Source organism: Cryptomeria japonica, chromosome 4 (genome assembly GCF_030272615.1).
Source record: "Cryptomeria japonica chromosome 4, Sugi_1.0, whole genome shotgun sequence".
NCBI lineage: Eukaryota > Viridiplantae > Streptophyta > Pinopsida > Cupressales > Cupressaceae > Cryptomeria > Cryptomeria japonica.
The window spans coordinates 200,359,942-200,504,120 of record NC_081408.1 but is presented as its reverse complement, the minus strand read 5'-3'; positions in this window follow the sequence as shown (position 1 = coordinate 200,504,120).

The window sequence follows — 144,179 nt, the reverse complement described above, 5'->3', positions numbered from 1 at the left end:
TTTAAGGTTTTCCTGAATTTTACTCTTAGCCTCAAATATATTCCCAAAGTTGTTCTTATTCCAGATTCGAATGTTTTCCTTCACACTTTTGAGCTTCTTAACAACTTTGAACATTGTCATTCCCTCAACTTGGATACTCCACCATTTTTGAATATATTTTTTAATGTCGAGGTGAAGAGTCCACATTTTTTCAAATCTAAAGGGATAGCTTTTTCTTCTATTGATCAGATCAACATTGAAAGTGATTGGAAAGTGATTGGAACCAACCCAAATATGTGCAGACAAAGAACATAAATACTAACTGTACCAATCATCAGAAATTAGAGCTCGGTCAAGGCGCACTTGAATAATTTCATTACCATTTCTTCTATTAGTCCAAGTGAAATTACAACCCTGTATCTCCAAATCATTAAGAGCTAAGGAATAAATAAAATCCATAAGGGCCATCCTAATTTCTAGCTGAGGAGGACTGCCTATAAATTTTTCCTCCTCTTTCAAAGGCGTATTGAAATCCCCCATAATAATCCAGCTTAGATTTTTGAAACTTTCCCTAGCCTGTCTAATCCTTTTCCAAAAAGAGTTTCTAGCCTTTAAGGTATTAGGAGCATAAATGTTTGTGAGAACCCATGAAAAGCCATCTTTAAGATGCTCAAATTTAATACAAGAAAAATTACTTTCCTGAATAATGACCTGGCTTTTAACAGTGTTGAGATTCCAGATGGTTGCAATGCCTCCAGAAGCACCCTCAGAACTTGCCCCACTAATATTACCATTTTTGAAGAACTTCAAAGATTCAACTTTTTCTCTACTCATTTTGGTTTCTTGAATAAGAAAAATGTCAGGATTGCTATCTCTTATCATATTCCTAATAATATCATGTTTATGGGGATTGTTTAGACCCCTTATGTTCCAAGAAATTATCTTCATAGCTACTTACCAATTCCCAGCTCCTTGAGAGTCTTTTGAGTTCCATCTGCTATGTTCTTGCTAGCCTCCATATCTCTAACTTTGTGGTTAGAGGGTTGTCTTGGGGAAGAGGAGATGTATCCCACATCAACTTGAGCTATTCTACTGGATTTCCTAATCGGGGATGTCGAGGGTGTTGCTACTTTCTTACTCCTGTGTTTAGGCTGTTTCCATTCCGTTTTTGACACAAGAGCCACTTCCGGATTGATGAGGATTTTGAAATTTCATCTTCATTACCCCATTTAGGAGTTCTGGACTTAGTTGAAATAATGTTTGTTGTTCTTGAGTTCTGATCCAAATCTGAAAGACTCAATCCCAAAATTGCACACTTTTGGGCTTCTTGCATTTCAGAACTAGGTATTGCTACCGAAGAGTCTGTCCTTTCAACTTGTGGATCTGGGATCTCGCCTTCCTTAGAATGGTAGTCTCTAGCTTCCACTGCCTTGTTTTCATATGTGTCATCAACCACTTCATCTTTTGCATTTAGAGGATCATTTTGATCATTCAAATCCTTTTTCTGAGTTGTTTTTATGGGACTAGCTTTGGTTGTTTCATTTCTATCTGCTTCCTATACCGTGGGGCTGAAGATAGAGTTTGAGGCTTCCTTCTGTTCCCCCAAAGGAGAAAAGCGATTGGAATTTTCTTCCTTATTTTCTATGTTTTTAACTTGCCACACTCATTTCTCTGGCACATTCTGACTTTCAATCTAAGGTTTTAACTGATTAGGCTCCGCCTTTTGCTTTTTTGGGCAAGATTTTGCCCAATGACCTACCTTTTTATAGTGGAAACATGCAAAAGGAATAGTTTCATATTCTATATGTTGCTTCCAAGTTCCCATTTTTGAAATTAGATCAATTTGTTCCGACATATTTGCCTCAGGGGCTACTCCAACACAAAACCTTGCATGGGCTAATCTTCTTTTTGAGGTAGTGACTGGGTCTATAGAGAGCAGCTCACCAAAAGAACTTGCTATTCCAGAGAAGATGCTTTCTCTCAATACTCAAGAGGCAATCTTGGGAGTTTTATCCAAACTAGAACCTACGCTAGAAGAGAATCGTTCATGTTCAATTTTGGATGCCATTTTCTTAGAACCAGGGCTATCTTTCCCACCATCTAGGGACTCCTGCACAAGATCTTAACCTTATCTTCTTCACATGAAAAAGAGAAAGACAGAAGACCTTTGGGTAGTGTTGAGACCTCAACATTTCCTTTAAGGGCCCATTTTTGATTAACAAAGGCCCTAACAACTTCAATGTTTGGGCCCGGACCCATAAATTTTCCTACCAAGAAATTCGACATACTGTTGATATTATGGTCTAGAACCTAGTCAAGGTTGGAGATAGCAAACTTACCACCAGAAGGGTCAAAAATGTTCTTAATAGGAGGAAGGGAGGATTTACTAGTTGGTCTAGTTCCAAAAAGGGAAGACCATTTTTTCCCCTCCCTCCCGTTATCCATGAGGTCAACTAGTTGCATGGGCCCCCCATTGGACCCTTCCCCCAGATGCCCAAAAGAATCCCCTGTCATGGCAAATAGAGTACCATAAGACTGTGAGTCAGCAATAGGAACTAGGAAGTCTGAGGGCTTGTCCTTATCATCAATAGGACCAGCGCCATTGATCTAGCCTCTCTCACCATTGGAACCAGGGTTCCCGCCTTGCTGGAAATTTGAATTTTGAGCTCCCGCTCCCACTCCCGCTCCCGCTCCTCCCATGATTCTCCTTCCCAAACCATATAGATGTTATAACAAGAGATTGCAAATAATTGTAGAGAGTGCTAATGTCAAAGTAGATGAGCTGAACAAAAGTCAAATCAAAGTTTATGAGAAGGAACCGACAGTGGAAATGAATATATCTGAACCGATATCACCTTTATCAGAATAGAGTGTTGAACTAGTTACTCTAGTAGTATTAGAGAATTCTATAGTAACTGAAGAACAGGGAAGAGGAATAGAAAGTCAAAAGACTCCTAGGTATGTGAGATTGAATCATTTAGAAGATTAGATCAATGGTAATAAGTGATGACAAGAAGAAAAATGGAAAATAATGGGGTATGTTTAATTTTAAAAGTTGAATCGGTATTAGTAATTGAGACATGTAAAGATGAACATTGGTTAAAAGCTATGGAAGAAGAATTAGATCAGATTGAGAAAAATAACACATGGACATTGGTTCCCCAACTTAAAAATAAAAATGTTATTGGAACTAAATGGGTTTTTAGGAATAAATTGAATGATGATGGTCAAGTCATGAGGAATAAGGCAAGATTGGTTTGTAAAGGATATTCTCAAAAGGAAGGAATTGATTATGGAGAGACTTTTGTACCTATAGCTAGGATTGAAGCTATAAGATTATTTCTTGCCTATGCTACTTATAAAAAATACAAGGTTTATCATAAGGATGTTAAATGTGCATTCTTGAATGGGGATCTTGATGAAAAAGTTTATATTGACCAACCTAATAGTTTTTCACTATCAAATGATACAAATATGGTTTGCAAGTTAAGGAAAGATTTATATGGATTGAAACAAGCACCTAGAGCTTGGTATGCAAGGTTGGATAAATATCTTTTGAGGCTTGGCTTTACTAAGGGCAGTGCTGATAGTAATTTATATTATAAAATCACTGATGATGATACACTAATTGCTGAAGTATTTGTTGATGACATTATTTTTGGAGGTGAAGATAAATTATGCATAGAATTGTCTTAGAATATAGAGAAAGAATTTGAGATGTCTATGATTGGTGAGATGAAATTCTTCATAAGTTTGTAGATTATTCAGACTAATAAGGGCATTTTTTCTATCAAACTGAATATGATAAGGAATTGTTGAAGGAATTTGGTATGAGAGATTCTAAACTGGTAAGTACTCCTATGGTTACAAGTGATAAATTGACAAGAAAAGATGTTTCAACACTGGTAAATCCTACAAGATTCAAATCTATGATTGGAGGTCTACTTTATTTGACTCAGACTAGGTCTGACATTATGAATGTTGTTTGTATTGTTTTAAGATTTTAGAGTGATCCCAGAGAAAATCATAAGATGGTGGTGAAAAGGATTTCTAGATACTTGCAAGTGTGTGTTTTAAAAAGTGGAATAAGAATCTGCAAGCTGTAAGACACAACACTTCAATTAAGTCATTACATGTATGGTGAGACAAATATAAGCATGAGTATTAAAACCATTACAAATCGACTAATTTCCTTATAAAAGATGTGAGTATAAGATTTCTCTCACATTTGTATAAGCAATACCAGTGACTAGACTACACCAAGATGAAGGATTTAATCTATGTGAGCATGAGATTAAGCTAAATGGATGCAAGATGGATGAAATATTCAAGCAATATGGAATATGCAAAAAGAAATTAAACTAAGATGTAATAATCTCAAAAAGAAAGAAATATCTTCAATGACTCTAGAGAAAAAAAGTGTATAATAACAAATCTCCAGGGTGTTTTGAATGAGAGCTCAAAGCTAAATTTATAGAGAATCACAAGAGAGATAAAGAAAAAGCACAATTTAGGATTAATTGAAACAATTGACAAATCAGATTCAGTTAACCATGAGATAGATTCCAATTATAGTTTAATTGAAATGCATTCAAAAAAGAAGTTTGAGTTTGGATTAGTGATAGAATTAATTCATTCCATGCACTTGAGATAAAAATAGGTAATTTCATGCAATATCTTTAATTTATTCAAGAAAAGAGTGTTTTCAATGCAATTGAACTTCTTTTTCTTAAAAGCTTTGAGTTCCAATTTTAGAGAATGATTAAATCCCTTTTAATTGGTTTTCTGATTTCAATTTAGAAAAATATCTCAAGTTTGATTTCTCTCAATTCAATTATTTTATTCTATTTTCAATTTAACTCTTGATTTGTAATTAATTCTTCTTTTGTAATAAATTAATTCCTTTTTTGCATGATTAAATGGTAAATTTACTAATTAATTAAATATGCTAGGATATTTAATAAATTAAATAGAATAATTGATCAAATTGATTTTCTTGGAGCAATTCAACTAATTAAATAAATATTTAATTAATATAGAGTAATTGATTTTTCCTATAATATTTGATGATTGAAGAATTAATTAATTAGCTCAAGATTGATTTAATTGCCTTTGGTTAGGACCTTGGTGATGTTGTCAAGATTAGTGACCCATGGTTTAGGTGACCATTTTTAGGGTATTACATTTGCCCCTCTTTGAATTAATGTGCGAGCAGTGCGTTGGTTCAAAGAATATGTTGATGTCCAGGAGATACTAGTTCTGAACTTGATTGATCACGAACTAGATGAAGAGCAAGGTGTTTATCTTGATTTGAAGCGATGAAGCTGAATAGAGTTGATTAAAGCAATACCGATCTTGAACTTGATTGAACTAGGACCGATAGAGAGAAAATATACCAAACTTGAACTTGATTGATCAAGAAGCGGATCTTACTGATCTAGAACTTGATTGAACTAGACACAGTGAGTGAAGATAAAATCGATCTTGAACTTGATGGATCAGGACACAATGAGTGAAGATAAACTGTCCAGCTTGATTTGAAGTGACGAAATTGAACACCTGCTTAGATTGAGTGTGTGATCAAAGATACTCTTTAAAATTTTGATTGAGTTTAAATGAATAATCAACTTGATGAAAAGCACTGAAACTGATTAACGTTAAAAGACTGATTCAAATGAAGACAAATATCAACTTGATTTGAAGCAATGAAACTAATATGCCCCTAGTGATTGATTCGATTCATATGATTGATAGATCTCAACTTGATATGAAGTGATGAAGCTGTGATGTCCCTTAGCAATAAGAATTTGATTTTCTTTAGTTGAAAAGATTTTTTTTTTGCTCAACTTTTGATGAAGATTTGAGAATTTTCTCAACTTTGAAGATGTGAGGTCATAAGGTCATGAGGATGCCCCCTCAGGAGAAAAATCAAAGATAGGAAGGGTACACGATTTTAGGCAATTGTTTAGCAATGATTTTTTTTTTAGCACAAAAAATGATTTAGAGGAATATTTGAAGATTTGGAAATGATTGATGTGAAATTGAGCACAAATTGAAGAAAGAATGAGCTTTTGATGAAAAGTGCTAAGTGGTTCAAATTTTGTGAAATTGAATAGGAGAATGATCTCGAATTTCAATTTCGATCCCAAAAATGGAATCAAGCTAAGGGTACAATTTTCATGTCTATCAGAGCAAGTTGAAAAATTAGGGTTTTATCTATATAAGGGGTAAAAGTGTCATTTTTGATTCATTTTGACCTCTCCAAGTTTAAAATCTGAAAAACCTTATGCGAAGAAAAATGGTGGTTCCCACACAGAAGCATCAATTCAAGCACTAGAGATGAAATAACCGACCTTGAAACTATGAGCCGATAGTAAGTGTCCAATCTTAAGCCTCTTAATCATTTCATTTTTGAATATTTTTGTTGATTTTTTGAATTTTTAGGCATGTAAAAGTTAGGCTTTGTCAATTTTTTGTGCGAGACAAAATCCTATCTCATATGAAAAACTAGTATAATTTCTTGTGTCATTTAAGTTGACTAGTTTTGTCGTCTCAAATATACCCTTGTATCGTATGAGAGTATGTTTAACAGACCATTTTGTCATCCTAGGGCTTGTCTTGTGTACTATCAGACTATTTTGTCATCCTATGCCCAATCCTAAATCATACGAGTTTCTACCTCTATTGTGTTATGTCATTTAAGAAACAATGAGCATTTTGGAGGGTGCAAACTTAAAAATTTGATTTTGCAATCGATATTGTTGGGTTTACATGATGTTGTACTTCTCTTATAGAATGATTTGAAATGTTTTCTGATGATTTGTTGTTTTATTCTTGCAGGTTCAACTACCTCATGTTCTTTTCAGATGTGTCTATCCACCGACCATGACATTAGTTCATGATTTATTTGATATAGACATAGCACATATTGATTTATGTGGATTGAATCACCTTTTACAGATGCCAGATATCGATGTGAATCACGAGATGCTCATTGCACTTGTAGAGAGATACCATTCTGAGCATAACTCATTTTATTTGCCATTTGGGGAGATGACTATCACTCCCAAGGATGTATATAGGATTCTCTAGATTCCATTTGCTAGAGATAAGATGGATTATGATTCAGCACAACATCTTGGCCTATTAGCTTTGAGGCAGGTATTCCATGATGCAAACATTCTTATGTGGGCTATCAGTTGGGATGACATGATGGCCAGGTACAGTGAGCAGTTTCCACTGGCATGCATCCTAGCAGGGTTTATCAATTGTTTCCTTATTCTAGATAGGGGACAATAGGGTTTCTTATGTGGCTAGGGCAAGATTCTAGAGAGGCTTGTGGAGCACCCCCAAAGATTAGGATGGGGTAATTGTATTCTAGCACTAATGTATCGTGAGATGCATGAGATTGTCTACCAAGAGGGGAAGAGTATTGCTACAGGTGTTTTGATATTACTGGTATGGGCTTCCGAGCACCTCCTAGTTTACAGACCAATTATGGATGATGTCAGAGATCCACAACAACCCATTATTTACAGATATGTTGGATACATTACTCAGCCCCATCTGGGCAAGACAAATTATTGGAGATGATAGTTGTATGACTTGGTAGCTATGATATAGAGACCGTACAGGGGTCTTGAGACTTGGTATGATTGGAGAGCTATTTGTAGGGACCTATTCATGACCCAACCTCTCATAGGAAGATCAGTCCTAGTGGTTGAGTGGTTTGTTGTTACTCAAGTGATGAGGCAGTATGGTAGACCTCAGGAGATCTCATAGGAGTTTACTGCATACACGCGTTATGCAGATGAGGAGAGAAAGGGATGGACATCGAGGCTATCATACACCCTAGGCATGCAGGAGCTAACTAGGTTACAATGGTTGAGATGGGATTAAAATAGAGGATATTGTAGATGCGAGGATATTTCCTTAATATAAGGATTGGTTCCAGCAACACCCTTTCCTGAGATTTACTAATATAGCAGAGAAGGAACTTCATATAGAGGAGGTTGAGGATGATGCCCCCATGCATGGACAGGGATAGGGACATGGGTAGGGACAAAGAGCCAAGAATCTGAGGTGGACAGGTTATGATCATGGCACTAGTAGTAGCAGGGTTCCAGCTGGTGGTAGGCCGCAGTAGAGAGGAGAGGGTGGATCCCTAGGGGCTATTGGCTTGAGATTGGGTGGAGCTAAGATGATGGAGGGTGGAGGAGAGGAGAGAGTAGCTACCAGATAGCTAAGATAGAGGAGAGATGAGTAGGGTGGAGCCAGAGGTGGAGATGGAGGCAACAATGGAGTAGGGGGCAGATGCAGCATGGTCAATGAGAGCATATTTGGCATGTCTACAATCACAGTTGATAGTGGCACAGAGTCAGCTAGTAGAGTGAGACCGACAACTAACAAAGATGAGGGTAGAGAAAGATCCTTTGCGGCAGGAGGCACTCCATCAGATGAGTTGGGCAGCCTACTATGTTGCAATATATAGCGTAGCGGTTCCAGTAGCGCAGCAAGTTGTACCCTACTCATAGTACATGGTACGGTCTAAGGGAGGTCGAGCACCTCTTCAGGATCTTGATCAGCAAGCTCCACCTCCTCAACCACCTGGCGATGAAGAAGTAGAGAGCTAGATTTTTTTTTTGTATAGCTCTTAGATGTTTTTGTAGACACACCCATTTTTTGTAGCCCATACAATTCTTACTCCTATTGGAGTTTGTATATGTCAGTTGACATAATTTTGTACCCTGAGACTTTATCGTTATATATACAAGACCTTAATTTGACTTCATTGTACTTGTGTCGATCAATTATGAGATGTCTATCTATATGCTTTATTCTATATGTATGCATATCTTTTCAGTATGGATGTAATGCAAATGAATATGGATGTTTATTTTTTTGTTTCTTTTCATGTGAAAATAATGATGAAAATGAGTAATGAGTGATGTGATTTTGTTTATTTTTTAATATGAATGCGAATGAGTGATAATGAAATGAATGAATCTATATAAAATTCTTATGTTTGCAGCTAACATCTCAATACACAAGAGATCATTGTTACCATACCGAAATCACTCTAAATTCACAAAATGCAGAATGAAATGCAAAATGAGATGTAAAATGAAATGCAACCTAAACCTAGTCACTGGTTTTGAAATGCTTAAGTTTCATCACTGAGCATTAAAAAACATAGCAGGCATATTAGAGTTCCTTTCTTTTCATGTGCAATACTAATTATCTTGTCCACAATGAACCTTTTTTCATTCATATCCTTGGATAGATTTCATAGGGACCCGGATTGCATGATAAAGAAATTCCCTCAAAACAGACAATGAAATGATGTGAACCTCCTTGTAGCATACAAATAAGCAGAGTTGAGGTATGTGTGGTGATTTCACCTTAATGTGAAAGCACTTATCATAGACACCCAGCTAATTAGACGTTTCCAGATTATCGGAATCATTCCTACAAGAAGAAAACAAAGAAAATATTATACCCCTAATCCTTGCTCCTCTTAGTCAAGATAGACTTCCTTGAGTTACTCAGAGGGAATAATAATCGAAAACCAATATAAAAGACAACACAGAAAGAAATATTTCATGCATATCTCAAAATGTTTAGTGATTGTTTTCAGTAATGTTGTTTTGCTTGTGTACTTAGTGATAAAACTCTTCAGTAGTTAGGAGATAGGTGACTGACTCAGAGTGGATGATCGGGTTTCACTGACGTAAAGTTGACTTGGTGTATACTGTTTAGGACATGTAATGTGCTTTGTTGATAACCTAAGATTAGGACATTAATTAGTTTCAAGCCATGATGGTTCCAATGAACCAGGATGTCACAAAAGTGACTAAAATATATGTACAAGTGAAATCAAAGATGCTGGAAAGTAGGAAATGCCAACGTTGCATTGATAGATGGAGCACTTGAGTACAAGAGGCGCCTGTTTGCTAGGTTTTCACCTACTTGGTAAAGATCTTCTTGTTTTTTTACCAAGGTTCATGTTTCCCAGATTTTCACCAAGGCATTTTCTATCTTTTTCCTTTTTTTTCTTTTTTCTTTTTCCCTTTTTTTTAGCTTTTTCTGATTTTTATGATTTTTTAAATATTTTTTTTAAGACTTTTTCTGATTTTTATGATTATTTTTTAGGACATTTTTCAGCTATACAGGTTGCTGGAGCAGAGAATGCTAAGTAAAGAATTTCTTCAAATGGATGATGTTAATCAGTTCATGGAGTTGTTCTCCTTCTGATGTTGAGATATGATAGGCACCAGAGCCAAAGATTGCAGTAACAATGTAGGGACCTGGCCAGTTGGGTTTAAAATTCCCTTTGTTGTCTCGAAACTATTGACTTTTACGATTTTCTCTCAAAATTAGGCCACCAACTTGAAATTCTCATTGTTGAACTATCTTGTTATATCCTCTGGACATTCTCTTTTGATACACTCTCAGCTGATGAAATGCCACTTGCTGACGTTCATCCAGCGATTTGAGTTCTCGCAATCTAGATATTCTATGGTCTTTATTAGTAACAAGACCTTGCAAAGAAACTCTTAGAGATGGTCATTCCACTTCAATAGGTAATACTACTTCAGACCCATACACCAAAGAAAAAGGTGTAGCCCTAGCAGGTGTTCTAATACTTGTTCTATAAGCCCATAATGCAGGATTGAGCTGCAGATGCCAATCCTTCCTAGATTTGTTCATTGTTCTATGTAAGATAGTCAGCAGGTTTTTGTTAGATGCCTCAGCTTGTCCATTACCTTGAGAGTAATATAGGGGTGACCAGTGTTGTTTAATTTTAAATTTCTCATAGAGCTCATCTAGATCTTTATTCTTGAATTGTCCTCCATTGTCAGTCATGATGGATGAATGTATCCCATACCTGCAAATGATATAATTAAGGATGAACAGAGCTACCTATTTACGAATTTATTTGATGAGCAGAAACACCTCTACCTACTTAGTGAAGTACTCAGTGGTAATTATGATAAACTTGTGTCCATTGGATGATCCAGGATATATTTTACCAATGAGATCAAAGGCCCATTGCTAAAAAGGCCAATGTGTAATGAAGGTGTTGTTCTCAAATTCCGATTGCTTTGTTTTCCCTACTCGAATCTTAGATCTCTATTACTTATGGAGAGAAACAACAAGAAACAAAATAAAAGACAACATATAAAAAGGTTTATACAAAAACCTTCTACACTTCAAGCTTTCACCTAGCTTAGGCGGGTTTACCCTTTGTGATTACTTTTCATAACTGTGATTGGAGATTTACAGAGAAGACAAATACCAACCCCTACAAACCCTATCACTTTGAACATAAAAGAAAGGCTTGTAATCATTTTCATTAATCTCCAAGAAGCTTATAAAACCTAGCAAAACTATACCAGTGCCTTATCCCGGGCTTCAGAGTCACCTAAGACTAAATAAGAATTCTAAATTGGAAATCCACATACATTTCATCATTCTGACTTCACTAAACTTACATATGCCTGACATACATAAATTTTTATCTTTATGCTAAACCTAGTTGTCAGATTCAAGCACAATTACTGATTACTATCAGAGAAATTCTAAGTATATTTAATCTCCCTCCTTGAGAGAGAAACCTAAAACATCTCCATGAATTTGCCTTGCAAATCATTCAATTAAATAACCCTGGATTATCTAACTGAACCAGTAAATCAATTACGCATACAAGAAGATAACTGGAATTTAGGATCAGAATGCCTTGATCTGTATATTTATATCCATCATCGAATCTACATTAACTCAGAATGATCTTTGAAAACCAGAAAGAAAAAACCCCCAAAAATATTTTGCCAGAGATTGTTTACAAAAATCTTGTGATCCTTACAAATCAGAAGAAATTGGGAATATGAAGAGGAGGGAAATTTAGGTCTGCAACCAAAATTGTCAGATGTCTCCTTTTCCAACTGAAAATTATTCCATTCTCCTTCCCATGGAAACTGCTCTCAAAATCTTCCAATTTTGTTGAAATTAACTCCACGTCCACATTCCTCATCTCAAGAGCTTTCCGACAATATATAATACTTCATATTTTGGCAAAAAATAAGCCTCTGAGAGAATTAATCACTCATGTGTGCACAATCATTTAAATTTTTCAATTTTCTATATAGCCTCAACTATATATTTAGTCTGATTTTAATTTTGATTTTTGGCTCTGATTTTGGCTTGACACCTTGCCATGTGGCGGTCTCTGATTGGTCGATGGGGTGCATTGGGTGCCATCTAGGATGACACCTCATCACTCCACCACGTGTCCACCACCAAACTGCTTGCTCATCACCACGTCATCACCATGTGTTACCACTCGATAGGACCTGTGAGCTGGATCTCCACCTAGACCTACCACGCCACCTTTCACTATTTCGCGAAGGGTATTGAGCGAGCAACTTTGGCTTGCGAATGAACATCGTCCATCGGATCATCTCCAAGATGCATGGTCTTTAACTCCTCATTTTCACTGCATTTTTAGCCTGAGCTTTTTGCCATTTCGCAGACCTGAACCAACAAGCATCTTCGGCCTATGAAATTGTGTGCACCGTTGGATCGGCTTGAACCTACATGATCTGTACCCTGCTCAATTTTTGTGGATGCTTTTCGCCATTTCACCTTTCGCAATTTTGTAGAGGGTAACCAGTGTGCATCTTCAGCTTGCGAAATCACGTCGACCATTGATCTGCTTTGGACCTACTCGCTAGTTAATTTGCTCTGTCTCTGCAAAATTTCATCCACCTTGAGATTCATGCCTGCATGGGGTCCACCTGTCACCACTTGTCATCCTTCTCAATCGCCTCAGGAAGCGCACTCATGTGCATGGGGTCCGCTTGGGTGCCCATGAACACCATCCGTCAAAAGCCCTTAAGCTTTGACATATTATATGGGTAAGGTTTTACATATAAATATAAAAAAGTTCCCCTCCACAGTGAATGTGGGATAATATTATTTTGCCTGGGACTATGTTCTTTAAGCTTTCTCTGCAACTTTTCATGGTGTTTTGCTGAAGTTTCTGTTAAATGCCTTGGCCCATTTCTATTCTATGGCGTGCCACAGGAGAATACTAGAAACTTACCTTCCAATATCATTTGTTTGAAGCTTTGAATATCCACGCTGAAGGAGAGGGTTTTATACTTGCCAAATGCATTTGTTTTAAAGTTCATGTTGCCTCTTTCTAGCCACTAGTCAGGGGATAAGATGACAAGTTTTACACATGCAAGTTGCATTTGCGTGAAAGATCACAATGCCCTTTTGCCATTTGCTGGAAGGATGTTGGCAAGGTCATGTGAAGGAGGCTTTACACAAGGCAATGCATATTTCTTAAGAATTTATAATGCTCTTTTAGCATTTGCTGAATTTCAATGTTGCCTTCCAGACTGCCATGCAGGGAGATTTACTTTCTACAAACTACATTTGTTTTGAAAATTTCTATGCCCCCCTTTCATGCCACACTGCCCATCTCAAGCCACATAGGATGAAAGGATGCTGGCAAATGTTGGATTTGGCCCACACCTACCAATGTCATTTGTTAAAAGCTTTTTGTGGACTCACAACTCCATTCCATGCAGGGGAGAAGACTTGGCAGGGGCCTTAGAACCCTAGCGATACACCTGCCAATTGCTTTGGGTTAAAAAGTTCTAAGTGCTGAAGAACCACGCAAATGGAGGAGATGGGTTTACACTAGCCAATTGCATTTCTTTTGAAAGTTTTCTGCTGTTAACTTCAACGCCATCTGCCATATGGTTTACATTTCTCAATACAAATGTGTGCCTCTGCAATTGCATACGAATAACTACCAGCATACCTAGTAGCCAGAAGACTATGAATAATGTTCTTATTAAATAATGTAAATGAAATAGAGCATGAACATATACATTGTACCTCTAAAGGGTAACATTTGTGTTAGAATTTCAACCTGGAAATGTGACATGAGCTCCATCCAACTTTCGGTTCTTTCCTTTGTCTATTAGATACATTTCTACATCTTCTACCAAATATTTATTCTCATTCACTTTGGACAGTGCAGTGAAGGAAAGAGACTAGAGAGGAGAAAAAGTAAAATAGGTTTGCATACTTGTCATTCCTTACCCCGCATGCCCATGAGTAGAATATCCTCCACGCATACTCTGGCTCACTTTTCAACCGAATCAAAACTAATTTCGTTGGGGCAATTCCCTCCTCATTATGAATGATGGGAGTTTTAAAATTTGAAAAGACTTCCTTTGCATCATATAATACGCTCATCTTTCCTGTGCTAATGTCTTTCAACATGATAGTTCCATCCCAATCTCCATGTAGCTCATAAAGTACATCTTGAGATACTTCCATAGATTCTAGTGTTGGATCCCTTGAGACCAAAGAAGGATTTTCCTTTGTAAAATAAGTTTGCCTTCAATCCAGTTTGCTTGCACTGGATTTCTACATTACCAATCCATTCAATTACAGGCTGCACCAAGCGAGCATACATCTTCTTTTCACTATAGGATTTTATCCACTTGATGCTTAGATTCCTAGAAAAAACCCTTTGAAATATTGCAGTATAGTCACCAAGACTAGCGATCAAAAATCTTGTTTCATATGGAATTACACTTCACTTACCAATGAACAACCATTTAAAAATTATGAAATTATCTCAATGAACCAAGTCACAAGTAAAATAAATGCACGAGCATGAGCCAGGTTGGGCCCCAAAGTGGGTCCACCTAAATTTTTTTTGTTTTCATGAAACTGACCTTCGAAATGCTTCAAGAACCTTAAACATACCTCTGGAAATGATCGACATCATTTTCGGATCATCAGATCGAGTTTTGCAATTTTTCAGGCACTTACGCCACATTTTCGCATTTAATTGCAAAGACGTATTTTCCAAGCCAGTCAAAACTCCTTTCTGGATCTCGCCATCTGACAAGCTTGTACTATGATATACAAGGATGAACTCTGCCAAGCAGTTTTTGAAGATGAATCCCAAGCAAAGAGATATTAATTGGCAAAAATGACCAAATGGCTTTGTCGACACTGCGGACCTGACGAAGTCAATGTTTTGGCAACACATGATGCCTTTCTTAGAAATATCAAATGACCTTCGTAGACCCTCAAATTTGAAACATAGGTACCTTGAAGTACATATCAAAACTTAGAATTCTCAGTTCAACCAAAATTCTGACTGGGTGCAAATGGTGCACTCATGAAAATGGCTACATTAACTGATATAACACTGAAAGTACGGATCACTGAAAACAATGACTCAATGAACCCTTTTGAAAACGGATCAAACGGATTGGTAGGAGCCTAAAAATAGAAACATAGCTTGTCATCTATACCAATAATAGCCTGGAATAAACATTCTGTCATGACACTTACTGAGGCAACTTTTACACTTATGCGAAATAGGGCTCTGACTAGCTATCGAAATAGGGACTTGTCAAACCATACAAAGTGCAAACAGTTCGAGCTTTGAAAACCGAGCAAATGGATTCATAAGAACTTAAAATTTTACAAGGTAACTCACATTTATGCATAAAATTTAATCCATTTTGAAATTATTCATGACGATTAACAGGGCAAAATATGTAATCACTCAAAGTAGGCTATGTTGGGGCTATTTAAAATTGAGTCGAGTTTAGAGGCCCATTTCAAAATTTTGCTCTGCATGTCAGAAAAGTACCTAAGTGAGTCAGTTTAAAGGGCCTAGTTTGTGAGAGGTCAAAATGCAGCCAGTTGATTTTCAGAGGGTAAGGCTCGGGATTCATGTCCCACACCTTTCATTTGGCCTATTCAGTGATGTGCAACTTTCAGAATTCAATTTGGATAAGTTTATGAGGCTCCCAGTTTGAGGGGTGAGTTGGAAGTGCATTTTAGGCACAAATGCAGATTTTATTGAGTAGCCTACTTTGAGCAATTAAATCTTTTGCCTTGTTGATCTTCATGGATAAATTCAAAGTGGATTCAATTCTATGCATAAATGTGAGTCAGTTTGCAAAACTTCAAGTCTTGACAAATCCATTTGCTCAGTTTTCATAGCCAAATCCGTTTGCAGTTTGTGTGTTTTGGCAAGTCCCTTTTTCGACAACTAGTCAGAGCCCTATTTTGCATTAGTGTAAAAGTTGCCTCAATAAGCATTATGTCAGAATGTTTGTTCCAGGCTAATGTTAGTATAAATGATGAGCTACATTTCAATTTTCAAGCCTTTATCAATCCATTTGACCAGTTTTCAAAAGGATTCATTTAGCTATCATTTTCAGTTATCCGCACTTCCATTGTTATATCAGTTAATGTAGCCATTTTTGTGAGCGCTTTGTTTTCATCTTGTCAGTCTGGTGATAAAAATGAGAATTCTAAGTTTTAATATGTACTTAAAGGTACCTGTGTTTCAAATTTGAGGGCCTACGGAGGTCATTTGATATTTTTGAGAAAGGCATCAGTTGCCAGGGCATTGACTTCATCAAGTCCGCAGTGTTGACAAAGCCAGTTTGCCATTTTCACCAATTAATATCTCTTCACTCGAGACTCATCTTGAGAAACCGTTTGGTAGAAGTCATCCTTGTATATCAAAGTACACGCTTGTCAGATGGCGAGCTCTAGAAAGGTGTTTTAACAGGTTTGAAAATTACATCTTCGCGATTAAATGCGAAAATGTGGCGTAATTGCCTGAAGGATGTAAAATGCAGATTAATGATCCGAAAATGATGTTGATCATTTCTAGAGGTGTGTTTAAAGTTCCTAAATCATTCTAGAGGTCAGTTGCATGAAATCAATTTTTTTTTTAGTCGGACCCACTTTGGGGCCCAACTTGGCTCATGCTCGTACTTTGATTTTATTGGCAATTTTGTTTACTAAAAGATCATGCAAGGCTTCCTCCACATGTAGCTGTTGGTTAAGGCATTGGAAATCATATGCAAAATTCAATTGTGAAGTGTTGAATATTTCAATGAATGCAAGATAGCAGCTTGTCAGGCAAATTTGATGTGAAGTCAAATAAGGACTAGCAAAAAGAAAGGATAAGTTGATCTATAAGTCGGCTGGGAGGGAGAGATGTCAAGAGTCATCATTTGAAAGGACACAAATTGATTCACCAGCATATAAAAGAGACCCAAGGAAATCAATTCAACCATTTAGATTTCAAAATTGATTGTGATCTAAGGCAGAGCGAATTAATACCAGTAGACCAGCAACTTTCAAGGAGACATTCAATTAAATACAAATAGTTCACATTCCCCTTCTCTCATGTAGTTTTGGCAGAGGCTGAAACTTTATGCAAATTCCATTGGCCTAGTCTCCAATTCTCCAAGCTGTGTGTGGTTTGTAAAAGAGAGCAATAAAAATCAAAGTCAAATGCAATGCTCCGACAATAGCTCCTCCCTAACTTGCATTACCATTTCATCCTCCCAGCAGTCCACATGAGGATTAGAGAAGGGATTGCAGAAGACTCCAAATTGCATGTAGTGCATTGGAGGGCTATTTTGATTTTTTCAAAAACCATGCTAAATGCAAAGACCAGTCCATCCTCCTTTCTCACGTGGCATGCAATGCAATGTGGAATTCAGACCAAATACATTCAAAAACAACTTCCTCTCTGCATGGAAGCCAGTGGAGGGTAAAGAGACTTGAAACCATTTGGAATTTCAAACAGCACTTGGGCATTGATTTATCTAGAGAAAACGTTGGAAATGGATCTCATAAACTTTGATGAATGCACATTGCCAGGCATAAAATTTTGTGTGTTTTATGAAGAGAAATGAAAATTATAAGATAAATGCCAGAGTGCTTGCTGGACATGGCGTTGAAGTTACCAGCAGGAGCAATGTTGGAGTTTATAGGCTGTAGAGGACTCCAGTAAGTCTCACGTGGCATGTTCAGGGGGGGGGGGGGGGGTTTAAAGAGTTTTTTTTAAAACAAAAAGAAAATCCAAGCCAATGCAATTGGTATGCTTCTAGCAAACCTCACCTCTCACATGGTGTTTGAGAAGGAAATCAAGCAAATGTATTGCCCAATTTCTCTCTGTGTGACATGGAGAACACCACCAAAAATCATTGACACTGTAGCAGCAGCTTACTCCCTGCGTGGAAGCCAGTGGGGAGAGGGGAGAGCCAAATACAAAATGCAGTGCATGCGGTGTCTGGAGAATGTAGAAACATAAGGTAAGAGGCATATAATTTCAGCAAATAAACCTCAGCAAATGCTATGGCATGCATCCTTTTTCCCTCACAGTGTTGGGTGGGGCGTTGAGGTTTGAAAATCATCAAGCGAATGGCATGGAGTTTTTGGAAGAGGTTCCAAAGCTCACATGGGCCAAAGGGGGGGCATTTGCAGTTTGACATAAATAAATGCCAGTCAAAGCATCTTCCTTGCTGCGTGGAGATTCGAGAGGGGTTTTATTAATGCAAAACAAATAGCAGATGCAATTCGATACCACATCCTCCCTCTTTGCTAAAGTTTGGTGAATATCCCACAAAAATCGCCATTAAAGTTGCAAAGAAACTTCAAACATGTAGCTCCAGGCATAAGCCTTAATCCCACATGCATTGGGAAGTGATTCTTTTTTGTATTTAAATGTAAATCCTTACTAATGTAATATGTGTAAGCCATAAAAGCTTTTGACGGATAGTGCCTATGGGCGCCCAAGGTGGGCCCACATGCATGTATGGATCTCGAGTCAATGGAGGAGGTGATTGAGCAGCAACAAGGTGGACCCCACGTGACATGCTTCCCGAGGCAAACAGACAAATTTTGTAGAGAAAGGTCACCTTAACCAGTGAGCAGGTCCGAGATGGTCTGATGAAGCATGTGATTTTGCACGTCGAAGCTGCAAAATTGTGAAAAAGGTAAAGATCATGCAAGTTCTAGCCGATTGAATGGTCCGTGCGGTTTCGTAGGCCGAAGTTGCTCACCAGTTAAGCCCTGCAAAATGGCAAAATGTGAAATGGCAAAAATGGCCAAAATGCAGTGGGTTAAAGAACATGCATGTTAGATGTAGATCAACGGCTCGTGCTGCTTCGCCAAGGAAAGATGCATGCCGGATAAACCCTGCGAAATTGCGAAAGCCAAGTGGTGCACAAGTGGCAGGTCCAGTCAGCAGTCCAATAGGTAGGTCCCAGTGAGGTGGTGATGACGTGGCGTAGAGGTGGCTCCTAGGTGGATGACAAGCAAGCGGACACATGGCAGAGTGATGAGGTGTCATCCCAGGTGGCACCTAGTGGACCCCATCGACCAATCAGAAGTTGCCATGTGGCAACACGTCAAGCCAAAAAGGAGGCAAAAATCAAAATTAAAATCAATAAATTACATACTGCAAACTATATCAAATAATTCAAAAATTTAAATGATGTGCACATGTTGAGGATTAATTCACCCAGGGTCTCATATTTGGCCAAAATATGAAGTGTTATATATCGCCAGAAAACTCTCGAAATGAGGAATCTAGTCAAGTAGTTAATTCTGACAAATGTGGGATGTTTCAAAAGTAGATTCCATGAGAGTGAAATTCAGTTAGAGAGGAGATATTTGACAATTTCGGTTGTAGATTTGATTTGGTTCCCTCTCTTTCTTATTCCCAATTCTTCTCATTTTGTAAGGATTCTAGAAATTTGGAGAATGGCTCCATTTTTTCATGGCTTCCAATTCTGAGTATTCTTCAAGATTGTACAGAGCAAGGCTATCCTTTCAGTAATGGAGTTCAATTCTTTGCTATAGGTGTTCTTAGTTGCAGGTTCTTGTGTATGTAAGGCATGCACAAATTCACACATAAGTTGTCTCTGGATTTGTATTTTCATTAAATTCAAATCAAATCCTCAAGGAGGCTAAGATTTGTTATCTCAAGGAGATAATTGTGATTGTTTACAAGGATTCTTCAAGGAAGAATTTAAATTCTATAATAAATCATGAATAATGGAATATAATGTCTGGATTTGATATTTTCTATGAGTGAGCTGAGTAATGCATTTATGCAAGGCATTAAATGCATGAATATTTAATAATGAAGATGGATTTGCAGTATAAGCTTTCATTTATAGTTTGATGTGTGATTCTGTTGCCCTTGGATAAGGCACTGGTCTTACAACTTTGGGGATGTTTTTTTTCAGATCAAACAATTTAAAAGAAAATCTATTTCCCTTTATGTTTAGGGGTTAATGTTCTATCCTTTCAAAACTCTATTTCACCTATTATTTGTATAAGATCCAGCCCATCTGTACATGTTACCTAATTTGGTGAGCTTGTGGAATGGTTTGTCTGCTCATTGTTGATGCAGTCTTATGTTTGTGATTGTTGTACTCAATGCATCAAAAGGGTGTCCCCCCCTAGGTCTAGCAGAACCTGAAGTGTAGGAGGATCATTAGGATCCTATGTTATGTTGTCCAAGCCTTGAAGTGTTTCATTGATTGAGATTGGCTATCTCATAGATAGATTTGCAGGTGTTCTTGGGTTATCACTTTTGGTGAACAACAAAAATGGTGACTTTGCTGGGGAAATGAGAATGGAAATTGCCAAAATTCATCCAGTTAGTCTATCCATTGTGTATGCACAAATTATAAAATGATTTTATGATGAAGAGAATAGTTCTTGTTCTGGATCTGTAACATGATATGCTCTACATGTCATATATTGTATGAAGGAGTAACAATAAAAGTTATATTGCTTAGTTGTGAGCAAGTCCTTGCAGCTGTATGCAAATTTTTTCCCCAATTTCTTATTGGGTGGCAAATCTAGTCTCTGTACTGGTGCTTGAAGGAAGTTTGTATTCCAAGACTTTCACAAGATTAGTAGATAATCTTATGAATCATATTAAGGTGTAGATGGTTTAATTAGCAGATTCATAGATAAGTGCTTTCATCATAAAAACTTGAGAAGAAAAGTGCAGTAATAGCCTAGAAGAGTGTTGATTGCAGCAAGATTGAAAGAGAAACAGAGAATTAAATAAGTGTTGAGTGGCATTCTTCTGTTCAAAATATCCTCTATGCAAGAGGTGGCGACTCTGATGTAAAAGACAATGCTAAAGTGTGAAGTAAATCTCCAAATCTACAAGTCTTACAGTTGCAAATCTCCAGGTATTTTCAGAGGTTTCAAATGCAAAGATGTTTGTTCTAAATATTAGAATGTGTAATGTCATTTTCCCATTTAGTGAACAACACTAGTCTAGAGGGAAAGAGAGGATCTCAAAATTGATTTGCATATCTATGCTGCTAAAATATTCAGTGTATGTTATCTTTCGTAGTATGCAAATGTGAAAGAACTTTATGTCAAGCAATTTTAAGGAATAGATTTGAATAAGGATATGTGCTTGAGGTTTTTAATTCTAGATTGTATAATCATTTGTGGAAGTAGGAAAGAATGAGCAGTGAAGTTTTTCAACCTTGTGTATTTCCACATAGAGCCATGCCTAGTAAACCAGAACAACCATGTAATAGGAAAAGTTTTAGTATGAAGCACTATCCTACTCTAAACTTTGAAGGTATTTTGGGTTACCCAAATCCCATACCCACAGAAATCAGAAAGTATTTGCCTATATTCAGTGGGAAGAAATCAGAATTAGCATGCCAACATGTGAAAAGAGATTCAGATTTGATAGGAGAATTTGAAATTTGTCAGGAAGATGCAAGAGATTGGTTTTCTTTTTTGCCAGTGAATTCTATTACCTCATGGGAAGAATTGATTTCAGATTTCATGGATCAATTCGATGAGAAGGTGAGTGATTATGACTTGTTGAAAGAATTCACTTATATACAAATCAGGGAAGATGAATTGGTACCCACATTTAACATCAGATTTTCACAAGCATTGACTAAAATTTCTAGAAAGTATAAATTTGATAATATGGTATGTCTGGATATTTATATGAGTGCTTTTGGTAAGAAGATGGGTTTCCTATTAAGAAACAAAGAACCTAAGACTTTGTATGAAGCTTTTAACACAACTAGGAATATCGAAAATAATTTGAAATTTGGGATAGCCAAGAGATCTGTGTCTGATGTAGTTTATTATCAAAATGCCTTCAATGGTGAAATACCATGTAAAGCTCAACCAATCATTCCTTGTCTAGGTGCATCAAGCTTTGCAGTTCTGAAAAGTTTTGTTGATGCATGTGTTTTAGATTTAAATGAGAGTCAAGAACCTCTGCTGTTAATGCTGGTCTCCTCTCATAGTGATGATGGAATGATTAGTGTGCAATGTTGTGATAATGCTGATATGGAGATTGATATATACAAGGGATATGTACCATTTGATTTGTATGCCGGTTATGCTGACTATGTGACTGCAAGTTATCAAGTTGACGATGCATCTCCTAAGGTTAACAATAATGAAAATTATGGTAATGATGACCATCAATCTTTAAATGTTGCTGATGTATTTGATTTTCAAATACCAAATACCGAAGGATCACCAAATGTTGTTGATTATGTAAGTGAAGTTGTGCAATATGATGAAAATCAAATTTTGGTTAAGTCTGATAAATCTGAAAATGAAAATGTGAATGATGTTGATGATGTGTTCAGTGCAAGTATACCCAGTGATGAATGTGTTTCAGAATGAAGTGGTGTTGCTGATTATGAGGACAATGAGTTCTATTCCTAGCACCTTGAAAGTATGCAAATGAACAATGAAGAGCAATTTCAGAATGAGAATGATCTTGGCACAAGTGTTTCACTTCCTTTTGATCAGCAAATGAATGCCAGTTATGCAGCTGAAAGTGGTTATGAGAATTCTTATTATTCATCTTGTGAATATGATATAATAGAAGACCAAGTCATGTACCTTAGTTATGAATCTGAAAACGAAAGTGTTTTTGAAGGTAAGAATGTATGTGACAGTGCTGATAATGTTCTATTTTCAGATTTAAATGAACCCACACTTGAATGCTTTCAGAATTTCAAGTACCATGATGAGGATGTGAATGTTGATAATAAGCTTGAACTGGATTTGGAGTCCTTTGCTTTTGATACAAATATCCATGGTGCTGATTTCATTGATGAAAAGGATGAAGTTTCCCCTTGTGTGGAACAAATTTGTAATGCTGATAAAGTTCCGAACAACAGTAACATGGGTTGTAAGAATTTACTTCATGATGAAGACAAGAGGCATGGGTTATGTGATGACTTTTTCAGACCACAAATGGAAGTGTTTTAGGTAGATGTAAGCCTGAATGAGAAAGATTTAGCTGAGGATTTGCTTCAGCCGAAGGTATGCATTCTTTTCCATGAATGGGATGTTGAGAATGAGGAGGTTTTCAGTTTGATAAGCAAGGAGAGTATAGAGTGTGATCAACATAGGGAAGTATCACATCTAAACCAAAATGTCTATGTTCCTTGTTTGCATCAGTTGGTTAGTAGTGTCCCTCATTCTATTGATTTAAATGATAATGAGGTATGTGCTAATGAGTTTTACAATATTGAAAATGAATGTTTTACTTTTAAAGTTCAGCATGATGATGTCCTTGCAAATGGTAGAACTGATTGGGATAGTGAAGTGTATTGCAGCTTATGGGAAGGCCTCTATGGTGAATTGTCTCATGTCTTTACTTGTGTTGAAGTAGTGTGTGATGACAAAGTTCAGAATCAGACAAGAGGTAAGCACACTAGCTGTTATAGTGATGAGACAAAAGAGGTTGATTATAAGAATTATGCTCAGCTGTTATTGAAAAGTGTCTTTGTTTGGATCATGGTATCAAGTGATGAGAATCAGATTTTTGACAGAGGTAAATGCTAAAATTGATTGAGCATCTTATGGTCAGTTGTTAGTATGTTTGAATCTTGTACAGTCACTTTGCTTCAGTTGTGTGATTTTCAATAAAGTGCCCTGCTGTGTGGGTAGAATAAGGAAGCCCTTTTTTTGAAATGAGATAAGAAGACAAGAATTGAGAGAAGAATGATCCATTTTTTGGTGGTTTGCTTAACCATTGATTCCATGCTCTTGTGTTGATCTTGCAATCAACCATCCCCAATCAGAGCCACTGTTGGAACTATTTAAAATTGAGTCGAGTTTAGAGGCCCATTTCAAAATTTTGCTCTGCATGTCAGAAAAGTACCTAAGTGAGTCAGTTTGAAGGGCCTAGTTTGTGAGAGGTCAAAATGGAGCCGGTTGATTTTCAGAGGGTAAGGCTTGGGATTCATGTCCCACACCTTTCATTTGGCCTATTTAGTGATGTGCAACTTTCAGAATTCAATTTGGATAAGTTTATGAGGTACCCAGTTTCAGGGGTGAGCTGGAAGTGCATTTTAGGCACAAATGTAGATTTTATTGAGTAGCCTACTTTGAGCGATTCCATCTTTTGCCCTGTTGATTATCATGGATAAATTAAAAGTGGATTCAATTCTATGCATAAATTTGAGTTAGTCTACAAAATTTCAAGTCTTGACGAATCCATTTGCTCAGTTTTCATAGCCAAATCTGTTTGCAGTTTGTGTGTTTTGGCAAGTCCCTATTTCGACAGGCAGTCGAAGCCCTATTTTGCATAAGTGTAGAAGTTGCCTCAGTAAGTGTCATATCAGAATGTTTGTTCTAGGCTAATGTCACTATAAATGATGAGCTACGTTTCAAGTTTCAAGCCTTTATCAATCCGTTTGATCGGTTTTGAAAAGGATTCATTTAGCTATCATTTTCAGTTATCCGCACTTCCATTGTTATATCAGTTAATGTAGCCATTTTTGTGAGCGCGCCATTTGTATCTTGTTAGTGTGGTGATCAAAATGAGAATTCTAAGTTTTAATATGTACTTAAAGGTACCTGTGTTTCAAATTTGAGGGCTTACAGAGGTCATTTGATATTTTTGAGAAAGGCATCATGTGTTGCCAGGACATTGACTTCATCAAGTCCACAGTGTCAACAAAGCCAGTTTGCCATTTTCACCAATTAATATCTCTTCACTTGGGAGTTGTCTTGAGAAACCGTTTGGTAGAAGTCATCCTTGTATATCAAAGTACAAACCTGTCAGATGGCGAGCTCCAGAAAGGTGTTTTGACAAGTTTGAAAATTACGTCTTCGCGATTAAATGCGAAAATGTGGTGTAATTGCCTGATGTAAAATGTGGATTAATGATCTGAAAATGATGTTGATTGTTTCCAAAGGTGTGTTTAAAGTTACTAAATCATTCCAGAGGTCAGTTGCGTGAAATCAAAATTTTTTTTAGTCGGACACACTTTGGGGCCCGACCTGGCTCATGCTCGTACTTTGATTTTATTGGCAATTTTGTTTAGTAAAAGATCGTGCAAGACCTCCTCCACATGTGGTTGTTGGTTAAGGCATTGGAAATCATATGCAAAATTCAATTGTGAAGTGTTGAAGATTTCAATGAATGCAAGATAGCAGCTTGTCAGGCAAATTTGATGTGAAGTCAAATAAGGACTAGCAAAAAGAAAGGATAAGTTGATCTATAAGTCGGCTGGGAGGGAGAGATGTCAAGAGTCATCATTTGAAAGGACACAAATTGATTCACCAACATATAAAAGAGACCCAAGGAAATCAATTCAACCATTTAGATTTCAAAATTTATTGTAATCTAAGGCAGAGCGAATTAACACCAGCAGACCAGTGACTTTCAAGGAGAAATTCAATTAAATACAAATAGTTCACATTCCCCTTCTCTCATGCAGTTTTGGCAGAGGCTAAAACTTTATGCAAATTCCATTGGCCTAGTCTCCAATTCCCCTTGTTGTGTGTGGTTTGTAAAAGAGAGCAATAAAAATCAAAGTCAAATGCAATGCTCCATCAATAGCTCCTCCTTGACTTGCATTGCCATTTCATCCTCCCAGCAGTCCACATGAGGATTAGAGAAGGGATTGCAGAAGACTCCAATTTGCATGTAGTGCATTGGAGGGTTGTTCTGATGTTTTCAGAAACCATGCTAAATGCAAAGACCAGTCCATCCTCCTTTCTCACGTGGCATGCAATGCAATGTGGAATTTAGACCAAATACATTCAATAGCAACTTCCTCCCTACGTGGAAGCCAGTGGAGGGTAAAGAGACTTGAAACCATTTGGAATTTCAAACAGCACTTGGGCATCTATTTATTTGGAGAAAACGTTGGAAATGGTTCTCATAAACTTTGATGAATGCACATTGCTAGGCATAAAACTCTATGTGTTTTATGAAGAGGAATGGAAATTATAAGATAAATGCTAGAGTGCTTGCTGGACATGGCGTTGAAGTTACCAGTAGGAGCAACGTTGGAGTTTATAGGCTGCAAAGGACTCCAGTAAGTCTCACGTGGCATGTTCAGGGGGGGTTTTAAAGAGTTTTTTTTAAAACAAAAAGAAAATCCAAGCCAATGCAATTGGTATGCTTCCAACAAACCTCACCTCTCACTTGGTGTTTGAGAAGGAAATAAGGCAAATGTATCACCCAATTTCTCTCTGCGTGACATGGAGAACACCACCAAAAATCATTGACACTGCAAGAACAGCTTACTCCCTGCATGGAAGCTAGTGGGGAGAGGGGACAGCCAAATACAAAATGCAACCCATGCGGTGTCTGCAGAATGTAGAAACACAAGGTAAGAAGCATATAATTTTAGCAAATAAACCTCAGCAAATGCTATGGCATGCATCCTTTTTCCCTCACGGTGCTGGGTGGGGCATTGAGGTTTGAAAATCATCAAGTGAATGGCATGGAGTTCTTTGAAGAGCTTCCAAAGCTCACGTGGGCCAAAGGGGGGGCATTTGTAGTTTGACATAAACAAATGCCAGTCAAAGCATCTTCCTTGCTATGTGGAGATTCAAGAGGGGTTTTATTAATGCAATCCTTGTTATGTGGAGATTCAAGAGGGGTTTTATTAATGCAAAACAAACAGCAGATGCAAATCGATACCATATCCTCCCTCTTTACTGAAGTTTGGTGAATATCCCACAAAAATCACCATTAAAGTTGCAGAGAAACTTCAAACATGCAGCTCCAGGCATAAGCCTTAATCCCACATGCACTGGGAAGTGATTCTTTTTTGTATTTAAATGTAAATTTAGTTAGAGAGGAGATATTTGACAATTTCGGTTGCAGATTTGATTTGGTTCTCTCTCCTTCTTATTCCCAATTCTTCTCATTTTGTAAGGATTCCAGAAATTTGGACAATGGCTCCATTTTTTCATGGCTTTTAATTCTGAGTATTCTTCAAGATTGTACAGAGCAAGGCTATCCTTTCAGTAATGGAGTTCAATTTTTTGCTATAGGTGTTCTTAGTTGCAGGTTCTTGTGTATGTAAGGCATGCACAAATTCACACATAAGTTGTCTCTAGATTTGTATTTTCATTATATTCAAATCAGATCCTCAAGGAAGCTGAGATTTGTTATCTCAAGGAGGTAATTGTGATTGTTTGTAGGGATTCTTCAAGGAAGAATTTAAATTCTGTAATAAATCATGAATAATGGAATATAGTGTCTGGATTTGATATTTTCTGTGAGTGAGCTGAGTAATGCATTTATGCAAGGCATTAAATACATGAATATTTAATAATGAAGATGGATTTGTAGTATAAGCTTTCATTTATAGTTTGATGTGTGATTCTATTGCCCTTGGATAAGGCACTGGTCTTACAAGTTTGGGGATGCTTTTTTAGATCAAACAATTTAAAAGAAAATCTATTTCCCTTTATGTTTAGGGGTTAATGTTCTATACTTCCAAAACTCTATTTCACCTATTATTTGTATAAGATCCAGCCCATCTATATGTGTTACCTAATTTGGTGAGCTTGTGGAGTGGTTTGTCTTCTCATTGTTGATGCAGTCTTATGTTTGTGATTGTTGTATTCAATGCATCAAAAGGGTGTCCCCCCCTAGGTCTAGTAGAACCTGAAGTGTAGGAGGATCATTAGGATCCTATGTTATGTTGTCCAAGCCTTGAAGTGTTTCATTGATTGAGATTGGCTATCTCATAGATAGATTTGTAGTTGTTCTTGGGTTATCGTGTTTGGTGAACAACAAGCTACTCAATAAAATTTGCATTTGTGCCTAAAATGCACTTTTAGCTCACCCCTCAGAATGGGTACCTGGTAAACTTATCCAAACTAAATTTTGAAAGTTGCAACACACTACATAGGCCAAATGAAAGGTTTAGGAAACATTTCCTGAGCCTTACCCCTTGAAAAACAACTGGCTTCATTTTGCCCTCTCTCTAACTAGGCCATTCAGACTGACTCATTTGGAAATGCAAAGAAAAAATTTGAATTGGGCCTCAAAAGTTGACTCAATTTTAATGAGTCCCAATAGTGGCTCTGACTGGGGATGGTTTATTACAAGATCAACACAAGAATCTAGAATCTCTGGTAGAGCAGACCACCCAAAAACGGATCATTCTCTTCTCTTCTCAAAAACATGACTTCCTTACTTAACCCAAAGAGTAGGGCACTTTATTGAAAAACCACACAACTGAAAGAAAAGCAATTGTACAAGATATACAAACATGCTTACAACTGATTATAGGCTACCCCACTTTCCTTGGCATTTACCTATGTCAAAAATCTGATTCTCATCACCTGACACCATGATCCAAACAAAGGCACCTTCCAGTAACAACTGAGCATAATCATTATAATCAGCCTCTTTGGTCTCATTACTGTAATAGCTGGTGTGCATTCCTCTTATCTGATTCTGAACTTTGTAATCACACGCTATTTCAACACAAATAAAATCATGAGACAAATTACAATAGAGGCCTTCCCACAAGCTACCATACTTTTCACTATCTGAATCAATTCTATCTTTTGCAAGGACATCATCATGTTGAACTTCAAACATAAAGCATTGATTCTCAACATTGTAATTCTCATCAGCACATACCTTACTATCATTTAAATCAATAGAATGAGGTACACTACTAACCAACTGATGCAAACAAGGAACATAAACATTTTTGTTCAGATGTGATACTTCCCTACACTGATCACACTCTTTACCATCCTTGTTCATCAAGCTCAAAACCTCCGCATTCTCAAAATCTCATTCATGAAAAAGAATGCATACCTTTGGCTGAAGCAAATCCTCATCTAAGTTTTCTTCATTCAAACTTATATCCACCTAAAAACCTTCCATCTATGGTCTGGAGTAATCATCACACAACCCATGCCCCTTACCTTCATCATGAAGTAATTTTTTACAAGACATGCTACTGATGTTTGGAATTTCATCAGCATTATGGACTAGTTTATCATTTACAACATTTGGTTGATCATTTATTTTTTTATACAAAGGGTTAGAAACCAAATGAAAAATCCCTTTATGAACATTATGGCACTGAAGTGGTTGGTCCGTATCTATATCAACATTGAATAAAACGTTAGTAAAATTTCTAAAGATACCATCCGCCCTATCATCATAATCATCTTCATTAGACAAAGAAGAAACTGAAACTAGGCTGGAACAATCCTCAGTGTTCCATGTTTCACATCCATAAGATTTCATCCTATGACCATCATTTTGAAAATCAAGATAATCATACTTATCTTGCCACAACTAATCTTCTTTAGCAATAGAACACTTGTCATCAGCCAAAGAACAAAGATGAATATTGCTGCCATTGACTTCATTTGATGAGTTTTCAGCATGTTCACTAAAATTTTCTGTCATAAAACCATCTATTAGATCAGCATGTTGTTCATCAAGTGTACAAGCATTCAGTTCATAGTCCTTTTCTAAAGAATCCTCTTCACCATATTACAAAAGGTCTTCATTAACAACTTGAAGGCTCTCCAACATTTGAACCTTCTTGTCCACAACTTCAAGAGCTTTCCTAAGTTTTGCAATATTTTGAAATTGTATTACACTTTGTTGTTCCATGTGACATTCTTTAAAAAAAAATTCATCCATGTGTGCTATATTCTCATTGCAATCATGTGTACCATTGAGATTTTCTTAATTAACTTTATGCATAACTTTCAAATTAGAAAGATCATCAACATGATTATAAGAAGTGAAATCTGAAAATACCTTTACTTCATCCCCAACACAATTGACATTATCAATATTTAAGTGAGGATCAACTATTGTTTGCACCAAACAACTCTGACTTTCATCATATTGCACATTTTCACTTGCACAAACAACAACACTTGGTAATCCCTCTGTATTTGGTATTTCAACATCAAATACATCAGCAACATGTAAAGATTGATTGTCATCACCATCATTGTTTTCATCATCACTAACCTTGGGAGATGCATGATTAACTTGATAATTTGCAATCACATAGTCAGCATAACTGACATACAAATCAAATGGTACATATCCCTTGTATATATCTACCTATGTATCAACATTTTCACAACACTTCCCACTGATCATTCCATCATTACTATGAGAGATAACCAATATTAACAATAGAGGTTCTTGACTCTCATTCAAATTTGAATCATATGCATCAACAGAACCTTTCGGAACTACAGAGCTTGATGCACCTAGACAAGGAATGACTTGCTCAGCTTCACATGGTATTTGACCATTGAAGGTACTTTGGCATGAAACAACAACAGACATGAATCTCTTCGATATCCCATACTTCAAGTTATTTTCCATATCCCTAGCCGTGTTAAATGCTTCATACAAAGTATTGGGTTCTTTGTTTCTCAATAAGAAACTCATCTTCTCATCAAATGCACTCATATAAACATCCAAACATACTTCATCATCAAGTTTATACTTTCTGGAAATTTTAGACAAAGCTTGTGAAAATCTGATATTAAATGTTGGTACCAATTCATCTTCCCTGATTTGTATATAAGTGAATTCTTTTAGCAAATCACAATCACTCATCTTTTCATCAAATTGGTCTATGAAATCTGAAACTAATTCTTCCCATGAGGAAATACAATCTGCCGGAAAAAAAGAGAACCAATCCCTTGCATCCTCTTTCAATTACTAGACAAATAACTTCATGCACACATCCTCTTGGCAAATTTCAAATTCTCCTCTCAAATCTAAAAATCTTTTCACATGTTGACATGTTGATTCTGATTTCTTCCCACTGAATATGGGCAAATATTTTCTAATTTTTGTGGGTATGGGATTTGGGTAACTCGGAATACCTTCAAAGTTTAGAGTAGCATAATACTTCATACTGAAACTCTTCCTATTACATGGTAGTGACATTTCACTAAGCATGGCCATATGTGGAAATAATTGGGACTAAAAAAGTTCACTACACATTTCTTCCTACTCCCACAAATAATTATGCAACCTTGTGTAGAATAATGAAACTCTCAAGCACATATCATCATACTAATCTATTCATAACATTGCTTGACACAAATCTTTCCCAAATTTGCATACTATAATAGAAGAACATAAACACTAGATATTTCAGCAGAATAGATATGCAAACTAATTTGAAAACCTCTCTTTCTCTCTTTACTAGTGTTGTTCACTTAATGGGAAAACTACATTACACATTCAAAATTTCAGAAGAGATATCTTGCATTTAAAACCTCTGAAAATACCTGGAGATTTGTAGCTGTAAGACTTGTAGATCTGAAGATTTACTTCACAATTCAGCACTGTCTTTTACCTCAGAGTCGCCACCTCTTGCATAGAGGACATTTTGAACAGTAGAATACCATTCAATCACAAATTTAAATTCTTTGTTTCTCTTTCAATCTTGCTACAATAAACACTCTTCCAGGCTATTTAACACTGGTATGAACCACAAAGTCGCCACCCAAATAAGGAATTGGGGAAAATTTTGCACACAGCTGCAAGAACTTCTTACAACTTTCAACAATGAATTTACTGTTACTCCTTCGTAATATATGACATGACATAACACATCATTCTACAGATCCAGAACAAGGAACATTCTCTAACATAAAATCAATTTCAAAACTCTGTGCATACACAATGGACAGACTGGCTGGATATGAAATTAGGCAATTCTTATTCAGCAAATCCCCAACAGAGTCCCCATTTTTGTTGTTCTCAAATTCTAATTGCTTTGTTTTCCCTACTCGAATCTTACATCTCTATTGCTTATGGAGAGAAACAACAGGAAACAGAATAGAAGACAACATATAACAAGTTTTATACAAAAACCTTCTACACTTCAAGCTTTCACCTATCTTAGGTGGGTTTACCCTTCGTGATTACTTTTCATAACTGTGATTGGAGATTTACAGAGAAGACAAATACCAACCCCAGCAAACCCTATCACTTTGAACATAAAAGAAAGGCTTATAATCATTTTCATTGTTCTCCAAGAAGCTTATGAAACCTAGCAAAACTATACAGTGCGTTATCCTAGGCTTCAGAGTCACCTAAGACTAAATAAGAATTCTAAATTGGAAATCCACATACATTTCATCATTCTAACTTCACTAAACTTATATATGCCTGACATACATAAATTTTTATCTTTATGCTAAACCCAGTTATTAGATTCAAGCAGAATTACTGATTACTATCAGAGAAATTCTAAGTATATTTAATCTCCCTCCTTGAGAGAGAAACCTAAAACATCTCCATGAATTTGCCTTGCAAATCATTCAATTAAATAACCCTGGATTATCTAACTGAACTAGTAAATCAATTATGCATACAAGAAGACAACTGGAATTTAGGATCAGAATGCCTTGATCTGTATATTTATATCCATCATCGAATCTGCATTAACTCATAATGATCTTTCAAAACTAGAAAGAAAAAACCCCCAAATATATTTTGCCAGAGCTTTTTTACAAAAATCTTGTGATCCTTACAAATGAGAAGAAATTGGGAATATGAAGAGGAGGAAAAAATTAGGTCTACAATAGAAATTGCCAGATGTCTCCTTTTCTAAATGAAAAGTATTCTATTCTCCTTCTCATGGAAACTGCTCTCGATATCTCCCACATTTATTGAAACTAACTCCATGATTGCATTCCTAATCTCAAGAGCTTTCCGATAATATATAATACTTCATATTTTGGCCAAAAATAAGCCTCTGAATGAATTAATCACTCATGTGTGCACAATCATTTAAATCTTTCAATTTTCTATATAGTCTCAACTATATATTTAATCTGATTTTAATTTTGATTTTTGGCTTTGATTTTGGCCTGATGCCCTACCATGTGGCGGTCTCTGATTGGTCGATGGGGTCCACTGGGTGCCATATGGGATGACACCTCATTACTCCACCACGTATCCACCACCAAACTACTTGCTGATCGCCACATCATCGCCATGTGTCCCCACTGGATAGGACCCGTGAGCTGGATCTCCACCTAGACCTGCCATGTCACCTTTCACCATTTCACAAAGGGTATCGAGTGAGAAACTTCGGCTTGCAAATCAACGCCAACCATCGGATCATCTCCAAGACGCATGGTCTTTAACTCCTCATTTTCGCTATGATTTTAGCCTAAGCTTTTCACCATTTCGCAACCCTTAACTGGCGAGCATCTTTGGCTTGTGAAATCGCACGCACTATTGGATTAGCTTGAACCTGTATGATCTTTACCCTGCTCAATTTTTGCGGACATTTTTTGCCATTTCGCCATTTCGCAGAGCGTAACCAGTGTGCATCTTTGGGTTGCAAAATCAAGCCAATTGTCAATCTGCTTGGGACCTATTCGCTGGTTAATCTACTCCATCTTTGCAAAATTTCGCCCACCTCAGGACCCATAACTACATGGGGTCCACCTATCGCCACTTGTCATCCTTCTCTATTGCCTCGGGAAGCATGCTCGTGCGTGTGGGGTCTACTTGGTTACCAATGAGCACCATCCATCAAAAGCCCTTAAGCTTTGACATATTAGGTGGGTAAGGTTTTACATATAAATATCAAAAAGTTCCCCTCCACAGTGAATGTGGGATAATATCATTTTGCCTGGGACTGTGTTCTTGAAGCTTTCTCTGTAACTTTTCATGGTGTTTTGCTGAAGTTTCTGTTAAATGCCTTGGCCCATTTCTATTCCATGGCACGACACAGGAGAATACTGGAAACTTACCTTCCAATATCATTTGTTTGAAGCTTTGAATATCCACGCTAAAGGAGAGGGTTTTACACTTGCCAAATGCATTTGTTTTAAACTTCATGTTGCCTCTTTCCAGCCACTGTGCAGGGGATAAGATGACAATTTTTACACATGCAAGTTGCATTTGCGTGAAAGATCACAATGCCCTTTTTCTATTTGCTGGAAGGAAGTTGGCAAGGTCACGTGAAGGAGGTTTTACACCAGGCAATGCATATTGCTTAAGAATTTATAATGCTCTTTCAGCATTTGTTGAATTTCAATGTTGCCTTCTAGACTGCCACGCAGGGAAAGATTTACTTTCTGCAAACTACATTTGTTTTGAAAATTTCTATCCCCCCTTTCATGCCACGCTGCCCATCTCAAGACACACAGGATGAAAGAATGCTAGCAAACATTGGATTTGGTCCACACCTACCAATGTCATTTGTTAAAAGCTTTTTGTGGACTCCCAATTCCATTCCATGCAGGGGAGAAGACTTGGCAGGGGCCTTGGAACCCTGGCGATACACCTGCCAATTGCTTTGGGTTAAAAAGTTCTAAGTGCTGAAGAACCACACAAAGGGAGGAGATGGGTTTACACCAGCCAATTGCATTTCTTTTGAAAGTTTTCTGCTATTAACTTCAACGCCATCTACCATATGGTTTACATTTCTCAATAAAAATGTGTGCCTCTGCAATTGCATAGGAATAACTACCAGCATACCTAGTAGCCAGAAGACTATGCATAATGTGCTTATTAAATAATGTAAATGAAATAGAGCATGAACATATACATTGTGCCTCTAAAAGGTAATAATTGTATTAGAATTTTAACCTAGAAATGTGACATGAGCTCTGTCCAACTTTTGGTTCTTTCCTTTGTCTATTAGATACATTTATGCATCTTCTACCAAATATTTATTCTCATTCACTCTAGACAGTACAGTGAAGGCAAGAGACTAGAGAGGAGAGAAAGGCAAATAGGTTTGCATACTTGTCATTCCTTATCCGACACGCCCATGAGCAGAATATCCTCCACACATCCTTTGGCTCACTTTTCGACCGAATCAAAATTGATTTCGTTGGGGTATTTACCTCCTCGTTATGAATGATGGGAGTTTTAAAATTTGAAAAGACTTCCTTTGCATCATATAATACACTCATCTTTCCCATGCTAATGTCTTTCAACGTGACAGTTCCATCCCAATCTCCATGTAGCTCATAAAGTACATCCTGAGATACTTCCATAGATTCTAGTGTTGGATCCCTTGAGACCAAAGAAGGATTTTCCTTTGTAAGATAAGTTTGCCTTCAATCCAGTTTGCTTGCATTGGATTTCTACATTACCAATCCATTCAATTACAGGTTACACCAAGCGAGCATACATCTTCTTTTCACTGTAGGATTTTATCCACTTGATGCTTAGATTCCTAGAAAAAACCCTTTGAAATATTCTAGTATAGTCACCAAGACTAGCAATCAAAAATCATGTTCCATATGGAATTACACTTCACTTACCAATGAACAACCATTTAAAAATTATGAAATTCTCTCAGTGAACCAAGTCGCCAGTAAAATCAATGCAAAGGCATGAGCCAGGTCGGGCCCCAAAGTGGGTCCAACTAAAAAAAAAATTGTTTTCATGCAACTAACCTTCAAAATGCTTCAGGAACCTTAAACACACTTCTGGAAATGATCGGCATCATTTTCGGATCATCAAACTGAATTTTGCAATTTTTCAGGCACTTATGCCACATTTTCACATTTAATCGCAAAGACGTATTTTTCAAGCTAATCAAAACTCCTTTCTGGATCTCGCCATCTAATAGGCGTGTACTCTGATATACAAGGATGAACTCTACCAAGTGGTTTTTCAAGAAAAATCCTGAGCAAAGAGATATTAATTGGTGAAAATGACCAAATGGCTTTGTCGACACTGGGGACCTGATCGAGTCAATGTTCTAGCAACACATGATGCCTTTCTTAAAAATATCAAATGACCTCCGTAGACCCTCAAATTTGAAACATAGGTACCTTGAAGTACATATAAAAACTTAGAATTATCAGTTCAACCAAAATCCTGACTGGGTGCAAATGGCACGCTCATGAAAATGGCTACATTAACTAATATAACACTGAAAGTATGAATCACTGAAAATGATGACTCAATGAACCCTTTTGAAAACCGATGAAACGGATTGGTAGGAGCCTGAAACTGGAAAGATAGCTTGTCATCTATACCAATAATAGCTTGGAATAAACATTCTATCATGACACTTACTGAGGCAACTTTTACACTTATGCGAAACAGGGCTCCGACTAGCAATCGAAACAGGGACTTGTCAAACCATACAAAGTGCAAACAGTTCGAGCTTTGAAAACTAAGCAAATGGATTCATAAGAACTTAAAATTTTACAAGATAACTCAAATTTATGCATAAAATTTAATCCATTTTGAAATTATTCATGATGATTAACAAGCGAAAATATGTAATCACTCAAATTAGGCTACTCAATAAAATTTGCATTTGTGCCTAAAATGCACTTTCAGCTCACTCCTCGGAATGGGTGCCTAGTAGACTTATCCAAACTAAATTTTCAAAGTTGCAACACACTAAATAGGCCAAATGAAAGGTGTAGGACACATTTCCCAAGCCTTACCCCTTGAAAAACAACTGGCTCGATTTTGCCCTCTCTCTAACTAGGCCATTCAAACTGACTCATTTGGAAATGGAATGCAAAAATTTGAATTGGGCCTCAAAACTTGACTCAATTTTAATGAGTCCCAACAGAAGGGTATGAGATCCCTTGCTGGAGCATGTATGAGATTTCCATGTAGCTAACACTTCTCACAAGTTTTAGAAAACTTTATAGCATCCTTCTCCATGTTTGGCTAGTAGTAGCCAACCCGTAGTACTTTTTGAGCTAAAGTAAGACCATTATAATGAGATCCACAAATGCCTTCATGGACTCCTGATAATGCACATTTAGACTCTTCAGTTTCTAGACACTTAAGAAATGTACCATCTAAACCTCACCTAAACAAATCATTAGTAGCAATGACATACCGTGAAGTGTTTTGGGTTAGGTTCCTTTTCTCATTATTGGTAAGATTTTCAGAGATAATCTGGTCATGCAAATAAGAATAAATGTGGTTGTAGCATGATGAGTCATGTCCAATAATAGAATAGACTAGCTGGGTCTCAGGAGAATCATAGGTCAGTTAATGTAACTCTTCCACTAGGAATTCAAAGCAAAAATTAGACTCTTGTAACTGTGGTATGGATGTCAAGGTAGCCATAGCATCTTCTACTCTGTTTTCTAATTTGGGAATCTACTGAAATGATACAAAAGTAAAATATTTATTGAGATCATCCACCATTCTCTTATAAGTCATCAATTTCTCATCTCGAGTCTGATATGTATCATTGATCTGATTGATGATTAGCTGAGAATCTCCGTAGATGTGTATTTCTAGAACCTTCCATTCGATAGCTAGCTTGATCCCATTTACCAAAGATTCATACTCTGTAATGTTGTTTATGCAAGGGAAAAGAATCTTATAAGCCTCTGAGATCGAATACTTTTGAAGAGTAATAAAAAGTATTCCAGCACCGGAACCATTTTGAGTGAAAGACCCATCAAAGAATATCTTCTAGGATTGTTGAGTAAGATGCATTATTGATTCATTTGGAAACTCTATATGCAATGGTTGAGTGTCTTCAAGTGGAGCTTCAACAAGTTGATCTGCAATCACATGTCCTTTGATGGCTTTGCATTCCACATATTCAATATCAAACTCTCTAAGAACCATGACCCATTTAGCGAATCTTCCTGTAAGTGTTGCTCTGTTGAGAAGATATTTGAGTGGATCAATCTTAGCTACTAGCTTGATGGAATATGCCAACATGTAGTGTCTCAATTTTTGTGATGCAAAGACCAATGCCAAGCATGCTTTTTCTATTATAGTGTAGTTCATCTCATAAGACACCAATGAAATTTTGATGTAATATATAGCTCTCTCTTTTTTATTTTCATCTTGTTGTGCCAGAAGTGCCCCCAATGATGAATCAATAGCTTATATGTATAAGATCAATGGTTTACCTTGAATTGGTGGCATCAATATTGGTGGATTGGATAGGTACTCTTTGATTTGCTGAAGGTGTTGTTCACATTCCTGATCCCAGTTATATATTACTCCTTTCCTCAATAATTTTGTGAAAGGTTGAGCTTTGTTTGCTAGCTGAGAAATAAAGTGTCTGATTGATTGGAGACATCCATGTAAACTTCTCATTTAACTAATTTTATTCGGAGGTGGAATTTCCATTATAGCTTGGTCCTTCTTAGGATCAACCTTGATTCCCTTCTTTGAAATGATGTAGCCAAGTAGTTTACCAGATGTCACTCTGAATGCACACTTTTTTGGATTTAGCCAAAGTTTGAATTTTTCCATTCTATCCAGTATAGGGCCTAGCTCTTGAATATGTGTAGATCTATTCATAGTCTTCACTAAAGTGTCATCAACATAGTCTTCCATATTCTTATGCATCATATCATGAAAGATAGTAGTTACCACTCTTTGGTAAGTTGCTCCTACATTCTTTAGCCTAAATGGAATGACATTCCAACAAAAGGTTCCCCATGTAGAGGTTAAAGATGTCTTTTCTTGATCCCCAGGAGCTATTTTGATCTAATTATAGCTGGAGAATCCATCCATTAGTGAGTACATCTCATACCCAATAGTCATATTGACTATCATATCAATGTTTGGCAGTGGAAAGTCGTCCTTCAGACAAGCTTTGTTGAGATCTCTAAAGTCTATGCAAACCCTAATAGATTTGACAGTCTTTGACATAGGTACTATGTTTGAAATCCATTCCACATAGTCTATAGCTCTGATAAATCCCGATTTTAGCAATTTTTCTAGCTTATCCTTGACTAGAAGTGTCACGTGAGGGTGCATCTTATGGATTTTTTGCTTGACTGGTTTAACTCTTGGTGTGATAAAATGATGGTGTGTGATAAAATCAGGATCCAGGCCTGGCATATCAGAGTACGTCCATGCAAAATTGATCTTCTTTTCTGAAAAGAGATGAGTGAAATCTTTCAATTCTTTTGCTAATAGTGATTGAGATAAGTGAATGATGTGTGGTGTCTCTTGACTCCCAATGTTCATTGGCTGAGTTGGCTTAATCAATATAGGAGACCATTCATGGAAGTGACTTGATAGTCTATCAAGTATCTCACCTTCAAGTGCCTCAGAGAGGTTTTCACCCTTAGGTACATCCTTTATTATCTCTTTTTTAGATTCTAACACCGCCACAATGTGGTTTTGGCCATTAGATCTTTTATTTTTATTTTTCTGATTTTTGTGACTAAGATACTTGATGTCTATTTCAGTCATGTCTTCACTTTGTTCATTAGTGGAAGAGTACATGGGTTCAATTGTGTTGAGGTAATAGGCTAGCGTATAGTCATTGTAAAAAGTAGGTACATTCATGTGTTGGTCTTGTAGACTACAGTCAATTAATTCAAGATGTACCATTGATAGAGTGTGGACAGGTTTGAGGGAGTTCATGGTATTGTCATCACAACTATGAATTGAAAGGTCGAGTTCTAGAAGACTACCTTGCATAAATATCTTGAGACCAAGAAGAGTCAAAACATAATTATTAAAGTTCATGTTAATATTTAGTTGACCTAATCCAATAGACCTACTTGTGGCATCATTCTCTATACCAGACTAGACTTCATATCATAATTCAATAGTAACAAGATCAATAGACAGATTCTCATCATTTACATTAGATGATCCAAAGTTTGATGTTGAGTAAACATTGTCATAAAAAAGACTATTGTCAAAGTCATCAGAGTTGTTAGATGAAGTTTCTGAGTCTTCTTCAAGTGATTGAGTGAATGTATGTATGGTATCAACACCAACATCTTTAATGCTACAAGTTCCTTCAATATTTGGCTCATTTATCATTTATATCTGACATACCTGTTGACATAGCCTTGATGGTTCTGTGAGTCCCTATCATCTACTCCATTCAAATTCCTCTAGACTAATGATTGGTTTTGCTTATGTAGCTTCCAATTCTTCTTGTGTAGTCCCATACCTAATTTGTTCTATCTTATTAAAGGAGTATATAATAGATGAACTTTTTTTTGGTATTCTTCCTTCTTTCAGCCCTTGTTCATAGTATTCGTATCTTTTTAGTCTAATTTCCTATATCTCCTTTTCTAGCTTTAAGAGCATCAACTCTTGAGTGTCATCTGTGATATCACTGAACTCTTTTGGAGTTTCTAAAATGGATTTATTGAAGAGGTGGTTTGGACCCCATTCATACTCATTTGAGTCAGTCTCTGAATCTTCTAATTGTTGCCTACCAGTGTATGTGATTGGAACTTTTAGGGGTGCAAACAGTTCTCTGATTCTTTCTACTTCATCTCTCATATCTTCTAGAACTTCAACTCCTTGTATTGTTGTAGATGACACCATTGGAACTTGAGTACTGACTGTTTCTTCTCTCTTGATTGCTAGTTCCTCTTTTTCTTTTCTACACTCTTCTTGAGTTTGTTGAGTGTCAACTTCCTATGATGTTAAAGGCGATATCCTTTTCTTCCACTTAGACTTAGAAGCATGTTTTTGGTTTGATGTCTTTTCTGGATTATATCCCATTCTAGCCTTATCATTTATGGACTTTGTTTGCAGCTAAATTGGTTCAATGATACCCTCTTGACGTTTTCCTAGGGGACCTGTACCTGAATATCCCATGTGTTGGATCATTTTGTAGCCGAGACCATATTGGATTGGAAAAATCTCATAATGTCGTACTTTCTTGTTTTGATTATCTTCCTTAAAAATCCATTTAACAACATCTTCTTCTATTTCATCTGCCAAAGAAGTAGAAGACTTTACGAAAACACCATCATATATGATATTCAAAGTTGAAGTTTGTGTTTTCATAGCCTCTGATGGTTTGCCCAACTATTTTGGTGATGGAGGGAGAGAGACTAATGAAAGTACTAGTTCTATCTTGTAACCATCCATGTCGGTATTTGTAATCTTCAATTTATTTTTTAAGTCCTCCATCAAAGCTTCTGGACTTTCATTTGTAGAGGCTTCCCTATTATGAGGCACAAATGTATCAACACCTTTTGTTAATGCATTATAGGGGAGATTTGTATCAGTTGGAATACTGACTTCAACTCTATTATAAGGAAATTTTAAGCATTGATGGTATGTGGATGGAACTGCCTTCATTTCACGAACCCATGACCTGCCCAGTAAGATATTGCATGACAAAGGAAGATCAAGTACCTGGAAAATGACATATCTTTCGATAGGTCCCACCCTGATTGGTAATGATACTAGACCCTTACAGGTCCTTTCTTCTTCATCATAGGCCTTAATTGTTATTTTCTTGGTTGGATCAATGACATTTTCAAAAAATCCTAGTTGTGTAAGAAGATTGTAAGTACAAATATTCAACCCTGTGCCTCCATCTATCAAAACATGTTTAATTCTATGTTTACGGATCATGGCTTCAATATGCAATGGCTAGTTATGTGGATGATTTAGTGATTTTCCATCTTCTTCAAAGAAGGTCAGATGGTGAGGTGAATTCAGATGACCCACCATAGATTGAAACCGATCAATATCTAAATCTTTTGGAACATTAGTGATGAGCAAGGTATTGTCCAAGATCTCTTTGTGAGAAGAAGAGTTTTTTAGTAATTCAAAGATGGAAATTTGAGCATTTGTCCTTTTCAACTGTTCAACAATGCTATATCTAGAGGATGATGATGAAGTTAGCTGTTTAAATTTATCAAATGTTGATTATTTTTGTTTGTTTGACAAGGTTGGTAGGTTTGATGTTGTTTGAGAAGGAGTTGAAGAACTAGCTCCTCAGAGAGTGACTTTCTTTTAAGAACAGGTCATAGCATTTGCATGTCGTGATTCATTTTGTTTTTCTTTGATTATAATCACATTGCAATATTTAGGTTGGGAATACTCAATCATGTTGATGATGTTGTCATTGTTGGTAAAAGTGTAATTTACTTTGGTATCTCCTTTTGTCTTTGAGGAATCACCTTGTTCATAAACAGGTAAAGGGTCCTTAAATGCTTTGTGATCAACATTTGTCGGGTGATTCCTAACAACAATTTTACCAGCATCTATGAGATCTTGAATCTCATGCTTGAGCTTCATGCAGTTGTTTGTGTTATGACCTTTAACTTGATGATAATTGCAGTATTCATTTTCTCTCCATCATTTTGGTTTGACTTCTGGATCATATGGCTTAGAATTATCTGGTAACGTTATCAAATCATTTGCCAATAAATTTTTGAAATAGGATTCATATGATTCTTCCAGAAGAGTGAATTTGCATCTAGGTTTTGAAGGCCAAGGTTTCTCTTTTAACCACTCTTTTACTTTCTTCAAAGGATTTTCTACTGCGGTTTTAGCTGCTATGAGTGCTTGCGTACCACTAGCCAAGTTAAATATTGTGGGCTTTGAGTTGGTTTTTGTAATGCCCTAAAAATGGTCATCTAAACCATGAGCCCCTAATCTTGACATCATCACCAAGGTCCTAACCAAAGGCAATTAAATAAATCTTGAGCACACAATTAATTTCTAAAATCATCAAATGTCACATGGAAAAATCAATAACCAATATTAATTAAAAATTTATTTAATTAATTGATCATTCCAAGTAAATCATTTTTTAAACAGTTATCCTATTTATTTTATTGAATATCCTAACATATTTAATTAAATAAATCAATTTACCATTAAATCATCAAAAAGAGGAATTAAATTGAAAAAAAAGAACTAAAATTGAGAAAAGAAATCAATTTGAGATAATCTTGAAAAAAAAATTAAAAATTGATAAATAATCTCAAAGAAAGCAATTAAAACAATTAAATCTCAAAATTGAATGAAATAGAGAATAAATCAGTTTTTCCTGATTTTATCTTAATTTTAGTTCAATTTCCTTTAAAACTGAGAAAAGCATCCAATCACATTAATTCACCTGGATTGTGCTTCCTCTTGGAAAATCTTGACTTCTCATCATCATTTGATCTTAGTCATTGGTTTCTTTCTAAATTTTCTATAAATTCAGGCTCTCATCTCTCATTCAAGGATCCTAGAGAATATATTGTTGTTATGTTGTTTTTTCTCTAGTTTCATTGAGAATTGTCATTGAGATATTTCATATTTCTTAAATCATTTAACTTAAATATTCATATATTTCTTAAATCATGTTAGACTAATCTTGCATATCCAGTTTAAATCTTGCATCCATCTAGCTTAAATCCATGCTCATATAGATAAAAAATCCTTCATTTAGGTGTTGTCTAGTCATTGGATAGCTTAGCAATATGAGAGCAATCTAAACTCATCTGGTTTGACAATAGGTGTCAGTTGATCTTCTTTTAATGCAACAAATGCCCATCCACTATCTGCTGGATCTTCATCAGAGTCATCTGTAAACCCTTCATCTGCATAGTAACATGACTTATCTCTGTTTTCTTAAATTTGTATCTCTGATAGTCGGGGTTAGGTTTATATGTTCTTTTTACTTCCTCTCTTAGTCTTGAATGTCTATCAAGACACCTAGATGCCACATGACCAACTTTATTGCAATTAAAATATTTGAAAGGTGCTTTATCTTCATACTTACTTCCTACTGGACCTTTAGGCATCTTCATTGCAAATAGTGCTTCAAGTTCTTCATTTTCTCTCTTGATATCTTCAAGTTATTTTGCATAAAGTACTTTTCAATCAGATTTGTCAGATGATGATGATGATGATGATGATGATGATGATGATGATGATGATGATGATGATGATGATGATGATGATGATGATGATGACGATGATGATAATGATGATTCTTTGAAGGCTATATCAGTCTTGATTGTAGCAACAAGACCAAATTATTCAAGCTCGAATACTGAAAGTTTCCCAACCAAAGTATCTCTAGATACTGATGTATTAGGCATTTTTCTCAACTCATTAATATTTGTCACTTTCATTTTGTAAGCTAGTGACAAATCTCTTAAAACTTTAGAAACAATTTCATCTTCACTTAAAGATCCTCCACAACATTGTATTCCTAAAACAATTTCATTAACTCTTTCCATAAATGCAGAAATTCTTTCATCCTCTTCCATTTTTTAATTTTCATACCTAACCCGGTAACATTCCAATTTTATAATTTTGACAGTGGAATCTCCTTCATTCAATATTTCTATTTTATGCCAAATAGCTTTTGCAATAGATCTGTCTGATAATCCCATGATTTATTGATCTGATAATGCACTTAGAAGTGCTTCTCTTGCTTTGTAATCACTCTCCAAGTCTTTAGCCAAGGTCAGCAGATTAGGTTTATTTTGATTAGGAGCAACATACCCATTCTTTGTAACATCCCATATATCTCTTCCAATGTAATTCAAATGTGTTTCCATTCTGATCTTCCATATACCATAGTTAGTTCCATCAACTTTGGAACTATCCTTCCTGAAGATATTTGCTGCCATAGGATCTCATCAAGCTATTTGGCTTTACAAAAAGAGGACTAGGCTCTAATAACAATTGTTAGGAACTGGGAAGGAGAACTGAGAGGGGGGTGAATCAGTTGTCAATAAATTATAACCCAAAACCAATTATTTCAACTTAAAACTCAGTGTCGGTAAAATAGATTAATGGTTATAGCAATACCGGTACAACTTAATGCATGAAACAAAAAGAAAAACACATCCACAACACATGACACAAAGGTTTTGACATGGAAACCTTGTAAGGGGAAAAACCATGGTGGGAAACCTTACCCACAATTAGATGATACTACTGTAGATAGTAAGTGAATACAATAATGGGTTCTGCACATGCAGAAAGGCCAATCACCTAGAGCTCACTGCTCAATCACAAACTAGGAGTCACACTGACTACAATTGGATGGTTAAATCCAATAACAATGTACTACTTTAGTATAGCATCTACAATGCTAGATTTAGTACCGGTTTAAGCTCTGACCATGATTGCTAAATACCTTCATAACCTTTCCTTCAACCTTCAGATAATATCTATGTTATTTGCACAAGGATCTGCTTATTTTTTCTCTTCACAATGATCTCAACATGTACACATATTTTCCAAATAGGATCTTATAATTATTTATACAAAACCTAAGACCTCATGATTAGGTCAGCTCCCTAAAGATATTACATTTACAAAATAAATCTTGATGCAATACAATATGTTGGCCTCAATACATTTACACATTATCCAATCAATAAACCATTTCCAAAACGTGTCGTGTTGATCTGGAATATGATATCTTGTACCGGTCCATAACCTAGATATATCTACCGGTTAAGGAAAATATGTGAACCCAATCAAACCAGTAAGTAAAACATCAAATGAAAACATCCAATCCATGTCTTTGACATAATCAAATGATCTCTAGATGATAACAAGTCATCATCAACTTCCTAAGCTACAAGTGAAATATACGAGCTACCAATGAAACATATAAGTTGTCGGTGAAACATATACCGGTGACTGTGCATAAGACAATATCCATACTGGGACCACAATGTGTCAGTTAAACAACAAACCAATATAACCAAAGTGCCAAATCAATAATGTAGACCTCCAGAAAGATAAGTGTTGACATCAATGACAAAACCAATGCAACACATGACGAAGTCATCCATAATACCAATACAAGTGTCCTTAATACTAGTGTCTTATACAATGGTCTCATTAATAACCAGTATCTCAATATGTGTCTGTATATTTTTTATAACTGGTGGCTCAATTTCTACTATCTTGATGTTCTTCAAAACTATCAGTGGAGTACCCATAATTCCTTTACCTTTCCTTTCAATCGGTGTATCTACAATCTCAATTTTTGTCTTCGGTGAAGTGAAGAATCTTCTATGCTCTCCCAAAAATTTGATCCAAGCCTTTTGTGTCTCCTTTATCACTTCATTCCTTCTCCCTAACATGCGGCTAGTTATTTTGTGTTTGTTGTTAAAGACCTTTCTATTAGTAGCCTCTATTGTTTTCTCCATCTCATCTAGAGCTATGGTAACACAGATAGCTACAAGTTCCTGGATCTTAATGTGTTTGTCTTCTTGCATTGCAGATAACCTTCTAGCATCTAACATGTTGTATAACTCTACCGATATTTGATTTTCTATTTCAATTAATAATTTTTTTATAGATATTTAAATATAGAAGCACTACTTCCTCTACCTCTCTTTGTTCATCAACTTCTAATGTATCATAGTAAGACTTAACATTTTTCAGTATTCCATCCTTACTGATTTCATCAATAATTTCAGCACAAGTCTTAGGCAGAATAATTGTTACATTACTAGTCTCAAGTGCCAAGTCAATGTCACTTATCTTCCTCCTCCTAGTAGTACCAGATGTAGCTGATGGTGTCGCCTTAGGTGCCTGCTTCTATTTTGGTGATTTGATGGTAACCTTCCTAACCGGCTGCTTCTTTGCTTCCAACTTAGGTTCCCCACAACTCTTTTGAAAGATAACAGTGTATTATCTTCAGATTCAGATTTTGCAGTCACAGGGTCAATGTGAACTACCGGATCCTTCATCTTTCTCCTTTTCTCTAGGAAATCATCAATAAGAGCCTTAATGTCTGTAGAAACTTCATGTACAAACTTGCTTGCCTTTCCTTCTTTTTTTTCCCTCTTCTTTCAGTTGAACTCACTTTCAACCTCAAGAGTCTTTTGTTGTGTAATTCTACAAATTTTTTCTACTTCATCTATATTTGCATCAAGTAGAACTTTTGCATATGCATCAAGAATTAATACATCAAACTCATAGCCCATTTCAACTATCCAAATCTTCTAGGGCTTGATCACCTCCATGAGGGTCTCATCTTTCTTGAACATGAAACATATGTTGGTAGAGAATTTCTCTACTATATGCTTAGGTACTCTTATTCTAGATCTCATAGATTAATGAAAAGCTTTGAAGTAACCCCATAATTTATTATCTCTAAGACTTCCCAATGCAGCAATGTATTATTACCTAAGCTATCTTCCTACCAAGATGTCAAAATCTCATTGCTTCCTTTTAGAATCGGGAGTATCATTCTAAAATTATAATATTAAACATACCAACAAATTTCCATACTGGAAGGTGCCTTTATCACCTTTAATCTTCCCTAAATTGATCAATAACTCCTCAAGCATCTTGTGACAAAGATATAACTTGATATTTTCTCTCATCATCCTATATGTGGCCAAAATACATGAACTAGAAACTAAATTTGGTTGATTAGACTGAGTTACCTTGTAGCCCATGATCATGCTACCAAAATTAATGTCGATGTCAGTGATGGTGCTCACCTTCATTGATCTCTTGTTTGATGTGACCCCAATGATCTTCCTTACAAAGTCATTTGATACTTTCTTGTCTAGATGGTTTCCTATCACTGACAAACCTATAATTGTTCAAATGGCTTCTTTAGTGATTTTGTAGGGTCGTTCCATCCGTATGAATTCCCCATGTACTCTTCTCAGTACACATCTTAATATCTCATCCTCAAACTTTAGAATATCTAGAATATGAGTGAACTCTAGATCTTTGATGTGTTGATATGTTGGTTTGATCTTACTAGATTCTCCCATGAGTTCATTCATATACATCCCCTTGATCTTTGAAGTGCCTAAGTCCTCTATATGATAATTAATATAGGCCCTAACATCTTCTACATATATCACTCCCTCTGAAACATGAGAAAATGATCCAACCAAATCTTCCTTGGTAGCCACATGTGGATACCATTTGAAAATTGGCCTGGGGTGATCCTTAACCTCTATTACAGTTGGATTTGCAATGAAAATAGGAGAAGAAGATGATCCTGATTCCATGATTCAAAAAAATACCTTTAGAATGCTTCCAATGAAAACCTCTAATAAATCCTTCTAGATGTCAGCATGATCACTAAAGAAGAAATTTGATCACCTCTGAATAGCTTTTAGTTGCACTAAGTTGCTCTGAATTTCTCTAAAATCTCTTTGAATGCTGGGTGATTAACAATGAAGTGTAATTGACCTTTTATCCATCTAAAAAACCCTAATATCTTGTTGACATAAATGACTACTGGTGAATGATACTGGATCTCGCTCTGAACATATCAATGCCAGATAATCCTCTCTGATATCTAGAACATCTTCTAGAATCTATTCTAGGGGCATATGCATTATCTTCCATGAAATTTTCCTACCCCTAAGGCGTTTGCCTTAGTTACCAGTTGAGCTCACTACTGGTGCAGGAGAAGTCCCTTTTTCCAAATAGATAACTGGGATATTCCCATATGATGATTGCTCTTCAGTCTTCCTAACCCATCTCTAAGTGTGATCATGCTAGGTTTTAGTAACCTTCTCTTTGCCTTTATCATTTGATCCTCCATTGCCTACCTATGAATTTATGCTTCTGCAGAACTTAGCAATATGTCCAATTTCATTTCATGCATAACATGTAACATTGTTCTTTTGAATTGCTTTGCTAAAACTAGTGAAATTGCTTGACCTACATTGATTGGCCATATGTCCAAATTTTCCACAAGTATAGCATTTTACATTCATTCTGCAATGTTTTGTCTTATGACCAAACTTATTACATTTAGAACATTTACCGGGAGTAGAATCAAGGTTCTAATTTGTTTTGTTTCTACATTGCCTAGCCATGTGTCCAAATTTATTACAAACAAAACATCTACCATTGAATTTATAAGAATTGAATTTTCTTACTAGTGTCTTATGGTTTTGACCATCATTAGCAGTACCAGAACTCTGTCCTTTCTCAAATCCAAGTCTACTAGAATCTCCAATCAGCCTATGTCTCTTCAATAAGTCATCAAGCTGAGCTGAGCTCATTTTGAATTTTTCTTTGTACTCACTAGAAACAGTTAAGTCTTCTCTTAGTATCATCATTTGTCTCTCAAGCTCTTGTTTATTGCTCTAGGATTACACCAAATCAGACCTTAACATCTCATTTTCATGAGTCACCCTACCACATTCTTCAAATTTTTTCTATAGGGATACGACAAGACTTTCTTCCTTTTTATTTCTATCCTCAATCTCCTTAGACATCCTAATAGTCATAGTTTGTATTTCATACTTCATAACCATGTTCTCTTTACTCAATTTCTGACATTGTTCCTTTAGTGCATTTTCATCATCTTGATTTTGCAAAAGTTCCTTCCTCCTAGCTTGAACATATGAAAGTCTCTCTTCTAGGACAAGAACGAATTCCTTAGCGGAATTCAACTCATCTTGAGCTTTAAATTATTCAATCTTTCAGAATCATAATCTTCAAGTGCCATCTCAAGCTGCTTCTCCAAAGCCATATTCAATGATTTCAGTTTTAGGATCTTCCTCAAGCTGTTAAACTTCCTTCGAGGCACAAGACTCTCATACCAAATGTTGGAAACCAATAACACTGAGAGGGGGTGAATCAATGTTATATTAGAATAGAAGATTTTAATCCCAACAAAACATTCATACACCAACCAGTATATTGGTATAAACAAAATTGAAAGAAGTCATGCAATCAATAAGCCAAACACATAAATGAGAAACATAACACACAAATTTATATATGGAATACCTCAAAGAGGAAAAACCATGCTCGGATTTGTGACCCACAATATCAATTCATGGGCCATATGAAGAGATATTACAATATATGATGGGGCATGCACTTGTAGGAAGGCTTATAGCCTAGAGCATACTGCTAATCATAATGGGAGCCTCATTGAATACATAACAATCAAGACAACAATTTGGGTTAAAACCCTAAACCTCAATACCAAAATAACCCTTATAATGAATTCCTCAAATACATAGTCTCTCTGAATGATTTCACATCATATTACATTTTCATGTCTATAATCATATCCTCATGTGTCACAAAATGATCTATCAAACTGACCTATATACCCTATATAATTTACATGCCTTATGTCAACTTACGAAGATATATACAATATCATATTTATATGTCGACTAGATAACATAAATGAATAAGAATTAAAACAATTTGATTATGCTAGATCCAAGATGTGTTGACCTTCGATACCAATGAACTTTTCTATACCATGTCGGTCTGCATTGTCGGTAACCAAAGAAATCTTCTACCCTACTGATACTAGTGTCGGTGCTGGCTTAAAGTCTGTGAAGTGCCTACCAGTACATCATATGAAGCTGGCACCCAAAATCTTATTACCATCAATGATAACATAATGAAACCAACCAATAGAGTGTCAATTGCCAACACAACCAATATACAATAAGATGCAAAATATGTACAAGTGAAGGGCTCTCATCTGATGGAGATGTGCATAATGATTCACTATGAGCATATGCCTTAGATTGGTGACTGATCAATATGATCCACTAACAGATGAGTAAAGTGCAGGTATGCAAGTAAACTAGAAGTGTTAGAAAGCCCATAAGCAAGCTAGACTAGTAGTGTAAAGAGTACCGATTGAGTGATTAGTTGGTGACAGACTCTAAACCAACATAGTGAACTTATCTGAGCTAGATTTAGACAAAGGATGCCATGTAGGAACAAAGTGTCTAACATACAATAGTCGGTGAAGTGTGTTTTAATGAGGCAGTTGAAGAGTCAGTCGATATTAAATGAAGACTGTAAAAATCATGAGTGAGTTGAAGAAGTTTGTGGCTCGACGAAGATCAATGGATGACTCATGTATGCTGATCAATGCATGATATGTGATCTCCTTGTCGACTTGGAGAAGAAAACTACTGGAACATTAATGGTGATTTATACAAAGTAGAGTCATGCTTGTCAAAAATAGAAAACATGTACAGATAGAAGGAGATATGGAAGTGCAGTGTTGCCTTCTTGCAGGAGATTGATCTCAAATGATAGACTTGATGAGATCCAATCCGATTCAAGTCAGTGAATAAAACCCTAAGTGTCCCAAAGTTTGAATCAATGTTTTCGAGGGAAAGTAAATAAATAAATATGCAGATCAAATATCAAAAACATGATGCCAGTTGTGAGAAGGGTGTGTGCTTGAGTGAACATAGTTTAGATCAAACTGAGAAGAGTACTATAACTAAGTATCTGAAGAAGAACCATAGAAAAGGTGTAACCGGTAATGAAGTAGTCACTAGTGAGGAGGGACCTCAAGGAGATCAATCTAGATCAGTCAGCAAGAGTAAACACAATGGAAACACATAGATATGATGGAGGCAATGCAAAATAGATATTTTTATTGCATGAAATTTGATTACATACAAACAGTAACAACCGGGTTTCAATATACCGAGACATAGGCCTAGTAGAATAGGTCACAACTAGGACCTTGAATCGAAAGATCTATCTTCTAGGCACTGTCTATATATCTAATACTCTAATTGATTCTAATTGATTTTCAATTGATTACATTCCAAAGAATTATTACAAATATATATCGATCCAAAGGATTGAGTCAACCCAAAAGCGATAAAAAATTGAAGAACAAGACCTAATGTACAAAATGAACAAGGTTGACTTCCGCCAAGAGATTCCTCTAGAAAATCCAAAGGATCAAATGTAGAAGTTTGGCCACACACCAAGAAACATTGAGATCAATGTCCAAGGCTCTACAAGCTTCGTAATGGGTTCTGATAGATCACTAGAATAGGTCTCAGGCAATGGGTAACAAAAGAACAACCAATAACAAGAAACAGTCAAGGAAACCAGTAGTGATATCTTTCTGAAAAGTGATCTAGATGAGATATAGTTTGGAAGCAAGAAATATGATCAAATATTCAAGTAGAATCCAACTCCACAAGATCTGATGAGCCAAAATCGAGACACAGAGAAAGGAAAAATGAAACTGCAAACAAAAAAAAAAGCATAAAATAAAATTTTTTTGGTTGATGCAAGATTGCTATTAACTGGGGATGCTCATGCATTAGACATCTGGGGTTAATGAAAAAGTGAGCCTCTCACTTTCCTGGGGAGGGAAATCATGGTGGTGTACCTCTTCCTAATAAATCCAAGATGAATCTTCAACTAGTCTTCTCTTCCACTTCACAAGATATTCTTTGTACTGACTATTCCAGGTGCTATGCCCAATCCTATTATCCAAAATCTCTTCAATCCGATCTGGTTCTTTCTGGGGCAATTGTTTCTCCAAGTTTGCAACACTGTCCTCACTGAATTCTAGTTCATGGTACTCATAAAGATCTGCAATGTTGAATATAGTTAAAATACTTAGACTATCTGGTAGCCCTACTTCATATGCATTTCCAGAACTGAACTTCTTCAAAATCTTACAGGCTCCAAACTTCTTCATCTCTAACTTATCATAAGTTCCAACTGGGAATCTCTCTTTTCTCAAGTATACCATCACTGTTAGATAGTTCAAATAACCGAAAGATAACCGAGAGGGGAGGGGGGTGAATCACTTGTCTCAGATTACAAGAACCATTAGCAATTTAAACTTTACTACCGAAACCCAAAACATTAATACCAGAATAGCAGTTAAACCAATTTAAGAATAAACAATAATAATAGAATAAAATCCATCCACATAACACCAAGATGTATATGTAGAAAACTTGGTAAAGGGAAAAACCATGGTGGGATGCCTACCCATAGTCAGATAATACTTATGCAATAAGTATGTGAATTATAATTGAGTGGCCTGCACTTGCAAGAAGGCCAACAACCTAGAGTTCACTGCTCATTATAAAAAGAGCCTCACTGACTATATATAAATTCAGACTTTAATCCAGAGAAGTGTTGAACTGCAAAAGATAGCATCTCCCATGCTTGAGTACAGATTCGGTTAAGCTCAATTGTAGAGGACTAAATCCTCTTACATAAACTTAAGTTGATCTCCAATGATCGACCAACTCCTCTGCCTGAATGATATTACATTATTTGCACATTACATTCCTTGACCATGACCTTTTTCAAAAACCATGATGATCTACAATAAGATTTTACATCTATTTATAGAAACCCTCGACCCTAAACAATCAGGTCAGCCACTAGATAATAAGCCAATTACATAATTACAAACCATGTTGGCCTAATGCCAAATAAATAATATGAAACACATATGACATCCTGAAAATACATCAATAGGTCCTATACACATGTTACATTAAAGTCGGTCCATAACCTAGATCAATTGGGACCAAGTATAGGTTCATACGCTACAACAATGATTCCAATCACCAAGTCTCGAGCATCTTGAAATTCCATCAGAACCTGCACCAACACCACTTATGCAATTTATCAAAGATTTCTATCAAAAGTTCTATTGGTGAAACCCTTGTCAGAACCAGAAACCAATCTTCTAAGCAAGAAGGATAGCATCTGATCTCTACACCAAAACCAGTTGACCAAATCTAAGCATAAGTATCAAGAACAAGCCAATTCCATCACCAAACTATACTAGAGCCTACCAGATCATGTTGGATACAAGTTAACTAAAAACCACTCATCTTACTGTGACAAGAAGGGTGTCAGTAAAGCATCCAAATATCTAGTGTTGGGATCAATTATAAAACATCAATGCAACGAATAATCAATTCCAACAAATGGCAAACAATCTCCCCCTTTGGCATTGATGGCAACACTAGATGTGAAAAACATCAAGTACCAAGAAATGCCAAACAAGTCTCCCCCTATGGAAGACAACCAACAATCTCCCATAGATATTTCTGAAAATAAATATCTCTCGCCTTTTCCTTTTCTTTTTCACATCAATATCACTCCCCCTTTGATATCAATGCCAAAAATCTAAAAAAATATCAAAGTAGAAACATAAGCCTCTGAATCACAAAGTTGACTACTCTCCCTAAGTAGTAGCATCCCACATCAGTGCTAGAATGAATAGTATCTTTGATAATGCATGCTAGACTGATATCAAACCACATCAATCAAGTCTCTATTGGAGGGGCAGAAACTCCCAATCTATCTTTTAGGTACTCAAATGATTCCTCGGACAAAGGTTTAGTGAAAATATCTGCAATATTCTCTTTAGTGTTTGTTGGTATTATGTATAAGGAAACCACAGTGTGGAAAACACTCTCCTAACACCAATTCGAAGGGGAATCAACCAAGTATATCTTTAAATTCTTTTGTAGAACATTAAGATATACATAAAATAATGAAAAACTAATCACACATAAAACACAACAGAGAGTTAACACCAGATTTATGTGGGAAAACCCTTACGGGTAAAAATCCCACCACCAAAGAGAGATCAATTTATTCATAGTTAACAAAAGGTTACAATAAAGTTATAGATCCTCTTCACAAGCATTTTCTCTTAGAATCTATGTTTGGATCACAGTCATCACCTATGCAGAATACTCAAGCTTCCAGCAAGACTCCACATCATACATCACATAGTAACCTCTCTCACCCCCTCGGTTACATCTTTGGCAACATATATATCAGCCATAGATTACAATGTATTGGTTAAGAATAACCATTATGGAGTCCAATAGTCTATCATTTAGTAACATCCATCCACCTAACCAACATCTAGCTACTCTGATTACATCTTCTATGTCAACTGTTCAACTGTTAGTTTGCACCAATCAGCTAGACATCTAACTACCTGTGTTGGTCGATATTCGTGAGAAAACAATTATCCCACATGCACCCAGGAATCATACCAATTCATATTCAAATACACTGGCAGGAACTTCTAAAGTGACCACGAGCTCATCTTTTACCTCTAACCCGTTTGAGCCCATGACCCACCCAACTCATCGACATAGCATCAGATCATCGACGAGACCACTTCCAAGTTACCCCGATCTCCGATAACCAAGAAGATGGGTCCATCAATCCATAAATGTAGCACCCAACAAGTTCTCCCAATCTCTAATGATACCCTGATCACCAAAGGTGACTCCATCGTGTCATTGGCAAGACAACCAAACTAGCTATCCCAATCCTTGATACCAATGAAGGTGGACTCATCAGGTATTGGTGTAACAATAAACCATGTCATTTCGATCACTGATAAACCAGTGACTCCACTAATGTGGCTCTAAACAGATCGGATCCATCGGCTTATCGAGATATCCTTCAATAGGTAGACCCAATCTCCCAATGACACCACAATGAATCGATTGGGCCACTGACATAGCTTCCATCTTGTCAACCCGATAGCCGATGTGAACCTAAGGCAACTCCATTAGGTATTGGCAAGACAACCAAATAGCTATCTCGATCGTCCGATCTTCCTTTATCTGCTTGATCTCTCTTTTTGTGCTCCACCATGTGGCAGCCCCTAATTGGCTTTGGAGTCCTTGCCTTGCCACCTTAGCATGACCTCACTAATTGCCCAAAATGAAGCTCTTCTTTTTGCACATGCTTTGTCGCCAAGCCACGGGGAATAACTTTCGATCATCTTCCCATCGCGGTATAGCGACAACCATTGGATCATCTTGGACTTACTCACCCAATAGCCGATCACAAGAGGAGGGTTCCATTGGCTCATCAGAAAGAGTCACACTGAAAACAATTCCATTGAGATTGGTTACTCGATTGGGTATCGACGTAAGGCCAAATAGGTCCACCCTATAGCGAATGCTACCCCGTTGACCAAATACGACTTTGTCAAGTCATTGGGATGACTTCAAACCTACTTCTTTGAGCTCTGTTACAATTCAAGACATAGGAAGATAGAATCATCAAGTATCGGTATAGTAAACTAAGACCACTCCTGATGACTGATATCTACTCTGATATGTCAAGTTCATTAGCAAAGGTTATACCGATATAGCTCACATATTTTCTTCACATTGTTTCATAGGCCATAATTAGCCTGATAAGTATGAACAAAGGTCAAGTGAATTAGAGGCACATTTCCAAAAAAATCCCACTTGACGAGGAATTCACTAGACTGCCAAACACTTATAGACATAACTGAGAAACATGGACTCTAAATCCCATCAATGTTGATATACCACTTGATCATAAATCATCACGAAATATAATTTACTGTGTGCATCATTGAGATACCTACAGAGTAGTCACATCTCATTCATGGACATACCTACCTTTTTATGTAGAGGATGGAGGATCTGGTTGCAATCTTGCAAACTAAAGTATAATATGGACCCAAACCCCAATACTCCTATGGTGTTTCAAATGCTCAAAGTGCCTCAATAGGCTCAAAACTTGTCTTCACATTAATCAGGTGTTTCCTCCACCTCCACACACATCAAATAACTTCAACTAACATGTCTCTAAGGTTTTCAAACCCTCAACTCATCAACTGATACAAAAACCCAAATCTAGCCCTTCACTAGGCCTAGTCTCCTGGTAGCCGACTGGACTATTTTTGGCTCTTTTCACACATTTCCCAAAACACCAACCAATTTTAGGACTGATTTAGATACCCAATATCAACCTCTATCAACACCCAAAATATTTCTTATGGTTGTTTTGGAACAAATCATTCAAAAAACTATTGTTCCTAGTCACCGTGAGGGATAATTAGGTCAATTTTGTGAAGGAAGTACCCTCCAAACTTACTTCCAGACTTAACCCTTCTATGAAATCTCTTTTTATGGTCTCAATCCAAGTATTTTCCATGTTTTAAGTCTTGGTTGCACTCCTAGATACCCAAACTCCAAAAACCTCACTAAATCAACCTTACAACTAGGGCTTTCTCAAAATCCCACCTCCAGTCACTTCTAAGACTCAACCAAAGTTAAAACACCTTCACAATGGTGTGTCTAGACACTTCAAAGCATAAAATACCCCCCTTGTTCAATCAGATTCTCTACTGCTACACTCTAGCCTCCATTTTCACTCATTTTCAATCACTTTTCTTCAACTTTCATGCAACTTTCATTGTGTACACCTGCACTCTTCACTCCTTATTTTCAATCATGGGTTAGTAAACTATTGTACATTTAATTAGGCATCTACCCTATGAGAATCAGACCTTTACATTCATAGGATGGATCCATACATGCTTGGAAACTCACAAAATTAGTGAGAAATCACTGATTTTCCTAGGACAGTCAGCAATAAAACAAAAATGATATCTTTTCAGAACTTAAAAACATGTTATTCATGTAAAGAATAGTCTATGGAGTCCCTATAACATAATAATATCAGCCCCTTCACTTAGCAATGCAAGAAAAACATGAAAACACAAGATTTTGATAGCAAATAAAGAGGTTTTTTATTGATTTTTTGGAACAATCCATACAAATCCGTACCAGCATCATCCAACCACACAAAAATGACATTAGAGACTTTATAAGTCCTTCCCCAACCAACTCCAACCAATCTCCAACTGATTAGAATGATTAAAGTGCTTAAACAAGTCATAATCTACTTTCCCTCCAAAACTGGAACTAACCGTTGGAAATCAAGTTTTTAAATTTAAACTTCATTTCTAATGCTTCAATCAACTAAAACCTATCAAATCAATGGGTTTTAATCATTATATTATCATTTAAAGCATATTATTCAACCTATCTAGACTCTTAGGCATCATTAACCCAATTACATAGCTTTTTGGTCCTTAGGCCTTTATCAGGACCTTTAGGACTTTTACAATTTATTGAAATCAATATTAAATAGGCCATTATAGGCTTCAATACATTCCAATTGAATTAATTTGATTCATAAAATCTTCCTGGTATCTTCATTGTCTTCTTAGTTTTGCAGGTTTGCCAGGGTGCTCCTGCACCATACTCCCCACCAATTAAAATACTCTTGTCCGAAGAGTGATGTTGCTGCCTCCAAACATCAGATTGTTTTTGCCCCCTTACAAATCTTGATTGAGGGATGAAATAATCCCTAAAAGTCACCTTCTTTTTGCTTCTCAAACCTGTAGTCACATCACACATTAGATTAGAAACAAAACATGTATTTTGCTGCTCTTGTTTAGGACATTGCTGCTCATAACCAGTCTATACATCTGCTCTTCTCTGATCCACTTGTTGTACCTACAACTTCTCTTTCACACTCACATATCCCTACTCAACAATAGGACATTTTACTGAGCCAACTTGCACAAAAGATAAATCCCATAAATCATCATGAAGAGGACTATTCTTCCTCATAGTCTTCTGCAAATTAACATCTTCCTTCCAACCAGTATCTTCTTGTCTTTCAACCTACCTTATCATTGGTAAATGCTCCCCAAAACATATTATAGGATTCTCTTTCAAGACCCCCAAAGGTAAAGGATTTAACTTATATTTTTGACCATATTTATGAACCAAATATGTGTTATCAAAACCATCATGTATTGTTCTTCTACTATGTTGCCAAGGTCTTCCTAATATCAAATGTGCACAAGTCATAGGGACCACATCACATAATACCTTATCTTGATATGGACCAATAGAAAAATTTACATAAGCCTTCAAACTAACGTCTACATGCTACTATTAGGTAACCCAAGTGGCCTTGTAGGGATTAGGATGATCAAATGGTACAATTCCTAACTTGGTTATCATATCAAGAGACACAAGATTACTATGTGATCCTGAATCAATGATTACCTTACATATCTTTCCTTTGCATAAACAAGTAGTTCTGAAGATTGTTACCTTTGGTTCTTGCTGAAGTTTCTCACCTTGCCTTACCATCAAGAAGTCACCTTCAAGGACAGGGTCTGCTCTCTTTGATTCTTCTTTCTTCTCATCTTCTTATACCATATTCACTCTTCTATCTCTGGCTTGATCTGATTCAATCCACTTAGGACATCTAAATGATTGGTGCCCAATCTCATTGCAATGAAAACACTTACTTGTAGAGATTCCACTTCCTCTTCCAAATCCGCCACCTCTATGGTTGTATCCTCCTCTTGGTTCTGGAAAACTTTCTTTACCTTTCTCATTGCTGCCTTGCCCTTGATCTCTATTACCTCTTCCTCTATTAGAAATGCCTCCTCTTCCACCATTACCTAATCTTTCTTGTATTCTTTTCACCTTCTCTTCTGCTCTAATTGCCAACTAATAACATTCGCCTATTATTTTCGGTATTTGTAGACCAATCTCATCTTGGAAATTAAATCTTAAGCCATTTATATACCTAGCTACTTTCTCATCTTCTTCCTCATATCCTCCTCTGATACCAAGCTTGTGAAATTTCTCAATGTAAGCCATTACATCCATCTCTTTTTGTTTCAAATTCTGTCTCATCCTCTTCACATGAATGGTATAATCAGATGGTAGGAATTGCTCTTTCATCAAACTTTTCATTCTTGACCATGTAGACACTTTTGTTAATCCTCTTGCCATCCTAGCATTCTGAAAACTAGTCCACCATGTCAATGCTATACCTCTCAACTTAGTCTTTGAAAATTTCACTTTCCTCTCCTCTTCCATTTCTTCAAACTCAAAATAGTTATGCAAGCCATCAAGCCATCCTTACACCTCTTCACTATCCATCTTTCCCTGATAGATAGGCAAATCAATATGACTCTTACCTCCACTACCTTGTACTGCTTTCAACAATCTAACAAATCTCTTTACTTTAGGGTCTTCTACACCATATGCTGGTTGCTCATGCATTTCATGCATTTCTTCTTCATCATTGCCTTCTAGGTTGTCTTGCTCTTCTCTTCTCCTATTCCTCTCAAGGTTATCTATCCTTGATTGCATATCTTCTCTCTCCCTTCTCCATTATCTTTCTACTCTTGCTGCATCTTGTTCCCTTCTTTCCCTTCTTTCCCTTTCTAGGATTTCCTTCAATTCTTCTAGTTCTCTTGCCAACTGACTCTTAGGTGCCATAACTAACTTTACCAAAACTGCACCAGATCTTTTACTGATGCTCTGATACCACTTGATGTAGAGGATGTAGGATCTAGTTGCAATCTTGTAAACTAAAGTATAATATGGACCCAAACCCCAACACTCCTATGGTGTTTCAAATGCTCAAAGTGCCTCAATAGGCTCAAAATTTGTCTTCACCTTAATCAGGTGTTTCCTCCACCTCCACACACATCAAATAACTTCAACTAACATGTCTCTAAGGTTTTCAAACCCTCAACTCATCAACTGATACAAAAAGCCAAATCTAGCCCTTCACTAGGCCTAGTCTCCTGGTAGCCGGTTGGACTATTTTTGGCTCTTTTCACACATTTCCCAAAACACCAACCAATGTTATGACTGATTTACATACCCAATATCAACCTCTATCAACACCCAAAATATTGCCTATGGTTGTTTTGGAACAAATCATTCAAAAAACTACTGTCCCTAGTCATTGTGAGGATTAATTAGGTCACTTTTGTGAAGGAAGTACCCTCCAAACTCACTTCCAGACTTAACCCTTTTGTACAATCTCTTTTTATGGTCTCAATCCAAGAATTTTCTAGTTTAAAGTCTTGGTTGCACTCCTAGATACCCAAACTCCAAAAACCTCACTAAATCAACCTTACAACTAGGGCTTTCTCAAAATCCCACCTCCAGTCACTTTTGAGGCTCAACCAAAGTGCAAACACCTTCACAATGGTGTGTCTAGACACTTCAATGCATAAAAGACCCCCCTTGTTTAATCAAATTCTTTGCTGCTACACTCTAGCCTCCATTTTCACTCATTTTCAGTCACTTTTCTTCAACTTTCATGCAACTTTCATGGTGTACACTTGCACTCTTCACTCCTTCCATACATGCTTGGAAACTCACAAAATTAGTGAGAAATCACTGATTTTCCTGGGATAGTTAGCAATAAAACAAAAATGATATCTTTTCAGAACTTCAAAATGTGTTAGTCATGTAAAGAACAGTCTATGGAGTCCCTAAAACATAATAATATCATCCCCTTCACTTAGCAATGCAAGAAAAACATGAAAACACAGGATTTTGACAGCAAATAAAGAGGTTTTTTATTGATTTTCTGGAACAGTCCATACAAATCCATACCAGCATCATCCAACCACACAAAAATGACATTAGAGACTTTATAAGTCCTTCCCCAACTAACTCCATCCAATCTCCAACTGATTAGAATGATTAAAGTGCTTAAACAAGTCATAATCTACTTTCCCTCCAAAACTGGAACTAACTGTTGGAAATCAAGTTTTTAAATTTAAACTTCATTTCTTATGCTTCAATCAACTAAAACCTATCAAATCAATGGGTTTTAATCATGATATGATCATTTAAAGCCTATTAGACCCTTATTCATCCTATCTAGACTCCTAGGCATCATTAACCCAATTACATAGCATTTTGGTCCTTAGGCCTTTATCAGGACCTTTAGGACTTTTACATAATTTATTGAACTCAATATTACAATAGGCAATTATAGGCTTCAATACATTCCAATTGACTTGATTTTCTTCATAAAATCTTCCTGGTATCTTCATTGTCTTCTTAGTTTTGTAGGTTTGCCAGGGTGCTCTTGCACTACCTTCTACTAATATTCCACTACTACTGGATATACATAGAAGCTATCCACTAAGAAAACCATATAATCTATCTCATAGAAAAACATAACTATGTGTCCCAAGAATACAAAACTCTCAATCCAAAAAGGTTAACCGAATGTACCAACATTTGTCACAAACATAGCTGGAAAAGCACCTACAACAAGTGCTAGCACATCCAACTATACATACCTCCAAGGTATACTATATTTCCATGTATCCATGAGTACCTTTAACTGATCAGCCCAAGCCAAAACTCTAAATGAAAAAACCACAATATCATGAACTATCAAGCAAATGATCAGTGTCCTTATAACACAAAACGAAGATCAATGTCAAAATTCCAACTACAGAATCAAGAACTTAAACATGACAACCATGATCTAAAACATCTCATCCAAAGAGATAACATGCTCTATATGAGCACCTCCATATTATGCCATAACGCTAAATGCATCTGAAGAGTGTACCACAACACAATAAAAACAACTTAACAAGAATAACATGTTAAAACATAAACAAGATCTCTACCAAGGACTTATGAATCCTCAAGATGTCACCATCTTTAGTCACATGAAGATCATCCACCATCAAGTGATGAATATACATCACTACCAAACATGGTACCAAGTCTTACATGGCATCATGATAAACATCTTCTTCATGAAGATTGAACCAGACATCAATAGATGTCTAACTTGCCAAAGCATCTCATAAGGCATCTCCATCATCATTCTAAGAGGACCCAGAATTAGAAGAACTCTTATTTTTCTTCTTCTCTCTGCAATCCTTTTGGATATGACCAGTCTACCCACAATTCTAGCACTTCGCTTTGGACTTTGTTGTTTTCCATTTTGAAACTTTTGTTTCTTCTCTTTAAAAGTGAAAATTACTATCTCTGTGCTGCAATGGAAGAGAACAACAAAAGTTTGAAATAAAGACAACAATATGAGGTTTCAGAATTAGAAACCTCCTACACTTTAAGCTTACAAGAGTTTGGCCAGGTGAACCCTTTTAAAGACTATTTTCTCAAAAAAATAGTAAATGATTTGCAGAAAACCACTGTAAATTCCCGCAAACTTTCCTTACTGACAAGTACAACTAACCTAAATGGAAAATGATTTGACTTTTTAAAAGAGGATGAAAAAATGCAACAAAAACCAATAGATAAACCAGTGCCTTATCTGGGCAACAAACTACAACCTGACAAGAGAAACTAGTATACAAATCACAAGTTCCCGATCTATCAACTCTGAATATGCCTGACATACACAGAGTCCTAATTTGCATTAGACTTCATCATCCAATCCACACCGAGAGTACTGATATCAATGACTTTGTTCAAAGTATTTTATATTTTTCTTCTTAAGAAAAAGACTCAGAACAATTTAATTAGATGCCTAACAAATCATTCAAATGAAAAATCCTTGATTACTTAAGTGAAATAAACACTAGCTCAATGACATAGAGACAATGCAAATCTAGACTTTTATTCTCTGGACTGTATATTTAATTCATCTGTCAAAAGGTTACAAGTACTTCATTTTTTGACTCAGAAATTGCTAAGACAAAGGCCTGTATTAATTTTGCCAGAGTTTAGCTACAAAAATTTGTGTCCCCTTTTCTAGGTAGCCTTGGTATCCTTTTATAGAAATCAGGATGCAACAAGCTTCAGACCACCTAGAAGAATAATCTTACCCTAACAATCATTTAATGCAAAAGTTACATATCTATGCCATTGCAGTTGAGGGAGAAACCTAACATTATTTATGGGATACGTGCCTCATTAATTCACTAGGCATTTACTTGAAAAATGGCCAAAAGGGCAGGCTCCTATTACCCAAAAATGATTGCAACAACCGATAGCTTCATAATGTCCATGGATCATCTTGTGCCCAAGAATTGATGAGTTCTTATCAAAGAGAAACATACCATTATGTTCTTTTCATATCTCCCTGTAGATCTCTTAGGTGCCTCTCACCAACCCATTTTCATCTTGAAGCAATGCCAGATGCAACTTGCACAAGTCTGCCGATATTTCTTTTGAATATTTAAAATTATTTGGTACCAATAGATTAGGAAACCTTCTCTCTGAGCACTTTTCCTTTAGTCACCAAGTCACGACCTTTAAAGTTCGGATGAGTTTCCATCACGGTATAGTGACAACCATCTGATCATAAGAAACTAACACACCTTTTAACTTCCCTGAGTAATCCACTTAGAAACAGGCCCCACCACCTAGTCTCTGGTTGTTAAAAACTAAAATGCTACCACACTTGGCCAATAGAAAATCCAATCTTTCTGACTAAAGAATAAACCTTGAGATCCTGAAGTCACTCTCCCAACCATGGATCTTCCTTGAACTTCTTATTCTTTACTTCCTCCGAACTACTCTTCCTTCTCTATTGGGCCCCACTGCTTGGTCGCCATGTCGTGATGAATAACTATCAAGCACTTTTGGGTTGTGGTATAGAGAGAGCCACGAGATCAATAGGAACCTTCTCGATCTTTAGGAAGCCCACCAAACACATAGGAAAAGATACAAGACTTAGGAAAAATTAAAATTTATCAGAACCTACGCAAGCCTAGACTTAAAAGGGGGCCCCTCTTGACGACGCATAGACCCTTCCACTTAAGTGGACAAATGATGAGAAAAGACTTTTAATCAAAAGCAAAGGGATATTTTGAACCTTGAACCTTGAACCGATTTGCAAATTGCTCAAAATAGACATAACACATTCTCACTTGCTTAGTAAAAAATATTACAAAGTCACAACTCACACAAGAGAAATGATTGAACCTTGAACCTTGAACCAAAAAGGTTCAAGGGTTCAAGTTCAAAGCAAATTACAATAATGCGCTTTCCTTACCATAAAACAAAGCCACAAAGAGGAATCCATAAAGCAAGGCTTCATTAGGTCACAAAATTTAGCCTAATTTTTATGAGTCCCAACAGACTTCTTTCCAGGAGACTTAGAACTTTCCTCTAACTTGGATTTAGACTTCTTGTCCTATTTCTTGCCTCTAATGGTGAGAACCTCCTTGACCATCTCAAAAGATTTTCTTCATGTTTCTTCTTATAGTAATGAAAAAACCACACCTTCTATTGTGATCATGGTTGTTGTGCTCCCAATGGTCATTACCAGATGATCCCATGTGTTAGGCAGAGAACATAACAGAAGCATACATCGATCCCCATCATCAATCTTGACTCCTATGGAGGTTAACTATGCAACAATCATGTTGAAAACATTCAGATGATCTTCTAAAGATGAACCCTTGTCCATCTTCAAGGAATACAACTTCTTCCTCAAGAACAACTTATTTACCAAAGACTTTCCCTAATAAATATCACCAAGTTTATTCCACAGAAGATTATCTGTCTTCTCCTCATGAACATTTAACAAAAAAAAGTCTTCCAAATAGAGTTTGATCAACCCTTTGGCTTTTCTGTCTACAAGGTCCCAGTCCTCTTGTTTCATTCCTAAAGGTTTACCTCTTGCCACTGCAATCCAGAGATCTCTATCAACTAGCGAATCTTCAACTTTAAGTTTCCACAACTCAAAGTTGGAGCCATTGAACTTCTTAATGTTCATTCGCCTAGAGGTGTTCGCCATCTTAAACTACAAACATGACAAATACACACTCCACTAGACTCCCATTGAAATCATAATTGGCACAAAGAACCAACCCTACCCAACAAGGATAACAAAATAGGCCAAGCTTTGATACCACTTGTAAGGAAAGTAGAGTGTGGAAAAGGCTCTCCTAACACCAATTCTAAGGGGAATCAAGCAAGTATGTCTTTAAATTATTTTGTGGAACATTAAGATATACATAGACTAATGAAAAAATAATCAAATAGAAAACACAACAAAGAGTTAACACCAGATTTACGTGGGAAAACCCTTACGAGTAAAAAACCCACCACCAAAGAGAGATCACTTTATTCACAATTAACAAAAGGTTACCATAAAGTTACAGATCCTCTTCACACGCATTTTCTCTCAAAATATATGTTTGGATCATAGTCATTACATATGCAGAACACTCAGGCTTCCAAAGGGACTCCACACCATACATCACATAGTAACCTCTCTATTATTCAGTAACATCCATCCACCTAACCAACATTTGGCTACTCTGATTACATCTTCTATGTCAATTGTTCAACTGTCAGTTTGCACCAATCAGTTAGACATCGAACTATTTGCATCGGTCTGTATTCATGAGAAAACAATTATCCCACATGCACCCAGGAATCACATCAGTTTGTATTCAAATACATCGGTAGGAACTTATAAAGTAACCATGAGCTCATCTTTTACCTCTAACTGGTTTGAGCCCATGGCCCACCCAAATCATGGGCATAGCATTAGATCATTGGTGAGACCACTTCCAAGTTACCCCGATCTCCGATGACCAAGAAAATGGGTGCATCAGTCCATTGGTGTAGCACCCAACAGTTTCTCCCGATCTTCGATGATACCCCAATCGCCGAAGGTGACTCCATTGGGTCATCGACAAGACAACCAAACTGGCTACCTTGATCCCTGATGCCAACAAAGGTGGACTCATTGGGTATTGGTATAGCAATAAACCATGTCATCCCAATCACCGATAAACCAACAAATCCACTAATGTGGCTCCAAATAGATCGGCTCCATCGGCTTATCGGGATAACCTTCAATAGGTAGACCCAATCTCTTGATGACACCACAACGACGCGATTGGGCCATCGGCATAGCTTCCATCTCGTCAACTTGATAGCCGATGTCAACCTAAGGAAAGTCCATCAAGTATCGACAAGGCAACCAAACAACTATCCTGATCATCCGATCTTCCTTGATCTACTTGATCTCTCTTTCTGTGCTCCGCCACGTGGCATCCTCTGATTGGCTTCAAAGTCCCTACCCTACCACCTTAGCAAGAACTCACTAATTGCCCAGAATGAAGCTCTTCTTTTTGCATGTGCTTTGTTTCCAAGCCACGGGGAATAACTTTCATTCATCTTCTCATTGCTGTATAGCGACAATCATTGGATCATCCCGGACTTGGTCACTCGATAGTCGATCAGAAGAAGAGGGTTCCATCGGCCCATCATCAAGAGTCACATCGACAGTTGTTCCATCAGGATAGGTTACTCCATCGAGTATCAGTGTAACTCCAAACAGGTCCACCCGATAGTCGATGCTACTCGGATGGCCGAAGATGACTTCGTCGGGTCATCGGGATGACTTCAAACCTACTTCTCCAAGTTCCATTATACTTCAAGACATAGGAAGAAAAACTCTTTGGGTATCGATATAGCAGACTGAGACCACTCCCAATGACCAATACCTACTCCGATATGTCAAGTTCATCGGCAAAGGCTCTAGCGATAGAGCTCACAGATTTTCTTCACACTATTTCATCTGCCAAAGTTAACCTAATCATTATGAACAAAGGTCAAGTGAATTAGAGGCACATTTCCAACATTACGGATGTGTTGCACTTGTTTTTTCATTGATGTCAACACTTATCCTTCTGGAGATATACATTATTGATTTGGCACTATGGTTATATTGGTTTATTGTTGAACTGACAGATTGTGTTCACCGGCAAATTTAGTGACTTATGCACAGTCACCAGTATATTGTTCACCGACATGTTATATGGTTCATTGCCACCGATGATGACTTGTTATCATCTAGAGATCACTTGATTATGTTGAAGACATGGTTTGGATATTTGGTTTTGGAGTTTTAGTTATTGGTCTAATAAGGTTGACATATTTGTTGTTACTGGCAGATTGGTCTAGGTTATGGACCGGTATGCGTTATCTATTCCAGATCAGCATGACACATTATAGAGATGATTTATTGATTGGATATTGTTGTAAATGTATTAAGCCAACATGATGCATCGCATCAAGACTTATTTGTAATTGATTTAATTGTAATATTCTTAGTGAGCCCACCTAAACATTTGGTCTTAGGTTTTGTACATATGTAAGATCTCATTTGTGAGATGAGATATGATATGGTATGTAAGGCTATGGTATGGCACTGTAACATGGTATATGTGAATATTCAAGATCATATGAGTAGACCATAGAAAAGGCTCAAGGAAGGTTTGAAGGTTTTTATCAGAGCTTAATTGGTACTGAATCCAGCATTAGAGATGTTATTTTGAGCAGTACATTATTCTAGGATTTAACCATCCTACTGTAGTCATTGCGACTCCCATTTGAGAAGTGTGCTCTAGGCGATTGGTCTTTCTGCATGTGCAAACCCCATTTGTATACACATACTATCTACAGTAGTATCATCTAATTGTGGGTAAGGTTTCCCACTATGTTTTTTCCCCTTACAGGGTTTCTGATGTAGAGGTATGGTCTACACAACTTGGAAAAACCCAAATTGCTCACTTGCTCAATAGGCAACACTACCCCTTTGGGAAAATAGGTTCTCCCAACCAGACCTCACACCTTACAAGAACAAATATAACATCTCAACACATATTTTTCCTTCCCCATAACCCCCCATTGAGACATTTCACAAAAGTCACCATTAATGGATTAACAACCCCACAGGCAAAATGCTCAAAAAGTGCTCAAATGGCTCACTCCCCTCCAAGAAAGGTTTATATGTTTCCCAAAGCCTTGTACAGGTTTGATAGGTCTAATGGATCATAAAATATCAAAATCCACCCTCTGGTTTTCTCCTCCAAGTCCCCAAGGTATCCAAGCCCAATTTGGCTCTCTAGGCCCACTAGTCTCCAAAAACAACTTTTTGGCTTACAACACAAAATCTCCAAAGGACACCTAGATTTTATTGCACACATCAAATAGACTCCCCTGTGTAGCACTTTTTCCAAAAGGAAAGGGCTTGAAGGCTTCAACAAACCACATTTCTACCAAACCCTCAATGATGACAACAAGGACTAATTCAAGCACTTAATGAAGGAAGTACCATTTTTACACACCATATCAGAAAAGTATGACTTTGAGCATTTATGGGAATCCAAAATAATGCCAATTCCAAGGTTTTATACACTAGTTTACAATTCACCAATAGTTATGGGGTTTTTTGTGTCTTTTTACTACTTTTGCATTGCCAGCCACATAGAGATGTTTGGCTTCTTTTAATTTCTGCTCTTTCCAAACACTTCCTCCAGGTTTGAAACAAAGAAAATCTTAAAATACAGTCCCAAAGCTTCCATCCAACCGAGTTTTATATTTTTTTCATGGTTAAAATGGAAGAAAAGGAAAAAGAAATGTGAAACCCTAGGTTAATGCCCTTTCACAGCCTGTCTTCACTAAAACTTTGATATCTCACTTATTTCTCCACTTAAAATGCTCTAGTTGGACTCAAATGAAAGGTATTTCACCCCTCTAACTCATCATGGAAGAATTTTTCAGTTTTCAGATCGTACAAGCCCGTACCAACCAAAATAGAAGCAAATTTGCAGGAAAATACAGAATTTTTATTGCTTCAAATTATCAACTTTCACATTATTCTTCAACCAACCTCCAAATTGGTTTGTTGAGGCATAATATAGCCATCCCAACATGTTCCAACCGAAATCAGGTGGTTGTGAATGTTAGGAACTGATTTTAACAACTTTTCAAAAAGTTGTTCACCAATATTGACAACATTTGTCAATTTTTTGACAATTTTGTATTTTACCAACAAACTATCTTCAAACATAGACCTAGGAGCCTAAACATATTATTTTGGACCTAATTAGACCAAAATACACTTGAATCACTAAATCCACACATCCTAAGTCCTTTTGACCATAGTTGACCATAGAGTTTATAAAGCACCCTAGGCCACTAGGCCTTACAAAAATGGACTATGAGGACTTTATTATCCAAAATAAACATGAAAATGGGATTCTAAGGTCCCTTACAACACCTTGAAACAAAACATGAAATTCATTGAAGAAGAAATGATTAATTTTAGTCTTGTGCCCCTGCACCATACTCCCAGGGTGGGCTGATCTCATTTCCACATGAGATAAGTTGGTCCAATGAAGTACCATGCTTCAGAATCTCTGCCTCATCCATCCATACAGCCTCTTCAACAGGTTTTCCTACCCATTTCACAAGGTATTGTTTGTACTCTTTGTTTCTGGTCTTCTTGATGACTTTCTCATCAATGATTTTCTCAAGTTTCTTTGGTGCATGATGAGGTATGGCAGCCATATCCTCTTGAACTTCTTCAATCTGAAAGTCCATACCTGCAACAACATTACCTTTATATGGTGTTAGATCACATACATTGAAAATAGGAAAAATACCAATATTAGGAGGAAGAGCAATCTCATAGGCATTCAACCCATGCTTCTTCAACACTTTGCAAGGACCCACTTTCTTCATGAGTAACTTAGTATGCTTCCCCTTTGGTAATCTTTCCTTCCTTAAATACACCCACACCATATCACTAATCCGAAATTGTACATCTCTCCTCTTCTTATCAGCAATCTCCTTGTACTTTTGAGAGCTCTTTTCAAGTGCCAACCGTACTTGATCATGGATCTCCTTCATGCTATCAGCAAATTGCTCTCCATGAGCACTTATTTGCCCATCATGTGGAAGGTCTCTCAACTCCAAGATGCCTCTTGGATTTTGCCCATACACAATCTGAAATGGACTCCTTCCTATACTCCTATTCACAGAGTCATTGAATGCAAATTCATCTTGTGGAAGTACAACATCCCACTTCTCTCCATATTGCTTTGTCAAACATCTTAATAGGTTTCCCAAGGACCTATTCACAACTTCAGTTTGCCCATCTGTTTGTGGATGGTAGGCTGAACTAAAGTTCAAGTTTGTTCCCAACCTCTTCCATAAGGTTCTCCAAAAGTGGCCAATGAATTTCACATCTCTGTCAGACACAATTGTTAGAGGAAGTCCGTGAATCCTCACAATCTCTTTGAAAAACAAATTTGCTACATAGGTTGCATCACTTGTGCTCTTACATGGCAAGAAATGTGCCATCTTACTGAACCTATCAACAACAACAAAGATGCTATCAAATCCCTTTTGAGTCCTAGGCAGCCCCATTACAAAATCCATACTACAACTTTCCCAAGGCCTTGTAGGTATGGGTAATGGTTGATACAAACCAACATTGGTGGAAGTACCCTTAGCCTTTTGACAAATGCTGCAAGTCTCTACAAATCTTCTCACATCAACCTGCATTTTAGGCCAATAATAATGTCTTCGTACCTGCTCAAGAGTTTTATCCAAACCAAAATGTCCACCCATGCTTCCACAATGTTTTTCTTTCACAATGTTCTCCCTCATTGAACACCTAGGAATGCATAGTTGATGTCCTTTGAACAATAAACCATCTTGGATCAAGTAATCAGCATATTCAACATGGTATGCTTCAGAAAAATCAGAACAAACTTTATAAATTTCATGAAAGTCTTCATCACCTTCATACATACCTTTCAAGGAGTCAATCCCCACACTTTGCAACTTCACCTCTTGCACTGTCAAGGATCTTCTACTCAAGGCATCTACCACCTTGTTTGCAACTCCCTTTTTGTGTTTGATTGTAAAGGTATATGCTTGGACTGATTCTACCCATTTCATATGCTTGTGACTCAACTTCTCTTGGCTATTCAAGAAGCTAAGTGCCTGATTGTCTGTAAAAACAACAAACTCTTTTGGAAGGAGGTAATGCCTCCACTTTTTCAAAGCTTGTACAAGTGCATACATTTCCAAATCATATGAGGAATACTTTCTCTTTGCCTCATAAAGTTTCTCACTAAATAATGCAATGGGCCTACCCTCTTGACTCAAAATAGCCCCTATTGTAACATTAGATGCATCACATTCAATAGTAAAAACCTTTTGAAAATCTGGAAAAGCAAGTATAGGTTGCTTTGCTACCTTTTGTTTGAGACTTTGAAAAGCCTCCTCAGCCTCCTTGGTCCATACAAACTTGCACTTTTGTCCTCCCTTGATTGTATCTAGGATAGGTGCACAAACTTGGCTAAAGCCTCTTATAAACTTCCTGTAAAAGGAAGCCAAGCCATGGAAGCTTCTAACTTCAGTCATTGACCTTGGAGAAGGCCAATTCAAGATGCTCTCCACCTTCTTAGGATCCATCTTGACACTTCCACCTGAAACAATGAAACCAAGATACACCAACTCTTCCTGCATGAAAAGACACTTGTCTATATTGATTAGGAGCTTAGCCTCTTGCAATCTTTTAAGGACCAAATTCAAATGCTGCACATGTTCATCTCTATTTTTACTGAATATGAGAATATCATCCAAGTAAACAATGACAAATTTACCAAGAAAAGGTTTCAAGACCTCATTCATGAGTCTCATGAATGTACTAGGTGCATTGGACAAACCAAAGGGCATAACCCTCCATTCATAGAGGCCTTCATTAGTCTTGAATGCTGTCTTCCATTCATCTCCAGCCCTTATTCTAATCTGATGGTATCCACTCTTCAAATCCACCTTTGAATACCACCTTGCACCCCCTAGATGATCCAACAAGTCCTCAATCCTAGGCATAGGGAACCTATACCTGATAGTGATCTTGTTAATGGCCCTTGAGTCTATACATAACCTCCATGTACCTTCTTTCTTAGGTGCTAGCACAGCTGGAACAGCACATGGACTCATACTTTTAGAAATCAAACCCTTATCTAAGAGTTCCTGGATTTGTCTTTCCATTTCCTCATTTTGTTGGGGTGTTAACTTATAGGCAGCCTTATTGGGAAGTGTAGCCCCTAGAATCAGATCAATGTTATGGTTAATCTCTCTAATAGGAGGTAAGGAATCAGGTAACTCCTTGGTTACAATGTCTTTGTAGGTCTCAAGCAAATCAGCCACCTCCTTTGGTCCTATCCTCCTAGATTCTTCCTTCTTTTTGTGCACCTTCTTTTCTTCCTGTTTTGGCAACACAACCAAAGCATAACAAGGAGTATCCTCCTCTTTCAAGCATTCTAAAAACTATTTCTCACCTAAAAACATGATTTTAGAGTCCTTTGCTTCTTCACCATTATCAGGTAGGGGTAGTAAAGTTACCTTCTCACCTTTATACCAAATGGTGTATGTGTTCTTCTCACCATCATGCCTTGACTTCATGTCATATTGCCATGGCCTACCAAGCAGCAAATGGCATGCATCCATGGGTACAATGTCACAAAGTACCTTGTCCTTGTACTTGCCAATAGAAAACTCCACCCATGCTTGTTCTTCAATGATGGTTTGCTGCCCCTTTGTAAGCCATGAGACCTTGTAGGGTCTTGGATGCTTAATCCTCTTCAATTTTAGTTTCTCTACTGCCTCAATGGACAACAAATTATCAGTAGAACCTGAATCAATCATCACACTACATACTTTGTCACCACTTCTACAAGTAGTTCTAAAAAGTGCCTTCCTTTGGGGTGGCTCTAGTGGACTAGGTGCTTTGATCAATGTCCTCCTCATCATCATGATCTCTCCTTGTTCAGGCTGCACAAAAGATCCATGAGAGTGAACACTATGTGTGTCTTCATCTCTCACCAAATTTGCTCTCCTTTCACCTTGTTTGTTTGCTTTCTCTGGACATTTGGATGCAACATGCCCCATTTGATGACACCTATAGCATTTTATGCCTTCTAGGCCTTTTCCACTACCTCTTCCTCTAAAGCTTCCTCTCTTTCCTCTGAAAGATCCTCTAGAGCTGCCTTCCCCTTGTTCATTTCCTTGACTTGATTCACCAAGGTCTTTAGAACCTTGTCCTCTTCCTTGAGACATATTTCTGCCCCTATTTCCAAAGTCTTTTTACCCTCTCCCTCTTCCACTTTGATCACTCTTCCTCTTGAGTTTCTCCTCAACCTTCAAAGCAAGTTGAAAGCATTTTTGGACTGTGGGAGGGCTGCTTAGACTGAGTTCATCTTGAATGGTAATTCTCAACCCTTGCAAATATCTTGCAAGCTTCACACATTAAGGCTCCACTACCTTGGACTTCATCACCAATTTATGGAACTCTTGAGTATAATCTGAGACACTCATCTCCTTTTGTCTCAAACTCATTCTCCTCTTATGAATTTGGACTTCATAATCATCAGGAACATATGCATCCCTGATCAATGCAACCATCTTCTTCCAAGTGGTCACTGGATTCTTCTTCTCCTTCACCCTATCATCTTGAGTGAAATTCCACCATGTAAGGGCTGGTCCCTTCAACTTAGACTTAGCAATCTTAACTCTCTGATTTTCAGGTATATCTTCACATTCAAAGAAGCTTGTGAGGGCATCAATCCAATCCACAGCAGCATCTAGATTCAAGTTTCCATCATAGGAAGGTAGGTCCAACCTAGATCCATGGTCCTTCTCTCCATGGCCTTCAAGGTCTTCACAAGTAGTCTCTGATCAGTAGGCACTTCTTCTTCTTTATCCTGCTCAAGGGGTTCCTCATCACTCCCCTCTTCAACAAAATCAGAGTTTCCACCACTTTTCGTACGAAGTTCCCCATTAAGTCTATCAACCTCCTTCTGCAAGGAATCAATCTTGTGAACCAAGTTTTGATCCTTCAAAAACTTCACTATTTGTGCATTAGTCATCCTTGAGGACAACTCACCCTCTTCTTCTTCCCCTAACATGGCTAAACTGAAACAATCCTTCTCCCAAGGATCACACTTGCTCTGATACCAATTGATGTAGAGGTATGGTCTACACAACTTGGAAAAACCCAAATTGCTCACTTGCTCAATAGGCAACACTACCCCTTTGGGAAAAGAGGTTCTCCCAACCAGACCTCACACCTTACAAGAACAAATATAACATCTCAACACATATTTTTCCTTCCCCATAACCCCCCATTGAGACATTTCACAAAAGTCACCATTAATGGATTAACAACCCCACAGGCAAAATGCTCAAAAAGTGCTCAAATGGCTCACTCCCCTCCAAGTAAGGTTTATATGTTTCCCAAAGCCTTGTACAGGTTTGATAGGTCTAATGGATCATAAAATATCCAAATCCACCCTCTGGTTTCTCCTCCAAGTCCCCAAGGTATCCAAGCCCAATTTGGCTCTCTAGGCCCACTAGTCTCCAAAAACAACTTTTTGGCTTACAACACAAAATCTCCAAAGGACACCTAGATTTTATTTCACACATCAAATACACTCCCCTGTGTAGCACTTTTTCCAAAAGGAAAGGGCTTGAAGGCTTCAACAAACCACATTTCTACCAAACCCTCAATGATGACAACAAGGACTAATTCAAGCACTTAATGAAGGAAGTACCATTTTTACACACCATATCAGAAAAGTATGACTTTGAGAATTTATGGGAATCCAAAATAATGCCAATTCCAAGGTTTTATACACTGGTTTACAATTCACCAATAGTTATGGGGTTTTTTGTGTCTTTTTACTACTTTTGCATTGCCAGCCACATAGAGATGTCTGGCTTCTTTTAATTTCTGCTCTTTCCAAACACTTCCTCCAGGTTTGAAACAAAGAAAATCTTAAAATACAGTCCCAAATCTTCCATCCAACCAAGTTTTAGATTTTTTTCATGGTTAAAATGGAAGAAAAGGGAAAAGAAATGTGAAACCCTAGGTTTATGCCCTTTCACGGGCTATCTTCACTAAAACTTTGATATCTCACTTATTTATCCACTTCAAATGCTCTAGTTGGACTCAAATGAAAGGTATTTCACCCCTCTAACTCATCATGGAAGAATTTTTCAGTTTTCAGATCGTACAAGCCCGTACCAACCAAAATAGCAGCAAATTTGCAGGAAAATACAGAATTTTTATTGCTTCAAATTATCAACTTTCACATTATTCTTCAACCAACCTCCAAATTGGTTTGTTGAGGCATAATATAGCCATCCCAACATGTTCCAACCGAAATCAGGTGGTTGTGAATGTTAGGAACTGATTTTAACAACTTTTCAAAAAGTTGTTCACCAATATTGACAACATTTGTCAATTTTTTGACAATTTTGTATTTTACCAACAAACTATCTTCAAACATAAACCTAGGAGCCTAAACATATTATTTTGGACCTAATTAGACCAAAATACACTTGAATCACTAAATCCACACATCCTAAGTCCTTTTGACCATAGTTGACCATAGAGTTTATAAAGCACCCTAGGCCACTAGGCCTTACAAAAATGGACTATGAGGACTTTATTATCCAAAATAAACATGAAAATGGGATTCTAAGGTCCCTTACAACACCTTGAAACAAAACATGAAATTCATTGAAGAAGAAATGATTAATTTTAGTCTTGTGCCCCTGCACCAGTTTCCATGTCAAAAATCTTTGTGTTTGTGTGTTGTGGATGTTGTTTCCCTTTTTGTATCATGCATTAAGTTTCACTGGTATTGATATAAACTATTAACATGCTAACCAACATTAAGTTAGGTTTACTGGTATTAAGTATTAAGTTGGATTAAATTATAATTGGGTTGAAATTCATTGATAACTGATTGACCCCCCCTCTTAGTTATCCTTCTAGTTCCTAACAAACTTAATGAATATGGTAAGGTAATCAGGAACAAAGCAAGATTAGAGTGTAAAGGATATTCACAGAAAGAAGGAATTGATTATAATGAAACCTTTGCACCGGTAGCTAGAATTGAGGCAGTCACATTATTTCTTGCATTTGCAGCTCATAAGAACTATAAAGTATATCAGATGGATGTAAAATGTGCATTTCTGAATGGTGATCTTGAAGAGGAAGTTTACATTAAAAAGACTGATGAATTTTCATTGACAAATAATAAAGATATGGTTTGCAGATTAAGGAAAGCTTTGTATGGATTGAAGCAAGCTCCTAGAACTTGGTATGCTAGATTGGACAAATATCTTTTGAAGCTTGTTTACACAAAAGGTAATGTTGTCAGTAACATATATTACAAAGTGACTAATGATGACATCTTGGTTATTGAAGTTTTTGTTGATGATATCATTTTTGGAGGAGAAGATGGATTGTGTAAGGACTTTGCTAACAAGATGCATGAAGAATTTGAAATGTCTATAATTGGGGAGATAAAATTCTTTTTAGGATTGTAGGTTTCACAACCTAATAAAGGTATATTCATGTGTCAAACCAAATACTTGAAGGAACTATTGAATAAATTTGGTATGGAAAACTCTAAATTGGTAAGTATTTCTGACTATAATTGATAAATTGACATTGAAGGATGATTCAGCTCCTGTTAATTTGACAAAGATACAAATCTATGATTGGAGGTTTATTGTATTTGATACAACCAAGACCTGATATAATGAATGCAGTATGTATTGTTTTAAGATTTCAGAGTAATCCTAAAGAAAATCACGAATCAATAGTAAAAAGGATTTTCCAGTATCTACAAGGCACAACAAAAATTGGTTTATGGTATCCTAAAGTTGAAAAATTTGATTTATGTGCATACACCGATGCAAATTGGGCAGGAGATGTAGATGACAGAAATAGTACCATTGATAGTGCATTCTTTCTTGGTAGCAGATTGATTTCATGGATAAGGAAGAAGCAGAGTTGTACATCATTATCAATAGCAGAATTATAATATGTTGCAATAGCAACTAATTGTACTCGGGTATTATGGATTAAGCAAATGTTAAAGGATATAAAGGTAAAATGAAAAGAACCTATAATAATTTATTATGATAATTCAACAACAATTGATATATCAAAGAATCTGGTATTTTACTCTAAGACTAAACATGTTTCTATCAAATACAATTTTCTGAAAGAGAATGTTGAAGCAAAATAAGTAAGATTGGTTTATGTGAATACTAAAGAACAGATTGCAGATATATTTACTAAGTCTTTGCCTAGGGAAACCTTTGAATATTTTAGAGATCATCTTGGGGTAATACCCTCACTAGTAGAGACTTAGATGATTGGAGATAGGCATCAAACTGACAGAAACTAACATAGAAATTTGTTTTTCCAGCTTTGATGGAGGAGACCTACTTCTCAAGGGGAGTAGTTGGTTATATGTTCTGGTATTTTTAATTGCTTTGGCATTTGATGTCAAACGGGGAGAGATATCTATGGAAAAACTTGTATTTTGGAAGACATTATTCATTGGGGGAGAGACACTTACTCTTTGTATTTTGGTCTTGATTTATGGAGATATTTGGTTTTTGGTTTTTGGAATTCTATTTTGGCACTTAGATGTTTTTCCATCTTGTGTTGTCATCAATGCCAAAGGGGGATATTTGTTGGTATTATGGATGTGGTTCACTAGTTTTGTCATTGATGTCAACACTTATCCTTTTGGAGATCTAAATTATTGATTTGGCACTATGGTTATATTGGTTTACTGTTGAACCAGCACATTGTGTTCACCGGCAAGTTCAATGACTTATGCATAGTCATCGGTATATTTTTCATCAGAAGGTTATATGGTTCACCGGCACTGATGATGACTTGTTATCATCTGGAGATCACTTAATTATGTCAAAGACATGGTTTATATATTTGGTTTTGGTGTTTTGGTTATTGGTCTAATTAGGTTGACATATTTATTATTACCGACAGATTGGTCTAGGTTATGGACTGCTATGCGCTATCTATTCTAGATCAGAATGACACGTTAAGGAGATGATTTATTGATTGGATATTATTGTAAAAGTATTGAGCTGACATGATGCATCGCATCAAGAGTTATTTGTAATTGATCTAATTTTAATATTCTTAGTGAGTCGATCTACACATTTGGTGTTAGGTTTTGTATATATGTAAGATCTCATTTGTGAGATGAGATATGATATGGTATGTAAGGTTGTGGTATGGTACTATAACATGGTATGTGTGAATATTGAAGATCATATGAGCAGACCATAGAAAAGGTTCAAGGAAGGTTTGAAGGTGTTTATCAGAGCTTAACTGGTACTGAATCTAGCATTGGAGATGCTATTTTGAGTAGTACACTATTCTATGATTTAACCATCCTACTATAGTCATTGTGACTCCCATTTGAGTAGTGTTCTCTAGGCGGTTGGCCTTTCTACATGTGCAAACCCCATTTGTATACACATAATATATGTAGTAGTATCATCTAATTGTGGGTAAGGTTTCCCACCATGGTTTTTCCCCTTATAGGGTTGCCACGTCAAAAATATTTGTGCTAAGTGTTGTGGATGTTATTTCTCTTTATGTTTCATGCATTAAGTTTCACCAGTATTGATATAAATTGTTAATCTGCTAACCAACATTAAGTTTGGTTTACTGCTATTAAGTATTAAGCTGGATTAAGTTATAATCAAGTTGAAATTCATTGATAACTGATTCACCCCCCCTCTCAATTATCCTTCTGGTTCCTAATAGTGTTCACATAAACCGGTCTAACATCATTTGCTTCCACCTTCTCCTTCAAAAAGTTATACTTGATAGATATGTGTTTTGTTTTAGAATGAAATACAAGATTCTTTGATATATCAATAGAAGCAGAGTTATCACAATGAATAACTACCGATGCATTACAATCCACCTTTATATCCTTTAGTATTTTCTTCATCCATAAAACTTGTGCGCAGTTAGTAGCAGCAACAACATACTCTGCTTTAGTAGTAGATAAAGAAGTACATGACTATTTCTTGTTGATCCATGAAACAAACTTCTTTCCAACAAAGAAAGCTCCACCAGAAGTACTTTTCTGGTCATCAACATCTCTATCCCAATCATCATCTGTATATGCATATAAAGTAAATTTATCATCCTTAGGGTACCATAAGCCATATTTTGATGTACCTTGCAAGTATCTAAAAATCCTTTTCACCACCATCTCATGTTTTTCTCTAGGATTGATCTGAAATCTTGAAATAATACAAACAACATTCATAATGTCAAGCCTAGTCTAAGTCAAATAAAGAAGACCTCCAATCATAGATTTGTATCTTGTAGGATTTATTAGTGCAAAAATATCTTTTCTTGTCAATTTATCATTGGTAACCATAGGAGTACTTACTGGTTTAGAATCTCCCATACCAAATTTCTGTAATAATTCCTTAGGATATTTAGTTTGGTAGATGAAAATACCTTTGTCAATCTGAGTAATCTGCAAACCTAAGAAAATTTTTGTCTCACAAATCATAGACATCTCAAATTTTTTCTCCATATTCCTAGAAAATTCTATGGATAACTTATCGTCACCTCCAAAAATAATGTCATCAACAAATACTTCAAGAATCAGTATATCACCATGAGTGATTTTATAATATAAATTACTGTCACCATTGCCCTTAGTAAAACCAAGCTTCAAAAGTTATTTATCCAGCCTTGCATACCAAGCTCTAGGTACTTGTTTCAATCCATATAAAGCTTTCCTTAACCTGTAAACCATATTTGTATCATCTGATAGTAAAAAAGCATCAGGATTCTCAATATAGACTTCCTCATCAAGATCCCCATTCAAAAATGCACATTTAGCATCCATTTGATAAACCTTGTAGTTTTTATAAGCAACATAGGTAAAAAATAATCTTACATCTTCAATCCTAGCTATAGGTGCAAAAGTCTCTCCATAATCAATTCATTCTGAGAATATCCTTTACAAACCAATCTAGCCTTATTCCTTATAACTTGACTATCCTCATTTGAATTATTCCTAAAAACCCATTTAGTTCCAATAATATTTTTATTTTAGGTTGGGGAACCAAGGTCCAAGTGTTATTTTTCTCAATCTGATCTAATTCTTCTTCCATATCTTTTAACCAATGTTCATCTTTACATGTGTCAATTATTGATGCCAGTTTAACTTGTGAAATTAAACATACCTCATTAGTTTCCAGTCTTCTTATTGTCATCACTCCATTGCTATTATCTCCAATGATTTGATGTTCTAAATGATTCAATCTTACATACCTAGGAGTCTTCTAACTTTCTATTCCTCTTCCTTGTTCTTCAGTTACTATAGAATTCTCTAATGTTTTTGGAGTAACTAGTTCAACTCTTTGTTCTGGTAAAGGTGCTACCGATTCAGATATAATCATTTCCATTGTTGGTTCCTTGATTTGATTTTTGTTTAGCTCATCTACTTTGACATTAACACTCTCCATAATTCTTTGCAATCTCTTGTTATAACATCTATATTATTTTCTTTCATTACAATAACTAATAAATATTCCTTCATCACATCTAGGATAAAATCTCCCAATAATATAATCTCTCCTGATATAGCATTTGCTACCAAAAAATCTAAAATACTTAACTGTAGGTGTATTTCCAAACAAAATTCATAAGGTGTCTTACCAGTTTATCCTTTGATATGTACTTTGTTGAATGTATAAATCATTGTTCTCACTGCTTCTCTCTAGTAGATATGAGGTGGACTACCTTCCATCATCATTGTTCTAGCAGCATCCAAGATAGTTTTGTTCTTCCTTTCCACAACTCTATTCTGCTGAGGTGTCCAGGGAGCAGAAAATTGTCTTCTTAGACCATGTTTGTCACAAAAGTTATTAAACTCACCGGATGTGAATTAACCACCATGATCTGATCTCAAACATTGAATCTCCAATCGTGTCTCAGTTTCCACTTTAGCCTTAAAGATTTTAAACTTTTCAAATGCTTCATATTTTTATCTCAAAAAAGTAACCCACATCATTCTAGAATAATCATCAATGATTAGCATGAAATATCTATCACCATGAAAACTTTTAACTCTAGCAGGGCCACACAAATCCGTATGAATAAGATAAAGAACATCATTTTATTTATCTTGTATACTCATAAAATAGGTTCAGATTTGTTTACGCATTTGGCATTCTTTACATACCGGATTATAGGGCTTCATAATATTAGGTATATCCCTAAATACCTTAGTTGAATTGGTCCTCACAATGTAATCAAATTTTACATGACATAGCCTTTTATGCCATAACCAACTCTCATCAATCTATGTAATCAATCATGTCTTCTCACTGGAGTCAAATGAAATATATTAACTTTTGTCTATGTACCGGTAGCAATCTCCAAGCCCATTCTGTTAGTGATTTTGCATTTTCTATCCTTGAACTATAATTGAAATCCCTTGTCTACCAATCATCCTACACTCAAAAGATTATGCCTCAAACCTTCAACACAATAAACATTATCAGTATTGTTCTTACCATCCAATGATATAGTTCCTTTTCCTTTGATCATACATATTTTGTCATCTCCAAATCTAACTAAACCACCATCAAAATCTTGAAAAGACAAAAACTTCCCTTTATCTCCAGTCATATGATGTGAACAACCACTATCAACATTCATCCTTGTATTCAATTTTAGTAGCGAGTGCCTTATCTTCAGGTACATTCTCTTCCAGTTTCAGATCATCTTCCTTGATAACCAGGAACACCCATTCCTTCCCATTGTCAGATCTAGTAGCAAAGTCTTCTTTTGAATCATCATCCTAATCAGTAATGCCTATTAGGATAATCAATGAACAACTAAGAGGGGGGCATGAATTAGTTGTTAACAAATTATAACAATTAATCCACTATACAAGCTTAAACTGGAGCACATAAACATTAAATACCAGAATAGAAAAAATAGATACCGGTAAACAATGCAACTCAATAATAAAACAAATGATCAACACAATGCAACCATACCACATAACACCATGATTTGTACATGGAAAACCTGGTAAGGGGAAAAACCACACTGGGAAGCCTACCCATAGGTAGATGATACTTCTACAAAAAGTATGTGTTCCAATGAGGGGCCTACACATGCAGAAGGCACACTGCTTAGAGTGCACTGCTCATTACAAGAGAGTCTCACTGACTACAGAGAGGTTAAAATCACCTCAAAATATTTGGACAACAATCCAATAGAATGAACTGCCAAAGATAGCGTCTACCATGCCTGATTACAGTCCTAGTTAAGCTCAATGTCAAAGGCCTTTGACCTCTTACAAAAACCCAATTTGATCTTCAATGATCGACCAAATCCTCTACTTGAATGATATTACAATATTCACACATTACATTCCCTTTCCATATCCACATTCCTATGTTCTACATTGAGATATTACATTGATTTATACCAACCCTTAGGCTTGAACCAATTAGGTCAGCCACCTAAAGATATTACAATAAGTTCATTACATATATCCATATTAAACTGATATGCCATGTCAGCTTAGACCAAAACAATAATAACCAATCCATAAAGCATCCTGGTAACCTATAGAGAACATGTTAACATGATACCGATCCATAACCTAGATAGGCACCAAACCTATCCTGAGTCCACCATGCCAAGGTTAAGTCTCCTAGTAGTTGATGCTTGACCAATGATCACCTTCAACATCTTCAATTCCATCTAGAAGTCACACCAACACCACTTATGCATCCTATCAAGAATTCTCAATAAAAGCTCTACTAGTAAAACCTTAAACCTACGCCAATAAGGGTTTACTAGAGTGTATGGTAGCATCCAATTACCAAGTCAATACGATCTGACCAAGACATGCTCCAGAAGCATGTAACACATAAAAATCCATTTATCCAAACATGTCTGAAGTGTCCAATAGATAGTCCCTTCTGTTGGTAACACTAGATCCACTGTCCATAACCAAAACTTGTATGTTGGTAGCAACTAGTTCTGGTAGCCAATCATAACTTCTATTATTGACATCAATGATAAAACATCAATGCAGCACACAATCAATCCTTCCATAATACCAACAATCTCCCCCTCTGGCATTGATGGCAACACTAGATGTGAAAAACATCTAAATACCAAGAAATGCCAAACAAGTCTCCCCCAATGGAAGACAACCAACAAACTCCCCTTTTGAATAATATATTTGTATAGCTCTTAAGTTTTATTTTTCACATCAATATCTCTCCCCCTTTGACATCAATGTCAGAGATATAACATAGATATCAAAATTCTGTGAATCTCAAAGCTGACTACTCCCTCTGAGTAGTAGCACCACTTCATCAGTGTCGAAATGAATACTATATCTAATAATGCATGTCAGACTGATGCCAAAATGCATCAATAAAGTCTTTGTCAGATGGGAAGAAACCCCTAACTTGTCTCTCAAATACTCAAATTATTCTTTAGATAGTGGTTTAATGAATATATTTGCAATCTACTCTTTAGTGTTCACATAAACCAATTTGACTTCCTTTTCTTCTACCTTGTCCTTCAAAAAGTTATACTTTATTGATATGTGCTTAGTCTTAGAGTGAAATATCGGATTCTTAGACATGTCAATAGCTATAGAGTTATCATAATAGATAACTATTAGTTCACTACATTTTACCCTGATATCTTTCAACAATTGCTTCATCCACAGGACTTATGTACAATTAGTTGTTGCTGCAACATATTCAACTTCAACAGTAGATAAAGAAATGCGTGACTATTTTTTGTTGATCTATGAAACCAGTTTCTTTCCAAGAAAGAAAGCTCCACTAGAAGTTCTCTTCCTATCATCTATATCTCCTGCCCAATCCGAATCTATATATGCACATAAAGTGAAGTTATCATCTCTATAATACCATAAGCCATATTCAGTTGTGCCTTGTAGATACTGGAATATCCTCTTTACTACACATTCATGATTTTCTTTAGGATTACTTTGATATCTTGAAATAAAACTCACAACATTCATAATATTTGGTCTAGTATGAGTTAGATATAACAAGACACTAATCACAGACTTATACCTTATTGGATTTACCGGTGCAATTGTATCTTTGATAGATAATTTCTCACTTGTCACTATAGGGGTACTTACTGGTTTGGAATTATCCATACAAAACTTCTTCAACAATTCCCTTAGATACTTTGTTTGGTAGATAAAGATGCCTTTGTTAGTTTGAGTAATCTGCAAACCTAAGAAAAATTTCATTCACCAATCATGGACATTTAAAATTCATTATTCATGTTGTTAGCAAATTCCAAGCACAATTTATCCTCTCCTCCAAAAATGATATCATCAACAAATACTTCAATAATCAAAATATCATCATTAGTAATTTTGTAATACAAATGACTGTTAGCACTCTCTTTAGTAAAACTAAGCTTCAAAATAAATATATCCTACCTTGCATACCAAGCTTTGTGAGCTTCTTTCAATCCATATAATGCTTTCTTTAACCTACAAACCATATCCTTATTATCTGTCAGTGAAAATCCATCAGGCTGCTCAATATATACCTCTTCATTTGTCATCCTTCTTCTAGTCATAACTCCCTTGTTCCTATCTCCAATGATTTGATCTTCAGAGTGGTTTAATCTTACATCCCTTGGAGTCTTCTAAACTTCAGGTTCACTAATCTGATCATTAATCATAGTTGAATTTTCTGACTGTACCGATGTAATAGTTTTAGTGTCCTATACCGGTTGAGGAATTGTTGGTTTAGTTATGATAATTTCCACTGTCGGTTCCCTGTTATATGATATAGATTTATTTCTATATTGCTCATCCACTTTGACATTTGCACTTTCCACAATTTTCTGCAATCTTTTGTTATAACATCTATATGCTTTTCTTTGATTAGAATTGTTGGAATTATGGATGAATTAATTATGTATTGCATTGATGTTTTGTCATTGATGTCAACACTAGCTATTATGAATGGTTACCGATAGATAGTTTTTGGTTATCGGTAGAAGATCTAGTGTTACCAGTAGAAGAGACTACCTGTTGGACACTTTTGGTATGTTTGGATCTATGGAGTATGTTTAGTTACATGTGGTATGTTCTTCTGGAGCATGTTTTGGTTAGTTGGTATTAACTTGGTAATCAGATGTTATCATACATTCTTGTAAATCCCTATAGACATTGGTTTAAGGTTTTACCGATAGATCTTTCACTAAGGAATCATGACAGGATGCATAAGTGATGTTCGTGTGGCTTCTAGATGGATTTCAGGATGATGAAGATGTTCTTTGATCGTTCTTCAACTACTTGAAGATATTGCTTTGGTGTGGTGGACCCAGAATAGGTTATGTGCCTATCTAGGTTAAGGACCGGTATTATGTTAATATGTACTCTACATGTTACCAGGATGTTTTCAGATGTCTTATGGATTTGTTATTGTTTTTGGTCTTAAGCCAACATGTTATTGTTTTTGGTCTTAAGCCAACATGGCATATCATTGTAATATGGATTTATGTAATAATCTTATTGTAATATCTTTTAGGTGCCCGACCTAATTGGATTAGGCCTTAAGGTTGGTATAAAATTATGTAAGATCTCATTGTCGATCGTGGCAAGGAATGTAATGTGCGAATATTGTAATATCATTTAGGAAGAAGATTAGGTCGATCATTGAGGATAGAACTAGGATTAAGGAAAAGGTCAAAGGCCTCTAGTATTGAGCTTAACTAAGACTATTATCAGGCATGGCAGTTGTTATTTCTGGCAGTTTATTATTCTGGATTGTTGTCCAAATATCTTGAGGTGGTTTTAACCTCTGTAGTTAGTGAGACTCTTTTGTAATGAGTAGTATGCTCTAGTCAATGTGCTTTCCTGCATGTGCAGGCCCCTTATTGTATCACATACTTTCTGTAGAGAGTATCATCTAACTATGGGTAGGCTTGCCACTGTGGTTTTTCCCTTTTTGGGTTTTCCACATACAAATCTTAGTGTTATGTGGTATGATTACTTTGCATTGATTATCTATTTAATTGTTGAGTTGCATTGTTTACCGGTATCTGTGTCTACCAACATTTGTTTCTACTTTATAGGTATTTGAATATTTATGTGCTCCAGTTTAATATTGTATTGTGGATTAAATGTTATAATCTACTAACAACTAATTCACCCCCCCTCTTAGTTGTTCACCAGTTATCCTAACAAGAATAACCAAGAAATATCTCTTCCTCACATCTAGGATCAAACTTCCCAATTAATTCATCCCTTTTGATATAACATTTACTTCCAAAAATTCTAAAATATTTAACATTAGGTGTATGTCCAAACCATAAATCATAAGGACTTTTATTGGTTTCACCTTTGATGTGAACTTTGTTGAATGTGTAGATTGTTGTACTCACTGCTTCTCTCCAGTAGATATGAGGCAATTAGGCTTCTGTCATCATGGTTCTTGTCCCATCCAAAATGGGTTTGTTCTTTCTTTCCACCACTCCATTCTGCTCAGGAGTCCTAGGAGAAGATACTTGTCTCCTAATTCCATTTGTCTCACAATAACTGTTAAATTCATGAGAAGTGAACTCATTGCCTTGATCTGATCTTAAACATTTGATTTTTCAGTCCAGTTTCAGTTTCTACTTTTTCTTTAAAGTTATTGAATTTCTCAAAAGCTTCAGACTTCTCCCTAAGAAAAGTTACCCTCATCATTGTAGAATAATCATCAATTATCAATATGAAGTACATATAACCTTGAAAGCTTCTAGTTCTTGCATGACCACATAAGTTAGTATGAATCAAATCAAGAACATCATTAGATTTATCTTGTATGCTCTTAAAAGTAGTTCTAACTTTCTTTCCCAATTGACATTCCTTACATACCAGATTATGAGGCTTCATAATATTAGGTATATCTTTAATTGCCTTTGTTGAACTGATCTTGACAATTTTATCAAAATTAACAAGACACAACCTTTTATGCTATAACCAACTCTCATCAATATGAGAAATCAAACAAGTTTTATTACCAATGTTCAGGTGAAAGATATTACCTCTAGTCTGAGTACCAGTACCAATCTCCAAACCAGTCTTGTTAATGTTTTTGGATTTTCTATCCTTGAATTGAAGTTGGAATCCCTTGTCCACCAATTGAAGAACACTCAAAAGATTATTCTTTAAACCTTCTACATAATAGACATTATCAGTATTATGCTTACCATCTATAGAAATAGTACCTCTACCTCTGATAATACATGCTTTGTCATCTCTAAATCTTAATTGACTACCATTGTAATCATGCAGGAACAAAAAAATATTTTATCTCTAGTCATATGATGTGAGCATCCACTATCAATTACCCATTCATTCTTATCTTCAACTTTTTTTGCTAGGGCCTTTTCTTCATTCTTGATAGCCAATTCTAGTTCATATTCTTTTAGGGCATAGAACACCCATTCCTTTCCATTGGCGGATCCACTAGTAGAGTCTTCTTCTGGTTCATCCTCAAAGTCATTAGTTACTTCTTCCTCATCCACTATGTAACATTGTTTGTTTCTGTTGAATCTATATCTATTTTGATTAGGCTTGAATGATTTCTTAATTCTTTCCTCAAATATTGCTTTCCTTTCAAGACATCTAGATGCAAAATGATCAATCATAATATATGCAAAACATTTAAAAGGTTTTTTTCCTTCATACTTACTTCCTTTCGGTCCTTTAGGCACTCTTCTAGAAAATAAGGTTTCAAGTTGCTCAAATTCTTCATCCTCTTTCCTCATGTCTTCCAATTCTTTTACACATAGGGATTTCCAATCATTCTTCCTGATAGATGATGATGATGATGCATGAAAAGCATGTTCAAATTTTGCAGCTCTAGAAGTTCCAAATTCTTCAAGCTCAAAAGTAGATAACTTCCCAATTAGAATGTCTCTGTTAACTGAGATGTTTTTCATTGTCCTCAATTCATTAATTGTAGTTGCCTTCATCTTGTAAGTTGGTAGAAGGGCTCTCAAGACTTTGGAAACTATTTCATCTTCATTTAGAGAAATTCCCATGACAATCTCATTTACTCTTTCCATAAATGTAGCAATTCTTTCATTGTCATCCATCTTCAAGTTTTCATATCTCACCTGGTAGCCATCAAGTTTAGCAATTTTGATAGTAGGGTCACCTACATTCAGAGTTTGCAATTTATCCCACATAACCTTTGCAGATGATTTATTAGTCAATGACATGATCTACTGATCAATAAGTGCACACAGGAGGGCTTCTCTAGCTCTGCAATCATTCTCAATATTCTTGTCCAAGTCTGTAGGAGTAGGATTGCCAAATGCCAGATCATAAGGTGTGTAACCTTTCTCAGTGATCTCCCAAATATCCTTGCCAAGACATCTAAGATGAGTCTCCATTCATATTTTCCATATCCCATATATTGTTCCACCAATCTTAGGGATTTCTCTTCTCAAGATAGTTGTTGGTGGATTAGTTTCCATAGGATCTACCTCAAGCAGTTAATCTTCTGCAAAAGAGGACCAAATCTTTGATACCAATTGTTAGGATAACCAGTGAACAACTGAGAGGGAAGGTTAAATCAGTTGTTAACAAATTATAACAATTAATCCACTATACAACTTTTAACCAGATCATATAAACATTAAATACCGAAATAGAAGAAACAGATACTAGTAGAAATAGATACTGGTAAACAATGAAACTAAATAATAAAACATGTGATCAACACAATGTAACCATACCACATAACACCATGATTTGTATGTGGAAAACCTAGTAAGGGGAAAATCCATGGTAGGAAACCTACCCATAGTCAGATGATACTTCTGTAAAAAGTATGTGATACAATGAGGGGCCTGCACATGCAGGAAGCCACATTTCCTATAGCATACTGCTCATTATAAAAGAGTCTCATTGACTACAAAGAGGTTAAAACCACCTCAAGATATTTGGAAAATAATCCAGTAGAATGAACTACCAAAGATAGCATCTACCATGCCTGATTACAGTCCCGGTTAATCTCAATGCTGGAAGCCTTTGACCTCTTACATAAACCCAATTTGATCTTCAATTATCGACCAAATCCTCTACCTGAATGATATTACAATATTTGCACATTATATTCCCTTTCCATATCCACATTCCTATGTTCTACAATGAGATCTTACATTGATTTATATTAACTCTAAGGCCTCAACCAATTAGGTTGGCCACCTAAATATATTACAATAAGTTCATTACATATATCCATATTACAATGATATGCCATGTTGCCTTAGAACAAAACAATAATAATCAATCCATAAATCATCTCGGTAATGTGTAGAGAATATGTTAACATGATACCAGTCCATAACCTAGATAGACACTGGACCTATTCTGATTCCACCATGCCAAAGTTAAGTCTTCAAGTAGTTGAATGTTGACCAATGATCACCTTCAGCGTCCTCAATTGCATCTAGAAGTCGCACCAACACCCCTTATGCATCCTGTAAGGAATTCTCAATAAAAGCTCTGTCGGCAAAACCTTAAACCTATGTCAATAAGGGTTTACTATAGTGTATAGTAGCATCTAATTACCAAGTCAATACCATCTGACCAACACATGCTCCAAGAGCATATAACACATAAAAATCCATTGATCTAAACATGCCGGAAGTGTCCAACTGATAGTCCCTTCTATCGGTAACACTAGATCCACTGTCGGTAACCAAAACCTGTCTGTCAGTAATAGCTAGAGTTGGTAGCCAACCATAATAGTTAGTGTTAACATAAATAACAAAACATCAATGCAAGACATAATCAATCTTTCCATAGTACCAACAATGCCTTCCTCATCTGCTATGTAGCATGCTTTGTCTCTATTTTTCTTGTATTTATACTTGTTCTAATATCAAAGGTTAGGATTAAATGATCTTCTAACTCTTTCTTCAAATCTTGAATTCCTTTCAAGACATCTAGATCCAAAATCACCAATCTTATTACATGCAAAACATTTAAAAGGTTCTTTAACTATTGGCAATTGACAATTGGATTCACATGTTGTCATTCATGGCAACAAGATTCTATGGAAGTCATATACCAACATTAGGAGGCATTCACTGGAAGATACTGACATTAGGTATCCATGATTATAACTGGCACCACAACCGGTACTAGCACCGACATCCAACACTTCAGTGAAGCTGACATAAAGGAAGTTTTATTTGTAAAATCATTTTGTAATTATTGTATAAGACCGACATTATATATCTTTTGTATTGTAAGCTGACATAAGGAATATTTTTTGTAAAGGGTATATAGGTCAGTTTGTTAGGTCATTTTGATAGGATGTAAGGATATAGAGTATGTGGATGGAATAGGAGAATATAAAATTGTGTTATGCAAAGGATATGTATGTAGATCATGTGTATGTGAATGATATATCATGCAATGATCTGTAGATGTTTTGTAAGGCATTCTTGGAGGGAAGGAGATACTGGCAGAAGTGTTCAGGGATTATGAACTACTACAGAGCATAGCTATAACTGGAACTCTTTTTGGAATTATAGATGTATATTGTGAGTTCATTATTGCTATTTTACCTCAGCAAAAGCTTGTAGTCAGTGAGACTCTTTAGTGATGAGCAGTGTGCTCTAGGTAGCGTGCCTTCCTGCATGTGCAAGTCCCCTCTCTCTATAATCTCTTTCATATGGCCAGTGAATTGATATTGTGGGTCACAAATCCCACTATGGTTTTCCCTCTTTGAGGTTTTCCACATATAAATTATATGTGTTATGGTGTTCATTCATGTGGATGGTTTATTTGCTTCAAGTTATATGTTTATTCATTTATTGGTTTATATGTGGATGTTATAAAAGCATAAAATCTTATCTTATGGGTAGAACACTGATTCACCCCTCTCTCAGTGTTCTTGGATCCCAACAATTGGTATCAAAGCTTGGTACCTCAAAAGAAGTTTAACAACTTGAGGAAGGTCCTAAAACCAGAATCGTTAGGCATGGCTATGGAAAAGAAACTTGAGATGGCTCTTGAGGATTATGATGCTAAAAGGATGAAGAACTTAAAACTACAAGATGAATTGAATTTTAAAAACGAGGTCATTCTTGTCCTATAAGAAAGGTTATCATCAGCTCAAGCTAGGAGAAAGGAACTTTTGCAAAAATAGGATGATGAAAATGCACTCAAGGAACATTGTCAAACACTGAGTCAAGCAAACATGCTCATCAAAAATGAAATGCAAGACCTGACTATGAGGATGTCAAAAGATATTGAGGACAAAAAGAAGAAGGAAGAAAATATTGTTATATCTCTAAAAAACAAATCTAAAGAATGTGACATATTGGCTTATGAGAATGATATGTTAAAAACTAGTTTGGTGCAATCTTGGAATAATGAACAAGAACTTGAAAGACAAGTAATAACTCTAAGAGATGATTTGACTACTGCAAGGGAGTATAAAGAAAAGTTTAGGATCATTGCTGCACAATTGGATGACTTACTAAAAAGACAAAGGCAGAGTGATTATTCTAGAGGACTTGGATTTGTACAAGGTGAAAGCTATGGTACTGCAAATAAAGGGCAGACAACTAGTATGCAGAACTCATCAGAACAAAGGAAATCGGTAAGGAAATATAAATCTTATAAATTCAATGGTATATGATTTATTTGTAATAAATTTGGCCATATGGATAAACAATGTAGAAATAGAGCAAATCAAAACTACAATTTTGTTCCCGGTCAAGGCATAAATTGCAAGAAATATGGTCATAAAATAGAAGACTGCAGAATGAATGTTAAATGTCATGCATGTGGAAAGTTTTGGCATTTGGCTAATCAATGTAGGTCAAGGAATGACACTAGATATGTCAAAGAAATTCAAAAGAATAATGTTACATATTATGCATGCAACAAAATAGGTCTTATTGCTAAGTACTGCAGAAGCAAGACTCAATCGGTTAGCAATGATAAAGAAATTGAGAAAGGAAAGTAGAAGGTAGATGAAATACAACAAGATCACATCAAGAGATGGGTTAGAAAATCTAAAGAACCAACTGGAGATGCAACTACATCCGTAACTCCATTGGTAGAACAGAGCATTCCTCCACTGGTAGGAATTCAACTGGTAACTGAGAAATATGCCTTAGGGGTTGGAAAATTCATTATAAATCTTGCATATTCCCCAAAGGAGATCGGAAGAGATCTGGAGAGTTGTGTTAATCATTGATAAAGGTTTATGTGGCATAAGACTGTGAAACTAACATCTAGTAAGGTACATCCCTAAGCATTTATGACAGTGAAGGATTGGGGTTTACTCACTGATAAAAGGGGAAAGTGGATTCATTTTCACTCACCCAACATTCAAGCATCTAGAGCAAAGCAAAGGATAATCTCAGGTGATTAAGAGCAAGAAAAGGCATTTTGAAAGGATTTGCAGCAACTATCTGAGAAGCACTCAAATCTTCCAACTGACAATCACTTTTAGGTATTTCTTCAAAATGGCATCTAGATCATCTACTCCTACTTTCATTGCAAATCCCACCATTGTTGAAGTTAAGGATAGATCGAGACTTGTTTTCAAGGAAGTTCCCCTGATAGCCAAGAAGGAAGACTCTGCAAGTGCATTCTTTAGGGTTCCTGATGATGTGATGTATGTTGAAGATGTAAGGGCATATATTCACTACACCTTGGAGGATCTAGGAATATAGGAGATAAAAGGAATGTATCAATCTATGATATTGATCAGCTCTGGAACAATCGAACTAGAATACAAATCCATTAAGGATCTAGGTTTAACTAGTATCCTATACATATCAGAATTCAAAGATGAGGTGATCAGATATGTTTTGAGTAGGGTTCACAATGAATTCATCTGGCTGGATTGGCCCTACATGATAAAAAAGGAGGCTATTCAAGCAGTTACCAACTTACCCAAATGTGGACAAGAACCTGGCAAGAAGATCTCCAACTGTGAGGTTGAGAAGCTCACTGGTGCAACCCATGATGGAAGATCAATGAAGATCAACACAATCAAGGACACAGATGTGAAGTTTGCAAGCATGATAATCAATTATAAGGTAACTCAATCTAGTCAATTGAACTCTATTGCTAGTTATTGAATCCATGTTGCATACCAAATGCTGAGGATTGTTGGAAAATATAACTTGTGTGAATGGCTAAGAAATGAACTAATGTTGAATCTTGAAAAGATTAAGGGTGTTAAGAAAGCAACTTTTTGGTTTGGAAATTGCATTGTCTATTTGATGCCTTAGTTCATAAATGAGCTACCTGGTCTAGGGAAGAAGCATTGGGATCATGACATACTGGTAGGAATTCAAATCAAGGAAGCAATCACCGGTCTTGGTACCGACAAAGATGAAAAGATTTGGGGCTATTTCAAAACATTTCAAGAAAATATGAGGCATAGAGAAAGGATTTCAAAGCACATTGTGGAGAAATACTCTGCTGATATCTGTTTTATTGTGAAGACTAATGAAACCCTCATGGAGGTAGTGGAACCAAGGACCATATGGGTCATTGAGATTGGATATGAGGTGGATGATAACATTCTAGATCTTTATGCAAAGATACTGCTACAAGCTCCATTAGATGATAAAACCAAACATTTTGGCACTGTAGAAGAAAAGGCTCTTGAAGTCAAGACTAGATTTAGCAGGAAGAGAAGAGAGAAGAAAATATATAAGATATCTACATTCATTTAGAATGTGATTCATAGAATAATATTGAAATGGTTTCTAGATCCAAACTAGCAGAACAACTAGTAACACAACTAGCAGTGGCTAGTGTTTTAGAGGTGAAGAGGCTTGGAACTTTCATTTCTACTATCACTTCTGATTATGATCTAGAGGACAATGAACCTCTAGCATTCAAAAGGGTACAAAGTAAGAAATTTGACCAGCAATTGGTAGAGGAGAAAAAGGTGGAGCCAAGGAGGAAGCTAGTAAGAAAGGCAACAAAACCTATTGCACCCCTACCTCCGACAAGGAAACCTATTCAAAAGAGAAAACCAATAACATCCACTCCGGCAACCCCCAATAAGAAAAATAACAGTGATGTTGCTACTGAATCTGGTAAGGCTACAATGACTTGTGCTGAATTGATTGATGAAATAAAAAAGGATGGAATTTTGAAAAATTTATCCATTCATTACGAAGATTTAGAGGACAATGAGTAGAATGAGATTGAAGAGGCAATTTCGTTACACATAGATAAATATAAGAGAGCCTTAGTAGAAATTTTGAGGGAAATTCCTCTATCACTGTGGTGTAGGGGCACCTCATCAACAATAAAATCATGGCTCTGAGGATGAATACTAGGATCATAGTGTTTGTCTTAGTTTCTTGTGTTTATGCTAGTTTCATGTATTCAATAAAGACCCCACCATGTAAACCCATGTCACTAATTAGGCAATTTGATAAGCCAATTAGAACAATGTGGTCAATAAGGGTAGTAAAATGTTTGGTTTTGTGTTTGATAGGTTTTTAGGATTTTTTAGGGGTGTTTGGTTGATCCAAGTGTGTGGATCCCAACCTTAGAGAGTTTAACAACTTTTTATGCAAAAATGCAACTTTTGAAAGTCTAACTTTTGAGCGCAAAAGTGCAACTTTTCAAAATGCGGTCGATGTAATCCTTTCATCGAATCAAACCTCTTCTAAAGTTGGTTGGAAACCATTGGAGAGTTCTATAAGCCTTGGGGACATGATTCCCAAGAGGGTGATTTTGGATTAAAGTTTGAAAGCAATAAAGTACTAAAAATTTGAGTTTTCCCAGAAATTTTGAGTTTACAGAGATTGTATGTCCTTAACTGGCTTGAACTTGACAAAATAATTCATGGAGTAGATGGAGGAATGAATCTTATTTGATTTGGTGGTGGTCTTAGGCTTTGATTATTTCTATTTAGTGATAACCCTCCATTTTTATTACTATAACATGGAAAGTAAGGGTTTGGCTAGGGTTTTAGCCAAAAATGGCCATATCTTGCATTCTAGTCAACTAGAAGTTTCTTCCTTTGGTGGAGTGCAGGATTGACTTATGTATTTTAGGATTTTCATGGGTTTTTGTAGGGAAAACTTGGTTGTTAGGAGAAAGAAGCAAAACTAGGTAGGCATCTCTATGTGACTACCTTCAATAAATTTAGGACAGTCATCATAAAATATGATAGCGGTGGATTCTAGGCATGCAACCTTGGAATTAGAGGTTATTAACCATTCCCCACATTCTCATAAATTTTGTGTTGCATTTGGGATACTGGTAATGGGGGTTTCTTTGTAAATTAGCCCTAATTGCCCTAATTAGGTCTCTAGGCTTCTAAGGGGTTTAGACCCTTAGGCTATAGATCTTGCCAACCCATTTTGGGGATGAGTGTAACTCCCAAAAGGGTATCTAGAATTGTGAGTATATTGTTAGAGTGTGTGGAAGATTTTGGATTTAAGGTCAATTCTCTCACTAAATATGGCTACTAGCCTAGGGGTAGGTTTCCAAAGGAGGTATAAGGATTTGAAGAGAAAACCCTAAACCAATGCTTGGAACAGTCCTTAGTAGTCATGAATGGACCAATTCCAAAGCCCCTAAGAGAAAGTGTGACTAGCGAGGCATTTTAGAGAAGTTGAAGCCATTTACTCATGTTGAGTAGGTGTTAGGATTGAGTAGGGGAGAGTAGTTCAAAACCTTAAGGTGTGGAGTCCTTCCTTGTAGGGTAATTTTTGTCATTTGAATGGTCATAACCTAATCTTTTGGACATGTCCTTAGGTGTAATAAGGCCTTTGCATGAAGTGGTATCAGAGCATAGGAGTGTGCTTTGGATAGAAGAGGAAGAAAAGATGTTAGAGGAGGAGGGATCCCAGGAAATCCCATCAAGAATGGCCAATACCAAGTTGAATGTCCTAGTGAAGAAGCAGATGGCAGAGAGAAGAGAAATTAGGGCTAAGAATTAGGCCTTAAGAAATGATATGGACTGGTTGAAGGATAGAGTGGAGAGGGGAGAGAGAGACTTTGGAGGAGATGAAGAAGGCGATGAAGAGGAGATACCTAGGGAGGAAGAAATAGAGGTTCCTGTAGACCAAAGACCCATGATGAGTGTCCTCAAGTCGATGGAAAGAAGAACAATGGATGTGAAATTGGATCTACCAGTTTTTGGTGATAAGATGGAACCAGATACAATGATGGAGTGGATAGACTCCTTAGACAATTTCTTTGAGAGTGAATACATACCAGAGCACCAAAGGGTGAAGATGACCCAATCCAAAATGAAAGGGGATGCACTAACTTGGTGGACTTTCATCCAAGATGAGAGGGTGAAAGAGGAGAAAAGAAAAGTTGCAACTTGGAAGAAGATGATGGCTTTCGTGAAGGAAGCCTATGTTCCAGTAGACTATAATGTCCAATTGCATAAGAGAAGACAAAACTTGAAGCAAACGGAGATAGACCTAAGCTCCTACACAGAGGATTTCATGAAGTTGTGTGTGAAGACTGAGGTAAAGGAGAGTGAATATGAGAAGGTGGCAAGATATCTCAATGGACTAAGATTTGCCATGCAAGAAGATTTGAACCTCCACACCCCAGAGACAGTCCAAAAGTGCTTTCAGTTGGCACTCAAGGTGGAGGAGAAAATAAAGAGAAGACAAGAACAAAATAGTAGAGGCAAAGGGAAAAAACAAAGAGGGGGAAGAATTCCTTTCAGATGTAGAGGAAATGGTTTTGGATGCCAAGGTGAGTCTAATCAAGAGAGCACCAGAGGAGAGAGCAGTTACAACCAAGGAGGAGGCTACAATCAAATAGGGAACTTTAGGGGTAGAAGACTATTCTCCAAAGGAAGATCCCAAGGTAGAGGACCTCATAGATGATAAAATTGTAACCAAGAGGGGCACATGGCCAATAGGTGTCTGGAGAAGGCTACAAGCTCCATGGGAGAAAGGAGGAGCATCTTGGTGCAAGAATTTGATTGTTAAAGTATGGCAAGTGCAAACACTTATCAAAGTGTTAATGCTCCTGATAGTTATGGCTACCCTGAAAGAGGAGAGGATCTGATGATGAGGAGAGTAGTAACCACCATGAAGGTACCTGATAAGGAGTCCCCACAAAGAAAGTCTCTTTTCAAAACTACTTGCAAGGCAAGAGGAAAGGTATGCAAGGTCTTGATAGACTCCGGGTCTACTGAAATTTTTTTCTCTTGAAATGGTAGAGAAGCTTAAGTTGAGAAGATTTCCACATCCTTACCCCTATAAGGTCTCATGGCTCACCCAAGGTAAAAAAGCAATGGTGGAAGAGAAGGCATGGGTAGATTTTTAGGTTGGATCATATAAGGATAGGTTGCTATTTGATATGGGCCAAGATGGATGCATGTCATGTCTTATTTGGAAGACCATGGTAGTTTGATTTGAAGGCTTACCATGATGGGGTTAGAAACACCTATTCTATCACCAAAGATGGTAAGGTGATAGAGATTTTACCCCTGATGGAGAGGGAGATAGAAAAGAAGGGAAATGATGCCAAAGTGTTGTCAGTAGAAGGCAAGAAGTTCATGAAGGAGATTGCAGAGAAGGATGCAGTTTGCTATGCCCACATCCCTAAGTCCAAGAGGACAAAGAAGAAGAAACTTGTAAAGTGGAAAGAAGAAGGACATGGGCACATAGACCTTGCTATTAGACAGTTACTTGACAAGTACAAAGGCATCATCTCTAATGGAATGCAAAGATCCCTGCCACCGATAAGAGACATAAGTCATTGCATAGATCTGATCCCTGGATCTACCTTACCAAATAAAGCAACATACAAACTTACTCTAGATCAGAATGCAGAGATGGCAAGACAAATTGAGGAGTTTCTTGAATCAAGGCTAATTGGCAGAAGCTTAAGCCCATGTGCAGTACTAGCAGGCCTTGCACCCAAGAAAGAAGGAAATTGGAGGCTATGCACAGACTCAAGGGCCATCAACAAGATAAATATAAGGTATAGGTTCCAAATCCCTAGGATAGAGGATTTACTTGAGTGCTTGGGGACTACTAAATATTTCACCAAAATGGATCTAAAAGGTGGATACCATCAAATTAGAATAAGGCCAGGTGATGAATGGAAAATAACTTTTAAAACCAATGAGGGATTGTATGAATGGAAAGTCATGCCATTTGGGTTGTCCAACGTCCCTAGTACCTTTATGAGGTTGATGAATGAGGTCTTGGTGGAGTTCATAGGAAAGTTTGTGATAGTATACATTGATGATATCTTGATCTTTAGCCACAAAAGGAAAGAGCACCTCAAACACATAGATATAGTCCTCAAAAGGTTACATGAAGAGCACGTAATGATAAATTTGGATAAGTGTTTGTTCATGCAGGAGGAGATCATCTACTTGGGCTTTGTAATCTCACAAGGTGATTTCAAAATGGACCAAGAAAATGTGAGTGCCATATTGTCTTCCCCTACACCTAAAACTATTAATGATGTCTGGATTTTCCATGGTTTAGCAACTTTTTATAGGGAGTTTATAAGGGGGCTTAGTCATGTTTGTGCACCTATGCTTGACACCATAAAATGAGGACAAAAGTGAAAGTTTAGTTTGACCAAGGAGGTAGATGACTCATTTGAAACTTAAAAGAAGATGTTGGTATTTTGGTATGGTTTTGTCATTGATGTCAACACCTATCAACACTTATCAACTCTGGCACTTTGAAGAAATGGTTATGTTCACCGGCAAGCAAGTTACTTTATGTACAGTCACCAGTATCTGGTACATTGGCAGGATATAATGTTCACCGACACTTGGAATGACATGGAAAACATCTAGTTATGTTGAAGACATTGTTTGGATACTCTGTCTTGGAGAATTGTTCATTGGTATATTTGTATTTACATATTTGTTGTTACTGGCAAATAGGTCCAGGTTATGCACCGACGGGCTTATCTATTCTAGATCAACACAACACACTTTGGAGATGATTTTGTTGTTATTTTAAATGCATTAAGATGACATGTTGAAATCAGATACTGCATCGGTTATTTATTTACTTATAATTATTTTATCATAAAATATTTTAGAGCCGACCTACTAAAATTGGTCTTAGGTTATGGTATATATGTAAGATCTTATTTGTAAGATCGATAGGCGATCAGGAAAAAGAATTATAAGAGGATATATGCAAGAATAAGCAGATGATACGATAGACATCATTTAAGGTGAAGCAAGGTTTTTGTGAAGGCATATCAGATTTGAACTGGTATTGAATCCAGCATATGAAGATTCTATTTTGAGAACTACATTATTATTGGATTTAACCATCCAATTGTAGTCAGTGTGACTCCTATTTGTGTTTGAGCAGTGAGCTCTCTAGGTGCTTGGCCTTTCTGCATGTGCAGACCCCATTTGTATACACATACTATCTGTAGTAGTATCATCTGATTGTTGGTAAGGTTTCCCACCATGGTTTTTCCCCTTACAGGGTTTCCACGTACAAACATTGGTGTTATGTGTAGTGGATGTTATTATTTTTCTATTTCATGCATTAATCTTTACTGGTACTATAATTAACTAATAAACTATCTACCAACATAAAGTTTGATTTACCGGTATTAAGCATTAAGGTTGGTTAAGTTGTTTTTGGTTTGAATTTTTTAGACAACTGATTCACTCCCCCCTTCTCAGTTATCTCTAGGACCTAACAATTGGTATCAGAGCCGAGTCCTCTTTTTGCAGAAGTTTAATAGCTTGAGGAGATCCAATGTATACTAACTATTTTAGGAAGGACAGTCCTAAACTTGATGGAACCAACTATGGTATATGGAAGATGAGAATGGAGACACATATAAATTCCATTGGAAAGGACTTCTAGTATGTCACAAAGAATGGCTACATTTCTCCTACTCAAATTTATCTTAATCCACCTACCTTAGGAAAAGATGAAAATGATTGCAAGGCAAGAGAAGCACTTTTGAGAGCATTATCAGATCATAAAATCATGGTATTATCAGATAGATAAATTGCTAAAGCTATTTGGGATCATTTGGAAAGATTGAATGAAGGAGATTCCACAGTCAAAATTGCAAAACTTGAAATCTTCCTAGTCAGGTATGAAAATCTGAAAATGAAGAAGATGAAAGGATTTATGCTTTTATGAAAAGAGTAAATGAAATTATTTTAGGTATTAAATGTTATGGAGGAACCTTAAGTGAAGATGAAATTGTTTCAAAATTTTTAAGAGGATTGCCACCGGCATATAAAATAAAAGTTACTACTATAAATGAGTTGAGAACAATGCCTAATACATCAGTAACTAGGGATACATTGATTGGAAAACTTTTAGTTTTTGAAATTGAGGAATTTGGTCCCATTGCTACTATAAAGATAGATTTAGCTTTTAAGGCATCAACATCATCTGCACCATCTTTTGACAAATCTGATTGGAAAGCCTTTTATGAAAGAGAACTTGAGGAAAGCAGGAGAGAAAATGAAGAACTTGAAGAACTTGAAGCACTATTTGCAAGGAAAATGCCTAGAGGTCTAGTTGGAAGTAAGTATGAAGGTAAAGTACCCTTTAAATGCTTTAACTATAATAAGATTGGTCATATGGCTTCAAGATGCCCTGATAGACATGCTAGACTAAGAGAAGAAGCTAGAAGAACATACAAGCCTAACCCTGAATATCAGAGATATGGATTTAAGAAGAATAAAGATAAATCTTGTTATCTTGCTAATGAAGGAGTCACTGATGATTCTGATGAAGATCCGGTAGATAATGTTGACCTATTGTTCAACTGGTAGAGTAGGCCCTGGCAGCTAAAGTTGAAGTTAAGAATGAATGGATCATTGATTTAGGATGTTCACATCATATGACTGGTGATAAAGGTAAATTCTTGAACTTTCAAGAATATAATGGAGCTCTGGTAAGGTTTGGAGATGATCAAGCTTGTTTGATCAAAGGAAAAGGTACTATATCTCTTGATGGTAAGCATAATACTGATAATGTTTACTATGTAGAAGGTTTAAAGCATAATATTTGGAGTGTTGGTCAATTAGTTGAGAAAGGATTTCAGTTACAATTCTGCAAAATTATGAATAGAACTGGTTTGGAAATTGCAACCGGTAATCAAACTAGAGGAAACATCTTTCATTTAAATAACAGTGAAAAGACATGCTTGATTACACACATTGATGAAAGTTGGCTATGGCATAAGAGACTTTGTCATGTAAATTTTGATTGCATGGTAAAAATTAGTACTACTAAGGGAGTTAGAGATCTACCTAAGATTGTTAAACCTCACAATCCAATATGTAAGGAATGTCAATTTGGAAAACAAGTTAGAGCATCTTTTAAAAGTATTCCAAAAAAATCCAATAATGCTCTTGAATTAATTCACACTGATTTATGTGGTCCAGCTAGAACTAAAAGCTTACAAGGTGATAGATATTTCATGCTAATCATTGATGACTATTCTAGAATGTGTTGGGTTACTTTTCTCAGAGAAAAATCAGAAGCACTTGGGAAGTTCAAACTATTCAAAGCAATGGTAGAAAATGAAACTGGTAAGAAAATAAAATGTCTAAGATCAGATCAAGGAGGTGAATTCACATCTAAGGAATTTAATACATTTTATGAAGTGAATGGAATCATAAGATAGTTATTAGCACCCTGGACACCACAACAGAATGGATTTGTAGAAAGGAAAATAAAAACTATCTTGGACGCAGCTAGAAGTATGTTATCTAAAGAAAATCTACCACATGTATATTAGAGAGAGGTAGTAAGCACAACGATCTATACATTCAACAAAGTTGACATTAAAGGTGAAACCAGTAAGACCCCTCATGAACTATGGTTTGGTATTACTCCTACTCTTAAATATTTTAGAGTATTTGGAAGTAAATGCTATATTAGAAGAGACAAGTATATTGGCAACTTTGATCCTAGAAGTGATGAAGGAATATTTCTTGGTTATTTATCTAAGAGAAAAGCATATAGATGTTTTAACAAGAAATTACAAAAAATTGTTGAGAGTACAAATGTGAAGATTGATGAACAATTTAGAGGAACTTCAAGGTATATAGACTCTGAACCGGCAACAGAGATACTGATAAATGAACCTACATTGAATCCACTAGTACAAAATGAAGATCCACTTACACCAGTATCATCTGAAAATTCCACTGTAAATGAGGAACAACAAAAAATAAAGACACCTTGGTATGTAAGATTGAACCACTCTGAAAATCAAATAATTGGGAACAAGTATCAAGGAGTTATGACAAGAGGAAGACTGCCAAATGAAGAGGTATGTCTTATTTCTCAAATTGAACCATCATCGATTAATGAGGCATGTGAAGATAAACACTGGATTAAAGCTATTGAAGAGGAACTAGAACAAATTAAGAAGAATAACACATGGATATTAGTTCCCTGGCCTAAAGACAAAAATGTGATTGGAACAAAATGGGTATTTAGAAACAAACTTAACGAAGATGGGAAGGTAATAAGAAATAAAGAAAGACTAGCATGTAAGGGATATTATCAGAAAGAAGGAATTGATTATATTGAAACCTTTGCACTGGTAGCTAGATTTAAGGTAGTCAAATTTGATGCAGAGGATGAAGGATCTGGTTGCAATCTTGCAAACTTAAGTGGAATATGGACCCAAACCCCAACACTCCTATGGTGTTTCAAATGCTCAAAGTGCCTCAATAGGCTCAAAACTTGTCTTCACCTTAATCAGGTGTTTCCTCCACCTCCACACACATAAAATAACCTCACCTAACATGTCTCCAAGGCTACCAAGCCCTCAACTCATCATCTAATACAAAAACCCAAATCTAGCCCTTCACTAGGCCTAGTTTCCTAGTAGCCCTGCCTGGACTGTTTTATGCCTGTTTCATGAAATTTTCCCAAAACACCAACAAATGTTTTGAATTTTTTAGATACCCATTATAAACCCCTATCAACACCCAATGTTATACCTATGCTTGTTTTGGCCCAACTCCTTCAAAACCCTGTTGTCCCTAGTCACTGTGAGGGCTAATTAGGCATGTTTTGTTAAGGAAGTACCCTTCAAACTCATCCTTAGGTCTAACCCTTCTATAAAGTCTCTAATTATGATGCCACACCAAGGATTTTCAAGGTATTAAGGTTCAGATACATTCCTAAATACCCAAACTCCAAAACCCTCATTAAATCACCCACAAACCTAGGGCTTGCTCAAAATCACTTCAAAACTCACTTCCAGAATCAAACAAAGGTTGATTCACCCAACATTTAACATCTCTCCACTAATTCCATCATAAAAGTATGACCTCCTTAAGGCCAATCCTCTGCTACTACACCTATGGCATCAAAACCATGTGTTTTCAGTCATCTATCTTGGTGTACACCTGCAAACTCAAACTTCCTATCATCAAAATGTTAGGAACATCTATTGTACATGTTAGAAATGAATCCAACCTATGAGAATTAGAATATGAATTCAAAGGATGGATCCAAACATCCTTAAAAACTATCAAAACAAATGGACACTTCACAGTCTATTCTAGGACAATCAGCAACAAAATGAGAACAATATTATTTCAGAACTTCAAAATGTCTCAATCATGCATTGATCAATCAACTGAACCCTCAAAGCATGGTAGACATGATATTGTTACTTCCAAAGAAAAGTAAAACAAACAATATTCAGAAAATGCAGGAAATAAATGTGTCTTATTGTTGTTCCAGAATTACAAACTGTCTAACAGACTTCTCCAGACTTCCTTATAGACTTCTTCACATACAATAATGTTTGCACAGACTTTATAAACATCTAGACAACCACCATAACTGATCCAAATCAGTTAGAAGGCACTAACAATTCCTAAAAGCATGATTTTCACATTTACATACTAACCGTTGTAATTCAAATATTTGAATTTACAACTTATTGATTTTGTAACCTATGACACTTTTAATTTATCTAAATCATAATTTGACACTCCTAGAGATAATTAAATGAATCTAGAACCTCATCAAACCAAACTTGTTCTCATGGACACTATTGGCCCTTATTACAATAATTTTATGCATAGGAGCATCATTAGGACACTTAAGGTCTTTACAGAAACACATCATCTTTAGCATAAGAAACCATAATGGGCTTCAACACCTCCAAGTTGATCTTTCTTGATGTCATGATCCTTCCTTCACTCCTTGGTAACATGAAACAAGTTCTTATCTTCTGGGATGCTCTTGCATCATACTCCCCACCAATAAGAAAATTCTTGTCCCAAGAATGATGCTGCTGCTTCCAAACATCAGATTGCTTTTGCCTCCTCACAAATCTTGATTGAGGGATGAAATAATCCCCAAAAGTCGCCTTCTTTTTGCATCTTACACTTGTAGTTACATCACACATCAGATTAGAAACAAAACATGTATTTTGCTGCTCTTGTTTAGGACATTGTTGCTCATAACCAGTCTGTACATCTTCTCATCTCTGATCCACTTGTTGTACCTACAACTTCTCTTTCACATCCACATATCCTTTCTCAACAATAGGACATTGTAATGAACCAACTTGCACAAAAGATAAATCCCATAAATCTTCATGAAGAGGACTATTTTTCCTCACAGTCTACGGCAAATTAACATCTTCCTTCCAACTAGTATCTTCTTGTTTTTCGTCCTGCCTTATCATTAGTAAATGCTCCCCAAAACATATTATAGGATTCTCTTTCAAGACCCCCAAAGGTAAAGGATTCAACTTATATTTCTGACCATCTTTATGAACCAAATATGTGTTATCAAATCCAACATGTATTGTTCTTCTACTATGTTGCCAAGGTCTTCCTAATATCAAATGTGCACAAGTCATAGGAACCACATCACATAACACCCTATCTTGGTATGGACCAATAGAAAAATTCACATAAGCCTTCAAACTAGCCTCTACATGCTGCTATTAGGTAACCCAAGTGGCCTTGTAGGGATTAGGATGGTCAAATGGTACAATTCCTAATGTGGTTATCATATCAAGAGACACAAGATTACTATGTGGTCTTGAAAAAATGATTACCTTACATATCTTTCCTTTGCATAAACAAGTAGTTCTGAAGATTGTTACCTTTGGTTCTTGCTGAAGTTTCTCACCTTGTCTTACCATCAAGAAGTCACCTTCAAGGATAGGGTCTACTCTCTTTGATTCTTCTTTCTTCTCATCTTCTTGTACCATATTCACTCTTCTATCTCTGCCTTGTTCTGATTCATTCCACTTAGGACATCTGAATGATTGGTGCCCAATCTCATTGCAATGAAAACACTTACCTATAAAGATTCCACTTCCTCTTCCAAATCTGCCACATCTATGGTTGTATCCTCCTCTTGGTTCTGAAAAGTTTTCTTTACCTTTCTCATTGCTTCCTTTCCCTTGATCTCTATTACCTCTTCCTCTATTATAAATTCCTCGTCTTCCACCATTACCTGATCTTTCTTGTTTTCTTTTCACCTTCTCTTCCACTCTAATTGCTAACTGATAACATTCACCTATTGTTTTTGGTAGTTGTAGACCAATCTCATCTTGTAAGTTAAATCTTAAGCCATTTATATACCTGGCTACTTTATCATTTTCTTCCTCATATCCTCCTCTGATAGTAAGCTTGTGAAATTGCTCAGTGTAAGCCATTATATCCATCTCTTTTTGTTTCAGATTCTGTCTCATCCTCTTCACATGAATGGTATAATCAGATGGTAGGAACTGCTCTTTCATCAAACTTTTCATTCTTGACCATGTAGACACTTTTTCTAATCCTCTTGCCATCCTATCATTCTGAAAACTAGTCCACCATGTCAATGTTGTACCTCTTAACTTAGTCTTTGCAAATTTAACTTTCCTCTCCTCTTCCATTTCTTCAAACTCAAAATAGTTATCTAAGGCATCAAGCCATCCTAACACCTCTTCACTATCCATCTTTCCCTAATAGATAGGAAAATAAATATGACTCTTACCTCCACTACCTTGTACTACCTTCAACAATCTTACAAATCTCTTTTCTTCAGGGTCCTCTATGTCATTTGTTCGTTGCTCTTGGTCTGCTATCTCATTCACTTCTTCATCATCATTGCCTTCTAGATTGTCTTGCTCTTCTCTTCTTCTATTCCTCTCAAGGTTATCTATCCTTGATTGCATAGCTTCTCTCTCCCTTCTCCATTGTATTTCTTCTCTTGCCTTAGCCTTCTCTCTTGCTGCATCTTGTTCCCTTCTTTCCCTTCTTTCCCTTTCTAGGATTTCCTTCAATTCTTCTAGTTCTCTTGCCAACTGATTCTTAGGTGCCATAACTAACCTTAACAAACCTACACCAGATCTTTTACTGATTATTTGATACCACTTGATGTAGAGGATGGAGGATCTGGTTGCAATCTTGCAAACTTAAGTGGAATATGGACCCAAACCCCAACACTCCTATGGTGTTTCAAATGCTCAAAGTGCCTCAATAGGCTCAAAACTTGTCTTCACCTTAATCAAGTGTTTCCTCCACCTCCAAATAGATCAAATAACCTCACCTAACATGTCCCCAAGGATACCAAGCCCTCAACTCATCATCTGATACAAAAACCCAAATCTAGGCCTTCACTAGGCCTAGTTTCCTAGTAGCCCTGCCTGGACTGTTTTATGCCTGTTTCATGAAATTTTCCCAAAACACCAACAAATTTTTTGACTGTTTTAGATACCCATTATCAACCCCTATCAGCACCCAAAGTTATACCTATGCTTGTTTTGGACCAACTCCTTCAAAACCCTGCTGTCCCTAGTCACCGTGAGGGCTAATTAGGCCTATTTTGTTAAGGAAGTACCCTTCAAACTCATCCTCAGGTCTAACCCTTTTGTAAAGTCTCTAATTATGATGCCAAACCAAGGATTTTCAAGGTATTAGGGTTCAGTTACATTCCTAAATACCCAAACTCCAAAACCCTCATTAAATCACCCACAAACCTAGGGCTTGCTCAAAATCACTTCAAAACTCACTTCCAAAATTAAAGAAAGGTTGATTCACCCAACATTTAACATGTCTCTACTAATTCCATCATAAAAGTATGACCTCCTTAAGGCCAATCCTCTACTGCTACACCTATGGCATCAAAACCATGTGTTTTTAGTCATCTATCTCGGTGTACACCTGCAAACTCAAACTTCCTGTCATCAAAATGTTAGGAAAATCTATTGTACATGTTAGAAATGAATCCACCCTATGATAATTGGAATAGGAATTCAAAGGATGGATCCAAACATCCTTAAAAACTATCAAAACAAACGGACACTTCACAGTCTGTGGCAACAAAATGAGAACAATATTATTTCAGAACTTCAAAACATCTTAATCATGCATTGATCAATCAACTAAACCCTCAAAGAATGGTAGACATGATATTGTTACTTCCAAAGCAAAGTAAAACAAACAATATTCAGAAAATGCAAGAAATAAATGTGTCTTATTGTTGTTCCAGAATTACAAACTATCTAACAGACTTCTTCACATACAATAATGTTTGCACAAACTTTATAAATGTCTAGACAACCACCATAACCAATCCAAATCAGTTAGAAGGCACTAACAATGCCTAAAAGCATGATTTTCACATTTACATACTAACCATTGTAATTCAAATATTTGAATTTACAACTTATTGATTTTGTAACCTATGACACTTTTAATTTATCTAAATCATAATTTGACACTCCTAGAGATAATTAAACGAATCTAGAACCTCATCAAACCAAACTTGTTCTCATGGACACTATTGGCCCTTATTACAATAATTTTATGAATAGGAGCATCGTTAGGACACTTAAGGTCTTTACACAAACACATCATCTTTAGCATAAGAAACCATAATGGGCTTCAACACCTCCAAGTTGATCTTTCTTGATGTCATGATCCTTCCTTCACTCCTTGGTAACATGAAACAAGTTCTTGCCTTCTGGGATGCTCTTGCATCAAAATTATTGTTGGCTCTTGCAGCACACAAGAACTACAAAGTATATCAAATGGATATTAAATGTTCATTTCTAAATGGAGATCTTGAAGAAGAAGTTTACATTGAGCAACCTGATGGATTTTCTTTGATAGATAACAAAGATATGGTTTGTAGGCTAAGGAAAGCTTTGTATGGGTTGTAGCAAGCTCCAAGAGCTTGGTATGCTAGATTGGATAAATACCTTTTGAAGATTGGTTTTTCTTAAGGTAATGCTGACAACAAGTTATACTATAAAGTTACTAATGATGGCATCTTGGATATAGAATTTTTTGTTGATGATATAATCTTTGGAGGAGAAGATGGATTGAGTAAAGGCTTTTCTATTGAAATGCAACATGAATTTGAAATGTCTATGATTGGAGAGATAAAATTATTTTTAGGATTACAAATTTCACAGACTCATTAAGGTATATTCTTAAGTCAATCCAAGTACTTGAAGGAATTACTAAAGAAATTTGGGATGGAGAACTCTAAACCGGTAAGCACACCTATGACTACAAATGATAAATTATCACTAAGGGATGAATCTACACCTATTAATCTGACTAGGTACAAGTCTATGATAGGAGGCCTACTATATTTGACACAAACAAGACTTGATATTATGAATGCAATATGTATTGTTTCTATATTTCAGAGTAATTCTAGAGAAAATCATGAATCAACACTAAAAAGGATTTTCCAGTACTTACAAGGCACTACAAATCTTGGTTTATGGTACCCTAGAGATAAAAACTTTGAATTATGTGCATACACAGATGCAAATTGGGCAAGAGATGTGGATGACAGAAAAAGCACCACCAGCGGAGCATTTTTTCTTGGAAGCAGATTAATTTTTTGGTTGAGTAAGAAACAAATTTGTACATCTTTATCAATAATAGAATTAGAATATGTTGCAACAACAACTAACTGTACACAGGTATTATGGCTTAAGCAAATATTGAAGGACATAAAGGTAAAATGCAAGGAACCCATAACTATCTATTGTGATAACACTACAACAATTGATATATCTAAGAATCCGGTACTACACTCTAAAACTAAACATGTTTCTATCAAATTCAACTTTCTGAAAGAGAATGTTGAAGCAAAATAAGTAAAACTAGTTTATGTCAATACTAAAGAGCAGATTGCAGATATTTTCACCAAGCCTTTGCCTAAGGAGACTGTTGGATTTTGCCAAGATCAAAAGCTCAATGAAATGTACAAAATAGAGACATAATATGGGACAAGAATAAACTGTATTCTCATCAATAGAAAATGATCAATAACATGATTCAATAGTTACATACAATGTAGATGAGCCTGCTTATATAGGCAAGGCTAGGGATATGTGAGCACACAAACATGACATGTGGCTCAATAAGAAACAAGGGTAGGTAGGAAATAGGTGTGGGTAGGTAGGAGAAATAATATAATAGTCCACATGAGGTGGCTCACCCATTGAATGTGGAGTGTAACAACAAGATCAACACCATAAAAGGTGGAATTTCTCCTACACACACTATCCCAATGTGGCACAAACACCCAAGTGTCTCATACCCAAACTACTATGAAAATGCATTATCCTAAGTAAACTTAAGTAAGTGTAATAATATCCATGATGAATAATTATTTACATCAACACCCCCCCTTAAGTGCAACTTAGGGGAATGCACTTAAGTCAACAATGCAACTAAGCAATGCAAGATGGGTCCCGGCTATGAGGCCATGTTAGGTACCCATGTACAAATGCAAATGCATGCAAACAATGCAATGCAATCTCTCACAAAGTGGGGAAAGAGAGAAAAACCCAATGGGAAAAAACCCTCCCCCCAAAAAGAGATGAAAACATACAAGAGAACTCTCATAGAAGAATGTGAAGGACAAAACCCCATGTGAGGAAAAAGTCCCCCCCATATGAGAGAAGAAGAGAAGTCAAACTGTGACCCCCCCTCAATGGAGAATCTGCACCAATGATAGAAGCTCGATGTATGAAGAAACTGCTCAACGAACGTTGAACAACATTCCTCCCCTTAGGAAGAAACAAAACCAAAGGTGTATCCATGAAGTCTCCCCAATCATGAAGGGAAGATGTATGAAGAAAACTCATGATGAAAGGAATCTCTGAAAACTGCTCAAGTGTCCCCATGTCAATGCTGAAAGATACCCCTTCCAAAGGTGGTAAACTATGCCACATTGCTGAAAAAGGCACTCCAAGATCTAGTGGAGATGGATGTAGAACATGTCCCAAAGACTCACATGTCTCCTCAAAAAATAAAGAGACCTCCTCCAACTGTTGTACATAAGTATCCACAATCATGTCAACCTCGAAAGAATGTCATGTAGAGAATGAACAAGAGGGTCAGACTATGCCCTCGCAACAATCAAAGAAGGATCATCTTCATTAAAGAGAAGATGAATGTCATCAATGATATCTCCCAAATCTGCAATGTAGGATTCCATAAATAAACCTGCAATATCTATCATGTAATCATCCCATGAATCTGAAGCTGGAAGACAATGAATATCCTGCTGCACTGAATCACATGAAGGCAAAACTGTCGCACTATCCACATAATCAGGTACAATAGGTGATGTGATATCAATATGAGAAGATGAAATACAAGACTCAAGAATGGGGTCACATGTGAGAATCCCCATGTTCAAGTGTCCAAAGTTCTCCTCAAAATCTGAACTATCACAAGAAGTGTGATCATAATGTGTAGAATCATCAAATGTGAAATCATCATCATCAACAAAATCTGAAAAGGAGTATAACCGAGATGCATGATCAACCACCCCAGTTGCAATGATAGCTCTAGTCTCCATGTCTCTAATGAAAACTGAGTTAGGTGTGAACTCCACAACTCTCTTAGTTGCGCCATGTGTGATTTGATAGATAGAAAGGAGATTGTTTGTCAAGTGGGGTACACACAACACATCATTGAAGGAGTTATCCCCAATGTCAATAGATCCTTTCCCAATCACATCCATGTATGTATGATTGCCCATCAAAATCTGTGGCATGGTGCAAGGCTCAAATGTAGAAAACATAGACTGCGAAGATGCCATATGATGAGAAGCCCCTGAATCTAAAAGCCATCTCTCTGAATCATGACTGATAGTAGCACATAGAGCTTTTCATTTTCTTGTTTCAAAAGAGTGAGTCTTTCCACTTTTAGAAGCCATGAATGCTTTCCCTTTTCCTTTTGAATGTGAGGAAGTGGAAGTTGATGAATCATCCTTCTTGTAGATTTTAGGCAAATCAATGTTATGCTTTTTGATGATATGTGTGAGCTCATCAATCTTCTTAGAATGGCAACGATGTTCCTCATGACCAATCTTTTTACAATAAGCACAAGTAGGTCTCTCTCTCTTTGGTGAATTATCTCTCTTGGAAGAGGATGAATCTCCTTGTTGCGGAGAAGATGGTGCTTTTTCCTTAGGCTTTGATTGCCATTTCTTCTTGTTTGAGTTGTCCTTTCCTTGATTTCCTTTGTTCCCTTGATTTGCCACTAATGCTTGAGACTTAGAATCCTTAAGAATGCCCATGCTTATCAACTTAGTTTGTTCCATCATCAACATTTCATTGAAAGCATCAAATGTAGGCATTTTGTAGCTTGAACCCATTGTCATCCTATGGGTTTGGAAACTAGAAACAAATGTTGCATATTCATGTGGAAGCTTGCCTATCAAGTTGAATATCAATTGAGTATCCTTCTTATCAATGCCGCAATCTTTGAGTTGTGCCCTCAACTCATTTGCCTTAGTGACATAATCTTGTATAGTATCAAAGTTCTTGGGATCTAACATGGTGAGATCACTATCAATTTGATATCCCCTAATCTCATCAACTTGACCATACAAGTCTTGAAACTTTTGCCAAGCATCCTTGATTAGAGTACACTTCTCAATGTGAAAAATGAGATCCTTTGATACATACTTTCTTAATGTACCAATTGCCATGATATTTTTGGTGAGCCAATCTAAATGACCAACTAGATCAGCCTTAGGATTAGCTAGAGCAACAATAGTTCCATCAATGTAATGAGTGAGTCCTTTTTCCATAAGTTTACTCCATGCATCAATTTTCCAAGTGGCATAATTATGTGGAGTTAAGAGAGGAAAATTAGAAGAACCCATAGCAACAAAAAGGAAGGAACACAAGAGCACAAAAGCACAAGAGACACCCCCCCAAATTCACTCAATCAAAATAACCCCCCTAAAGTGATGATTTTGACACTTTATACTTAGTGCGATTACAATGAGCCACTTGCAAAACAAGGCAAAGTGGACTTATGATGCAAATTTTATAACTTCTCAAATGAGATACAAGAGACTTCAATCAATAGTGCAATGAATCTAACTGAGATTCAAGCAAATATATAAGTACCAAGAGAGCCAAAAAAGGCCAAAATCTGAAAGTATAATTTCTACTTATAATGGCATCAATCTGATAGGATCATGTGAAATTAGATGAAAAAATACGCACTTAAAAAAAAAATGGCACCTGAAAAGGAGGTCGTATGACCCCAAATGAAGCCTCTGAAGTTGCAAAAACTGGGATTACCTAGGTACAGTCACCAAAAACTACATTTTCTAAAACATCCATGCATCAAAATCAAACAATTTCTTCACCACTACGGAGACCACGAAATTCTAGCCCATTTCAAAAAAAATTGCACCCAAAAAGGAGCAAAAATGAGCAAGTTATGGCCATTTGAAGTTGAACTGCAAAATCAAAAATGCAAATGAGAGGGGCCTGCCAAATTTTTGAAAAATGCTGATGTGGTGCTGACATCAGCAAGTCACTGTGTTAAATTTGACGACTGTATGACCATCGTAAAAACTTCGCCCTCTGCTGACTGGGCATCAGTACTGTATGGACAGTTGACTGTGTAGGTGACTGTGCAGCCGGACTGTAAGAAATTGTTGACATGGCGCTCTGTGTGGCAAATGGCATGGCGTCCATACCATACAAAAAGCTGACTAGGCACAGGTGATGTGGTAGATGACTCAGCATACGGTAGCTGACTGTGTGTACGGTTTTACCCATGGGCTAGTGGCCACCTGCCACATGGCGGACGCGGGTTCGCCGGTCTTGTTGACTCGACTGCCGGCGGGAGGAGGCTGCCGGAGGCGGACTGGAAGCGGTGGCTTGGTGGCGTTTGGTAGTGGGTGTTAGTGAAAGCGAGCGAATGCCGAAGTCTACAGGTCTCGGCACAGCGACGGAGGGCACCGGAGAGGAGATGCAAGCGTTCGGAGTGGAGGGACGTGGTGGCAGCTGGCGGGCGGCGGCGTCGGAGGCCGAGGGAACCTGCGGGAGGTGGCGGCACTGAGCTCGGCGTCGGTGGAAGTGACAAAGTACGGTCGGCGGTAGGTAGGTACGTGGCTGTCAGAAGGTACAGCGACGAACGGAGCACGGGGTATGGTCTCTGCACACCTGCAGGGACACTTTGCACAAGGGGGGGTCTGCGGACCCCGAAAAACTTTTTGATTTTTTTTTTTTTTTTTTTTTTTTTTTAATTTGATTTTTCCAATTTTTTTTTGCTTTCGGAATTTTGAAAAGTATTTTCAGAAAAGGGAAATTTTTTTTTTTCGAACAATATGCAAAATTTTGAAAATCTGTACGATTATGGTAAAATTGGGGAACAAATTTTTCTCACCAAAATAGGCCGACTTTATAACCAAAATTCATGGAAACGGCCTTCTAGACGCAATGGCGGGGTCAGATCTAGTCTAGGATGCCTCCAAAAGATGTTTCTCCTCAGATCTGCTTCTTGACATCGCACTAATGCCTCTTCAAGACGAATCAATGAAGCCCCAATTGCTCTGATACCATGTTGGATTTTGTCAAGATCAAAAGCTCAATGAAATGTACAAAATAGAGACATAATATGGGACAAGAATAAACTGTATTCTCATCAATAGAAAATGATCAATAACATGATTCAATAGTTACATACAATGTAGATGAGCCTACTTATATAGGCAAGGCTAGGGATATGTGAGCACACAAACATGACATGTGGCTCAATAAGAAACAAGGGTAGGTAGGAAATAGGTGTGGATAGGTAGGAGAAATAATATAATAGTCCACATGAGGTGGATCACCCACTGAATGTGGAGTGTAACAACAAGAGTGGAGTGTAACAACAAGATCAACACCATAAAAGGTGGAATTTCTCCTACACACACTATCCCAATGTGGCACAAACACCCAAGTGTCTCATACCCAAACTACTATGAAAATGCATTATCCTAAGTAAACTTAAGTAAGTGTAATAATATCCATGATGAATAATTATTTACACCAACAGAAACTTTTGAACATCTCAGAGACTAGCTTGGGGTTGTACCCCCACTGGTAGAGACTTAGACAGTTGATGTTTGTCATCAATTGGCAGAACTAATAGAGAAATATTTTATTATGACTTTGATGAGGAGAGTTACTTCTCAAGGGGAGTAGTTGGCATACTGAATTGGTTTGTATTTTGTATTTGAACCTAGCTTTTGTATTGGCTTTGGCATTTGATGTCAAAGGAGGAGAGATTGATATGGAATAACTCAAGGATAACACATGTTACTCTCAGGGGGAGAGAGTGTTACTTTGGAGAGATTGATTACTCTCTGTATCTAAATTTTGATTTCTGGTTATGATCTCTTTTGGGAGATTGTTGGTTTTTGGTAATTGGCATTTCTATTTTGGCACTTTAATAGTTTTTCCATCTTGTGTTGCCATCAATGCCAAAGGGGGAAATTGTTGGTATTTCGGTATGGTTTTTTTATTGATGTCAATACCTATCAACACTTATCAACTCTGGTACTTTGGAGAAATGGTTATGTTCATCGGCAAGCAAGTGACTCTATGCACAGTCACTGGTATCTAGTACACCAGCAGGATATATTGTTCACCGACACTTGGAATGACATGGAAAACATCTAGTTATGTCGAAGACATTGTTTGGACACTTTATCTTGTAGAATTGTTCATTGGTATATTTGTATTTGCATATTTGTTGTTATAGGCAAATAGGTCCACGTTATGCACCGACAAGCTTATCTATTCCAGATTAGCACGACACGCTTTGGAGATGATTTTGTTGCTATTGTAAATGCATTAAGCCAACATGTTTACATCGGATATTGCATCGGTTATTGATTTACATATAATTATTTTATTGGAAAATGTTTTAAAGCTGACCTACTAAAATTGGTCTTAGGCTATGGTATGTATGTAAGATCTTATTTGTAAGATCAATAGGTGATTGGGAAAAAGAACTATAAGAAGGTATATACGAGAATAAGAAGAGCTATACATGTAGACATCATTTAAGATAAAACAAGGTTTTTGTGAAGGCATATCAGAACTAAACCGGTACTAAATCCAACATATGAAGATGCTATTTTGAGTAGTACATTATTATTGGATTTAACCATCCAATTGTAGTAAGTGTGACTCCTATTTGTGTTTGAGTAGTGAGCTTTAGGTGCTTGGCCTTTCTGCATGTGCAGACCCCATTTGTATACACATACTATCTGGAGTAGTATCATCTGATTGTGGGTAAAGTTTTCCACCATGGTTTTTCCCCTTACAGGGTTTCCATGTACAAACATTGGTGTTATGTGTAGTGGATGTTATTGTCTTTTTGTTTCATGCATTAATGTTTACCGGTACTATAATTAACTGATAAACTATGTACCGACATGAATTCTGATTTACCAGTATTACGAATTAAGGTTGGTTAAGTTGTTTTTGGTTTGAATTTGTTAGACAATTGATTCACCTCCCCCCCCCTCTCAGTTGTCTCTAGGACCTAATAGAAGAACCAGTCCTTTACCTACCTGAATTTAACAAGATATTTTAGGTGGAATGGGATGCAAGCCACATGGCTATTGGGGAAGTACTCAGCCAAGAAGGAAGGCCAATTTCTTTTTTTAGTGAAAAACTAAATGATGCCAAGAGGAAATACTCATCCTATGAATTGGAGATGTATGCTTTGGTTCAGTCATTGAAGAAGTGGAGGCACTATTTATTCCCTAAAGAGTTCATAGTTTTTACTGATAATCAGGCTCTAACCTTCATAAACAATGAAGAGAAGTTAAACCATTGACACATGAAATGGGTAGAAACCCTACAAGCTTTCACCTTCAACCTCAAGCACAAGAAGGGGGTTGAGAACAAAGTTGCAGATGCCTTGAGAAGGAGGTTTTTAACTATCAATCAAATCAAGATGGAAAGTGTTGGCATTGACTCCTTGAAGAACATGTATAATGTTGATGAAGACTTTTGGTGACTGGAATCACGTTGAATTTTTTGAATTTCTAATACAAGATGGATTGATATTTAAAGGTGGATAGTTGTGTATTCCTAAGTGTTTAATGAGACTGAATATCATTAGGGAGAAGCAATGTGGAGCAATGACAGGTCATTTTGGTCTTGACAAGACCCTTGACCTTGTGAAAAGACATTACTACAAGCCTAAGTTGCAGGTAGATGTAAAGAAGTTTGTAGAGACATGTGTAATCTGTCAAAAATCCAAGGGAAAATCTACCAATGCGGGCTTCTACCAACCCTTACCCATTCCTTCTAGGCCATGGGAGGGCATAAGCATGGATTTTGTGTTGGGTCTACCTAGGACAAGGAGGGGTTTTGACAATGTTTTTGTAGGGGTGGACAGATTTAGCAAAATGGCTCATTTCTTGCCATGTAAAACCTCTTATGATGCTTCATATGTTGCAGACTTGTTTTTCAAAGAAATAGTCTAGATACATGGGTTTCCATTAAATATAGTTTTAGACAGGGATGTGAAATTCATAGGTCACTTTTGGAGGACCCTTTGGAAGAAGTTGGGAACTAACCTAGCTTTCTCATCAACCTACCATCCTCAAATAGATGGACAAAGTGAAGTTGTCAATAGGTCCTTGGGGAACCTATTAAGATGTTTGACAAGACAACATGGAGAGAAATGGGACAATATACTATCATAGGTAGAATTCTCATATAGTGATACCATAAATAGAAGCACTAGGAAGTCTCCTTTCCAAATTGTGAATGGCATCCACCCAAGAGGTGTGTTAGATTTGAGGGAATTACCTAAAGAAGAATCCATTAGTGTAGATGGTGAAGCTTTTGCATCAGTCATTAAGGAATTCCATGACCAAGTGAAATCTCATCTCCAACAATCTATAGTGAAATACAAGGCTTATGCTAACAAGAAAAAGAGAGATGTACAATTTTATGTTGGGGAATTGGTATGGGTACATTTGAAATAGGAGAGACTCTCAAAAGGAAAATACACCAAGGTCATGCAAAGGAATATTGGACCATGTCAGATTTTGAAGAAATATGGGCATAATGCTTATGAAATCCAACTTCCCCTTGATCTTGGATTGTCACCCATTTTCAATGTGTGTGATCTTACACTTTTCAAAGGTGATAGAAATGAAGTGGAGGAACCAATGCAGGTTGCAGCAGACAATGATATTCCAAAGTATGATTCACCAAAGTTGAGAAAGGTTCTAGACACTAGAATCACAAAGAGGACAAGGAACAAGGACTACATTAAGTATTTAGTTTCTTGGCAGGACAAACCAGACTCTGACGTAGTTTGGATGATAGATAAACAAATTTCCAACCATGGTGTCGACCTCCAAATTCTGATCTCAAGTGGTCTTGAGATCTCTTCTCCTAGGGAGCATAGTGCAGGGGAACCTCATCAACAAGAAAATCATGGCTCTAAGGATGAATACTAGGATCATAGTGGTTGTCTTAGTGTCTTGTGTTTATGAAAGTTTCATGTATTCAATAAATACCCCACCATGTAAAGCCATGTCACTAATTAGGCAATTTGATAAGCCAATAAGGACAATGTGGTCAATAGGGGTAGTGGAATGTTTGGTTTTGTCTTTGATGGGTTTTTAGGATTTTTTAGGGGTGTTTGGTTGATCCAAGTGTGTGGATCCCAACCTTAGAGAATTTAACAACTTTTTATGCAAAAACACAACTTTTGAAAGTGCAATTTTTGAGTGCAAAAGTGGAACTTTTCAAAATGCGGTTGATGTAAACCTTTTAATGGCTCCAAACTCTTCCAAATTAGGTTAGAAACCATTGGAGAGTTCTATAAGCCTTGGGGACATGATTCCGAAGAGGGGTGATTTTGGATTGAAGTTTGAAACCAATAAAATACTAAAAAATTAAGTTTTCCCAGAAATTTTGAGTTTACAAAGATTGTACATCCCTGAACAGCTTGAACTTGACAAAATAATTCATGGAGTAGATGGAGGAATGAATCATATTTGATTTGGTGGTGGTATGAGGCTTTGATTGTTTCTATGAAGTGAGAACCCTCAATTTTTTTGACTGTAACTTGGAAAGTAATAGGCTTGGCTAGGGTTTTAGCCAAAAATGGCAATATCTTGCATTATAGTCAACTAGAAGTTTCTTCCTTAGGTGGATTGTAGGATTGGCCTATGCATTTTAACATTTTCATGGCTTTTTGGAAGGGAGACTTGGTTGTGAGGAGAAAGAAGCAAAACTAGGTGGGCATCTCTATGTGACTACCTTAAGAAAAGTTAAGACAATCATCATAAAATCTAATAGTGGTGGATTCTAGGTGTGCAACCTAGCAATTAGAGGTTATTCACCATTCTACACATGCTCATAAAATTGGTGTTGCAGTTGGGATACCGACAATGGGGGTTTCTTTGTAAATTAGGCCTAACCACCCTAATTAGGTCTCTAGGCTTCTAAGGGGTTCAGACCCTTAAGCTATAGATCTTGCCAACCCATTTTGGGGATGAGTGTAACTCCCAAAAGTTTATTTGGAATGGTGAGTATCTTGTTAGAGTGTGTGGAAGATTTTGGAGTTAAGGTCAATTCTCTCACTAAATAGTGCTACTAGCCTAGGGTTAGGTTTCGAAAGGAGGTATAAGGATTTGAAGACAAAACCCTAAACCAATGCTTGGAACAGTCCTTAGTAGTCATGAATGGACCAATTCCAAATCCCTTAAGAGCAGGAGTCACTAGTGAGGCATGTTAGAGAATTTGAAGCCATTTACTCATCTTGAGTAGGTGTTAGGCTTGAGTAGTGGACAGTAGTTCAAAACCTTAAGGTGTGGAGTCCTTCTTTGTAGGGTCATTTTTATCATTTGAAGGGTCAGACCCTAACCTTTTGGACTTTTTCTTAGGTGTAAGAAGGCCTCTACATCAAATTGTAAATTAAATTAGATGCTAGAAGACTTGACGCAGTCAAGAGAGATAGAGAGATCAAGGAAGTAGTACTTTTGAATTTATGTGGTTAAATAAGTAATGAGGAAATGAAGAGGTTTATAGATGTTGCTAACATGTCAGTTTTTACTAGCAAACCAGGGAAAATAAGCCGAATGATGGGTAGGGTCAATGAGGTAATAGATGGGACCAGTGATGGTTGGTCCAAATTCTTCCAAAAGAATCCAAAATTTCTCACCTCCCATGAAGAATTTATTAAGGCAAAAACTTCCACTACTCTGGATAAATCAAAAGGGAAAGGTATTTTGGGAAGTTCTTGTTGGAATTTGCATGAATATTGCATTAATGATATGTTATGTTGTCATTGATGTCAATTAACCGGTAATGCTATTGTTGATATTTCTATTATTGTTGATATGGTCTTGTAATTGGTAGGAAGAGATTTGTGAAAGACAGTGTAAACCGACATGTAAGCTTGTGATTTAAACTAGTAACCGATGTAAAAGGTTAAACCCTATCTATGTAATGTAACCGGTAAAATCTACCAGTTGTTTTTGTTAAACCCTAACTGATTAAGGTTGTTGAATTGGTTATGTTGGCTTATGATCTGATGTTGAGTGATAATGATGGTGACACACATGGTCCTTGTATGAAGACAAGTTCAAAATGTTTTGGCACATTTTTGTCTAGGTAATGAGAAAAGTGTATTACATCTAATGCAAAGCATGTGATGAGTTACTAAGCTCGATGAATCGGTAATCAAGGAGCGGTTGATGTTTTCTTGATTGATGTGTAGAAATTTCTATGTAATCCAATGATCATACTTGAACTGACTTATTTGTAATCTCTATGAGAGAATTAGGTTTTTGTTGTGTTACCAACCTAATTGATTTGTTTATAAGGTTGATGAAGTTGTCTAGTTGGAGGTGTTGGCAAAGATCAGTTGAGTGTGTGGTTGCCGAAGTAGATGATGAGTCTGCAGTTTGAGTAAAGGTAGATAGGAGCTTAAAAAGATCTGATCAAGCAAGTGTAGTGATATTCAGACAGATCAAGAAAACCCCTGTTGTTTTCTAACAATTATAGCAAAACTGAAATCCCCTAACTAGGTAAGCTCTAACAAGCTTGGTTACTTCTCAAACCCTCTAACAAGGTGATCCATTAGCTTGGATTTTTAAATACTCTACCAAGGTTACTCCTAACAGGGTTCTTGCTTCTAACAAGGCATTTGTAGTCAATCCCTTAATCAGGTGATTCTTAACAAGATCAGTTCTTAATAGGACTTTTATAAAAGCTTTAACAGGCTTGGCTCCTAACAGGATGAACTTCAGAAGAGTTAAGATAGTTATCTTGTGAGTCCCATCTCACCATGGTTTTTACCTATTTGGGTTTCCATGTCAAAAATACTTGTGTCATGTGGTGAATTTTTTTGTGGTTATGATCTTATGGTTGATTTGGTTAGCTACTTAACTATTCTGATAATGCATGATAACCGGAAGCATTGAGAAATGAAGTATGTTGACATATGATAAAGCATTTGGATGTTTACAAGTTTACTGTTAAGTTGTTGTATCCATCAACTAGTTTTCTTATGAGTTTTTATCTTGACAGTGGTATTTCATTGATAAGTTTACTTTGTGTGATTGAGATTGAGATTGGGAAAGTTTGTATTAGGTTTTCTATTTATTGATTGACCCCCCTCTTAGTAATCTACTGGATACTTATTCTTTCATCATACCATCAATTGGTATCAGAGCATCTCAGGTCCTCTAAGATCTAGCCTAGATTGAGGAAAATATCTTGTAGATCACGATGAAGAAGGAAGGTCTGAAGTTTAATAGAGAAAACTATAGGATATGGAGTGCTAGAATGAAAATTTACATCAAGAATCTGGGAAGTTAGTATTGGGAACATGTCAATACTAAATATGTTGCACCCACTGGGATTTTGACTAATGATCAAAAGAAAGAACAACAAGAAAATCATCAAGCATTAGAGGCCATTATCAATTCCCTGTGTGATGCTGAGTATGTAGATGTTCACGGTCTAGAGGCTGCATAAGAGGTATGGCAAAAAACTTGAAGAGATTTATAGCGGTGATGAACATGTTAAGATTTCTAAAGAGGAGAGTTTAAGAGGAAATATTGATGACATGAGGATGGATGAAGGGGAGAATATCCAACAGTATGGTCAAAGGATAAAAGAGATAGTCAATGAAATTAAGAGTGTAGGAGGGAAAGTGGAAGATGCCATAGTGATCAGTAAGGTACTGAGAACCCTGCTACCAGTCTACGCTATCTGAGTTGTAGCTATTCAAGAGTTGAAGTCCATAGATAAAACTAAGGTAACTCTTAACTCCATCATTGGAAAATTTACTCTTTTGAATTGAACAATTATGATGGTAGTGTACAAATATCTGAGTCTGCATTTAGAGCTTCTGTTTCTAACCCATCTATGAGAAAAAGTAGAGATACTAGTGATAGTTATGAATCCAGATCCAACAAAGATGTTGATGATGAAGATAGTTTAGTGGAGCTTGAAGCATTATTGGAAAAGCAGTTGCCTAGAGGCACTGGTAAATATAGAGGTAAATTACCTTTTAAATGTTTTGCATGCAACAAGATTGGCCACATAGCTGCTAACTATCCTAGTTGTTCAACCCAACAATAAGAATAATAACTCTAGTTGAATTCTCAACCCAAAGTTTGGACATTCATTTGGTAAAGTCACTATTTCCATAGCTAGTGCTCATTTGATTGCAACCCAGAGATGTAATACTTGAAATGGGTATGCACTATATATGCACTAAGTTCCTGCAATAGCTATTCTGCATTACTACAACAACTAACATTATGAAGAAAAGGTATGCAAAACTTCAAACTATTGAAAGGCTACAGGAAAACTTTTGCATAAATTCATAAAAGAAATACTGGAATAAGTTCAATGCTGATAAACAAAAATTACTCTATTTTGATTTGGCTGCAGGAACAGTCAGTGGATCTGTTTCTAGTGGCTATAGGAATAGTCAATGCAAGAACTTCTACTATAGCTAAGGAAAGAAAACTAATCTTAATAAATGCATAGGAACACTCACCAAGTGGGCCCCCTTGGGTGAGTGATTCCAGGCTTCCCAAAAATAACTCTAAATGCTCAGAATAACATATTTTTTTCATCATACTTTGGAAGTCATTACATGATTCGATATGAAAAGAAACTCAAAAATACTTAAGAAAAATCCTCTACTCTATTTTTTTCTCCCCTTTCTATCTAACCTCTGAGAAGATAAAGAGCTTATTGTAGCATAGGAAATAGGAATCATCAAAACAAGTAGATCAAAACACTAGACATGATAACTCAATCATAAGAGCACTCATTGCAATGAACCTATCCTAAGCACACTCAATAGAGACATGAAAACAAAGCATTCAAAAGCAAATATTCATGCAAACCAGATGACGATTTGGATGCTTCTTCGATGCGGCTCCATTGTTCTTCTTTCTTCTCCCAATAGGTTTGTTGTGGATCTCACCTTCAAGTGCATATACCTAATTATGAAAGCAAGATTGATATTCAAGAATACTCAAAGTGTAAGTTCAATAATCTGATCAGGGATTAGCGGCTAGGAATCAAGGGGTTTGATTGAAGAAATTCATCCAATTTATAGAAGAATTGGAGAGATGAAAAGATTAGCATGATAGTGATTCGAATGGAAATTCAAATCAAGAATAGCAAAATTATGACATGTCTATGACAAATTGCTATGCAAGGATTTTATGACAATTTATGACAATTTTCTATGTCAAGAATTTATGACATGAATTTGAAATAGAAATAGACATTTAGGAATTTAAGAGAAATTAGAAAATTAGGTTAGAAATGATGACTTGGAAATTAGGAAATTGATGCAAATTAGGTAAATTAATTAATAATTTCTCATTCATTAATTAATTTACAAAAATAGGAGGAATTAATTAGCCAATTAAATAAACATTTAATTGTGATAAGAAGACTTAGGATAAATAAATAAATTATTTAACCTAGAGGGAAAATGACAAACAAGATTAAATGAATAAATCATAAAACCTTGGAAGATGAATTAGCCATGCAAGAGCGACAATTAGGTCTTGATGATAGATAATTAATGTCGATTCGATCATGATTTTGAATTGATAAATGACCAGTGTTGATAAATGATTTGATTGAGGTTGGTTGACAAAAATCAATGACAAATTGACCAAATTGACATGATTGAAAAGGACAAGGATCGATGACGAATCGATCGCAATATGACAAGATTGACAAGGACAAAGATCGACCAAAATCATGACTGAAGATTGTTGTCAACAAGACCAAATTCAAAGGCGAGATGATAGAAGAATGTAGAAGAATGACTCGATGTTCACAAATGACAAAGATCAAGTGCGTGACATAGGAGAAATGTTAATGCTACGCAAAAACCTAAAATAAGGCAATGCGCAAATGTTAAAGTATGACTCCGCAAGCGTTGACCATTTTAGGTGTCTACATTTTGCCCCTCTTTGAGACAATGAGATTTTAAGCATTGTTTCAAAGAACAATAATGAAAATGCCCCGGACAATAATAATGACATATGCATGCCCCCTCGAGGAATTGGTCGGAAACATGTAGAAAAGAGGCCAATTGATCGATAAAAATGATAGGAGATAATAGGATCAAATGGACTGACAATCGGATACCGGATGCATGAAGGACAAGCTATTTAAGGTGCACAAGACCGTGATCAACATAAGATGGAGAGGACACACATCCATCTATGCACTGACAAAGATCTATAAATGGGACCAAGAGAGTGAAAATTGTTCATTTGCACTAGCCCAAGAAGAGGGTTTGTTGCTCTGGAAAAGGAAACTTGCAGAGAGATGGTGAACATTCAAATGGTAGATCACCTCGAAGAATGTGTACACACATACAAATGATCAGACGATGTGGGAGCAGTGGTATGTATCTCAAAAACCCATGTTTCCAATTTCATGAATTTGACTTGCTTGCGGGACATTGCAGGGCCCACAAGGGATGCAAAAACTGACTTCTGCGCTTGTGTAGGGTCTTCTGCGCTTGTGTAAGGTCTTCTGCACTTGTGTAAGGGTACACAAGCGTAGGTTACATGACACAAGCATAGGTTACATGACACAAGCGCAGGTTACATGACACAAGCGCAGTTGTGCTCTGGGAACTCAATTTTGGTCCAAAACAACACGCAAATGATTCGAAAAGGGGGGATAAGGGTAGGATAGGTCAGAATAGATGAAAAACACCCTAAGGTGGACATGAAAATGAGGAAATTCAACCCATAGGACCAAACCCTAAAACTGAGAAAATGTGCCCCAATTGTGATGCAGAGTCGACAGTATCCATTGATCACGCGGGAGAACCGATCAGACTGCTTCATGCTACGACATAGACTCAGAAGTACAGAGAGAGATACAGTAGTAGGACTTGAGATATGGCAGGGATGAGGAGGACAGAGGAGCACCTAGTGACAGAGGCACGTGCTCCTTATGTAGTTTGACATTTTGTAGTCAGCCTGCGGGCCATACTTAGGACAGATAGTCCAATTTTGTACTCCGATATTATTTTGACATATGATATGATATGCATCGATATGATGGGATGCAATGTGTGATGACTGATGTTATTTTCCATGTATGGATGACTTATGCACTATTTTTGTACCTTTGTGGAATATGTATGGATGTATTTTTTTTGTATTTTTGATGCATTTATGATATGAAATGGATAAAATGCTTGATATGAAGCTTGATATAATGCAAATGTACTAACCAATGAATGCAGGATGTAGCATATGTGTTTGGATATCGGAGCACTAGACTGAACTGACTATCCGAACTGACGGAAGAAATATTAGTAAGAAGAAAATGAGAAAGAAGACAGTTAAAGATGAAGAAAACTTGCTTTCAGTAATGCACTTTGTAGGTGAGAACCTTTATTTTTATGTAGCAAAATGGATGCGTAGCATCATGGCATTGAAGGCCAGAGCTGAAATGCAACCCTTTTTGCAAAAGACAGACACATCACAGACAAATGACAATCACAATCAAGAAAAGGACCATGATCCATCCCGGTCACTCTAAATCACTCAGTGACATCATCAAGCAACATAGGAACATGATTGAAGCCAAATATAAATCAATAAAAAGATAAGATGCACAAATTCCAACAAATCAGACAAACATCTTGATCTTCATTGTCAAAAGTTGAAAGTGTTGAGAGGACGATCATGCTGTCTGGTTTCAGGAAATGTGGTACCCCGTCTAAGACAGGACACAGTCTGGTTTCGAGGATACCACACCCTATATAAGACCCATGATAGTAGAGACAAGGACAAATGATTTTGATGGTAACGTTTGATTGTTAGGACAATTGTGATCAGTTTGAATGTTTGGTGTTGATTGAAAAAGTTCATCTGGTTAAAGGATGATGTCATTAAAGCACAGTGTTCGATTGATTGCGAGGCATTGGATGGATGCTCAGTGATCTGTCTATGCACAAAGGGGATCCTTTATTGCAAAATGCTTATTTTTGGAGTTTAATGTTTTTGAAATGTTTTTGCGTTCATTTTTTTTAGGGCTTTTTATGATTTTTAGGGATTTTCATTTTTTCAATTTTTTAGATTTTTTTTCAGGACATTATTCGATTTTTTTGAGATTTTTTCAGGACATTTTTAAATGTTTTTGAGATTTTTTTAGGACATTTTTCAATTTTTTTATGAAATTTTTTCAGGACATTTTAAATTTTTTTATTTTTAGTTTTTAATGACTTTGCCCCCAGTGTCTAGCAAGGCAAGGAATATGATAGGTGAATAAATAGGCTTGCTGAAATGATGGTGGATAGAGGGAAGACAAAGGCCTTTTATCGTGGAGACAATACGGATGCAATTTCCAAGGGCTATTGCGTGATGGGACAAGAGACTGGATATGACAATGTAAAGCAGGAACATGGCATGAGGGACATGTCAAGAGGTTTTTGAAACTATGTTTTGCATTTTGTGTCCTTATGTCAAATCAAGATCAAGGAATGAAAAAGAGTGTATGGATAGTGATAAGATATGGATAGGATAAGCAAGACCAAGAATGGATAAGGGAAATGGACTGAAGGTCAGGATTGGCTAAAGGATAGTGGCAAAAAGTTGCAAGAAGCTAGGGAATATGGATGAAAGGTTGTAATAAGCAAATGGATAAATGACCAAAAGCTATGATAGACTGAAAGCTGCAAACAAGATGCATGATGCTCATGATGATCCTCAGCCTTGTCAAGATCAAAGGTGGAAAAGGGAAACTAGACATGAGGGACAATAGGATATGAAGGGTAATGACAGGGGTTCGATAGGATAATGAAGGGCAATAAGATATGAAGGAGGAAACCTACCCCCAAGTGTGGTGTGCAAGAAGTTCATAAATTACACATGACGCCTGTTTGCCAGGTTTTCACCAGTGGACGAATTATTTTTCTTTACTTTACTTTTTTTTTTTTCTTTTGTCTTTTTTTTTTCACTTTTTTTTTTGTATTTTGACTTTCTCAATAGAAGATGGACACATGATAGGGGATGGAAGAAGGACTCAAGCATCTTTTTGTTTGGAGAGTAGCCTTGAAAAAAAAATGAACCATGACCTTTAAAAGTATGCTCAAAGACGTTGGTAGGATAAGGACATGGAAAATAAGATGAAATTAAGGAAAGGATTTATGCAAAGGATTGGACCAAAGGATCGAAGGATGGAAAATATGCATTGGATAATGGATAGGGTATTGGAAGAATTGTGCTTGAGTGGATAGAAATTTTGGCAAGATCAACATTGGCACACACCTTGAGTGGTGATGGACTAATGGAGGACAAATGTATTTTGGATATTGAGATTTTGATGGAGGAAAGGCTATGGATTTTGGGACATAAGGGCCCAAAATGGATGAAGAAGGTGGTGGAGAAATAGACTTGGAAGGTTTGGATGGAGGAATAGCAATTTTGGATGCCAAGTTGGATGTTTCCTTTTGTGCTTCAAGGAGCCGCTTAGGAACCCACATGGTTTTTGATTTTTCATGCTTTTGTGGTTCCTTGGAGTGCATTGCTTGCACAAGGGATTTAGGAACCCATATATATTTTGACTTTGCTTTATTTTGCTCAGTGGGCCTTTGTGGCCTTTTGTATTTTTCTTTTTCTTTATAGATCATATTGTTCTTTGTTTTGTCATGTCGATTAGATTGGACATGTTGATCTTTGAATACAAGTGGATTGCTAGACTTATGATGCTTATACTTGGCATCCAAATTGCTTGGAAGAGGGAATGAATGTTGGTGTGGATGGGAATGATATGGAGGCATGTGGGATGGATGGAAGGTTCTCCAAGATGTGTGCCTTTGCTGATGTTGCATAGGAGATGGAGGGATATAGGGACCTAGAATGGATGGTAGCGATGATGGGGAAGGTGGACCTTTGGATTTTGACTTTGAAGGGATACCAATGCCTTGAGTGTGAGATTTGCAGCCATGACCCTAAAGATCTTCTTTAACATGAAAGGATGCTTGCTTATGGAGATCTACTCCTTTGCCTTTATGAATATCTTGACTTGTAGGATACTCTTTTCTTTGGGAAGAAGACACGAGTCCATTATGAGGTAGATATGATATGAGAGAAATGATGAGATTTTGAAGTGGATCAGATTGCACCAAAGTGGAAGAACCCATTATGCATGTCAAGGGTTCATGAACATCTTGCATTGACATGTTAGAATCATGAGGAGGATTAGGATCATGAGGGGGACTAGGATTGTGTAGTGGACATGGTTCAATGACAGGCTCTTCAAGAGATGGAATGGGAGACATAATGGGATCATCAAAAGGAATGAGATCTTGGAGTGTATATGCTAGATTAAGACAAGGAGATGGAAGAACAAAAGGATCTTGTGGAGGATTTAAAGAAATAATTTGATCTTGACAAGGAGGAAGATCATTGGAATCCTCTTTAAAGGTGCTTTGCTCTTGACTTTCAATGGGATCATCGGAAAGGATGGAAAGGATATCTTGATCTTTCTCAGGAAGTGGAATGTCAATGGGATTTGAAAGGACATTGTGTTCATGAAATGGAAGGGGATTGTTTGGGATTGGATGAACTGGGATATCTTGATCTTGCTTAGGGAATGGAGTGTCAATAGGACTTTGGATAGGATGGACAAGAATATGGGAATCATCGTGAGTGTCTGGGAAAATGGAATCCTGGTCAATAATTGGATGGGATGATAAGGTTTCAGGATCTTGATCTTGATTTGTTTTAAGACACATTTCTTCATGCTCTAAATTATCCTCTTGACATGGGGTTGGACTTTGGATATGCATGGGGGATTCTGACAAGGGATCAATGATTTGGCATGAAGGGGATGCACTTTGAACATTTGTGATAGATTTTGGCAAGGAATCAATGCTTGAACATGAGGAAGAGTGACTTCAAATGGGGTCCTCTAAAATAGGTAATGGCAATAAAGTGCATGGTGGCATTGGGTCTTGTATTTCTAAAACATGACAAGGATGTGCATCATGAATTGGATTATATTGGCAATCAATTATGGATAGCCCTTGGATAATTGCATCCTTGGATGTATTATTTGATGAGGACAACATGGAAGGTTCTTGGGAAACTTCTAAAGGTATAGGGATAGATGCCACTGGAGAGTCAATTTGTTTGCAGGGGGATGAGACATTGCTAGACATAAGTGTATTATCTTTATCTTCCTCAAAGAATTCACTTGCTCGTTTCCTTAAGATCATTGCAATAAAGCCACCTTTCTTTCGAGGTTTTGACATGATTAGATCTGGAATTTGAACTTGTTTGGAAAGGAGTTGGTCTTGGTTTAATGTCAAGTTTTGATATTGGAATTGGTTCAATTGTTCTGACATCTTTGAAACTTGGGCTGGTGTGTGCTACAAGTTTTGTTTTTGAATGTTTGATTGTAGTTGTTGACATTGATATGTTGATTGAACTTGTTGATATTCCACCATTGGTTGAACTATTTGTTGACATTGTATAGTTGGTTGGACATATTGTTGAAATTGAACCATTGGTTGCATTGGTTGAATATGTTGAACAATTGGTTGTGATGGTTGAAAATCTGATTGATAGTAAACACCTTGTTCTTGTTGTGGAGGCACGTAATGTTGAAATTGATGTTGTCTCTTTTCTTGAAATTGTTTCATCATCTCTATTTGTGAGAGGAGAGCTGGTATGTCTGATTGTTCAAGAAGAGATCTTACATCAATTGGCTCAATATTTAGATTTCAACCTTGAAATTTTTGCAACATTTTGGACATTTGTGATCTATTCTTCTGAATGTTTTTCACTCTTTGTTCCAATATCTCATTTTCTTGAGCTAGCTTCTCCTCTAGTTTTTGTATTTGGAGACTTGTTTCATCATAAAAAGTTTGATCAATATTGCCTTGTTGTTGGGTTGGATAGAATTGTGATTGCCTTGGATTAAAATTTGATTGCATTGTTGGTTGATACATCAAACTTTGTTGCATCACTGGTGCTTGGAACCTTGTTTCAATAGACATGTCACTATGCAAATGCAATATTTTTGGAATTTTTGATTTTAAAAGGATGATGTATGAAATGCAACTAAATGCAAACTAGATAGATGAAAATGCAATCTATGGCAAGAATGCAACCTATGTTTTTGGTTGTTTTTGAAGATTTTGACAAACTTTTTGGAGTGCAAATCTAAGAAAGAGACCCTTAGGAAATTGAAATGATGTCTAGACCTCAAACGACAAAAGAACCAAGTGACAAAAGGACAAGATGACAATGCCTCCCCTATATGCTTGGATACTAAGCTAGGTTTGACGAAATGACATAGATGACAAAAAGAGAAAAGGTTTGATAAGGTCTAGACTTCTTAACAATGACTTAGGGTTTATTCAAAGATTTGGATTACTCAAGTATGACAAAACCTAGTTTTGACGCTATATGCTAAGGGACAATTACTATGCACGTGACCCTAATTTGATATGACAATGACCTAAGCTTGATGAAGAGACCTAGGGTATGCAAATGCAAATGTATGACAATGGTATGACTCTAATGCAAGAGGACACATGCAAACGGATGACCCTTATTGATATGCAAAAGGAGTATGACTTAGGTGAAACCTAACCTTGATACTTGACAATGAATTTTGCAAAATGCAACGCAAGATGAACCTAAATGTAAGTGACATGAATGTTGAGACAAGATTTTGAACAATGTTTGACAGCCATGCTTTAGGAAGACAATCTTCGAATCTTGTTGAACTTGTGTTGGATGAATGTCTCTTGTGCTTAATCTTATGTTAGATCAATTTGTTTTGCTTTTTGAAATGGGATGCAATTCAACTTTTGACAAGAAAAGAATACAAGATATTACAACTTAGACTCAAGACACTCATGCTCATTTCCACATTTCTTATGGTAGGCAAAGACATTAGGTACTTGAGAGGTAGACTCATTATGGGATTCAAGGAGAATACATAGATGCTTGACCCCACAAGCTCCCCTCCACGACACTCACTTCTCAGGGCAGCCAAGCATTAGTCCCCATGGAAATCTCCCCATGGTGAACTTAGTATCTCTTCCAAGTATCCAAATTTGTCCTTCTCAAGCAACTAGAAGGGTTTTTGGCCTCTAAAAACAAGGTGTTTAGTCAGGATTTCTATTAAGTGTTACTCCTTGATGTCACGCAAGCGTGATTGAGACATTAAGCCCATCAAGATACCAAAAAAATGTAGTTGCACAAGCACGATTTAGACCAAGGGGCCCTACTTAGATGTTGATATGAGAAAGAGTTCAAGGGTCATCACTTCCCAAGTAACTGCAATTCCCACGTAACACTTCCTTCAAAGCTTTCGCTCATCAGGTATTTGTTTATAGTGAGTTAGAATGCCAAGGAATTATAGCCGTACTCACTTTAGGTCATTCCCTTCTCACGATTATCACTTGCTTGCAAAAGCAAAGTGGTCGGGAAGGCAGGCCCTCTAAATGTGACACACAATCAACAACACAAGCATGGTATCAAAGATCTGGATTTCTAATCACCCTAAGAAGGATGAGAGCATACTCTCCTACTCCAATGTCATACTTAACAATCAAAGCAAACAAATGTTCATTCCAACCTATTTATAAATCACTAAGTGCCTAATTAAAAATCATAAACACAAAAGTTTGGTTGTTTCTCCAAGGCAACCTGCAAAACCCAAGTTAAAGGTTTGATTTGTTGTATTTGACCATCGATTCTGCATAACACATGTTAGTAGTTTGATTTATAGTCTTTGCCATGCGTATGCCAAGATTCTGCACAAATAATTAGTACCAAAATCCAAAGCACAAAAAATAGAATGCAAAAACACCAAAAAATTTCAAGTAAACATTGCATTTTTTACCTCTCTTCTAGACTTTACACAGGCGCAAAACTCATGACACAGGCGCAGAACCCATGACACAAGCGCAGAATGTCACCTACACAAGTGCAGAATGCTCAACACAGGTGCAGGTTGCATCACACAGGCGCAGGAGTCTCCAGAATACCCTGCACGACCCTGTTTTTGGGTTTTTTGGCCTACAAATCAACTTGAGAGCACTCAAAACACCATAAAGAGGTTAAAAGGTTAGTTTTTCATGTCGGGTTCACCAATTAATGTAGTATAGGAAATAGGAATCATCAAAACAAGTAGATCAAAACACTAGACATGATAACTCAATCATAAGAGCACTCATTGCAATGAACCTATCCTAAGCACACTCAATAGAGACATGAAAACAAAGCATTCAATGGCAAATATTCATGCAAACTAGATGACGATTTGGATGCTTCTTCCATGTGGCTCCATTGTTCTTCTTTCTTCTCCCAATAGGTTTGTTGTGGATCTCACCTTCAAGTGCATATGCCTAATTATGAAACCAAGATTGATATTTAAGAATACTCGAAGCATAAGTTCAATAATCTGATCAGGGATTAGCGGCTAGGAATCAAGGGGTTTGATTGAAGAAATTCATCCAATTTATAGAAGAATTGGAGAGATGACAAGATTAGCATGATAGTGATTCGAATGGAAATTCAAATCAAGAATAGCAAAATTATGACATGTCTATGACAAATTGCTATGCAAGGATTTTATGACAATTTATGACAATTTTCTATGTCAAGAATTTATGACATGAATTTGAAATAGAAATAGACATTTAGGAATTTAAGAGAAATTAGAAAATTAGGTTAGAAATGATGACTTGGAAATTAGGAAATTGATGCAAATTAGGTAAATTAATTAATAATTTCTCATTCATTAATTAATTTACAAAAATAGGAGGAATTAATTAGCCAATTAAATAAACATTTAATTGTGATAAGAAGACTTAGGATAAATAAATAAATTATTTAACCTAGAGGGAAAATGACAAACAAGATTAAATGAATAAATCATAAAACCTTGGAAGATGAATTAGCCATGCAAGAGCGACAATTAGGTCTTGATGATAGATAATTAATGTCGATTTGATCATGATTTTGAATTGATAAATGACCAGTGTTGATAAATGATTTGATTGAGGTTGGTTGACAAAAATCAATGACAAATTGACCAAATTGACATGATTGAAAAGGACAAGGATCGATGACGAATCGATCGCAATATGACAAGATTGACAAGGACAAAGATCGACCAAAATCATGACTGAAGATTGTTGTCAACAAGACCAAATTCGAAGGCGAGATGATAGAAGAATGTAGAAGAATGACTCGATGTTCACAAATGACAAAGATCAAGTGTGTGACATAGGAGAAATGTTAATGCTACGCAAAAACCTAAAATAAGGCAATGCGCAAATGTTAAAGTATGACTCCGCAAGTGTTGACCATTTTTAGGTGTCTACACTTATTATTACAAATAAATCATCTACTGCAGACAACACAAATCACACCGAAAATAAGAGGTGGATAATTGGCTAAGAAAGGAGATAGCTGGAGTTATGCTACAGGAAATGTGGATCTAAACTGAAGAACAGTCATAACATACTGTGGTAGTATTTACAATGTCAATGTCCACCTAAGTTAGACATCGATAGTATCACTTGATTTCTCCTCTTATGTTGTTCCTTGTGCTTCTTAGCTTTTCTGCTTGTTCAATCTTTAGTCATTTTTTTTAGTATCTTTTCCTTCAACTAGCATGATAGGCAAATATCCACCACAACATCATTTATTCCCTGCAGTACAAAAGAAATAACATAGAATAACATACATACACATTTTATTTAATCAAGACATCTATTAATTTTGCATATGATCTTTCCCTAAATAATTTGCATGGCAATAGGAATAAATCACATGGCTACAGGAATAAAATGGCAAAGATAAAACATGTTTTAATAGGTTCAGGCTAACATATGAAATACATATAGTAAACTTCTAATACATCATTACTACTATTATGTAAATCAAAAGATGACAAAAGCTCAAGAGTTCTAAGGATAAAAGTATGACAATGTCTCATCTCATCATGCCCCCCAACTTTAAGATCTTGTTGATCCTCCAGCAAGAGGAAAATTTATGATTCTTGCACTAATTCTTAGGTCACCAATGGTTCCTTGACCTGTTCCTCCTGAACCTAAATTCCAATAAAATCCTTTAATCTTTTCCAGCCTAGACCATCTGGCTTCTTCTATAACTACTTCATAGGTATTATCCATAGTCTTACATCTTAGTAGTGGCTACATAAGAATAGGAGGTTGAAAGATCAACAGTACCCATTTATTGGTCTTCTCTCTACCGAGTTGTATATATATTTGGGGGCTCTTTGCATAGCTACCTAGAAATTTGGTAGTGAATGAGGCTCTCCCTGCTTCAATTCTTTTGGCAAGTTATTCTACCACTGAGTTAAACCATCTATTGCACCTGCACTAACAGTCTGACCTAAATGCTCATATACCTGGTATATTTCCTCCCTCGTCGATAGCACTAGACTGCTAACATCATTTCTTAGCAATAATTTTTGCCATTCATAATAAAGAAGTCTTGGCTCTTTTGCTTCTAGAAACAATTCTCCTTCATGTGGCAACCCTGTAACTTCAGCTATCCGCTAGTCCGTATCAATGACCCTTAATCCTTTATCAATAGATTCTTCTTCATTGAAGGTGTTGTTCTCAAATTCTGATTCCCTTCTCTCCTCCCTATTAGGAATACAATAAACTTTGTTTGCATATGAAGAGGACACCAATAAAGAATATAACTCCATAAAAACATATAATAATTTTTTAAACAAAACCTTCTACACTTCAAACTTATCCAAAGTTCAGGTGGGTATACCTTCTATGAAACTTTCACACTTTAAAATTTGAGATCCATAGTAATACAATGCTAGAAACCTATGGACTTCATCACCTTAACAAAACTGAAACATTAAAAGAAAAGATTATACTCATTTTCAGTATTGATCTCCAAGAGAAATAAAAAGAAAACCATGACTGATACCAGTGCCTTATCCAACCTACAAAGTCATCTAAATCTAGCAAGGATTCCAAAAATAAACATCCCCATACATCTCATTACTTCATCTTTTATTAACCCTATTTATGCCTAACATATATTAGAGTTCTTTCTTGTTAAACCAAACACTGTCTATCAAATTCAAAGTTTCAAACAAATAATTTACTAGCAGAGATGTTTCATGCATATTTAATTCCTCTCCTGAAGAGAAAAGCTAAGAACATCTCCATAAAGATTGCATTACAATCCGTGTTCAATTGAATAACCCTAGACTATTCAAATGAAACCTATAAATTACTGAAAGCACACTAGAAGACAACACAAGTTTTAGGCTCTAAAGGTTCTGATCTATATATTGATATTCATAAAATAACTTTACATGACTCAAAGTATTCTCTATAATAACTAGAAAAACCCTGATATATTTCTGTAGAGTTTCTTTACAAGAATTCTTGTGATCACCCTTTCATTAGTCCTGGTATCCATTTATAAAATTATGGATGCATACAATCTTTGGACATTCCTAAGAATAATTAGTTACAACCATAACTCCTTTCAAAAAAAAAATAGTTACAAGTCCTCTTCGGTCTCAGTAGCCTTTACGATTTGTTGCTACTCTGTAGCATCTTCTAACTACTTCAGGATTTCTTCTTCTTGCACCGCATACTTATTGGTCCATTCTTGGAACATGTCATCAACAAGCCATGAGTAGCTAACAATTTTCTCCTTTAATTTAGATAACCTTTTCCAAGAGTTTCTCACTTTCCTAACCTTTGATTCAAAAAAGCCGTAGTGTGACTTTATCTTTTCAATTTCTTGAATTATTTTAACAAACAGAGATGTGTCATCTTTGTTAATGATTTCATTCACCCTTAAAGACAAATTAGCTCCCAGCTCATCAAGCCATACCTATTTGTCCTTCAACTGATTTTGGTTAACAAAACCCCTAGGAAACAATTCAAATTTATGCTCAGTATATTCCTTCCTGTACAAGTTAGCCTTCCTCTCTATATTGGCTCTTCCTTTTACTAGCTTGGTTAGGCTTTTTTCTAACTCACATGTGGATTTAATAATTGCATCAGATCCTGCTTCATCATAGGATGCACACAAAAGTTTTAAATCCACTTCTCTTGGCATCCACTTATTCAAAATAGGTTCTAAAATAGCCTTGTCCTCATTCAACTCACACAAAGTATCCAAAATTCTTTTCATATTAGTGTGCACAGTGGGGGTCTCTATTGTATCAGGAAAACTCAAAATTGTGGCCTTTACCTTCTCTTCATATTTATTTGCAAATAGGGCTTGAGCCTGTTTCAACTTTTCCAACTCATGTTGAATAGTCTCAGCAGGTTGAAAACAAGAAGGCATAGGATAGGGGGGAAATCATATGATAGGACTGGTAGGTGAAGGTCTTGCTGGAGAAGATGCAATCATCAGGGTAGAGGACTCACCTCCTTAGTGTTGTCCTACTATTTGACTCTGTAGTCTAGCAATGATACTATCCCTATTGGCTACCTCCTCTTTGGCTTCATTATAAGCCTTTAGAATTGTTTCTAGTTTCACTTGGAGATTATCTCTCTTTTGCTTCTTTCTTGGCCACTGCTACACTGAATTTTGTAGTTTCTAAAACTGTGCTGGTAGCTTCTACCACCCCTCTATCCTGAACTCTCTTCACTATCATACCTCCTAAGAAACTGGATTCTGAGGTATCTTTCCTCTTTCTACTTTCATCCCTCTTCAAGGAACACATGACCAAAGCAGCATTATCCTTGCTAAATGTCACTCCCTCCAAAGCCTTGGTCTCTTTCCTGACTGCTTCAAGCACCAAGGCATCTACTATATCCCATTCAAGGAGGATTAGAATACCAACCTTTGAAACCATTTCCCTTCCTACTTCAGGAGTGATGGCTTGACATTCTGCCATCATTTCTTGTTTCACTTCCTCCTCTACTGAAGTGGCATCTTTGTGAGGTTGCTCAATCTTTCTCTTTTCACACCTTGCCTTGAATTTCTCAATGTTTTTCTTCCATACAAATTGCATGAAGGCCCCTATTGTGACAAAATTTCTATCAGCTAGGAACTCTTCACTAGCTTGCTTGACAGCAGGGTCTAACTCTTTACCTTTGAACGCATCCATAGTTAAGTTCATCTCGACACTGGATGGCTCTTCTAGCATTCCCTCTTGTGTCTCCTCATATGTGTAAGAAATATCTCTGAGGCTTCCCAAATGCAACAATTGTTTTTCTACTCTCTGTTCATCTCCTATATGGATAGGGGATTGAGATGGAGAGTATAAATGTTCACCTATTTGCACTTCCTTCCCCACCTTTTTCCTTTTAGGGGACTCTTGGATGTCAATGGCATCTTCAATGGCTCTCTTCCCTCTTGAAGTAGAAGGCTCACCTGTTACTCGCATCAACACACTGTATTTGGACTTCTAATGCATTACATAATTGCCTGGAGGGATGGCCTTAGCAAAGGCAGGCTTGGCTAGAACCAACTTAGCCTTATCAAGATTATCTCTTATTATAGCTTCCCTCTTCTCCTTCAAAGTTTGTATTAAATCTTAAAATAAAGAATTAAGAATTTGATCTTTTCCTCAAAGGGATTAAAGCTAGATAGAGGGTCATAACTGCTGTCAAATTGATGAATGAAATCTAGACCCTTCTTGTAGGCTACCCACTTTTCTTTCCTTAATTCCTCCTCATCCAAACTGAATTCATTTCTAATTAGATCCTTGAGGATATGAAATTTATGTGGCCTACCTTTGCATATTTCTCTTCTCCTGAACATGTCATTGAAAAAATCCTTAGGGTCAGAAAACCTTGTTACTATAGTAGGCAACCTATATGGTTGAAAGAAATCTTCAAAGTACTTCCAAACACCCTTGGTGATCACAAATTGATGGGCCATGGTAACAGTTGGGAAAATAATCCCTTTCCCCTATTGGTTATCTTTGCCTCCTGCACACCTCCAATTTGCCTTAGGACCTCTACAATTCCTATCTTTAATGGGACTTGATAGGGCAATAAATATGGAGTACCTCTAAAATCATAAACTCTAAAAAACTGTAGAGATAGGGTACAAGTATATGTCACCCCAATTGTGCACAATCTTGATGCCTTCAGCAAATTCCTTAGGCCTAAGGAACTCTATAGGAGCTTTGGGGATCCTAGGGTTCTCTGAACATAAAAGAATCCTAATCTTAGATGTAAAGCATCTATCAAATTTTAGATAGCTCGCATCCTCTCTATCCCAGGACAAAATAGTGCTCCATAGTTGCATAGGCATCTCTTCACCATGCTTTTCCTTGACTAAGTCCATTTCACTAGCAAAGTAATCAACACCTTTGAACAAAAACATGTGCATGAGAAGAGAGTACCATCCAAATGGTCTATATACCTTACCAATTCTTATCCCCATCAGTCTTGCATGTATTGCATCTATGAGATAAGGTGCATAATCAAATGTAACTACCAGGGAGGGGTTCAGAATCTGTGCTATCATCAACATATAATGGGTTGGCATGGTGCTTTCAACATCTTCCCCAAAAATTTGACATAGTGACCAATACATGCCTTTAGCCCTTAGGTTAAAAAAAATTAGAGAGAAAGGTTCCATGGTACTAGGGCCTACAATAGTTAGCCCTCCTATTTTAACAAAAAACTCTTTCAATGGTCCACTCCTAAGGTGATCCCTTTGTACATTGTAAACCAGGGCCAGGGTATCAAATTTTATGGGCTCTAAATAATTATACACCTTACTGAGCTTAAACACCTTTCTAAACTCATCATCATTAATCTCAATTAGGGTTCCTCCCTTCACATTCCTAATGCATTTGGCAACTGGGTCATAATTGTGTGCAATCTGGGTTAACAAATCAACATCCATGAAAACCCTAGGGACTATGAGTTATCCTACGTCCAATTCCCATATACTATTTATTGGGGCAAGGGCATGTCTCTAACTGAATCCTACTTTGAAAAGACCCAAACCTGATATCCCTATCTGTGGATCCCTCAACCAGTTGCCCCTATCATAAATTGTTTCCAATCCTCAGACGGGGGGCTTTAGGTACCAATTCTTTAATTTTTGCTGCAACATTTGTGGACATAGTCAATTGTTCCAGGAAATCATCACATATGTTCCTATCCTGATAATTTACCTTCCCTATAAAATCCCTTCTTGGTGCAATCCCGGTAATGCAATTATATAAATCAAGGCTCAAACAAAACTCTGATGAGGAAAGAACATGGTAATACCAATTTTTAAACTGTAATTAGCAAGCAAGATACAAAAACCTATTACTTGCCTGAAGAAAATCGCTCTGCACCAGCTCCTCTACAACAAACTCATTGAAATGGTGTCGATATTCAATTTGATATGGAAATTAATATGACAACTTGGGATTGAATTGAGACATTAACCTGCATTCTTTGGCCATCAATTTAGAATTGAATTCGCAAATCAAATTCAAAAAATGGGCTCCAATGGATCACAAGCTTTTCTAAGTATTTCACTGTTTCGTTGTTTCGCCATTTCGCAAAGCTTAAAACCCTCGCACTTTTTCTTCATGAAGCAATGACACTCATCAGATCTTGGCAACTTGCACTTCCTTTACTTCCCCTAGTCATTCTATATTAGCAATTGGCCCCACCCTCTCTTCGCTACTTCGTGAAGGGTAAACCTTGCATACTTTGATCACACGAAACAACGTTGGCCACCTAATCAATTACCACCCACTCAATGTTTACTGCCTACGGTGACTACCAGTCTACTTCACTAATCGTGCATTACCATCATTGCTAGCGGTTTTTGCTACTTTGCAAAGGCTAACTACCTTGCATCTTTGGGCTGCAAAAAAGCACCCATCACTGGATCAATCTCGAGATGTACAACCTTTAATGCACTTGAACCTTTAAAGTGGGGCCCTGACACAAAAACTACCTTCTTTTCTCTATCATGAATAAATGAATGTTACGTGTCAGTTAGCAATTTGCCCAAGAACTCCTTCGGGCCCCAATTTAGGACTGCCATGTGTTCCATTTCACCCTAGTTTTCAACACCATCAAAGTGGGCCCTCAACAATATTTTGGAGCCACGTGTTTCTGACAGGCAATCTTTTACCTAGCCAAATGATCCAACTGTCTTGTTGCATCATCTACCATGTGACTACCATTTCCTTTTGTTGCTTAGTGAATGGTAGGCCTCGTTTGGTTTGAGGCTGCAAATCAATGCGGGCCGTTCGATCAACTACAAGTTGATCGGTCTTTAAAATCATGACTTGCCTATCTTTTGGGCCCACCAACCTTTCACCATTTCATAGACTTTAAATCTCAAGCAACTTTTCCTCGCGAACTAATGTGAACCATTGGGTCGTGTCTAAATTGATCACCTATTAATTCCTTCGTGACCACTTTGGCTGGGCCCTCCACCTTTTCGCTACTTCACTAATGGTAAACCACATATCATTTCCAGCTACGAATCCGTGCACACTGTTGGATCAACTCCAAGTTGATCAGCCATTAACCAAAGAACTGCTTACCTCTGGGACCCACCCATTGTTTTGCTATTTCGCAGACTTTAAAACACACGCATCTTGGGCAAGCGAATCAATGTGAGCCGTTGGATCTAATACAAGATGCATTTTATTTACGTTACAAATCATCCTTCTGTTGGGCCCATTTACCTTTTCGCTACTTCACAGAAGGTAAACCACGGGCATCTTCTCCCGGCGAAACAACGTGCATTGCAGGATCAACATTGACTTGCATGATTGTTAAGAAGACCAACAAAGATTTAAAAAAAGACATAGGTAAAGGCATAAAAATTAAAAATATATTTAAAACCCACCTAGGAAAAACCTAAAGGGGGGACACCTTCATGATGGACTGACCCTTCCACCTAAGTGAAAAAAGATAATGCAAAAACATAACTCAAGGGCTTTTAGAACCAAAGAAAGGTCCAAAATCAAAAACCTTAAAACCCTTCTTGGCACAAAACTCAGAGACAACATGAAAAAATAAACCCAACCTAGCAGATTTAACCAATTAAGGAACAAGAAAATCCAATTTTGAAAATAGTGACAACTGAAGGAATGCATAAACTCTACAACAATTTCTTCATTAAAATCCCTGATTTTCAAAAAGTAATCAATCCAGCCATGTTGTCTAAAATAATGCTCACAAAGAGCATCCTACAGCAACACGTCATGGACTGTTGGTTCATGGTGGACTGGATCTCCACCCATTTCTTACTCTGTTAGTATAGCACACTCTACAACTGAGAAACGGAGAACCAAAATATCCTACAAACTTGAAAATTGAAAATTCCATACATATCTCCAAATTTGGTGGCATAATTTATTGCTTTCTTGTGTGAAAGAATTTCTTATTAAAAACAATGATTGCAAGCAATAAATTCAGGGTACCAAAAAAGAACAAATAATTACTAACTTTGGAGACCGAACCATAAAACACCTCGCCCCCCCAACTTAACTTAGCACGTGTCCACAGAAGCTGGCAAGATTTAGGGGAGTGTACGCGGATTTAGGAAGGTAGTAATCATAATGAAATTGTAAATGTGTAATTAAAATAAAATACAATATATATATACCTGTAGTCGTACGAAAAGGAAGGCGAAATTAAATGAAATGACAGATAAGAAAATGAGATGGGATGTCAGGGATGAAAATTTATTTATGAAGAAGAATATTTCTATAAGACATGGAAATATTTTTGTGAAATGACGCGAAAAGAATTATGAAGTGGCAAGCATGTTCACTGCAGTGGCTATAGGAACCTTGCCTTCATTACTTCGCTCAATTGCAGTAGGAACGTGATCAGTTGTTGCAGGAACTTTATCAGTTACTACAGGACCCATTGTTTCATACTTTTGAGAAAATTGCTACAGGAACTCCTCCTTAGTGGTCGGCTTTTGATAAAGATACAATCAATGACCATTCACCAAAAGCTTAAACCGAATGGGGTCAATTGTGGTCAAACGAACAACTCCATTTTTGAAAACTTCTTCTATCTCATATGGACCTAACCATTTGGTTTGTAGCTTTCCCATAGTATCTTTATATCTGAAGTCATACTATATTGCCCAGTCACCGGCTTTGAACTTTTTCTCTTTGATATATTTATCATGCCACTTTTCTCACTGATTTTGGATAAGTTTTATCTACTGGACAACCATTTTCCTCCATTCATCCAAAGCATTCAATTGTTGAATACATTCTTTTTGTGCTTTAGATAGTATCATGTTTAATTGTAAAGTTGTCCTCAGAGTTTTATGCTTAAATTCAATAGGCATCATTGTTGCTTTTCCATAAACCATTTCAAAAGGTGTAAAACCAATTGGTGTTTTCCAAGTTGTTTTGTATGCCCAAATTGCTTCTGAAAGCCTATGAGACCAATCTTTTTATGAATAGATACTATTTTGGTAAGAATAGCCTCAAGCTCCCTATTTGTAACCTCTACCTGTCCATTACCTTGTGGATGATATGGAGTAGATGTTTTGTGCCTTAAATTGTATTCATTGACCAAAGCTGCAATCAATGTTGAAGTAAATTGTGGACCTTGGTCTAATACAATTTCTCTTGGTACTCCATATCTTGTAAATATCTTCTCATAAAGAAACTCGACCACCTTATTATCTCTTGCATGTGTCATGGTATGAGCTTCCACCCATTTTGTTACATAATCTGTACATACCAAAATGTAGGATTTGTCATTAGAAGGCAGATCAATTGGGCCAACAAAATTAAATCCCCATTTATCAAATGGTGCAACTAATATTTGTGGATATAATGGCATCTCATCAGATTTAGTAGGTCTTCCCATGCGCTAGCATATATCACATTTTCTTGCATACTATGTTGCATCCTTGTATAATGTGGGCCAATAATATCCTATATTTAATATTTTGAGTGTTGTTCTTTTGGTAGCAAAATATCCTCCACATGGCTCATCATGACACACATATAAGATATCATATGTTTCATCTTCCCTTACACATCTTCTCATGACTTGGTTAGGCCCAATATAAAACAAACAATCATCAATCCATGAGAAGTTAAATCTTTTTTCTACTAACAACCTTCTTTCCTTAGGAGAGAAATGAAGTGGCATTTTAGCAACAGCTAAATAGTTGGAAATATCAGCATACTAGGGAGTGTGAGCTTGTATAAGGAATAAATGTTCATCTGGAAAAGCATCATCTATTACTGTAGAATCTTCTTGTAACTAAAGTCTTGAAAGATAATCTGCAACCACATTAGACTTCCCCGGTTTATCAAAAACTGTGATATCAAATTCCTGCGTCAACAATAACTAGTGAGCTAATCTACCATTAATTGAAGGCTTATTCATGAGATATCTGATTGTGGTATGATCTGTATGCACAAATATGAGATATCCTATGATATAGTGCCTAAATTTTTTGAGTGCATATATAACGACTAACATTTCCTTTTCAGTGACTGTGTAATTCAACTTAGGCCGCTGTAAGTTCTTGCTAATATAATATATTGCACTTTCCAAGTTATCAATCTCCTATCCTAATACTACTCCTATTGTATAATCAAATGAATCTGTATGAATTTGAAATGGTAAAGACCAATTTGGACCTTTAAGAACTGGTGCTTGGGTCAAAGCATGCTTAAGCTTCAATAAAGCTTCATTGCATGCAGAGGTCCACTTAAATTCCATAACCTTGGTAAGTAGTGAATATAAGGGACTTGAAATTTTGCTGAAATATTTGATAAACCTTCTATAGTATCCAGCATGAGCAAAGGAAACTTCTTACATCTTTTTGCTTCACAGATGCATTGATATATTGAATGACTTCAATCTTTGTTGGGTCAAACTGTATTCCTTTTATAGAGATACGATGACTAAGGAATATTCCTTCCTGCATCATGATGAAGCATTTCTCATTATTTAACGACAAACTATAGTCTTCACATCGCTGCAAAACTTTTTTCAAGTTCCCTAATGCTTGTTCAAATTTAGAACCATAAGTTGTAAAGTCATCCATATAGATTTCCATGATGTCTTGAGAAATATCAGAAAAGATATCAATCACTGCTCTTTGAAAAGTGGTTGGAGCATTACACAACCCAAAAGGAAGAACAAAATATGCATATGTGCCCGAAGGACAAGTAAATGTTGTCTTTTCTTGGTCCTCCAGGACTATATGTATCTGATTGTAACCACTGAATCCATCAAGAAATGAAAAATATCTTTTACCAGCCAAAGAATCCAATACCCGATCCACAAATGGTAATGGAAAATGATATTTTCTTGTTGTTAATTGAAAGGATCTATAATCAACACATACCCCCCATTTTCCTCCTTTCTTAGGAACTATTACCAAAGGTGATACCTATATACACATAAAATTGGCTATGAGTGATTAAATAAATATTATATATTTATTTAATGTTTATTCTTCTATTAAATAGTTCAGA